General features: G+C 39.9%; 2 protein-coding genes across 3 annotated transcripts; both read right to left on the minus strand.

The window, feature by feature from the left end:
* Nucleotides 1-2133: 2133 nt before the first annotated feature.
* Nucleotides 2134-52005, minus strand: RNF175 (ring finger protein 175). 2 transcript variants are annotated; one of them, XM_037830860.1, is made up of 9 exons: nucleotides 51863-52005; nucleotides 41208-41245; nucleotides 38921-39062; nucleotides 25488-25642; nucleotides 21243-21350; nucleotides 12009-12129; nucleotides 7796-7929; nucleotides 4561-4662; nucleotides 2134-2412 (listed from the first exon to the last, which is right to left on the minus strand). In XM_037830860.1, exons 1-9 carry the CDS (start codon nucleotides 51926-51928, stop codon nucleotides 2292-2294), a joined length of 987 nt encoding a protein of 328 aa, XP_037686788.1. In that variant the 5' UTR covers nucleotides 51929-52005; the 3' UTR covers nucleotides 2134-2291. The 2 variants fall into 2 exon arrangements, with proteins under 2 accessions (XP_037686788.1, XP_037686789.1); XM_037830861.1 differs by lacking the exon at nucleotides 4561-4662.
* Nucleotides 52006-82898: 30893 nt separating this feature from the next.
* On the minus strand, nucleotides 82899-91351 carry SFRP2 (secreted frizzled related protein 2). The gene is made up of 3 exons (XM_037829089.1): nucleotides 90715-91351; nucleotides 88237-88317; nucleotides 82899-84046 (listed from the first exon to the last, which is right to left on the minus strand). The coding sequence occupies exons 1-3, from the start codon at nucleotides 91214-91216 to the stop codon at nucleotides 83742-83744; spliced, it is 888 nt and encodes a 295-aa protein (XP_037685017.1). The 5' UTR covers nucleotides 91217-91351; the 3' UTR covers nucleotides 82899-83741.
* Nucleotides 91352-144179: the final 52828 nt, after the last annotated feature.

Consider the following 144179-nt stretch of genomic DNA (forward strand, 5'->3'; position numbering starts at 1 on the left):
CCAAGAAGTGCCAAGTCTTCTTATATATTATGGTTTGCTAATGGAGGTTTTTCTGTTATGAGCGCTAGCAAGCATGTAAGGGACCCACTGTTTGCAGAAAGATAGCTCTCCCTCCGCCTCCCCCAGTAAGTTCACTGAGTGCATAACAGGTTTTGGTCCTTGGGAAACCGACACACAGTGCTGTTTCTTTCTCACACACACACCAGGACGGTGTTACGGAGGAAACATTATCAGCCAAAGGAAAAACAGATAAGCCCAGGAGAAGGAAACTTGAGGATATTTGGGGGGTGTATATGCCACAGAAACTGAAAACTTGAATGGACTTTCTGTTTCACTTCTCTGTTTCCTACATTAAGGGCAGTGTTAATTACCCTGAGAACCAGACAAATTTAACACAGACTTGATCTATGTATTTAATCTCAAGAATTTAAACAGCAATAGAAATAGCTTCATAGTTAATTGATAGAGCTAAAATATTATTTTAAAAATAACCTCTATTTTTCTTATTACAAATGTTAAACATGTTCTCTGTAGAAATTTTGGAAAAGAGATAAAAGCGTATAAAAGAAAGTAAGAGTCAGCTCTATCCCCCCACCTTGGGGTACCCATAGGTAACTTTGTAGTGTATAGCTCTCCAATCTTTTTTCAATGCATATATACATATTACTTTAAAAAATTGGGATTAGATTGTAAATACGTAGACTGTATAAAAGAGAAGGAATCTTTGTGTTTTTTGAGATTGCTTAGTGATTATCTAACATTTCTGATCTCCAAGGGTCATTTAGAATTGCAGACAGATACGCACTGGTTTACTTGCATAGATTTATAAAAGTTGTGCTCATACTGCTGTCCATAAAAGGTAGGTGGCAAATACACCAGTGTAAGGGTTCCTTCTTTTATGCAAGAAAAACAATTTGTATTTAGTACTTTATCTATCTGTGAGGTTTTTTTTAAATCTATCAAACAGACTATTAGTTTAAGAATCTTGTATTATCTCCTTAACCCTTGCACATGCCTCATATGTAATCAGTATTGAATTTTTGAAATGTCTCCTGATGAGAAATAATCCAGAGTTAAATCTAATAATCTGGATGGTGAACCAACATCAATACTGAAGCACTGGACAGTTTCAAAAAGAAAAATGACAGGTGGAAATCTTCGTGTGAGTTATCTTCATTACAACTATGAAGGAACTTTGAACAGCATTAAGGTACATTGCTAATATCTTGACAAGGAAGGTAATTACCAATGTATTTCCTTTTTACATCATACAAGTGTAGAGTCTTCAAGTATTGCATAGTGGATATTTGGTGTTGTGTATACAGTGTTGGCTATGTTGTGACCAGTAATTTAAAATGAATTAATTACAGGAGACCAACATATCTTTCTTGGGGTATTCTTGCTTAACTGGTCTCCATTCAGTTAATTTTGCATCCTTCTGCTGGATTAGTTGATTCTTTCAACAAATATTTATTGAGTGTCTACTAAGTACCAGGCACTGATCTAAGTGCAGCAACAAACCAGACAAAATTCCCTACTTTATGGGAAATCCAGTGGAGGAGACAAACACTAAAAAAATAAATCCATGCTATGATTTCAGATATTGATAAATACTATGAAGAAAATAAAAGCAGAATAAGGCAATGAGTGATTGTGTGTGTGTATGTGTGTGTATGTGTGAGAGAGAGAGAGAGAGCCCACAGCACAAAAGAAGGGAGGAATTCTTTCCTCTTTAGTGTATACCTTGGAGCCTTGGAGTGGACCGGGTGCATTTAGCAGCCTCAGGAAACCAGAGCAACTCTGGAGCCTTGAGGTCAGAAGCTTTGGGAATAAACCCCTCTGTAGACAGAATCTTTGTGGTGCCAAAGGTGCCATGCAGTACCCAGTAAATAGAGCAGAATAGACCATATCTTTAAACTGTAAGTAACTTAACAACTTCTACTTATTTCTTTGATGATCTTGAACTGATGAGAATGTATTAGCTGTAACTAAATGTTGGATATGAGAAGTGCTTTGTAAACTTCTGAACTTGTTACAAATGGGATTATTATCATCCAAACTGAAGGTGGGATTTGCGGTGTGATAAAATGTGTTGCAAGCATTGATTAGAAAACAACTGTAATGAGAAAGATGAAAAAACAGAATTTGTTTATTCCACTGTTCAGCTTCTCTTTAAATTCTTTCCACATAGTCACACTAGGATCATTGCTAAAATTAATATTAAATGTAGAATCAAGGATTTAAAAATATTTCAACATGCAATACTTGGCTTCTGGGGTAAGTCTGATGTCCTATTCCAGTCCTAGAGAATAATTAATGCCTTGGACTATTCCTATCACGACAGGTTGCCAGGCCACCAAATAACGAAGCCAATCCAGGATTTGTCCATACAAAAAATGTGTGCGCTCCCAGCTAAATCTCAGTTAAGGACGTTGGTCTCTATATAGCCAAGTAGCAGAAATTTTCACAAATGTACTTTGCAAATGATATGAAATATAATGAACTGGTATTTACTTTCTTGTTCATTCTTCTTAATCACGAGATTTTTATAACATCATGGTTATCGTTATTTACACCACACCTATTTCCAAAAATCAAATGAAACTGTTTACAATAAAATCTCCAACTATAAAACAAGAATTAAAGGCACAGGGTATATACTAAAAGAAGAAGGAAGAAGGGAATTACTATATTGGAAGCTACACTAAGTGGATCCCTGAAGTGAGCTGATCAGAAGAAACTTGGCATACATTAAAAAGAATCACACCAGTTCTTCAGATGACACACCTTTTCCTGGTTCTGATCTTTAAATCATTGTGCTAACGGAGCTTAATTCATGCCTAGCATCTTTGAGAGCAGTTTTGCAAACAAAGTATCAGATGTTTCACATATAGCTTTTTCTTACACTGAGTCTCAAAAAGAAGAATATATATAATATTATTCAAATGCTTATTCTTTCAAGAATATACAGAAGTCAATTTCCATTTATTATTTAATCTATCAACACATGCTCTTCCCATAAGAGAGGGACTTTATATGCTCTCTGAGTAATGGTCGCCTCAATTTAATAGTCCTAAAGAAGATGTATTCCTTGCTCCTTGGTCCCCTATGCCTTATCCACCCTAAAAGTTCAGATTAACAGTGACTGCTGGCAGTAACGCCCCATCCCTGAGCATTACAAATCGAAAGAAAGATTTTCAAGTAGAGCATCAGAGAAGGGGACATATTAGCACTCATTGTATAGTGAAGATCTAGGTACTGCAGTTTTATAGGTAAGTTGTTAACCAAAAGCTGTTCTTGATTTGGTCTTCTTATATTAGAAGGAAACGTCAGGGACATAGAGGAAGAGAAAGGAAGGAGCACCAGACACCTTTAGCCTTGAGATGTGCTTGAATTGCACTGACTCGCTGAGAGAGGCCAGGCTAGGAGATGAAGCTGGTGGCTACCAGAGAGTGTTCTCTGTCGCTATGACAGGGCCCCAAGACCCACCCATGCTGTCCCCTTCTCTGATGCTCTACTTGAAAATCTTTCTTTCAATTTGTAATGCTCAGGGATGGGGCGTTACTGCCAGCAGTCACTGTTAATCTGAACTTTTAGGGTGGATAAGGCATAGGGGACCAAGGAGCAAGGAATACATCTTCTTTAGGACTATTAAATTGAGGCGACCATTACTCAGAGAGCATATAAAGTCCCTCTCTTATGGGAAGAGCATGTATTGGAAGATTGGTGTCAGTCTCTCAATGTTCTTCTGCTTAATCCCATTTAACCTCCCAGTCCCTATAGTCTTGGGACAGTGGGGTTGAGGATTAAGCCTTTTTAGTCAACTATAGATGGGACTATTACCTTCCTGTGACCTTAATGGGATTTGGATTTATTCATTTGGGGATCTCTGGTGTCTACAAAAATTAAAGTTGCTGCCATAAGCTGTCCAAGTCTGTAGGTATTTGTTTCTTTTAAATATTATTACCAAAGGGTTAATCTAAGAAAAGATGAGACATGGCAAGGAATTTAAAAAGCCAAAACATAGGGAAAGAAAGCCTACTAATCTGTAGAAATAATGAAATTTTGTACATCTAAAAATAATATTCTATACTCTGGTTCACATTTGGGACTTTTACATTTTCAATTCTAATCCATCCATCCATCATCCATCTCTATATCTCTATATCTCTATATCTATCTATCTATCATCTATCTATCTATCTATCTATCTATCTATCTATCTATCTATCTATCTGTCATCCATCATCTATCATCTATCTAGTCTATCCTTCCATCTATTTATCTAGCTTTTGCCATATCCCACCACTATGTCCTTACAGTGGAAAACATGGAAGACGAAAAGTCAATGTATCTTTGGCTCTTAACATCCTAACCAGAATAATAATACAGGAACAGAGAAGAAACAAGACCAATATCTCATTTTGAACTAGGTGGTTAGGGAAAACAGAAAATTTTCTGCCGTAAATATACAAAGATAATGAAAGGCCAGCTTGAGGAATACATCACCAGAAACATTTAAGAAAATACTTTGTAACTTTTTTTTTTTAAAAAGGATATGGGTTGCTGATCATCCTCTTCAAATCAACCTTCTCTTTGCAGTAAGGGCAAGTCTGCTTTTTACCAACAATACACCAGCCTCGGATGCAGAATTCATGAAAACTTAAGCATCCTGTTAGGGAAACTTTTAGATATTAAAGGGCAAATAATTCATGATGACATAATGGAAATGATCCCATCCTTAGGGTCTACTTGTGGAGGGTAAGAAGGGTTGTCAGGCATGACTTGATTATGCACATCTCTTTTTAAGGGATATTCTGTAGAACGATGGAACTTCTGAGGACAGTGAGCTTGGAGTCAGAACTGCATTAGTTTTAGGACCCTGAATTTAGTTAGCTTCTTGGCCTTACTAGCACTTCTCATCTCATTTGATTTCTGAAAGAATCAAAATAGATAAAGAAGGTCAAAGTGTTTCTTTTTTTACAATAATGTTTTATGTCAATGTATCATTGTATTTCCCTATCTCGCTTATTGTGCATTTTTCTTGCATTTACCATGCTATTTCCCTATTCTACCTTTTGTGCAGTGCTCATTATCTGCTATGTAACAGACTTGTCTTAGACACTTAGACAAGTTTAAATTATTTGTGGTCATAAACTTACAAATATTTCTATTAACTTCCTAAGCTTTTATACTTAGCCTTTTTATTAGTAATAAGGAGCCAATAGTAATAGAACATAAGCCCTTTAAACTTAATTTCTCAAACTCTAGGTGTTTAGATCTTCATTTGTGTGCATCACCTCATCCAGAAAGCCTGACTCTTCTTCCCACAGTTGAGAGTGAGTCCCATGTTTTCCCACAGCACCAAGGACTTATTCTTATGAGAGCACATGTCACACGTAACATGACTTTCTGTGTGCTTCTCTCTCTCTCCTTCTAGAATATGCTTTACCTGTGGGCAAAGACTGTATCTCATTCTTCTCTGTGTCCTCACACTTTAAGCAGTGTGCTGCTTACCAGTACAGGTAAGTATGTTTTGCCAGATTCCCCAATATTGTAGATTTGGGCAAAACAATGATCTGTAATGAGATTCTTTCTTTCTTTCTTTTTTCCTTTCCTTTCCTTTTCTTCCTTCCTTCCTTCCCTACTTCCTTTCCTCCTTCCTTTCCTCCTTCCTTCCTTCCTCCCTTCCTTCCTTTCTCCCTTCCTCCCTCCCTCCCTGCCTTCCTTCCTTCTTTTCTTTCTTTTTATTTCTTTCTTTCATCATTGATTCAAATGTGGCTTTCTAGGCCAAGATCACACAATTTTCTGACTAGCCTGTTTTACATCTGTGTGAACAGCACTGATTTAGAAGGTTCCTCCTTAAGGATTGGAGGATCATGTAGCCAAGTCAAGGCCATGTATGTAATTCCTCCATATTAGATCTGTGTGCAACTCAGAGTTTCCACTATTTTATGCTCTTGGAATTGGGCTGCCTTTGCAAAATGCTTAGGTTAACATAAAACGGTATATTAAAACAAAGACTTTGAACCTAGAGCCATACAGCTCTTCATTCTAAAGGGCTGGAATACAGCCCCTTCTTGCAGATAGGTAGAGAGTTCAGGGATTATTGAGCCAGCATTGAAATGTCCATCTCCTCTTTAATACTTCCATTTATCTTCAAAATCTCAATGCTGAAAAAGCCTCCACACTGGCAAAACTGCCACAGAGCAACACTCAGATAACCCCTCGTTTTTAATATGATTAATGCTTGCCCCCTCCTTGCTAATATGACTCATGCTAAAATGGGCCATTATAATCCCTGAAAAGCAAATTTAAAGGTGACTATATTTTAGATTACATATGCACACATGTACAACAATCCCTAAGGGCTTTTAAAGGTGGAGAGAGAAAATATTTCCACTTGCAAATGGCAGAAGGGGCTCTGTTCCAAAAGTTGAGAAATAAATCATATTTACACTAGGGCCAGACTTGGAAAATTTCTACTGAGAGTGGTAGTTTTTTTGGGGAAATCATCACACTGAAAAACTACCATAGAATTCCATATGGGATATCTCTGTGTTTCTTTCCTTACAATTTTAAGGCTTAAATATTGGTATAAGGGCTCCCGTCACATTTCAGAGTCCAGTGTTTTACTCTCATGACTGACTCCGTGGAAACTGTCCAGTTTAAACAGAGTTGAATCACAGGCACTACACATCTAGGGTGTTACTGAGTTACAGAGTCTCCAAAGGCAAAAGACAAGATGGCAGATCTTTGAACTGACTAGGTATATAGAGTGATAACATGAAACAACTGATACTGTACTACAAAATAAAGATAAATAGTGCCACTCATTTTGCATTTAGGAAAGAATTATAATTCTTAATTGTTGACCAATCCAAAAACATCTTTGGAATGCATATATACATGCTCAGGCAGCACAACTGCTTTGTGCAGGGGTCTTGAACCCACATCTTTCAGCATACGTCTTCCTCAGTGGTTACTGCAGTTCCCAGAGAATGCTGGTTTCCAGGGCCAGGCTTGCCTGGAACCTCCCACCTAGAGGATCCCTTGGTCAATAGATGGCTATCTGGGGGAGGAACCCTAAATCAGAGCAGCCAAATGGTCCAAGAACTCTGTTTCAGGGTCCAGGTATATGGGGCTCCCCTCTTGTAACCCAAGGTATCCTGGTGCCTGTGGCACTATCCTCTTTACAAGACCAAAGGTATAAAGGAGGCTGGGTTTTCTCCCCGGCTGTCCCTGTTGCCACTGTTGACACAAATAGGTTTGTGGCTTATTTCTAGGCAAAGCACACTTTGTATTTCTCAGTCTAGTGAGATTCAGACGCAGTGCTCCACCTGGACAGTCTTGAGGTCCTCTCTGCTCCTGAAACTTCTCTCTTTTTCCCACATCCAAACCCCTAGTCTCCAGAACTTCTTGGCTGTCTGTTTACTTATAGCTGTGACCCACTTCTCCAGCCAGCTCCAGAGCAGATGCTGCTGCCGTCCTGTTTATGTACCCCTGAGAGTCCTCTTTAAAGAGGAAAGTACTGGAAGAGGAGGATCACCTTAATAACCAGTTCATTTGTTTCACTGGGGATGACCAAAACGTCTTGAAGAAAAGACTGGGATGGAGGATAAAGGCCTGGGCTTGGAGACTGGAGACAAGCAATGCAGAGGAGATGGGAGGGGAGGAGGAAGAGGAGTGGAAGGGAGGAAGACGGATGAGACTTGCCTTCCCTGACTTGCCATCTCCAATGCACAACACAGATCTGTCTTGATGAAGGGCAAACGACTTCCTGGGAAAAGGATACATATGATTACATGAAAGCTGGTAGGTATTTTCAATGAGCCCTTCTTCATCTAACTCCACAATGATCTTCTGCCCACAAACAGCACAGATGTTGTCTGACAAGCTCCTTGTGGGCATCCCACCGACGCTGTAGAACTGTTAGGGGAAAATGAGCACAGTACTGTTGGAAAGAAGAGCACATATCATTTTCTGAAAGCGGAGAAGCCACATGCCAGCCACTGGGACAGGCAGCCCTCTGCACAAGAGTCTTCCCTGCTTCCAAGTTGGTTTAAAACTTGAAACACCCTTTCCCAGAGGAACTCACAGTGGGGCTAAAGTTTCAGGCCAGACAAAAAATGCATTACAGCATTACAAATGCACCCAAAGCACGTTGTAGTCACTGATCTAAGCTCCACATTTAGCAGTCCTTGGAGAGGAACAGATTTGATCCAGGGATGTGCTGCAGAACCATACAGGAAGCTTTTGGGGCTTATAGCCTGGTCCTTTTCCCTATTCTCTTGGGGATTCTGATTCATAGATCTGGAATAAATCCAGGCAAATGTTTTGTTTTGTTTTAATTCTCATGTGATTCTAGAGGGCACGTAGACTAATCACCATTGGAAGAAAATGCATTTAGAATTCTAATGTGGAGGACATGCATCTTCCCAAAGCTGTGGATGAAGAGTGGCTCTCAGCACTGGCAGCGCACTAGAATCCACAGAGAGCATTATTTTTAAAAACAAAATTGTAAAATAAAACAGAATAGTTTTAGATTAAAGAAAATATTTGAAGAGAGTTTCCAAATGCCCCATATGCTGTTCTATTATTAACGTCTTACATTACTGGGGTACATTTGCCACAATTAATGAGCCAATATTGGATACATTAGTGTATTAATAAAGTCCACACTTTATTTACATTTCATTAATTTTTATCTAATATCCTTATTCTGTTCCAGGACACAATCCAGGACACCACCTTACATTTAGTTGTCATGCCCCTTAGGACCCTCTTGGCTGTGATTTTCTCAGACTTGGCTTGTTTTTGATGACCTTGACAGTTTTGGGTAGCATTTTGCCAATACCCCTCAATTAGGATTTGTCTAATGGTTTTCTCATCATTAGATTAGGGTTATCAGTTTGGGGGAGGAACACTATAGAGGTAAAGTGACATTTTCATCACACCATATCAAGGGTACCTACTACCAACATGACATCATCATTGATATTAACTCGATGCCAGTCTGAGGTAGAGCTTTCAGGTCTCTCCACTGTGAAGTGACTTTTGTTAACCCCTTTCCATGCTGTACTCTTTGGAAGGAAGTCTCAGTGTGCAGCTCAAACTTAAGGACTTGGTGGTTATGTTTTTACCTGGAATTTTTCTGCATGGGAGATTTGTCTATTCTCCCCCATTTATTTATTCAATCATTTACTTATATCAATATGGACTCATGGGCATTTATGTTATACTTTAGATTATAATCCAATATTACTTTCTATATTTTGTTGCTCAAATTGTTTCAAATTGTGTGAATATATAGAAAATGTATTGCTATTCGTGTGTTCAAAAAGGTGGGCTTTACCCCACTAACATCCATTTACTACATGACTTAAGGACATTGCTTAGCCCCAAGCCTTAGTTTTCTCCCTTTGTAAGTGGGAGGTGGTGATAATTGGGAGTTCTTTCTGTTGGCTTCTGTGCCCATTTGACATTCCCCCATCACTGTGTATGTGCGTTTGTTGTTGCTGTTTCTGAGCACTTCCTTGCTTTCTGGCACTGCAAGATACTCTAGGCCCAGATCACATAGTCCTTGCCCAACACTTAGAATCTATGCTCTTTCTCTAAGGTGTCGGTGTTCCTTTTATTGGAGAATGATTTTAGAAACCAAGATCTAAATTCTAGGTGTGCTCATTGCTACTGGAAGGTCATTGCAGTTAGGCCCTCTCAACTGACAGGGCAAGGAAAATATGTGTATATAATCACCAATGTCTATCCATATATCAACAAATATTTCTATATGTATCCATCCATATCCATATTAAGCTAAACATGAGCTCATACTGATGTCTCCAACTCTAATCCATCACCATATGGTCATTCTAGCCTCAGTGAGAAACCTGGCTCTGCCATCCATTTCCTTAATAGTTCAGTTCCAGTATACATGTATAGTTGTATCAGAATTTTTAACCCGTACCCCTGCGGGAAACTTTATCAATGAGAGTACAGTACTTACTGTGCAGTTTCTTTTGCCTTTAGTCTTATAATCTCCACTCATTTCCAAAGTTATTTAGGTCAGCAACTTTATCCCCCACCTTTTTCAGTGAGGTTGTTTCATACATTTGTAAAAGAGTTAGATTTTTTTCACAGTCTGCATTGTATCCTGGGATTCCCTAAACTTCTAAATGATATTTTAAAATTTGAATGCATTTAGGTTCATTCTTTGTGTTATAAAGAATGTTCTGACAAATGCATAACATCATGTATCCACCATTATAGTATCCCACAGAGGAATTTCACTACCTTAAAAAAAATCCCTGTGCTTCACTTCTTCAACCCTCCCCCTCTCCATACTTCTGGAGAACACTGATGTGTTTATCTTCTCTAAAGTTGTTCCTCTTCATGTAAATGGAATCATACAGTATGTAAACTGGCTTTTTTTTCCCACATAGCAATACACATTTAAGATTCATCCATACTTTTGAATGGCTTGATAGCTTTTCCTTGGGAGCCTTTTAAACAAAGCAGATGCTCTGGCTCCATTCCTGGATCTTCTGACTTAACTGGTCCAGTGTGGGGCTTAGGCACTGGTGTGGGAATGGGACTTACTCCTCCTTTGCTCCCTCCCTACCTCAGTTAGAAGCGCATGCACACACGTGCACACATGCACGCACACACACACACACACACCAGTCCAAATCACTGGTGGCTGTGCCAACGGCTTAAAGCAGTGATTTTATAGAACTGGGGGTTGCAGTGAGGATGACAAGAATTTGAGGACTTGTGGGGTGGAATTAGGTGAGAAGTCTCAGAAAATTTGTGCCTAAAAACCTGGTTGTCTTGCCAGATTAAATCTTTTCTTCCTGATCCACCAGAGAATAAAACACACACAACTCTGCTCTTCCTCTTCTGTCCATAAACAGCCTTGGGAGTTTCCTAAGGTGTATGACTTCTGTTTTTTGTTGAGAGAACAAGGATAAAAATGCTTCCTTTTGTGCTCACCTTAAATCTTATAAGAAAGGCACACATTCTATAGATGATACATGGCAGAGGAATGCCAAAAAGTATCTTATTCCAGCATTTCTCTACAGAAGTTTAGCCCTAGGAAAAAGAGTGAAGTAGAGCCTAGGGTGGAGGGGAAGGGAAGATGGGGCAGGGACGAAGTTAAGGCCATGTTCATTTAACCCCTCTGTACCATAAACAGAGAAAACACAGCCTAGAAGTTCACTCTACCCTGCCATTTACACTAGTCTTTCCACTTCACTTCTGGCCATGGACCAAGAGACAGGCAGAGGACAGATGCAGAATTCCTGAAACTGCAAGTCCACCCCTAGGATCCTTGGTTTATGAGGTTTTACAGGGATGTGCATGTGTCCCAGAGGAGAGCTACTATTATCTGGAATCTGGAATCCATCTAACCAGAAAGTTGTCTGTTCTGACTTTTAATTTTAAGAGAACTAAATAAAAACAACATTATTAGAGATTTTTTTAAATTTCAGGATACAGTCAGAATACATTTCACACACTTCTTATATCTTCTACTTCTTCAGATGCTATATAACAATAAATGATCTTTATGATGACTATCATCCTGAGGCACTGGTTAATTCTGAAATGTTTCATGTAGCATCATTCATTTGCATTAGACAGAGTTACGTCAAGAGCCTTTGTTGATCTTTACTAATCTTTTAAATGTAGGTAATTAGAGTCTGGTAGATATGTCAACTTTAATTAATTAGCATATTTCATTAAATAAGGTGCCTTATCCCCCAATCACTATATATAAATAAGAAATATATTTTCTAACTAACTAACAAAGGACATTTTTGGTACAAAGACAATCCAGGGAGCAAATGGCCTGGGAAAACTAGTTAATTCTTTAAATAGTGTCAAAGGAAAAGATAATCAGTATAGACAAAGATTCATCTTTCTGTTTCTGAAAATGGATGCAAACATGTAGAATGAGCTCGTTTCTTCTCGTGCCATGAATGGTTCCAAAGAATGAAAGTGGCACTTACTCCAATAGTAGAAGCCATGTAATCTGAGCAGATCTCGGCAAAGTCTCTCCCCATTACTCCATAGTAGAGGCCATAGAACAAGGATACAATGCCAAAATCCATGGAATCTCTAGCCTTGATCCTGTTGAAAACAACAATATAAGGAAATAAGAATGTGGCATTTTGGGTGGTGGGGGTTGAAGCCAGCCATTGTATCTGACAGAACCAGATGGGTATGATTTTTCCCATTTATTTGTTCAGTGTTTTTTTAATAAAAGATTTTAAATTCTCTAAATTTTCCTAAAATGTTACCACTCAAAGTTTAATGGGCAAAGGAATTCTTGACATAGTCCTCAAACACTTCTTGGGACCGCAGTGCTTAGATGACCAGTGGTTCTCCACTTCAGCTGCAGGTAGAAAGACCCAGAGCACTTGTAAAAATCTGAACCTCCAGGCTGCATCCCAGACCAATTACATTAGAAACTCTGGGAATGGTGACTGTGCAGTGCTATTTTTTGAAGTTCCCCAGACCTCAGGTGATTCTAATGGGCAGCTAAAGTTGGGAACCATTTTAATAGAGCAACGGTTCTCAGCCCTAATATAGATTATAATCACCTGGAGAGATTTAAAAATACACCAGTGATTGGGGAAGAAGATGGCGGCATAGAGAGGAGTGGAAGTCTTAGTTAGTCCCCCTGGAGCAACTAATAAACAACCAGAAACAAGTAAATGATCTGGAATAACTGCTGGGGGACAATCGTGACCGTCTACACATTGTGCACCAACCTGGATTGGGAGGAATGCCCGAGATCGCAGCATTGAAGCTGTGAGTAGAAACTGTGGACCCAAGCTGGGAGCCCCCTCACCCCATGGCAGCCGAACTGCAAAGCCTTGCTGTGATAGAGAGTAGCACTCTCTGAACAAGAGAATATCCCTCAATCCAGATCCAATTGGGGTTTTAATTGGCAAATGTGGACTGCACAATGCAAGCTACAAATCCCAAACAAGCAGACAGAGGCCTTTAGGGATGACTGACCTTGAAGAGCCAGGGGACTTCTCTGTCCCAGGATGGGGAGCCCAGAGGACCAGGTGCTATCTCTGGCCAATGGGTGAAACTGGGGGCCATGGACTGGCCCTGAAAGGGGCTTTCTGTCCCTTTTTTTCTCTCTCAACCTGAGCAGCTCAGTGGAGAAAACCTCAGCCATTTTCAGTTCACAGCACTCTGACCCCGACGAGGGTGGAGATAGCAGAGTCAGAGAGACAAAGAACCTATTTAAATGCAGATAACTCCCTAAGGTGTGTATCTTCCCTAAGAGGAAGGAGTTGGGCCCAGCTCTCTACCGGCCTTCCATTCAGAACCAGACCCCAGAGCCTGGGGGAAAACAGCCAAAACAGAAACTAAGGAGGCCACACCTCCTTACACCAGTCAGAAGCTACAGGCTGACAGGCACCACCTGCTGGGCAGGTAAGGAAAAGCACAGCAGATAGAGGCCTCACAGGGTGTGTCAATCTTCTAAGGCACACCCTCAGGGAAACCTGATACTGAATGTTGCCCCCTTCTGGGACCTGAGCCTGTTCTGGTCTGAGAAAACCTGATAGGGGTAACCAAGGAAACCAGACGCCTAGACAACAGAAAACTACAACCTACACTATGAAAACAAAATTATGGCCCAGTCAAAGGAACAAACTTACACTTCAACTGAGATACAGGAATTTAAACAACTAATGCTAAATCAATTCAAAAAGTTTAGCAAAGATATGGCAAAAGAGATGAAACATATAATGAAAACACTGGTGTACATAAGGTAGAAATCAAAAGTTTGAAAAAACAACTGGCAGAATCTATGGAAATGAAAGGCACAATACAAGTGATGAAAGACACAATGGAGACATACCACAGCAGATCTCAAGAGGCAGAAGAAAACACTCAGGAACTGGAGAACAAGACACCTGAAATCCTACACACAAAAGAAAAGATAAGGAAAAGAATGGAAAAATATGACCAACATCTCAGGGAATTGAATGACAACATGAAACACATGAATATATGTATCATGGGTTTCCCAGAAGGAGAATAGAAGGGAAAAGGGGCAGAAGCAATAACAGAGGAAATAATCAATGAAAATTTCCGTCTCTTATGAAAGACATAAAATTACAGATCCAAGAAGTGCAGTGTACCCCAACAGAATAGATCTGAATAGGCCTATGCCAAGACAACTTAATAATCAGATTATCAAACAGCAAAGACAAAGAGAGAATCCTGAAAGCAGCAAGAGAAAAGTGATCCATCTCATACAAAGGAAACTTGGTAAGACTATGTGCCTATTTCTCAGTAGAAACCATGGAGGCAAGAAGGAAATGGTGTGATATATTTAAGATACTGAAAGAGAAAAACCACCAGCCAAGAATCCTATATCTGGCAAAACTGTCCTTCAAATATGAGGGAGAGTTTAAAATATTCTCTGACAAACAGACAATGAGAGAGTTTGTGAACAAGATACCTGCTCTACAGGAAATACTAAAGGGAGCACTAAAGACAGATAGGAAAAGACAGGAGTGAGAGGTTTGGAACACAATTTTGCGTGATGGAGGCACAGCAATGAGGATACATTGAATGGAGATGACTGTGAGTATGGCTGAAAGGGGAAGGTTAGGAGCATGTGGGAAACCAGAAGGAAAGAAGAAAGATAAAGACTGGGACTGTATAACTCAGTGAAACCTAGAGTGCTCAACAATTGTAATAAAGTGTACAAATATGTTTTCACATGAGGGAGGCAAATGAATGTCAACCTTGCAAGGTGTTAAAAATAAGGAGGTATTGGGGGAAAAATACAAGTGATTCAAATTAGAGACTATAATTAACAGAAATATTGCATTATGCTTCCTTTAATGTAACAAAGACAATTTACCAAAGCTAAATGCCTATAAGAGGAGGACATAAGGGAAGGGTATGGGACTCTTGGCATTGGTAATGTTGTCTGACTCTTTATTCTACTTTAGTCTAATGTCGTCTTTCCTTTTGTTACTTCCTAGCTGTCATGTTTTTTTTCTCTTTCTTTTCTCTTTTTCTTTTGTCTCTCTGCCTTTTTTGACTCTTCCTCCTGCTTTGTGGAAGAAATGGAGATGTCCGTATATAGATAGTGGTGATGGTGGTGAATACATAAATACGTGACTATACAGGGAACCATCAATAATTTACTTAGGATGGAATGTATGGTGTGTGAACAAAACCACCTTTAAAAAAATGGGTTGATGAAGAAAGCTTGAGGGCACTATATTGAGTGAAGTAAGTCAGACACATAAGGACAAATATTGCAGGGTCTCACTGATATGAACTAAACATAATATGTAAACTCATAGACATGAAATATAAGTTACCAGGATATAGAACGAGGCTAAAGAATGGGGAGCGGTTGCTTAGTATGAGCAGAATGTTCAACTAGGTTGAACTTAAATGTTTGGAAATGGACAGAGCTGATGGCAGCATGTTGTGAGAATAACTAATAGTGCTGAACGGTGCATGAATGTGGTGGAAAGGGTAAGCTCAGAGTCACGGATGTCACTAGAAGGAAAGTTAGAGGTTTAAAGATGGAAATATATAAACAGTGAACCTTGTGGTGGGCAATGTCTGTGATTAACTATACAAGTATTAGAAATCTCTTTCGTGAATCAGAACAAATGTATGACATGATAACTAGAAGTTAACAATAGAGGGGCATATAGGGAAAAAATATATACCTACTGTAAACTACATACTACAATTAGAAGTATTTTAACATTCTTTCATCAACAGTAACAAATGTACTATACCAATACTATGAGTCAATAATGGAGGGGGGTGTGGTTAGGGGTATGGGAGAATTTGAGTTCCCTTTTTTTGTCTTTATTTCTTTTCTGGAGTAATGAAAATGTTCTAAAAATTGAAAAAAAAATTAATTGTGGTGAAGGATGCACAGCTGTATGATGGTACGAGGGGCAACTGATTGTACACTTTGGATCTTTGGACAATTGTATTGTATGTGAACAATCTCAATTAAAAAAATAAAAAAAATACACTAGTGCATGTGCACCAACCCAATGGACTCTATTTTAATTGCTCTGGGTGGGGTCTGCATAGCAATATTTTTAAAGGCCCCCTCAGGTGATTATGTAGTACAGCTAGGGTTGAGAATCAGTGTTTTCAAGCTTTAGATTTGACAGAATGCTTTCAAATATATTATCTTACCTAGGAAATGTGTGATAGATATTATCTCTACTTTGCATTTGAGAAAAATGGAGATTTACAAAGCTGATTTGCTTAACATGACAAGTGGTAAACAAAGCCAGGATCCAAGCTTGAATTTTGAGGCCTTTTGCTACTATGCCATGGTTGCCATGTATTAATCAATAATATTATTTTTGCAACTTGAATCATATTTCCAACACACTATGACACTGTGACAATCTTTTGTTTTTAAAGAGAAGTATCTCTTTAAAGGTGAATAATTACCTCCTAATTTGATTTTTGGATGTTAATCATTGCACACTTGGTTTGTTTGATCTGTAAACAGTTTCAAATACCACTGGGGGTCTGGGTGGAGGGGAGAGGAGTTGGGTACTTGAGGAGGAATGAGCAAGACAGAGAGCTTAATAGATTTAGAGGGTACTGATCTTTTGGTGATGAATTGGGAATCCCAACACAGCTGGTGGCTTCATCCTTTCCAGGATTTGCCTGGGAAATATTTGAGAATTTGGACAATAAGGATAATCTTCCCTCCATGTCCAGGAGAGCATGTATTTATAAACTTATTGATAAAAAGTGTAGTAACAGGGAGAAAAGATGGCGGCACAGAGAGAACTGGAAGACTGTTAGTCCCCCCAGGAACAATTCATAAATGACCAAAAAAACTAGTAAATAACCAGGAATAACTGTGGGGAGACAAATGTGACTGTCCACTTATCATCCACCAACCTGAACTGGGAGGAATGCCCGCAATCGCAGCATAAAATCTAAGTAAAACTGCGGACCCGCGCTGAGAGCCGAGAGCCGAGAGCCCCTCCCTCACAGAAGCCGCACGGTGCTAGAGAGCAGCACTCTCCAAACAAGCTAGTGTACCTCAGCCCAGCTCCATCTGGGATTTTAATGTTAACTGCTCAATACAGACAGCGAATCCTCAGCAAGCAGACAGAGGCTTTTGGGGACAACTGACCTTGGGAGAGTCGGGGGACATATCTGTCTCGGACGAGAAGCCCAGAGGCTGACGGGTGAACCTGGGAGCTTTTCTGTCCCTTTTACTCTCTGTGGAGAAAACTGCAGCCACTTTCAGCCTGCAGCGCTTTGCAGTAAAGACAGACTCAGCTATTTTAAAATCAAAACATGTTGATCAGCAGAGTCAGAGAAACAAAAAATTTCCTGATAGACAGTGACCTCTTTGGAGGGAGCAGAGCTTCCCAAAGGAAAGGGAGGGACCCAGCTTTACCGCCTGCCTTTCCGGAACCAGACCTCAAAGCCTGGGGAGGAGAGCCACAGGCCACACCCCCTCACACAGGCGGTGACAGATTGCACCTGCCAAACAGAAAAGCACAGGTGTATTAATCCTCTAAGAAAAACCATCAGGGGAACCAGATACTGAATATTTTCTCCTTCTGTGACCTGAACGTGTTCTTGTCTGGGAAAACTTGATTGGGGTGGCCTAGGAGGTCAGATGCCTAGACAACAGAAAACTACAACCTACACTAACAAAAACGAAGCTATGACCCAGTCAAAGGAACAAACATACACTTCAACTGAGATACAGGAATTTAAACAACTAATGCTAAATCAATTCAAAAACTTTAGAAAATATTTCACAAAAGAGACAGAGGCTGTAAAGAAAACACTGGGCATACATACGGCAGAAATTGAAAGGTCAAAAACACAACTAGTAGAATCTATGGAAATGAAAGGCAGGACACAAGAGATGAAAGACACAATGGAAACATACAACAGCAGACATCAAGAGGCAGAAGAAAACACTCAAGAACTGGAGAACAAAACAACTGAAAGCCTACACGCAAAGGAGCAGATGGAGAAAAGAATGAAAAAATATGAGCAATGTCTCCAGGAACTTAAAGATGAAACAAAGTACAAGAATCTATGTATCATTGGTATTCCAGAAGGATAAGAGAAGGGAAAAGGGGGTAGAGGCAATAATAGAGGAAATAATCAATGAAAATTTCCCATCTCTTATGAAAGACATAAAATTACAGATCCAAGAAGTGCAGCATACTCCAAACAGAATAGATCTGAATAGGCCTACGCCAAGACACTTAATAATCAGATTATCAAATGTCAAAGACAAAAAGAGAATCCTGAAAGCAGCAAGAGAAAAGCAATCCATCACATACAAAGCACATAAGCTTAATAAGACTATGTGCAGATCTCTCAGCAGAAACCATGGGCCAAGAAGGAAGAGGTGTGATATATTTGAGATACTGAAAGAGAAAAACCACCAACCAAGAATCCTATATCCAGCAAAGCTGTCCTTCAAATATGAGGGAGAGCTCAAAATATTTTCTGACAAACAATGAGAGACTTTGTGAACAAGACGCCTGCTCTACAGGAATTACTAAAGGGAGCACTGCAGACTGATAGGGGAAGATGGGAGTGTGTGGTTCAGAATACAATTTTGGGAGATGGTAGCACAGCAATGTAAGTACACTGCACAAAGATAGCTATGTATACGGTTGAGAGAGGAAGGTTGGGAGCATGTGAGACACCAGAAGAAAGGAGGAAAGATAAAGAATGGGACTGTGTAACCTGGTGAAATCTAGAGTGTCCAACAATTGTGATAAAATGTACAAATATGTTCTTTTACGTGGGCAAGAAGAAAATGTCAACCTTGCAAGGTGTTAAAAATGGGGAGGCATTGGGGGAGAGATGCAATCAATGTGAACTAGAGACTGTAACTAACAGAATCATTGTATTATGCTTCCTTTAATGTAACAAAGGTGATACATCAAGGTAAATGCAGATAAGAAGGGGGGATAGGGGAGGCATGATAGACACTTGACATTGGTGGTGGTGTCTGACTCTTTACCCCACTTTGATTTAAGATTACTTTTCCTTTTGCTACTTCGTAGCTGTCATTTTTTTCCTTTCTTTTCCCTCTCTACCTTCTTTGATGCTCCCTCCTGCCTTGTGGAAGAAATGTAGATGTCCTTATATAGATAGTGGTGAAGGTGGTGAACACATAAATATGTGACCATACAGAGAACCATCGATTGTTTACTTAGAATGGAGTGTATGGGGTGTGAACAAAACCATCTTAAAAAAAAATGGGTTGATGTCAAAACCCCAAGGGCAATATACTGAGTGAAATTAGCCAGACACATATGGACAAATATTGCAGAGTCTCACTGATAAGAACTAATTATAATATGTAAACTCATAGACCTGAAATATAAGGTACCAAGATATAGGATGAGGCTTAAGAATGGGGAGTGGTTACTTAGTATGAGCACAATGTTCAACTAGGATGAACTTAAATGTTTGGAAATAAACAGAGGTGTAGGTAGCAAGATGTGAGAATAACTAACAGTGCTGAATGGCATCTGAATGAGGTGGAAACAGGCTCAGAGTCATATATGTCACCAGAAGGAAAGCTGGAGGTCAAAAGATGGGAATGTATAAAACTGAATCCTATGGTGGGCAATGTCAATGATTAACTGTACAAATATTAGAAAACTCTTCCATGAACCAGAACAAATGTATGACAATACAACTAGAAGTTAACAATAGAGGGACATATAGGGAAGAACTATATTCCTATTGCAAACTATATACTACAGTTTGTAGTATTTCAACATTCTTTCATAAACAATAACAAATGTACTATACCAACACTACGAGTCAGTAATTGAGGGGGGTTGGTTAGGGATATGGGAGGATTCGAGTTTCCTTTTCTTTTCCTTTTTTTTTTTTTCCCCATCTTTCACTTTATTTCTTGCCTGGAGTAATGAAAAGTTTCTAAAAATTGAACAAAAATTAAGTTTGGTGATGGATGCACAGCTGTAAGAGGGTACCAGATGCAACTGATTGAACACTTTGGATCTTTGGATAATTGTATGGTATCTGAACAATCCTAATAAAAATTAAAAAAAAAAAGTGTAGTAACAAACTTGTGACCCCATAGAAAAGAATCATAATACAATGATGTGCAACAACAATTGGCAGTGAAAAAATAGTTCTCTCCCAAACTGAAGGCTTAAGTTCTTGATGCGCCTCATTGTAGGAGAATTCATGGTTAAGGATCTTAAAATCTAATGAAGTAATAGACTTGGGACAACTATAGTTCCAAATGATTTATAAAAGTCCTTTTTACATTCACTAAAATAAGGAAATATAGACGTTATGTTAAAAAAAAGAAATTATCAGTGTCTTTCTACATCTTAAATTAGCAATAATGGATCTGCACAATTACTTTCTATCCCTTTCCTGCTACAAAATTTTAGATGTTCCCTTTCTGAAAGTTTCATGACAAGTTTAAAAAATCAGATTGCTCTGTCACCATAGGAAGAGCTCTTTTCCCAGGGCTGACTCTGCATTCACTTGCCTTCTTCATTTTGTGAGCAAAGTTGCTGATCTCTGCCTTTCAATTTCTGTTGTGGTTCCAGCGATTTAGAGTAACCTCAATGTGAGAGAGATTCTGGGGTAATTAATTTCACCAAGATATCCAAATTACTATCACTCCAACATGTAATCAATATATTTTTTTCATATTAAGTCTTTGAAATCTGGTGTGTATTTTATACTTACAACACATCTCATTTTAGACGAGCCATGTTTTATGTGCTTGACAGTCACACAAGCTATTTGCTGCTGTATCGGACATCACAATTCTAGATGAAAGAGATATATAGAAGGAAATCTGGACACCTTAGAATTTTGTGGAAGGGATATTTGTGGTTCAGTAGGAATTATTCCATCACAAATGTAGGCCCACTTTCAATGGTGGTTTTTAAAATTTGTAGATCAAGTACAGATTCACTAAAAAGCTTCCATAAACTGGAGTTATTTAAAAAAATAAACTTTTTTAAAATTTTTTCTTCTGTAGATTTTCTTCTTCCTTGTCTAGTGGTTTTCCCCAATGACAAGACTGCATGTGGATATTTACAGTACGCAATGTGTGCATGAGAACTACAGGGCTGAATGCTGCTTCTGGATACAGAGAACTTGAGTAGGTGAATGTTCCAACCAATTGCTGGAGATTTTAAGTCTTAATTGGTGATACTTACTTGAAAAAGAAATTAAATCCACACATTGTAAACATGATAGCCAAATAACCCACAACACCAAATGCATAACTGAGTTTGTAGATGAGAAGAAACCATTTGTAGACCAATCTGTAGAGCGAAAAGTGGGGAGAAAGAACAAATTATAAAGTACTTTGTCATTTTCAAACATTGCTATAAATAAGTTTCTAGCTTCTAAAGTTGTATTTATTACATAATATACAGAGCATTAGCCTGTCAGTATCAGCTAAATTCATTAATCTAGAGTTTTAATACAATAGACAGAGACAATATATAAAGAGTACTCCATGCAAATGTGTTTATATGTTTATGCATATGTAAATTCATCTTAATTTATCTATGTTCCTCACGTAGAATGGCCTTTAGGAATGGCTACTCTACTGGGACCCTGACTATTCTCCCCATCTCCCCTTCTAATCTTGCCCTAAGGTTAGCATAGAGTGGTTTGGGCAGGAGTACCTTGGAGGCGAGCAAAAGATGGGAAGAGAAGTCAAGAGGAGAGATCCAAGTTCCCCAACAGTTTCTGCTTGCTGCCCCTCTGCCCTCCAGCCCCAGCGCAGATATCATCAGTAGTGGGCCAGCCCCCATCTCATCTCTTCTCACTCGAAGAGCTCCTCCCTTAGCCCATGGGATGAAATTGCAAGGGAGCTTCAGTCTTGCTTTCTTCTGCCATGTGGATGGATCCTTTGTATATCCCTGACCTCACTGAGACCATTCCTTCTTCCCATAGGGCCTAAATGAAAAGCCAGAGGCTGATCAGGGAGAGTGAGAGTGGAGATGTTCTAGAAGGAAGCCCTTAACCCTGCATGTTTCCACCTTCACTAGCAGTAAAAGCCCTTAGAAAATCTATAGAAAAGGCTGCATGGATGCTTCATGCCCCGGAAGATGTGGGAAGAGGCTGGGAACCCAGTTCCATTCCTGTGGCCATGCTGATTGGAAAACAACAGATGGAAGAAGGAGAAAGAGAAGCTGAGGGAGGGGGTGGGGACTTCCTTGGAATCCAAAGAAGAAAATAAGCAGGTGGCTGGAGTGTTTTTCTCAGGGTATAGGTATACAGGAGGCCCTGTGTGCCTCTCAGCCCTTTCTCTCCATGTCCTCTTGAAGTTCCTCTTCTGCTTTTCACTCTAAACCTCATGCCAATCTAGGCCCAGGTATTTGGCTCCACCCTCTCACCTCCAACCCCTGGAGTCCTATCCCCAACTCTTTCACCTTCCCAAGCCTCCTCCCCGTTGGAGCCAATGCTTAAGTACTATGATATTACTGGTGTAATATTTCAACACTATACAAGATGCTCTGGTTCACTGAATTCCAGTTAGAAGGGACCTTCTGAAACATTTTAGTTTAAATAAGGTTTGTGGGCTTGTCCGAGAAGTGAGCTGTCATTTACACTTTTTCTATGGCAAAATGCTTTCCACCCTTCAAATAACTGGCACACACGGGCCACTGGTATCAATATACCCTCCACACAGGAGGTGTGCTCCTGCCCAATGGGAGGGCTAGGCAATGGTGAGTTATGTGGAGGAGAAACCTGCATGGGAGGCACAAGTCTGCTTATGACCATTCCGCCTAATTCTGCGGGGTCTCATTATTTCCAAAGGGGCCAGAGAGAGCTTTGGGGGTCTTTCTGCCATAGTGCCTCCTTGGGTCTTCAGCACGTTCCATTTGCCAGTGCTAAGCTCAGTGTAGTCAGATCAAGGTGGAAGTTTATGTTGTGAAACAGGGGTGGTGATGGGAAAGCAGACAAGCTCCGAGGCGGCGCCAGCCCCAGCCCCAGCCGGCAGTAAGGTGTGGGGTTCCTGAACTCCATGCATGCTTGGCACTCTCCCTCCTTGCCTTGAGGGCCCTCTCCAAATTGTGCCAGCATTACAGGTCTTCCATGGCTCTCATCTTTTTAAACTAAGTGTCTTTGTGCAAAATGGTTTGTGTGATTTAATTAAGCCACAACATGCTCTTGAAAGCATGAGCTTTGCAGTCAAGTTTTCCTGGTTTGACTCTTTGCTCTGCTGCTTACTGTCTGTGGGACCTTGGTCAACTTGCCTGGCATTTCTTCCCATGATTCCTCATTTATAAAGTAGGGATAATAATACTAGCTCCTAGACTGGTTTTGAAGATTAGGTACCACTATTTCAGGACTTTGCACATTAAATGCTCAATCTATTATATAATTGTTATGAATGTACCAGATTTTCCAACTCTCACCCCCTCCCCCCCAATTCTTCCTGCTTCCCAGAGGTACATGTTTCCAGGAACAATAGAGCCCAGAAATGGCTACTTGGACTCACACTCTAGGGCACCTAAGCCACTTAAGAATTTGTGCTACTGCTTCCAGGCAGCCTCTAAAAGGAAATCTGGCCTTTGGGTTGGAATTGATATGATCAAGACCAACCCTTTGTGGCTTGTCTGTGGCCTATTTTTGAACTGGAATTTCATTGCTTGACAGACAACACCAGCTGGAGTAGACAGGAAACCACGTCCCCTTCCCCGTGACTCTGTTCCACAGTTAGGATTTGGTATACTGGAGGAAGAACAACCAGTTTTTAAACATTGTGAGTGCCAAAGGCCACTCCTCTTCTATTTGCTTTCTGCACCAATGCTGATTTGCATCCACTGGCTTTCCTAGACTGTAATGAAACCCTTTGCTTCCAAATGGAAAATAGTTAAGACATGACTTGTCTATAATATGATGATAAAACAAAGATCCATAAAGATCTTAGGGCCTCCTACCTCTCTGATAAGGAGCTCCTTTATCCTGACTTCTTTTCTAGAAGGAAAGAGGCCTTTATTAGCCTCTCCCATTGCTGTCTCTCCACATGGCATTGGGGTCCACTTTAGGAGGTCTTTGGAGCCGGCTGGCCCTCAGCCTGTATGCCAGGGCTCTGAGCTGTGCAGGCGGAGGGAACTGAAGTGGATGTGTTGTGGGCATGAGAAGCAGAGGGCAGGGAACCCTGGCCATCCAGATTTATGAGCCATGATGTGTAATGAGGAAGCGTTTGGGTATTTCTTGCAATGGAGGTCCTCTGCATTGAGTGAGATGATGAGCATGGAAATGCTGCATTGAGCCAGGGTAAGTAATGATATAGAGGAAAAGAGAACCATTCTCACTGAAATATAATACAGATTTACAGGCGATGAAAACAAGTACATCTTGCTTCTTCCAAACCTGAGAGCTCTTTCACAAATCTCAGATAACTTACAACATTTTATAAGAAGGGGAGAGGGTACCATATGTCCGTTTTAGAGATGGGTAAACCAGGCCCTACAAAGGTTGTCCAAGACCCCAACCTGGCCACTTAAGAAGGCCTCCGAGCACCACCGAGCTCTCCCGAAAATGGGAGTAGATTAAAATACTCATAAACCTGAATTTATTTATTTGTATTTCAATCTTTATCATTACATTTATTTATCTGACTTTTTATACTAAATATTTTTTCTTCTCCAAGCTAGAAGTAAAAGTTGATATTTGTCTCTTCTGTTTTTTTAAAGAATAAAAATAAATATTGAAATGATTAAATAATCATGAACGTATTTCACAGGCGCTTATGATGTATTCTCCAACAGAAATCAAAATTTGACCTTGTCTTATACCCATTTAACATATTACACTTTCTCTGTATCTCATTTCAGTTTCATCTGGTTGAGAATTCTTGATAAATTTTGTCTAAAGAGCAAGGAGAGTGAAGGCAAACTTGTGGGTATGTTAGGTGGTTATGAAGCACTTTGGAAAGACTTTTGAATGATATGATAGAACTATATGAACCTCAGAGAGTTGGCTGTTCCCACAATCTTTGGAATATTAAGGCCTCATTTCTTATGAGAGTAATAAGTTATCCATTACTTACGATTTATCAGACATCTTCAGGTTGAAATGCAAACGTCTAACTCCTGTTCTATTTTAAAATGTGTGTGACCCAACTTATAGAGGAATAAAACAAAATGCTGAGCTTAGAATAAACATGCAAATAGTGCTCTAGAGTTTTTAAGCAATAGTTTCACTTCTCTTTCTCCTTGCCTTCAGTAGCTAATATTTTAAGTAACGAATTTTACAGAGCATGTGTCTTAATCACCATTAAGTAATGGATGTGAACTAACAGCAATGCAGCTAATCTCCCAAATGTTTTGCTACTAAATGTAAAAGAAGTGTAACATCTCCTCCACCCCAGGAAAATGGAAATTAAATATACCTTTTAATGTTTTAAAATAAGGGGAAGGAATGAATGCTATACATACCGTGGTGTTCTCCCTGAGAGGGGTTTTCGGGTAGCTCTGAAGAGGATATAACTGGTAATAACTGAGAACATTCCCCACATAGACAGAAACCGCCACCAGTAAAGTTTTATAGTGAAATACAAAGGGACAACCCACAGCTGCAACAGGGTCACAAGCTGTCAGAGAAATGAACAAAAAGTATCTTTTCAATTATTGAGGTACCCCCGAGGAAACCACCTTCAACATCGTTTCTCAAACATGCAATGGATTCACCATCAAATCATCCAGTTTCTTATACATGCAAAGTTGAGGAGAGAACTGGCACAATTATCAGGAAATTCTGATGGAAATTTGAATTCCCATCTTCTGTCACCATCTGGATATTTCAGCTGAAAGCAATTTAGGCTTAGCAGGTATGTAATTTCGGACAAGTGAGCCTCACTTTAGCTGTAAACTTGGGGATAACAACACCTACCCTGTTTCCCAGTTCTGATTGAGGTGGGGATTCAGTGAGATCACGGATGGGAAAGCCCTCTGAAATCCGAATGCACAGCTACTGATAAGGGACTGTTGCTGTTCTCATCTGAACATGTAAAGTGCACAGGGGGTGTTGAAGGAGGAACTGGCGGTCAGTTTCAGAGCAGCTTCTAGCCTCTTCCACCTCCTGTTCCTGTGGGCTCGACAGGTTCAGCCCTCCAATCCCAACTAGGGGGCTATTTCATCTCGACTTTGCATTTGCAACCCACCACTTTGCTTCCTGTTTGCCCTCTTTACTTTGCTGGTATCTTTCCCAGGCCTCCCAACATGTGGATCAACTCTTCTGTTCCTCTCCAACCCCTCTGTGGCCTGTAGCACTGACCTGAGCCCAAGCAACCTTTCGTGGGTCCTTTGGGTTGGCTGTGCCCGGCACACAGGGGAGAGATCCAGAGAGACTGAGCTGATGGGCTGTGGGTCACTGACTTGGTACGGTTACCCTAGCAATGGTCCTACTCTTCAAAGCAGGCCTAATAATACCGCTATTCGCCTCTTAAGGAAAGCAGACTGGTTTAAACAATAACAATAACCTTTTTGTATTATCACAATCAGACCAATCACCTGCTATTTGCCCAGAACCATGAGAGAGGGACGGAAAAGCAGTTTCCTCTCCAGTGTGGACTGGACTTTAATTAATCAGTAGGTGCTCCCTGCAAAGTTTTGTTGAGGAGGAGCCTGAGCCTAGTGTAGTGGTAAAGAGAATCTTGATCAGTTAATTATATCTGGAAGAGATGTAGGAAGGATTGTTACTGTGCATATGTCATGTATATGTCATCCTGGGCATAAAAAAGACTGATGCTATTTGTTTTCTTTATGCTCTTAATCTTAGCGATAAAAAGGGAAGTCTTAGAAAAAGAAGTCTAAGGATATATTTTCAGCTCCTTTAGTAAGGTCTTGGTTATAATAGTCCAAGGTCAAAAACCAAAAACACTGGATGAGACTTTAAGATTTAAAACAAACAAACAAACAAACAAACAAACAAACAAAAAAAGGAAGGACCACAGCCACGCTTCTCTCCATGTCAAATAGGAAGACATTCTCCAGGCTTGACATTCTTCTTTTATTGCTCCATCCCCATGAACGATCTGCATCTGAAATCTTATTGGAGTTGCTCTTAATCTTTCAGAGAACACTAGAGTTGCTATTAGGTATGTGCATTTGAACAAAAGTATACATGAAGTAAATCTGAAGTACTTTTCTGGAAAGATTAGGGAAAAAATATCCTATAACTCCTTTTCCTTTTTTAAAATTTCAGGCAATACTTTCAGGGAAGAGTACATTTTTGTTACTTTTGCCTGAATTAGATAATTATTTTAAATTTCCATCACATGTCATGGGTGTGGTGAAAGTTAATGAAGTTGTTAAAACCTTTGTTTACAAAATTGGGTAAGTATATAGACTCAAATAAGAAAAAAAAGGCTTTACTAAGGAAGTAGAATAGTTTTCATGAGGGCCAGAAACCACATGCTAGGTAAATAAGACTCACAATATGTTTAGCTTAGCACTCAGCATTGGCAATTTTGACCCTCTGCTATTGCTAATAAAACTGTGCAGCCCCTGAAAAAAATTCATCACTATTTCAGTCATTTATTTCCTACAGCTGATTATGAAGATAGTTATCTATTATAAATAATACATTTGCTGAACTTTCTAAGTCAATTTCTTCTGCTATTAAGAAGGAAATGGCAATGAAGTTCATTTTTCAAAATCTGATCTGTCATGTGTATCTTCCATATTTCTCTTTTAAGAATTTGATTCATTTAAAAATTTCTCCCATAGAAATGCTGACATTTTTTGAATAAAAAGTTCAGAATCAGCTCATTTTCATTCAGAGTAAAACCATCATTCTCTTATATCTTATACTTTAGATCATGAGACAAAGTTTATATGACCGATATATTTCCTCAAATCCATGGAGTTACAATCTATAATAACTTGTAACTATAATCAGACTCTCTTTTTATAAAACTAGTTCTCTCTCTGGATCTATAAGTATGAACTATTTCTGGAAGAATCCAAATTTCTCTTAGTTGATGCCCAAATTTAATTAACAGTGACTACCAATGTTCAGTGTATAGACTTGCTACTTTTTAAAATGGGCTTAGGGAATCATAAATAAAATAAAAGCAAAACTCATTATAATTTATTATTATGCAAATCTTTAATTTATTAGCTATCTCTAAAGTATGAATCCAGCACCATATTCTCTCAACAGGCAAGGGGAAAGGTCAGAAATTTACATTATGAATTCAATAATTACATGAGAAGTCATTTTGAAATGAAGGCCATATTTCATAGCAATTTTAAAGATTCTTTATCAATTTCCAGAGCAGTTGAAACTTCTCTTTTTTAATAGTAACTGCCACATATGAAAGGCAGGAATGTTGTGCCTCATAAATAAACACATGAAATATGTGAAATCGAGGCACATGCATGCAAAGGAAGAAGCCTGCATCTGGAACACATTAACGATGCAGGAAGGGCATCTGACCATCTGGGCATGTGCATATAAAACACATCTGCATTACTGGAGAAGGGCAGCCCATGCATCTGGATCACGTCACCCACGTTCTCCCCCCACCGCATATCATAGCAGGAGGAATTTCCTGAGGAATCAGATGCTGCCCAGAAGTATCATGTTTTTTCCTGTTGCCATACACAAAATGATTTACAAATCAAGTTGAAACAAAGAAGCCTTTTCTTTTGTCTTATTGTACAAAATGATGAATGGACCATGAAATATTTTTTAAAAAAAGAAAGAAGTAATGTGATGCTCATTTCCCTTGCACTGCAAATCCAAAACTGTTTGCAGCCATATTTTTGTGTGTGTGTAGAGATGGGGAGTGGGAATGTGCATGGGTGGAGAACTGTGTTTGGGTGGGGGGAGTGCAGGGGAGTGCTCAGAGGCAAGCAGAAAAACATAATGTAAATACATGACTCCAGAAAACATTGCTGCTATCAGTACCAAGGCAATGAAGGAAAGTGTGCACATAAATTGAACAAGAAAAAAGTGTGGAATCTTGGCATATGAAGGGCCCTTAGAAATTTATTTGGTCCATATTTCTATCTCCAAATCAATCCAGATCATTGATTTTGTTATTTAAATTCTTAGAGAAGATCCTGCCATGTTGTGGACATATATAAGTAAGTTTGTATGTGAGTATCTGTGCCTTGCCTCATTTTAAAAAGATTTGAGCAGACACAACTCAACTCTAGTATGCTCTAGTGTTTCACAGTATTAATGGGCAGAAAGTTTTTTGATTTAAATAGAGAAATGTTTCAATCTGTGGCAAATTATTTGCCTGTGTATTCAGGCAAGTTAACAATGTGTCTGAAACTCAAACTCTGTGTAGTAGATATTAGACCTTCCAATCAATTTGAAGAGATTATTTTTTGATACCCACCTCCTCTGCTTCCTGCAGATATGAAAAGCAGGATACATAAAAGAAGGTGGAAAGAGTGGTGCCGAATTAAATTTTATTTTTAATTAAATACTTTTAAAAAGCATTTGGAAATAATTTACCTCTGAGGCTCTATGTCTATCCCATATCAGACTAGACCAACTAGAAAGAAAAAGAAGTTTCAAATATCCAGATGCTTGGTCTATGCTGTGCTAAAAACGTTACTGGAAACATCTGGGTATTTGGTAGTATCCCAAACAAAATAAGAATTTTCCACTTTTTTTATCCACAAGTTTTTGGCATCCCATAGGAGGAGTTAATATTATGTTTTTAAACATTTTCTAAATACCCTGTTTCCTTGGCTTTAGATATTTATAATAAACTGCTTTGATATACACAGGTCCTACAGATTACAGAACAGCTGCTGTGTAGACAAATGATCACACAGCAGATGGACATATTTGTTAATGTATCTGAAAAAGTTCTAAGATTTTGGGATTAGTCACCTCTCAAGTACATGGTCCAAATTTTGCATGAGATAAAACATAAATAATGAAACTTTATGTATAATAAATAATACCTTTAGAGTGTAAAGAATATACATATATATAAATTATCTTTGGTGTGCAAAACTGTTCACACACATTATTGTGTGTGCATATCCTACTTTTTTTTCTAGCTTCCTCCCCTTCTTTATCGATAAACTCCACTACAATAGTGAGTAACCTGGTTTCTTCCATCTATATTCCATTTACTTAACTGTTTCATTCTAGTACACATATATAGCAGTATCAAAGTTGCTAACCCATATCCCCATGGGAAACAACTTTATCAACTAGAGTGCAGTGCTTATGTGTCGTTTCGTTTGCCTTTTGTCTCACAGACTCCACTCATTTCCAAAGAAACTTAGGTCAACACCTTTTCCCTCTACTCTTTTCAGTGAGGTTGTTCACACATTTGTAATATGTTTGGATTCTCTTGTCACAGTATGCATTCCCTCTTGGGATCCCACAACCTCCTAATAATTTTTTAAAAATTTCAAACATTGAGGTTTATTCTTTATGCTGTATAGTTCTATGGATTTTGACAAATGCAAAATGTCTTGTATCTACCATTACAATATCATACAGAATAATTTTGCTGTCCTAAAATCCCCTTTGCTTCAAATTTATCCCTCCTGAATCCTCTCTCCCCCTGGAAAACACTGATCATTTGCTATCTTTATAGTTTTGCATTTTCTAGGTCATATAATTGAAATCAAACAATATATAGCCTTTTCAAACAGCCTTTCCATTTAGCAATATGCATTTAAGGTTGCTCTGTATCTTTACATGGTTTGAGAGCTCATTTCTCTTTATTGCTGAATAATATTCCATTATATGAATATCTTGGTTGCTTCCAGCTTTGGGTGATTATGAATAATCTATTATAAACATTCACTTGCAGGTTTCTCTGTGAAAATAGGTTTTCAAATCAACTGGGTAAATCCAGTATGATTATTGGTTCATATGGTAAGACTATTTCTAGCTTTGTAAGAAACTGCCAAAGTGTCTTCCAAAGTGGTGGTACCATTTTGTATTCCCACCAACAATGAATGAGAGTTCCTGTTGTTCTGCATCTTTGTCAGCATTTGGTATTGTCAGTTTGGGGGATGTGAACCATTCTAATAGGTGTATAGTGGTATCTCACTGTTGTTTTAATTTGCAATTCCAGAATGACAAATGATGGTGATCTCCTTTTTATATGTTTATTTTCCATCTGTATATCTGCTTGGATAAGGTATCTGTTTAGATCTTTTGCCCATTTTTAAATTGGGCTGTTTTCTTATTGTAGAGCTTTAAGGGTTCTTTGTATATTTTGAATACAAGTCCCTTATCAAATATCTATTTTGCAAATATTTTCTCCCAGTCTCTGGATTATTTTTTCATTCTCTTCATGGTGCCTTTCACAGAGTAAAAGTTTTCTTATTTTAATAAAGTACAACTTATCAGTTTTTCCTTTCATGTATTATGCTTTTGGTGTTGTATATAAAAACTCATCACCAAACCCAAGGTTACCTAGATTTTCTCCTATGTTATCTTCTAGAAGTAATTATACCATACATTGTTATTATTATTATTTTGTACAGTTATATATTAGATCAATTAAGAATAAGAAAAATAAAAGATTTTCTTTTACCTTCATTTATTACTTCTCTGATTCTCCTCTGTGCCAGTTTGGATATATTATGTCTTCCAAAATGCCATGTTCTTTAATACAATCTTGTGGGGGCAGGCATATTAGTGTTGATTAGGTTGGAATCTTTGGATTAGGTTGTTTCCATGGAGATGTGACCCACTCAACTGTGGATAATACCTGTTGATAAGATTATTTCCATGGAAGTGTGGCCCTGCCCTTTCAGCTTGGGTGTTGATTAGTTTACTTGAGCCCTATAAGAGCTCAGACAGAAGGAGTTTAGTGCTGCAGTTGAAAGACACATTTTGGAGACAGCCATCGAAAGCAGACTTTTGTTGATGCTTTGGAGAAGCTAAGAGGGGACAAAATACACTGTGATGGTTAGGTTCATGTGTCAGCTTGGCTGGGTGATGGTATCCAGGTGTCTGGTCAAGCAAGCACTGGCCTGGCTGTTACTGCAAGGACATTTGTGGTTGGTGAATAAACCAGAAGACTGGTTTATTAAATCATCAGTCAATTGGCTGCAGCTATGACTGATGACATCAATGAAGGGCACGTTTTCCACAATGAGAGAATGCAATCAGCTGTATTTAATCCAATCAGTTGAAGACTTTTAAGTGAGACAGATAAAGAACCTTTACTTCTTTGGCTGACCAGTGAAGTGTTTCCTGAGGAGTTCATCGAAGTTGCCAGTTCGTTGCCTGAGGAGTTCATTGAACACGTTCATCGGAGTTGCCAGTTTGCTGCCAGAGGAGTTCATCAAACATCTTCATTGGAGTTGCTAGTCTGCTACCTGCCCTACAGAATTTGGGCTCATGCATACCCATAGTTGCATGAGACACTTTTATAAATCTTATATTTATAGATATCTCTTGTTGAATCTGTTTCCCTAGAGAACCCTGGCTAATATACACTCCAAGAGCAACATTTTGAAGAATGCACATCTGCTGAGAGAGGAGCTAGAACATAGCCTTGGATCAGCAGACACCAGCCACATGCCTTTCCAGCTAACAGAGGTTTTCTGGATGCCACTGGCCTTCCTTCAGTGAAGATATTCTTGTGTTGATGCCTTAATCTGGATATTTTCATGGCCTTCAGACTGTAAATTTGTAACCAAACAAACCCCCTGTGCCAGTTCGATGTATTATGTCCCCCCAAACACCATTATCTTTGATGCAATCTTGTGTGGGCAGACATATTAGTGTTGATTAGATTTTGGAATCCTTTGGGTGTTTCCATGGAGAAGTGATTCAATCAACTGTGGACAAGACCTTTGGTTGGATGATTTCCATGGAGGGGTTGCCCCACCCATTCAGGGAGGGTCTGAATTAAATTACTGGAGCACTATATAAGCTCGGACAGAGGGAGCAAGCTTGCTACAGCCAACAGGGACAGTTTGAAGAATGCACAGGAGAGGAGAGAGTATCTGCAGATGAGAGATAGTTTGAAGATGGCCATTGAAAGCAGACTCTTGCTCCGGAGAAGCTAAGAGAGGACAAATAGCCCAAGAGCAACTAAGAGTGACATTTTTGAGGAACTGCAGCATAGAGAGGAATGTCCTGGGAGAACGCCATTTTGAACCCAGAACTTTGGAGCAGACATCAGCCATGTGCCTTCCCAGCTAACAGAGGTTTTATGGACACCACTGGCCATCCTCCAGTGAAGGTACCCATTTGTTGATCTTGGACACTTTATGGCCTTAAGACTGTAACTGTGTAAACAAATAAACCCCCTTTTATAAAAGCCAATCCATTTCTGGTGTTTTTCATTCTGGCAGCATTAGCAAACTAGAACACCCCTGTATAAAAGCTGATCCATTTCCAGTATTTTGCATAACAGCAGCATTATCAAACCGGAACATCTTCGTTTTTTTTATGTAGATTTGAGTTTGTAACCTCCTTCTTCCTGAAGAATTTCCTTTAAGGTTTCCTTCAAGGCAGTTCTACAGGTGATGAATTCCCTCAGTTTTCATTTGCCCGAGAAAATCATTATTTCTTTTTTACTTTTGAAGGGTAATTTTGTTAGATGTAGAAGTCTAGGTTGGTGGAATTTTTCTTACATGTTAAATATTTCACTCCTCTCTCTTATTGTTTACATGGTTTCTGATGAGAAGTCCAATGTAATTCTTAGCCTAATTTCTCTATGGGTAAGGTGTTTTTTTTCCTATGCCTGCTTTCAAGATTTTCTCTTTGTATTTGGTTTTCTCCAGTTGGAATATGATATACCTAGGTGTAGGTTTTGTTGGTATTTATCCTGCTTGGTGTTCTCCAAGCTTCCTGGATCTGTGACTTGGCATCTATCACTAGTTTTGCAACATTTTAGACCATTATTACTTCAAATATTTTTTTCTTTTCCATTATCTCTTTCTTCTCCTTATGGCATCCCATTACATGTATGTTATACCTTTTGTAATTGTCCTACAGTTCTTGGATATTCTGTTTTGTTTTTGTTTCCATTCTTCTTTATATTTGCATTTCAGTTTGAGCAGTTTCTATCGACATATCCTCAAATTCACTGATTCTTTCTTGGTCATGCCCAGTCTGCTAATGAGCCCTTCAGGGGGATTCTTCATTTCTATTACAGCTTTTTTTTTTTTTTTAATCTCTAACATTTATTTTTGATTCCTTCTTAGAATTTCCATCTCTATGCTTACATTACCCATTTTTTTTTTTCTTATCATTTATCATGCCTTGTAATGTTTTTGGTTGAAAGTCATACATGATATATAAGGTTATAAGAACTGAGGTAAATAGGCCTTAGAGTGAGGTTTTATAAAAATTTGGATAGGAGTTGAGCTGTGTGTTTAATGTTCCTTCTAGCTGTAAGCATCAGAGGATTCAACTTCCTCTTGTGGCCTTGTTTTTGTTTTTGTTTTTAATCTTTCCCATTGTATTTGTTTTTCCCTAAAGTCTCCTTCTTAAATAGAATCTGAGCCTTGCTGCTCTTTCAGCTGTAATCCACTGCTGGTGTACTGGAACCCTGCTCATGTGGTGGTAAGTGTGGGAGGGAAGTTATTCTATAATCATGTGATAAAGTCTCAGTCTTTCTGTGAGCTATGAACCTGGGCTGTGATCTTCACATGTATTTCTCAGCTGTTTTTCCCCCTCAGTTGAGACAGAAGCTGAAGGGGACTGGAGCTGGGTAAATTCCCTTCTTCTACATCCAGTAAGGTTCTGGTAAAGCATTTTCCCTTGCCAGGTAGGCCTTTGTTATGGAGAACACTCTGGGTGTGATTCAAAATGGTTAATTTTCCTCTTCCCCTGCCAGAAACATGAAGGTATTTCTGGACTCTACAAGGTGAGCATCTACTTAAATTCCTGGAAGCAAAACCATGAAAGTGTGGGAGGTTCCTAAGACCATGACCCCTGGAAGTTTCTCACTCTCAGGCTGGTCTAACTCTGCCTCCAGCAATTCAACAAATTTGCCATTTAAGTGTTTCTACAAGTTCATGGCTTTGGTGGCTTCTGTTCTGGTGAGCGGTCATCCTCTGTATTTGCCTGGCTCATCAGATTCCAGTGTGGTGGTTTGCCTGGTGACTTCAGTTCTTTGGAAGGTCCAAGAAAAGTCATTGATATTCAGTTTGTTCAGCTTTTTTCTTGTAAGATGAGAGTGGCAACTTCCAAGCTGTTTATATGCGAGAACTGAAGGTGGAAGACCTTCCTACTTTAAAAAATTTCCATCATTTTAAATATCAGGAAACTGAGGCTCATTAAATGAGGTTAAATGAGTAACCAGAGTCTTCAAACTCCTAAGCAGGACTCTTCCACGCATCATCCTGCTTCTGGTTCCTATTAGTACATTTTTAAATATCAGCCTGGGGAACTGTTCTCAGAAAAAGGAAAAGGCAGAAGAGAAGGGCAGTGGAAAAGCAGGATAAATAAGTATACTGCTTTGAGTAAAACAATACACCAATATCTCCTAACAGAGAACATAAATTAGTGGCTGAGTATTCACTTCAGTTTCATAAAAGCATTCAAAAAAGGATCCTTTTATCAGCAAACTGCTTTTACAGAGTGAGTAAATTTACACAAATGTTATATACAAACAATATCTCTTGAATGCATTCAGAATCAACTAATGCTACTAAACATTTACTAGGCACCAGCCACTGTTGAAATTCTCACAGGTAAAGGTTTCTGAATTGCCAACAACTCTGTGAGATAGTTCCTGTCTTAGGTAGCTTCATTTTGCAAACCATGGTTCAGAGATATTTAAGGAACTTGTCCTTGATATGGCAGCAAATGACTAGTGAGGTTGGATTCTAGTCTTCCCTCTCAATGAATTAATTATATGACCTAGACCAAATTATCTTGTATCACTTGTAAAATGGGAATAAAAATAATTAGCTCCTATGGTAACAGAGAAAATATACAAAAATCACTTAACACAGCTATAAAAATAATAACAATAATAATTATCAGCTAAAATAATAAAAGTAACATTAATTATTGAAAGTACTTAATATACTGATGGAGGGTACGACATCAAATCAAAGAAGTAAACTTTACTCTATGGCCCCTATGAAAAAGCCAGGAACTACATGGATCTTATAAACATGTTCAAAGCTCTCAGTAGCTTATAATCTTAGATGCCAAGAGAAACATTTTAACAGGTAGGCCCTCTCTGTTGGATTAGGTTACTTAGGTCAGCATTAGTGAAACATGTTCATCAAATTCCATCACCAGAGTCATTAAATTGGTGCATTTGGTGCAAGTTTTTTCAATACAATTCCTGCAGGATATAATAAGCAAGCTGGTGTTAGAATAAGCTACTGGTGCTCTGGAAACCATTTCCAGCTCAAATAGTTGCAGTCATCACCAATAGTTCCAGAAATGACTAGGTTCTGAGGACTGCCTCTGGAAGTGAACCCCCCAAAAGGAAAGAAAGACCACAAAGCAAGACTGCAAAGCACGAGGCAAAGTCAGGGCTGCAACATGGGAAGGATCAGCCTTATGCACTGGCTCTCACATCGAGCCAGAGATTGTCAGCAGAGACACACAGGGGAAAGGGCTACTCAACCTGCTGCTTTGGGAAAATGCCAATAACAGATGGGCTGATGGGCAAAGAAATAGAAAACATTCCAAAGGCTACCCCAATGGAGTCCCAGTGGGGCCATCAAGAGACCTGACTCTGTTCTTGAGCCCTGAGACGTAACTTCATCTAGGCTCCTGGCTTCGTCAAAGTGCTAGACGGATCACCCCCAAAGCAGCCATCGTCACAGTCACCTGGTCACCTCCAAGGTGAGCCTTAGAACCACAGAGTCCATCTGGGTAGCCATAAAATACAGGAGATGTGTCATAGAAGGATCAAGAAAGAGCACCCTCAGGGAACAGAGGAGGAATGAGTAAGGAGGCAGAGTGGCAAGAGGGGCAGTTTGAATGCAATGATCTGGAGAAGATTCCAGGCAGCACAGCCTGTGCAGTAAGCCAACAATGAGCTCTGGTGGACAGCTCCAGCTAACTAAGAGTTATCAGGCCCAGGGATGTCTCCATGGGCCCAGTGTCACCAGGGTGATCAAAGATCAGAAGTGCCAATGGCAACAAGTCCTAAAAGGGATGTTGACTCATGGGCATGTCTGTCTGCGGCTAGCTTGAGCCATTGTGCAAGTGTCACAGTTGGTGCAGTGACACACATCCTCACAGAGAATAACACAGAAGCAACATCTTCAAATACAAAACAATGAAAGACTCTTTTTGGCATAAGCCCCCTCAAAAATCATCAAATAAAAATGAAGGAGGAGCAGCAGGACACAGTGCCAGCCAGTGGGCTTGCATGGCAGCGTTTCCTTTGAAGGGCAGAGGGCTTTCTGTGCAAAACCCACACCTGTGTTATCAGGGAAATGGAACACTTTTTCTAAGTATAACCCAGAGATAGTTACCAGTGATAAAGAAAGGGCTTAAGAATGCAGTTTTCTTCTTTTTTAAGGACTCCAGAAATTCTGTTTTAGATATTTCCATTTTGCAGATAAGGAAACGATCCTTCAGATATATTTAAGGAGCTTGAGTTTTTTGTATTGTTTTGTTACTTTAAAAATAAATTTTATTTATACATACTCCAAGAGCTTGTTTTTGATATGAGACAAATGTCTAGTAAGGTTTGATTCTAGTCTCCTTCATTTAAAAGAATTATCCAAGTGCAATAGAGATGGTATTCATTTTAATTGACCAGACAATAGTGAAATGACAGAAAATAAATGCATTTGATTTAAAAAACAAAATAAAATGAGGTTCCCCTTTGTATATAAAATATTCAAAATTGCCTAAGCTTAAATATGATACAAAACTCAAAGGAGTTTCTTGCTACATGGGAAATAATTTTTATCATGGGCAAAAGTAAAACAGTGATACTAAGCCAGCAACACAGCACAGGTTACAGGCTAGTCCTCTTAGACACTGAACAGCCTGAGACCCAGAATCATGTAAAGCTGTGGAGTGTTAGTTGAGAACCTTCTCCCTTTGCAGACTTTTGACATTTAAGGCCATGTCCAGTCTACACCAGTAGTTCTCAAAGTGTGGTCCTGGGACCAATAGCATCAGCACCGCCTGGGAACTTTTTGATCTGAAAATTTTGGGGCCCCATCTCAGACCTATGGAATCAGAAACTCTATGGGTGGATCCCAGGAACCTGGTTTAACAAGCCCTCCAGGTGATTCTGATGCTTGCTAGGAGTTAAGGAGCACTGCTCTAAGCATTGTGTGACCAGGTCTCAGCTCTAATGACGCCCAGTGTCCGGTGACTCTAAGGACCTGAGCTGACAAAGTTCCAGTGGACATGCTTGCATGGGACTGTTCTGTGAAAATGGAATCTGCTCTGTGTTTCTGAGATTGGTGCAGGGTTTACACTAATACATTTCCATGCATATACAACCCATGAACACCAAGACTTTTATTACTAAGGAAATGAAGTTAGACAGCCCAAGACTTTCGTTTCTGCTATTTTTAATCCTTCTTTTCCTGGGCCATTTGCAGGAGCTGCTCATGCACAAAAGGAAAATCAGTTTCTTTAAACTAGGATTTCTCAACCTTGGTACTATTTACACTTGGATCAGATAATTCTTTTTTTGTGGGGGTCTGTATTGTACATAGCAGGATGTTTAGCAGCATCTCTAGCTTCTATCCACAAGATGCTAATAGCATCTCCCCACCCTCGGTTGTGACAATGAAAAATGTCTCCAGACATTGGCGAATGTCCCCTGGGTTGTCAAAACGGGTGCTGTTGAGAACCACAGACTTAAACCAAAGTGTTTCCTCCCAAGCAATAACAAAGGAGGACTTGGGCAGTGAGAAGAGTGTCTAGGTGACAAGCTGGAACAGACTTCCAGGGGGTGGCCCCGGGGGCAACTCACGTTGTAGGACCGGCCATGCCTCTGTCTCCACTGCACCAGCACTATCTGGGCGATGACCAGAGCGCAAAGGAAGATCAAGATCATCTCCACGTGCATGGACTCGTGGCCCCGGTGCATCTTGTACATCCTCTCCTGCTGCAGGCTGGAACCGGCAAATGAGGTCATTTGAAAAAGCTCTCAAACTTTGCAAATGTAGCAAAAAATACTAGGCTGGGCTCCCAGAAGGCAATTGGGGATTTCAAAGGTAGGAACTGAACTGTTAAGCTTTGATTACAAAGGTTTCATACGTTTTTCTTGGTTCTCCCCTTCCCCAAGGTTTGTGAAGAAGCAGATGAGAAGAGGAGTCTGGTGCTATCTGCAAAACCAATTCCTTTCCACACTTTGCTTTCCTGTGTGGTTTTGGCTTTGGCTTTTGTCTTTTCAGCCTAGGTGGTGGGGCCAATGGGACTAATGGATCTTGCAAGACCTGGGTTCCATTCCCAGATCTGCTACTCAATCACCGAATAACTTTGGGAAAGTCACTTATCTTCTCTGAGCCTTAATTTCTTCATTTGCAAATTTAAGATAACTATCCCTCCAGACCTCATGGAGTTGTTGTAAAACTGTAAAGCACATATGTTATTTTAATTTACATATATGAGAAATAATTATTATTATGCTGAGTCATGTGAAATTGCAATTTTTGAAAGTCAAAAATAGAATATCGGTTATTTCAAGTGATTTCTAATATTTTCAAGTAAAAGGATATTGCAGATGGAACCTATGCTATATTTTCCATGGGGGTATGGAAAGCTTCTGAGTTTGAATTGAGTATAGATTGTTTTCATTCAAGGGAGAACGAATAGGCCAAAGCAGTATCTTAGTATTCAGATGATGGCTGAATGTTTCAGTTTATAGTTGGACCCTTGGTTCTGCACAATGGTTAGAGAAAATCACTAAAATAGTGTGTCATCTGATTTAACTTCCTATAGCAGAAGTGGCCTTGAAGAAAGCCTAGAGTAGTTGTTCTCCATTTTGGCTGTAAGTTAGAAATTATTGGGAGCTTTTAAAAATTCCAATGCCCACACTGTAACTCAGAAAAATTAAGTGACAATCTTTGGGGATGGGACTCAGGCATCAGTAATTTTTAAAGCTCCTCTTGTGATTCTAAGGTATAGCCAAGATTGAGAACCACAGGCCTACAGGAAAAGAGAGATGCACAGGGTCAAGATTAGGGAAAAGGGGGAAAATTCATGAAAGCTGCCAGGTAATTACTTTCTAAATAGGAACATTGTCTTCATCCCCAGTGGGAAAACATTAGTCACAAAGTCTCTTAAAGCTAAATTTCCACTTACGATTGGTTACAGTATGCAGTTAACCAATGTAGCAATGCAGGGTAATATCCTATGCCATGAGATTATGACTTTTTAAAAGCCCTTGTTGGGTATGCGGTCGGGTCCTCCGTATTTACCAGCATTTCTAGTTATGCTAACCAGCAGAAATATGTCCAGTTGCTCAGAAAAGGGCCCCATCCAAGTCCCCTAGTGCCCCCTGCTGGAGAAGTTGTAGAAATGAGCTCAGAAAGCCTAGTGAATGTTCCTGCTCAAGTTCAGCTTCTTTGAGATGGAATCTTAGAATATTAGTCCCAGAAGTACCCCTTCATTTTTAAATCAAAGAAGCTGAAGTCCAGTCCAGAGTGAATTTATCGTCAGCCTAAAGCAGGACTTGTGCATGTTTAAAACAAGCTATGCTTTATAACACTAATTTATTTCTGTATATATAACAAAAACACATCTCAAATGGGTTAATCTATGTGGAAGTGCTTTGAAAAGTATAAAGCGGAATACAAATGTAATAAGAACTTCCTATTTTGAGTAGGAATACATTCATAATTGTTTTATGTAATGCAAAAAATGAGGAACTTTTTATTTGTATTTCATTTCATGTGGTGCCTACAGGGCCCAATGGCCCTGTGGTAGGTAATATAACACAGGGGAAACAGCAGATAAGGAGAACCAGATGTACCATGCGCCTAAAATAAATATGGACTTGACAGTGTCGTATTTTGAAGGATATATAAATCTAGCTTTGTGGGCTTGCATGGAGCACATTGTAGAAAACAGATGAAAATCCACACAGTTTAGGTCAGTTCTATAGCATCTTTGTGCACACAAACCCACGTGGCTGACCTAACCCACTTCTCTATACTGAGCAATTTACAAATAAAGTAACGATTCATTCAATTTCTCAAAGATTAAGATAGAAAATCTAATTTTTAGTATAAACATAAAAAATAGTAATCACTTACTTCCACTCATCATCTGCAGAAAGCCTTGTGTGGGATATCTGAAAAACACAAAAAAAGGACCATTATCAAAATATCCTGGTTTTCCTAGCTTGTATTTTAAAGCATTTACAGCAAATTCAAACCATGAAAAGTAATGATGTTCTCTAGTGCTGGAATAATTTAGGGTGTAAGTGCTAATAAAATATTTTCTTACAAAAAATATATATAACAACTACTAATCCGGTCACTATTAATAAGTATTTGGCTCTGGTTCCTAGATGATGCTAAATTCCTGCGGTTTTGTTTTGGCAATTTAGTCTTTCATGGAGAATGGCTTCCTAATAGGAAAGGGGTGTCATGACCCCTGGCTTCTCGGATATGATGTATGGACCCTAGCACCCCTAAAAAGGCGTCTGTTTTGCTGGTGTCTTAAATGATGCCAATGAGCAAATATCATCCCCAAGTTCAAGGTTTTAGAGACAGAGCTAACCTAATCATAGGCTCTACTTGCTGGGGGAGTTCTTCTGCCCTCCTATTAAGGAAGCTCATTACTGAGGGCTTAACTTAAAGCTTAGCTCCAGGGAAGGGAGCAATCTGGCTGTATGCCCTTGAAGTTGAGCTCTCTGGAGAGCACAGAGCAGATCCACAGCATAGTGCTTCTTGGATGACCTACAGAGTCTGTCCATGTGCCACCTTCAGCTGACTACAGCTAATCCACTAACTACATTTGGTCATTTGAAACCTTTAAGGCCAATCATTGGAAAGATAGGATCTTGTAACTTTCACAGAGAGCATAAATAACTTAATGCCTGGTCCAGTGGTGTTAAAAGATACTGTTTGAAAGCTAAATCACCAATGATAGCAAGGGAGAGTTGTCAAATACCACATTTGTTATATAAATCTGATATTAACCAGATTTCCCCCCCTACATTTTCTTCAAATGGTATAAGCAGTTCTGACAGCTGGAAAGAAACAAATGCCAGCCTATAGTTCAGCCTGGGTGTTCTTTGACTCAAGATAAACAGGTTCCATAATAAAATCTATGCTTCTGTTAGAGGCTTAAGGGATTCCCTTACAAGGCTCCAGAAGACAAACTAAGTAAAGGCTCGGGCAGTATTTGCACAATGCCCGGGATTGCCGGACAATGCCAGGAAGAAGGAAGTGGATGGAACCGCAGGTGCAAGTGGCTATATCTCCAGAGCTCCTTGCCCCAGGTGGTCCCACCGTGTGGTCCCTGATAGTCAAATGGAGGTCACAGCAGCTGGACTCAAGTGCTGAATTCCAGGAGCAAAGCCTAAGTGGCTGCCCTCAGGTTCTTAGCAGCACCTGAGTCCCCTCTTTTATTTGATACTTCATTCTCTGTTGCACTTTGGGAGAGAAAACATTGGAAGGGTTTGGAACCCTGAGCCACGCCATGTCCAGCACTGCCCAACACCACCCAACAGCAGACAATGAGCAGTGCTTTGGGTGACCTTGGGCACATCTGCTCTCCTTATTAGAAGGTGGGACTTGATATAATAGCTGCTCTTTTCCATTACACTGGAATACTGTGAGTATAAGTAACATGCTATATGAGAGTTTTGTAGAAATGTGCTTAATCCAAGTTATAATTTATGGGACATTCTGGATCCTTTTCTATTTGCTGTTTGAGATCTTCAGGCTCATTGTGCTTCATGTTAAAATCAGCTTAAAATAGGGAAATGGGGATTTAGTTATGTTGAGATAAAATTTTCCATCTGTCTTTTTTCTGGTAACATAGCCCTTGACATAACTGTCTTCAACTAGCCACCAGATTCTAAGCCATTTTAATGAAATATTCTATATTTTTCTACCGAAGATCAGGAAAGTGTAGAAAGTGGAAATTGTAGCTGAAAAATTCCTGTTAAACACAAGTAAGAACTTCCTTACATCAAGTGACACTGAAATGATACCTCTTGTGTCCCAGGGAAAAAGTAAACTACAACAACAATGGTGATGATGATGAGACTCTTAGAGACATCTCTTTTCTAGAAATAGTTGCCTATTGTTTAACAGTGTTTTTCCAGGGTGAAGTCTGACATTTGACAATCTTTTCTGATGCATTATTTTGCAAGTTTATTCAAGACTCAAGTCAAGTGGACTTATGTTTGAAATTAAAATGCATTAAAGTTCATCTGGAAAGATAAACATATAAGGATAGTCAGGAAAATCCAGAAGAGTATGACTGGAGTCTTGGCTTACCAGACACTGAAAGCTATGATAAAGCTACAGAAATTCAGAGGAAGCACTACTGGCCCAGGAACAGAAAGACTGAAGAGTGAACAGAACACAGAGTCCAGGAACAGATCCACACACATATAAAGGAGTCATTTTAAATCATTGAAGAAAAATGGATTGTTCAATAAATGGTGCAGGGACCACTGTCTAGGCATTTGGAAAAAAAAGTAAAGCTGGATCCAAACCTAATTCTTTGCTTCAAAATAAATTCCAGATGGAGCAAATATTTAAATGTAAAAAACAAGACCTTTAAAGTGCTAGAAGAAAACATGGGTAAACATTTTCATAATCTTGCAGTGGAAAAGGCAGTTCTAAGTATAACATGGAGCCTGGAAATCATAAAATAAAGAAACCATAGATTTTAAGGATATAAAAATAAAATTTATTGTAATCATTTACATTTGGGCAAATAAGAAATGGAAAAAATACAATATATGTAAGAGGCAAAAATGAATAACCTTAACGTAAGAAGAGGTTTTACAGTTTAATTAAAAAGAGACCAACACAGTTTATTCAAACACCATAATTACACGGAACATTGAATAGGTAGTGAGATGTGGTTGGTTTGTACAGGTTAGCGTGAAACCCTGATACATCCCAGAATAATCTGGACAGAGAATAAAAAGTATTTGCAAAGTCCCCTTGAGGGATTGGGGAAAAATGTGGAAATAGTAAACTTACCCAGGTGGGGAATTCCTGATATTCTTGCAAGCATTAGGGACTACCAGTCTAGTAGGCTGAGCCCTCGATCTTGGGGCTTGCTTTTATGAGGTTTGTTACTGCAAAGGAAAGGCTAAGCCTACTTAAAATTGTGCCTAAGAGTCACCCTCAGAGAACCTCTTTTGTTGCTCAGATGTCTCTCTCTAAGCCCACATGGCAGATGGACTTGCTGCCCTTCTCCCTACATGGGACATGACTCCCAGGGGTGTAAGTCTCCCTGGCAACGTGGGACATGACTCCAGGGGATGAGCCTGGACATGGCATCATGGGATTGAGAAAGCCTTCTTGGACCAAAAGGGGGAAGAGATATGAAACAAAGTTTCAGTGGCTGAGAGATTTCAAATGGCATCAAAAGGTGATTCTGAGGTTATTTTTATGCATTATATAGATATCCCTTTTTAGTTTTTAGTGTATCAGAATAGCTAGAAGGAAATACCTAAAACTCTTGAACTGCAACCCAGTAGCCTTGGTTCTTGAAGATGATCATATAACTACGTAGGTTATATGGTAGGACTATGTGATTGTGAAAACCTTGTGGCTCACACTCTCTTTACCCAGTGTATGGACAGATGAGTAGAAGAATGGGGACAAAAAGTAAATGAATAATGGGGGTAAGGGGGGAGGAGGGGTATGTGATGTTTTGGGTGTTCTTTTTCACTTCTCTTTTTCTTTTTCTTTTTTGGAGTAATGAAAATGTTCAAAAATTGATTGTGGTGATGAATGCACAACTCTATGGTGATACTGTGAACAATTATACCATCTTGGATGACTGTATGGTATGTGCATAGACAAAAAAGACCAACATTCCAAAAGGGCAAAATACAGGATCAAGAAATTCACAAAAGAAGAAAGTAAGCGACCAATTAACTTAGGAAAAGGGGTTCAAACATACTAATAACAGCTGTGTTAAAAATAAAAAAGAGACAAGCAAAAACAAGGTCTTCCAGTTAAAAATGGTGAATCGAGTACACGAATTTACTGCCTCTCTTTCCCCAAACTCCAATAAAACGACAGAATAAAAGGACAGAAACACACACACACACACACACATTAATCTCCATGCATAAGGAGAACGGGAGAGGAGTCAAAAGCAATCAGTTTTGGAAGCTGAAAAGCAGACGGACCGATGGAAAGGGTTCGGCAGAGCAGCGGAGGCTGAAGCGTCCCCCGCAGGCGGGCGGTGGGAAAGCAGGCAGATTGTGCCATGGACCCTTTGGAGAGGTGAGGGACGGAGAAGGCCTAGGATTTCTGGAAATGGGGGTGCCACAGGCGTTGAAAGCAGAAACCTCATCTGCAAGTCTAAGACTTCCCGCCCCACTGGCAGAACACGGGAAGCTAACCCTGAAAGGCGGCGCCCGGGGCTCCGAGCTCCGCCCCAGGGGGCCCCGCCTTGCTCTGTAAGGCTCTGCGGATCTCAAACCCTGAAAAGCAGAAGCTGTTTTTGGTCTTTTCTGTCTCTTCAGAAAATATTTTAAAAAGTTAGTATTCGATAAAGTGAACAGAAATTGACTGGAGGGGGATGAAGTAAGGCTAACACCTCCCAAGCAGGTTGGGAGGTGGGGTGGGAAGGAAAAAAAGAATAGGTCTTGCTTTGGAAAATCAGAGAGAATTTTCAACAATTTAGCTGCCCCAAATCTAGGCAGACCAGGATCCCCGTATTCCCTCTCTCCCTTTGGCTGCGGTGGGGTAGTTTGGGAAGGGATTAACACCTCTGGAAATCTGAGTCTGAAAAGTGAGGTGAGGGGCAGGGAACCAGGCTGGCAGGGTGCCAGGAGGGTGCCAGTCCCCACCCCTGGTTTAGGCAGGGTGGAGCACTGGATAGCACCCCTAAAGAGATATGCCAAGTACTAAACCCTAGTACTTACGAATGTGACCTTTATTTGGAAATAGGTCTTGTAATTAAGGTAAGGATCCTAGGAAGAGATCATTCTGGATTTAGGGTGGCCCCTACGTCCAATGACTGGTGTCCTTCTGAGAGAAAGGAGAAGGAGACTGGGCACACAGAGACGCACAGGCAGGAGGAGACACGGCGGGAGGGCCGTGCGAAGGTGGAGTTATGCTGCCAGAAGACAAAGAATGTCAGGATCCATTTGAAGCGGGAAGAGGCAAGAGAGAATTCTCCCTCAGACTCTACAAAGAGAGCAGGGCCCTGCCAGCTCACTGGTATTGTACTTCTGTTCTCCAAAACTGTGAAAGGATACATTTCTGTTGTTTTAAGCCACCCAGTCTGTGGTAATTTGTTATGGTGGCCCTAGGAAACTAAGATGGACATGCCCAAGCTGCCACCTTCCCTGTCCCTGTAGTGGTAGCCAGGTGTGCCAGTTTGGATATCTTATGTCCCCCCCAAGGCATGTTCTTTAATGCAATAATGTGGCGCAGATGCATTAGTGCTGATTAGGTTGGAATCTTTTGATTGAGTGTTTCCAAGGAGATGTGACTCAATCAACTATGGGTGAAACATTTGATTAAATTATTTCCATGGAGACATGGACACTGCCCATTTGGGGTGGGTCTTGATTTAATCACTGGAGTCCTATGAAAGAGCTCATAAACAGAAGGAGCTCAGAGCAGCTGAGAGGGACATTTTGGAGAGAAGCTAAGAGCTGACACTGATGCTGACACTTGGAGATGCTTGGAGATGTTTGGAGATGCTAGCCCCGAGTTTGCTCTGGAGAACCTAAGAGAGAACCCCGATGCTTAGATGCACAGGAGCTGAAGCTAAGAGAGACCCAGAGATGTTTTGGAGAAAACCATTTTGAAACGCAACCAGGAAGCAAAGGAACAGCAGGCACCAGCCACATGCCTTCCCAGCTAATAGAGATTTTCTGGACGCCACCGGCCATTCTTCAGTAAAGATATCACCTTGTTGATGCCTTAGTTTGGACACAGTTTTGGCCTCAGAACTGTAAATTTGTAACTTAATAAATCCCCTTTATAAAAGCCAGTCTTTTTCTGGTATTTTGCATAATGGCAGCATTAGCAAACCAGAACACCAGGGCTACCACTCAGACTTGCAAGCAGCAGGGCAGGTGGGGGAGCTGCCTACAGCCTCTGGTCAAACAGGCTCGAGGATCAAGCAGACTCAACGGTCATGGTGGAGCTGCAGGCAGGGCCTGGGCCCTTTAGAAGCGGCCTGCCCACTTGGCTTAGAATGCTGGCAGTAGGACACTTTCCTTGCACACAGAAGACCAGAGGATTCCTCTCTGAGGAAACTATCCAAGCCAGGAGAAAAGAAGAGTCCTGTATGGACAATCATTGGTCTGCCTATGCAAAGGCTCAGACAGGTCACCCTACAGAGCAACCTGTCAGTCAACAAGCTCTCTCTACTCAGCAGCGCTTCCCATCAGTGGTTAAGTGTCTCCCCTTAAACATAAGCAAAGAGAGAGGCGAGGTTCTGCACCCATGTGACAAGGACATGCTTTAATTTTAAAAATTATAGAGAAACAAACAAACAAAAAAGCTCTTAGAATTGAAAATATGAGAACAGAAATAAAAAATTAAATGGAAGGACTAATGCTCAATTAAGCAACTCTCTTAGAAAGAGTAAGTAACTCAAAGAGATGGAAAATAGAAGAGGAAATATAAGAAAATTAGAGAATTGGGTCAGGAAATCTCACATCCAAAAAATAAGAGTTCCAGAGCTAGTGAACAGAGATAGAAGATGGCTAGAAATTTTAAATAAATTATTTATACAAGAAAATTTCCAAGGACTAAAAGACACCTGTTTCAAATGGAAAGGACTCATGATGTACCAGGCACAATGGATGAAAAAAGATCCACCTCTTTGTACATCTGTACAAAGAAAATCTACATGGATCATTAAAAAGATAATGCAGTTTCATACTTTCTGATATATTTTTAAGAGAAAAAGCATGCTCCTGAACAGTTGTATATAACAAGAGCCTATTTATGTAAATGTATGTTTATATAGAACAAAGAGACACCTGAAGAAAAAGATATCCCAAAGAATGGCTACCAAGACGTTAACAGGAATAGCCACGGGTGGTGATGTATTTGGGAAATTTTATCTTTTTAAAATACTTTTTGATTTGAATATATTCTACATGAACACATGTAGGTCATTTTTTCTCTGCCCCCTCCTTGTTCTTTTCCCTTGTCTGATTAGTGAGCAATTCGTTTTTTCCCATCCCTGTGTCCTCATTCATAGCTACCTCCCCTTCCCTCTTTTAGCTAGCTGAATCTCACCTCTGAGCTTCAGATTCTACCAAGTGCCTTCTACTTATCTCACCTGCATGTCCCTCATGCACATGAACTCATCTTGCCCCAAACTGAGCACATAAATTTTCCCCAAAACTGCTTCCTTTTCAGCGTCCCTCCCCACCCCTGCATTTAACAGCACTATGCTGCGTCTATTAAATTGCTCAAAGCTGAAACCTGGGCACCATTCTTGACTCGACTCCCTCCTCACTATCACCCTTCTGTGGTCTCTACCTCCAAACACCTCACAAACTTGTCCACTTCCTTCTACCCCTTATGGCTTCTAGGCCATCCATTCTTTTTATTCATTCAACAAATATTTATGCCTGCCTCCTGTGTGCCAGGGACTGGGTCAGGAGCTGGGAGCGATGGACAATAAGCAAGTCAACAGAATAACTACAGAATGTGGTAAATTCAGTGAAGGAAATGAACAGAATGTGTGATGGAGAATAGCAGGCAGGAGGGTGGTCAGGAAAAGCCTCTGTGAGGCCTGAGGGTGATGGAGGCAGCTTGCAGGGTGCTCCCCTTCACCCTGGGGCCCTGACCTTCTTCTCTCCTCCAAATAGTAAGAGTGAGCCTATTAAAGACAAGCTGGCCATATTATTGTTCCTCTGCTTGAAATCCAAGTGGCTGCCTTTGCCCTCTGCATGGCTCATCAGGCCCTCATGCCTTTTCAGCATCATCTCTCTCTCCACTCCCAGCCTCTGTTTATAAATTGCATCCTTCCCTCTCAGGTTGTCTCATTTCTGCTCATCCTTGGACCCCACTTTCTCCAGGAAGCCTTTTGGGTTAGGCCTCTTCCATTGTACCCATTGCCAACAAAGCATTATCAGACTGTGCCATCGATGGTTTACTTACTTGTGTGAATCCATGGGAGACAGAGCTGGGCCTTTGTCCATCACTGAGTCCCCCGTGCCTGGCACATCACACACTCCATCAAGATATCTGAAGAATGCCCACCTTGAAGCATCTGTTCTCATCATTTCTCACCTAAACTCCTGCAATTGCCTCCAAACTGGTTTGTCCACCTCCAGTTCTCCCCTTGCAGAAATCTGTCTGTTGGATAGATCTTGCTAAACCAAGTGGCAAAATCAGAACACTGAACTCAGTAACTACTAATGCTCCTGGGACACGGGTGAGCAGGAGGTAAGGATGCTAGGCTTAGAGTGCTGTATTCAGTGATACGGACTTCATGTCACAGGGCAAAGTTGCACTCTTATGGGTGGAGGGGAGGGGCTGTGTATGGCCTATCCCAAGGGAGAAAGCAGTTTGGGGGAAGAGGTGGGTCCTCTTAAGGGAAATCAGAGCCTTGAAGGCAGGCCTCAGATGAAGCTAAGAGTGAACTCCTGAACCTATGCTCTCTGTCTCTTGCACTCCAACCTAGAGTCTCAAAAGCACGTAAGTACAAAAGTACATAAGTCTACCTCAGGGAGTGGGAGGATGGTGAAGAGATGAAGAGGGAGATGATGTTTGCATTAGGGCAGTAGGCTGAGAACTGGGCAGAATGGGGCTCAGCTCATGAAGTTGTATGTTCCTGCTCATTCATTCACTCATCCACTCTTTTATTCATTTGATAAATATGTTTTGAGTCCCTGCTGTTTGCCAGATTGCTTAAGGTACTGGAAATACAGCAGCTGGCAAAGCTGACCACATGCCTGCTCTCCTAGAGCTTCCATGGTCTTGGAGATTCTTGGATAAACAAATACACAAATTAACGTGCTTAAGGGTGATGAAGGAAAATACAGTATAGTGAGGTTTAGAGTGATGTGGTGCTGTTATATAAAGGGTGGTCAGTAAGTGTTTATAGGATGGTCAGTAACTCTACCTATTTTTCTTTTATTATCTCCAAATCTTGTAAAGTCTAATTTAAAGCAGCACTTCTCAAACTTTCAGGTACATACCAATCACCTCACTGCAGGTCTTGTTAAAATGCAGACTTTGATTCCATAGGTCTGGGGTGGGTACTGAGTCTGTATTTCTAACAGGCACGCTGAAGATTCCTTGGCTGCAGGACCCTGGACCACCTGGCTTTGCTTCAGGGGATTAAGGCACAGGCTGTGAGCCCTTCCTGGGGCAGAGTGAGCAGAGCGGCCAAGCCTCCTGAGGGTGGTGGGCAGAGGCCATGGTGCCAGCCTTCAGGGAGAGCAAACGGCAGCTGCAAAACCCACATACTAGATCCTCTGCCCTTCCTGGCATGCAGATTCTCAATCCATGACCCCCTTTGGATAATCTGGGTTTGAAATAAGCAAGGAAGCTCTGGATCTTCCTTACAAGTTCCTCATTTTAGAGAATAAAACTCTACGTGCATATTTGGCACACAAGGCCCTCCACATCCCAGCTCCCCCATTATCTTTCACCCCAAATCTTCATGGATCCAGGTTTCTGCCAGGTTCACAGTGGATATCCCCACCGTCTCTGCCTTTCCCCATGATCGCCCCAAACCCCCAATAATTTTTTCACCTGCCAGTGTTCCCTCCATCTGGAATTCTCATTCCCCCTCATCACACGTGACTGGACTCTACCCAGCCTCCAACCCCTCTCAAATGCCTTGCCCTCCATACAGCTTCTCCCATTGATCCAGGCAGGAGCAATCCCTTGCTTCTTAGAAATCCTACAAATATTTACTTGAACCTATTTTCTAGTTATTTTCGTCCTTGTTTCCCTTTCCTTGGAGGATGTGAGCTCCCCAAGGAAAGGCCTGCCGCCGTGGTAGCCCCCACAACCGGTAGCAGAGCTCCTGACCTGGTCATGGCCTAAGAATTGTCCTATGAATAAAAAATAAAGTAACTTGTTTTGATGTGTTAATAATAAGAGTGGTATATGGGAATCCTGTGTTTTATGCCTGATTGTTCTGTAAACCCACAACTTCTCTAATAAAAAAAAAAAGAAAAAAAAGTAACGGTCTGGTGTGAAATCACCACCAGCGGGAGGAGGTAGGCCCTAGTCCAGTAGTTCTCAAAGCTTGAGCATCAGCATCTCCTGGGAACTTGCTAGGCAGATAATCAGGCCCCATCCTAGAATTACTGAATCAGAAACCCGGCGGCAGAGCCCAGCAATCTGTTTTAAGACGACCTCCGGGGGATTCTGACCCGTCACGCTCAAGGCTCCTGTGCAACCCTCTTCCCTCAGCTGACCTCCTCCAATGCCCACGGCCCCGGAGGGAGGAGGGCGAGAGGCAGCCAGGGTGGAGAGCAGGGAATGGATAGCGATGAGCGGCTAATGCTCATCCTAGAAAAGGAGAGAGGAAGGAGAGGAGATGGGGGAAAAGGATGGAGAAGGGGTCGCCAAAGAGCCGAGTCAGGCTCTCCCCGCTTGGGGAGGAGCGAATCAGCAAGCGTCTTTCAGAAGGGCATCCGCCCCCTCGGTCCTGGGCGGTCTCTGGGGAAGGCCTTGGAGACCCATCTACGCGGCCCGCCCAGTCCTAGCGGGAGACTCGGGACCCGGCCTGGTGTCCGCGGGGCCCGCGCCTCCGCCCCCGGTACCTGCTCATGCTGGGGAGGCGCTTCCAGCACCGGCGCCGCCTTGCGAGCCGCCGCAGCCGCGGCCATACCCGGCCGCCCACTACCGCTTCTTCCGCCGCGGCGCCCACCCTCGCCCGAGCCTTCACCCGCGGGCAGTGTCGGGTGGGGTGGGTCTCGGGGTGTTGCAGGAGGCGCCCACGCTTGGGTGCGCGGGCCGCTAGCTGGAGACGAGTCTGCGGGGGAGGAGCGGGCGGCCCCGCCCGGGGCTGTGCGGTGCCGGGAGCTGGGGCGCTCCCAGGGCGCCGGCCCCGTCTCTCCCTCTTGCCTTCTGGATCCTTCAGAGCCGAGGAGTTCAGACCATCAGCATCGTCACTATTAGCCCTTTTGGGTCTCAGGGACTTCTATAGTAAAGCCATTTCAGTCAGCGGTGATCTCTAAGAAAATATATACTGCGCTCTGCCCTGTGCGCTTGGCTAGAGCCATCGAGTTGTAACCAGGTGACAGGACTTGAGCAGGTAGCAATAGGGAGAGGTAGAGGGAATGGGAAATGGAGATGAGGGAGGGAAAAAAAGGGAAATCCGCTTGCCCTCTCCCTCAGAAGACAAGCGTTCTATTTATTAGGACTTCTACTTATCAGAAAACGAAAGTTCAGGTGATTGTCCAGATGCTGAGAGTTTAAATTCTGTTGCATTCCCAGCCAATGTTCTTTTCCTTGGCTCCAATTACCCCTTCTTCCTTCTGTTTTCTGCCGTTTTTCATATTGTAGGCCAGGTCTTTGGCTCCCTGGTAAAGTCAAACTTGACTCTTCCAAAAGTGACAAAGGAGAGAAACTCTGAGAAGAGAATGCAGACCTTCTTGTCCCCTATTACAGCTCAAGAACAGGTAACTTCCCTTTGGAAATCATTCACTGCTTGCCTTTGCCAGCCCTGTACCTTCAGGGGAACCCCCTGCCCCCACCCCTGTTCTCCTTAGGCGGGTGCCTGGACTAGACTGGAAACAAGCTGGAACATTTAGACAAGCCTTTGGAAATACTTGGGTATTAATTTAGGGAAATAAACAAATAGGGAACACACAATTAGATCATCTGGCCAACAAAATATGGCTCAATTGATTTCCCATTTGTAATGGTGCGTATTTTCCAACACCTACAAGAGGCTCTAACAAGGTGGAAACACACCCTCCCATTGTGAAACTTATAGCCTAGAGGGGATAAAGGCAAATAAACATCCAAGTCCAATTTATCTGGTTTGTGCCTTGGTTTTCCAGTTTTAGTGTGCAATCAGAATCTTACAGGGCTTGTTAAAACTCAGATTACTGGGCCTTACCCCCAGAGGGTCTGATGCCTTATATGGCAGGTGGACCTAAGAACTCACCTTTTTTTTTTTTTTTTTAGGCTTATTGTGCTTGAGAAAAGGATTACTTTTTTAAAATTAATTTTTATTTTTTTTTTACAAACACTCTATAACCACCAAGCAAAAGGTCCGCTTTCCACACCCTCCCCTCATACCATGGTAACCTCTAATCTACTCTGTCTCTGCAAATTTGCTATTTCTAGATATGCCATATAAGTGACATCATATAATATTTGTCCTTATGTGATCTGCTTATTTCACCGAGCATGATGTTTGAATGTTCGTCCATGCTGCAGCATGTCTCAGAACTTCATTCCTTCTCGAGGCCACATAATATTCCATTGTGTATATGCACTGCATCTTGTTTTTCCATTCATTTGTTAATAGACACTTGAGGCTGTTTTCACCTTTTGGCTCTTGTGATAATGCTGCTATGAATATTGACATATATTGAGGTACATGTATCTGTTTGAGTCCCTATTTTCATTTTCTTTGGATATGCACCTAGAAATGGAATTGCAGGATCATATGGTAATTCTGTATTTAACTTTCTGAGACACTGCTATATTGCTTACATCAGAGGCTGCACTACCAACAATGCACCAATGCACCAACATTCCCACCAACAATGCACCAGAGTTCCAATTTCTGTGCATCCTCTCCAACACTTGTTTGCTTGTTTTTAAGTAACAGCCAACCTGGTTGGCATGAAGTTGTATCTCCTTTTGGTTTTGGTTCGCATTCCCCTAATGGCCAATGTTATTGAAAATCTTTTCATATGCTTATTGGTCATTTGTATATCCTCTTTGGAAAAATGTCCTGAACAGACATTTTCCAAATATTATTTCCAATAATATTTTATTCTTAGTTATTTTATTCTTTTAGATGCCATCATAAATGGAATTGTTTTCTTAATTTCCTCTTCAGATTGTCCTTTGGTGTTGTATAGAAATACAGTTGATTTTTGTGTGTTGTTCCTGTACTCTGTCACTTTGCTGAATTTATTAGCTCTACTAATTTTCTTGTGGATCCTTTGGATTTTCTGTATTTAAGGTCATGCTGCCTGAACAGACATTTTTCCACTTTATATTGTGTTTGTCTTTTGTTGTTGCATTCTAAAAGTCTTTTTTGTATATATATACATATTCTGGGCATTAACCCCTTAATCAGCTATATGGTTTGCAACAATTTTCTCCCATTCTGCAGGTTGTCTTTTCACTTTCTTCATAGTGTCTTTTGATGTACAAAAGTTTTTAAATTTTGATGAAGCCCAATTTATCTCATTTCTTTTGTTGCTGATGCTTTTAGAGTCATTGCCAAATCCCATGTCATGAAGATATGCCCCTCGGTTATTTTCTAAGAGTTTTATGATTTTTGCTCTCTTATTTAGATCATTGATCCATTTTGAGTTAATTTTTGTAGATGGTGTAAGGCAGGGGTCCAAATTCATTCTTTTCTTGTGGCTATCCACTTTTCCCAACATATTTGTTAAAGAGACTGTTCTTTCCTTACTGCATGTGCTTGGCAAGCTTGTTGAAAGTCAATTGGCCATAGAGTGTGGGAGTATTTCTAGACTTTCAATGCTATTCTGTTTGTGTACTTGTCTATCCTTATGCTAGTAGCAAAATGTTTTGATAATTGTAGTTTTGCAGTACATTTTGAAAGTGAGAAGTGTAAGTCCTGCAACTTTGTTATACTTTTTCAAAATTGTTTTGGCTCTTTGGGGCCCCTTGCAGTTCCGTATAAATATAAGGATCAGCTTTTCTACTTCTGCAAAAAAGGACTGCTGGAATTTTGATAGGGATTGTGCTGAATCTGTAGATCATTTTGGGAAGTATTGACATCTTAACAATATAAAGTCTTCTAATCCATGAACATGGGATGTCTTGCCATTTATTTATGTCTTTTTAATTTCTTTCAGCAGGGTTTTTTTTTTTTTTTTTTTTTTTTTTTTGTAGTTTTCAGTGTCCAAGTCTTTCACCTCCTTGGCTAAATTTATTCTTAGTTGTTTTATTCTTTTAGATGCCATCATAAATGGAATTGTTTTCTTAATTTCCTCTTCAGATTGTCCTTTGGTGGTGTATAGAAATACGATTGATTTTTGTGTGTTGATCTTGTACCCTGTCACTTTGCTGAATTTATTAGCTCTACTAATTTTCTTGTGGATCCTTTGGATTTTCTGTATTTAAGATCATGCTGCCTGCAGACAGAGATTATTTTACTGCTTTCTTTCCAGTTTGTATTCTTTCTTCCTCTTTCTTTTCTTTTCTTTTCTTTTCTTTTCTTTTCTTTCTTTCTTTCTTTCTTTCTTTCTTTCTTTTTCTTTCTTTCTCTTTCTCTCTTTCTCACTTTCTCTCTTTCTTCCTTTCTTTCTTTCCTTTATCATGTTGATAAAGTTCTTTTCTATTCCTGGTTTTCTGAGTGTTTTTATCAAGAAAGGGGGCTGGATTTTGTAAAATGTCTTTTCTACATCCATTGAGATAATCATTTGTTTTTTCCCCCTTCATTCTATTATGTGGTGTATTATATTAATTTGTTGCCATAGGTTGAAACACTTGGTCATGCTGTATAATCTTTTTAATATGCTGTTTGATTTGTTTTGCTAGCATTTTGCTAAGGATTTCTGCGTTTATAGTCATAAGGGAGATTGGTTTGTAATTTTCTTTTCCCATGATGTCTTTATCAGACTTTGGTATTAGGGTAATGCTGGCCTCACAAAGTGAATTAGGAAGTGTTCCCTCCTCTTTAACTCTTTGGAAAGGTTTGAGAAGGATTGGTGTTAATTCTACTTTGAGTTTTTGGTAGAACTCACCAGTGAAGCCTTCTGATCCTGGACTGTTCTTTGGTGAAAAGTTTTTACTTATTGCTTCAATCTCTGTACTTGTAGGTCTGTTGAGGTTTTCTATTTCTTCTTGAGTCAGTTTAAGTAATTTGTGTGTTTCTAAGAATTTTTCTATTTCATCTGGATTACCTAATTTGTTGGTATATAATTGTTAATAGTATTCCTTATAATCCTTTTTTAGTTCTGTTTGGTAGTGTTTTCACCATTTTCATTTAAAATTTATTTGTGTTTTTTTTATTTTATTCTTTGTCAGTCTAGCTAAATGTTTGTCAATTTTATTGATTTTTTTTTCAGAGTCAACTTTTAGTTTTGTTGATTTTCTTAATCATTTTTCTGTTCTCTATTTCATTTATCTCTACTCTAATCTTAATTTTTTCCTCCTGTCTAATAACTTTGAGTTTATTTTACTCTTCTTTGTCTAGTTCCTTAAGATGTGAAGTTACGTTGTTGATTTGAGATCATTCTTCTTTTTTAACATAGGTGTTCATAGCCATTGATTTCCCTCTGAGCCTCCCATAGGTTTTGGTATGTTGTGTTTTCATTTTCACTTCTCTGTAAGTATTTTCTAGTTTCTCTTGTAATTTCTTCTTTAACCCATTGGTTGTTTAAGACTCTGTTGTTTAATTTCCATGTATTTGTAAATTTTCCAGTTTTCCTTCTGTAATTACTTCTAGCTTCAGTCCATTGATGTCAGAGAAGTTACTTTGTATGATTTCAGTATCTTAAAATTTATTGAGATTGTCTTGTACACCAGTATAAGGTATACCCTGGAGAATGATCTGTGTGATCTTGAGAAGAATGTGTATTCTGTTTGTTTTGGGTGAAGTATTCTGTATATATCTGTTAGATCTAGTTGATTTATGTTTTCTTTCAAGTCCTCTATTTCCTTGTTGATTTTCTGTCTAGATGTTCTATCCAGTATTGAAAGTGGTGTATCGAAATATCCAACTACTATGGTAGAGCTGTCTGTTTCTCCCTTCAATTCTGTCAGTGTTTGATTGTTATATCTTGGGGCCGTGTTGTTAGATATATATATATATATATATGTTTATAGTTGTATCTTTTTTTGTTAAATTGACCCCTTTTTCTTCTATAACAGTTTTTGACTTAAAGTCTATTTTGTCTGATATTAGTATAGCCACCTCAGTCTCTTTTGGATACTATTTGCATAAAATATTTTTTTCCATCCTTTCATTTTCAACCTATTTGTGTCGTTGGGTCTAAGATGAATATCTTGTAAACAGGATATGGTTGGATCATCATTCTTTATCCATTCTGCCAATCTCTTCCTTTTTATTGGGTAGTTTAATCCATTTACATTTAAAGTAATTACTGATAAAGCAAGACTTACTTCTTCCATTTTACAGGTTGTTTTTTTTTTTTTGTATGTCCAAATGAACACACTATCTTTGTCACCAGAAATCTGCTTTTCTTTCAATATCCTCACAACAACCCCATGAGGTAGGTGTTACTATCTTCATTTTATAGATGACAACACTGAAGTACAGAGGGATTCAGAAGTTAATATAATTACAGAGCTAGTAGAGTGTATAGTGGGACTTTTTGCTTCCTTTTTAACAAGTTTCCTCGTGCTGCTGCTGCTGCTGTTCACATCTGATGACTGTCTTGTAGTGTGATTAGGTTGTTAGAAAGAGGGTTCCAGATAGATAGGACAGGATATGAAAAGGGCTGGAGGCTGGAGAAAGGCTTGTGAATTGGAGAAACTGAAATAAAAGTAGTAGTGGACACTTACATCATGCTTACTCTGTGTCAGACCCGAGTACTTCACTCATTCAGTCCATACAACAGCCCTATGAGGTATGTGATTATTTTTTCCATTTGTCCAGTAAGAACACTAAATCACAGAGAGATGCAAAAGTTCATCTAAGTATGAAGCTAGAAGGTGGTGCAGAGGGAATTGGAAACCAGAGAAAACTGACTCCATGGTCTGGACTGTTAAACCACTCAAGAAAGTGGCTGCAAAGATCAGCAGGGGCTAGGTCATGAAGGTCTATGTAAATCATAAGGACAGTCTGGACTCTTTCCTCAGGAGAATGGAAAGAATTACAGAATTTGAAGCAAGCAAATGACATTACCAGACTTACATTTTGGCTTCAAGTGTGGTGAGGGCTGCCATGACTATGACACAAGACAGAAGGACCAGTCAGAAGTTACAGTGGCTGTGGTGGTGTGTGTGAATGTGTGTGGGGATGGGATGGAAGGAGATGTGGATGGGCCCAAGAGATTTAGATGGTAGAAACTATAGCATGTAACCGATCTTTACAGATGGTGTCCAGGTATGTGGCTTGAGTAGCTTGGCACTTGGACAGAAGTGCCACTGTCCCTGAGAATGGAAATGTTGGATGGGCAGCAGATTTCTGGGGACACAGATAGTGAGGTCATTGGGACATGTTGCCTCCCTACCTAGCTTCTGGTCTGCAGAGGCCACTTCAGCCCAGGGGTGTCCTCAAATTCATCTGGATTCTTCCAAGTTGTAGAAAAAAACAGAGAAGCCCAGAAGGAAATAGAACTTGCCTTTCCTATAATTCTGGCCCATCATATAAATTCTGGCTTTCTGACTTGAGGCTCTCTTCCCCAGTTGATTGCTACCAGAAATGTCCACATATTTCACGGGAGGCACAAGTAAACACACAAGTAGTCACCTTCTGTATGGCTTCAGCTCAGCAACCATATCAGAATAAAACTCAAAAGGTCTATTGACCACCCACCAGTAGAGATGAATTTGTCCTAATCCATCTGCCTCTCACACCTGGTTCCTTTTGTGACCAAAATTCCAGATGCTCAGAACCAATATCTCATTCACCAGTAACTTAGCCGCTACTTTCTGGAGTGGTTCACCCAAAGCAATTTGAATTGGAAATGTTGTTTCTCAGATCAAATGGTTGGAACCTTTCCTGGAATAGAGGAACTGTATTCCTGCTGCTGAGCACTTATCTCAGTAGATTAGCCACAGTCTGTGAATCTTCTTTCTGACTTCTGTCTGGGGCTCTGTGATTGTAATGATGTAATGGAGGAAATGAACTGAGGGAGGCAAAGGTGCCTGAAAATCAAAGTGGGGTCAAGAAGGGTTAGATAATTAAGTGTGGTAATGGTGCAGGAATAGACAAATAGACCCATGGAACAGAATAGAAAGACCCTAAATGTCCATGCATCCGTGGGACACTTGTTTGATGAGAGGATTCGCAAATCAGTGGGGGAAGGGATGGACTATTTAATAATTGGCTTATCCATGTGAAAACAAATTATGCCATATCAAGAAGAAACTGGTGGTTTAGAAAGCAAACCTTCAAGAAGACAATTTCAAAGAATACCTTTAAAAGAACAAACCATAAAGAAAAAAGTAATAAAATAAATATATTAATAAAATATATTAAAATTTTTCTGCAACAGAAAGTAGCCATTAAAAAAAGAGGCAAGTCATGGACAAGAAGAATATATTTGCATATATCTAGGGGACAAAGGACTAGTACTCAGAATAAATAAAACAGTAATTAATCAAAAAAAGCATAAATCAATAGAATATGGGCAAGGAGTGTATAAAATTAGGAGAAATAAAATTATGAGACTTTTTTGTAACTTTAGGGGAATTAATTATTGCATTTACGTGTATGTGAGTTAATCGGGAGTGCATAGTTCACAGGAATGCCTTGTGTGTGTTAAATTACTTATACCACAGTTGCTCCCTTCAGCCTTCTTACCTGCCCCCTGACCTCCCATTCACTTTCCCCTCTTTCTTCTCTGCCCTTCTGAGGGCAACCGATGGTGCCACCTAATGGTTAGATCTTGCAGAACTCCGCTGCTTTACAAATTCTTTTTCAAGTGACTTTCTTTTTTAATAGCCTCTGTGCCAGGTTTGAATGTATTGTGTCCTCCAAACGCCATTATCTTTGATGTAATCTTGTGTGGGCAGACGTTATCAGTTTTGATTAGATTTCTTTGAGTGTTTCTTTGGAGATGCACCCCACCCAACTGTGGGTGATAACTCTGATGAGGTAATTTACATGGAGGCATGGCCCCACCCATTTAGGGTGGGCCTTGATCAGTGGAACCATATAAATGAGCTGATGGGCAGAGGCAACTCAGGGCAGCTGTGAGTGACATTTTGAAGAGGAGCTACAGCCAAGAGGGACACTTTGAAGAATGCACAGGAACTGAGAGAGGAGCTGCAGATGATGGGACAGTTTGAAGATGGCCATTGAAAGCAGATTCTTTCTCTGGAGAAGCTGAGAGAGGACAAATATCCCAAGTGCAACTAAGAGTGACATTTTTGAGGAACTGGAGCCTAGAGAGGAACATCCTGGGAGAAAGCCATTTTGAAACCAGAACTTTGGAGCAGATGCCAGCCACGTGCCTTCCCAGCTAACAGAGGTCTTCCGGACACCATTGGCCATCCTCCAGTGAAGGTACCCGATTGCTGATGTGTTACCTTGGACACTTTATGGCCTTAAGACTGTAACTGTGTAACCAAATAAATCCTCTTTTATAAAAGCCAATCCATTTCTGGTGTTTTGCATTCTGGCAGCATTAGCAAACTAGAACAACCTCCTTTTCTCTTGTCTCTTGTATTTTTCATCTTTACAGATAAAATGCAGTTTTGATCTTTAGCATTACAGTTAAAATGGGCAGCTCAGAATTTCTCCAACAAGGCGGGGTGCTGGTCGGGAGGCCGTGTCACAAGTGGAGTGGGGAGGTGGGGGACAGGGTCTAGACAACTGTCCGGGGCCTCTCCTATGTGAAGGGGTTGGTAGCAGCAGATTCAGTTTAAGTGAGGGTTGGTGTCACACTGAACCCCAGTCCAGACAGTGTGATTAGCCAAGGGCTTGTCTGCTCTCAGAACTCATTATGAAAGAGGCACAAAAGTTCTGATGTCAGTGATTCTAGGGGTGGGGGTGGATGGGTCATTAATGGGAATAATTCCTATTAAGGGAGGTATACCGAAGCCAGGCCTCGCCTTGGGTAATGAAATCACAACGTGGAGATGATCCCAACCCTCCACTCCACCCTCTCCCCAAGCCCCTTTCCGGGTGCTAGATTGGCCTCCAGGTGCAGGCAGCACCCCTTTAGGATTGGCAGAAATCATGTGAGTTCATCTGATTGCCGACTGCCAGGGTTCCTGACTACAATCCCAGCTGCTTCTGGCTCCTCAGCAAACTGGGTAGACCTTTTCATCCTCCTTTAATCAAATCTGTGTTTGCTTAAGCATTAGTTCTCAAGGCAAATGAAAGATAATCAACTTTATTGTTGATCTTATTCTTTAATTATTAGTACTGTAACATTGATTTCTACTCTTTTTTGGCTAAAATTGTACAGTGTTTAGCTATATTATGGTTACATGGAATTTCGTGAGCTGGCTTGTGGTCCTAATCACCATTTCTAACATCGTTTCTATGGGAAAGCGCATTTTGCCTTTCAGACCGCAGCCTTCCAAATGCACGTTTGGAACACAATCCATTTGTAAGCTGGGAACCATCTGTATTAATGCCTCTTGGCCCAGGGCAGCCCCACAACCAAAGGACATGTGGTTTCAGGTTCACCTAACAATCGGTTCATTTAAATAATGTTAGCTAGCGCTCAGCTTTCAGGTTCTCGGATTTCTGGCTGATTTAGAATAGAGGAGGCAGCAGAGTCGCAGCAGTCAGCCAACAGAATATTTGGTGCTCCCCACTCCCTATTGAAAGATGGCACATTCCTGCTTTTAATAGTTTACCCTCCAGGTTTTAGGATTGAGCCTCTTCTGAAACAAGCTTTTCAGTCCTGTTGAACAATTGAGCTTGAAAAAAAACTTTCTTTTAAATCCAACTATACTTTCAAGCCTGGAAGTTCAGCTAAGGTCATTCTAGTTTATTGAGTGCAGGGGCCCTCTCAGCAGGAGGGGAAACCACATTTAAATTGTTGAACGGGCTCCTTTCCTTCCCCTCTCCTTGTTTTCCTTTCCCCAGTGTCTCCTCTAAGAAGTCTCAGTCTTAACTAAGGAAGCCAGACAGCCTGTCCCCGTTGACTCCACTGGGCTAGCCATAAAAAGAGTTAACATTTTTCAAACACTTACAGTGTACCAGGTACGCTGGGCTAAGCACATTATGCGTCCAGTATCATTTAATCCTCAAAATTACCCCCTAGATAGTTATCACTATCTGTCTACCCTGGACAGATGAAGAAATTTAAGTTCAAAGAGGTTAATTGCTTTATCTAAAAAAGTATAGCTGGAAGATGGAGAATGTGGGATTTGAACCCAGCAAACACTGTTCTACCCTAACCCCTACCGCCCACTGGATGGGGTGAGGAGGCCCGTTGCTCCACAGGGGGTGCCAACAGGAAAGCCCCTTCCTGATGACAAAGTTTTATTTACTTCTAGTTAGCTCCAAGGTCTTGTCATCATAATTCCTGCCCCTTGGGGTAATTGCCAAGATCACATTACACCTCTGTTCTGCAAAAGTCACATTCTTATGAAAGAAAAATACTAATATTCTTATTTTATCCTGGTTTTAGATATTTGTTCTCCCTGGGGGCTTGAAACAAAATCAGTATGAGAAACACCAACAAGAGGACACCATTGTTTTTGCCTGGAGTACAAAGCCTTCCTGTCTGGACTTCCGGCCTCATCTCTTACTATGTCCCTACCCATGATAATAGCTAAAAGCTTTTTTAGTGCTTACTAGTTGTTATACATATTTAATCCTCCAAATAACCCTATGAGATAGGTGCACTCTTATTGTCTTCATTTTACAAATCAGGACAGGTAAGGAATTCTGGACCCTCCCATATGCTTATAAAGCCCTTTCCTTTCCTCATTTTCATCTGCTAAAGTCCCATCCCTCAGCCAAGGGTCTGTCCCCTCACCAGGCTTTGCCAGATGCCCAGTGAAAATACATCTCTCTGAATCCTTTGTTCCCAAAGTTTTTTGCATTTACCTCTATTCTAGACTGCTTTGTATTAGAGGCCTTGGCACATAGTTCACTGTCAGCCACCAATTGCCAACCCCTGAAGAGCAGGGAGCCCCTTATTCCTATCATTTTTCATTCCACTGCAGTAGCTAGCACAACACTTGGCATGGAGCCAAATGACATTGGCAGTGCCATCACATTCCAGGTCACTGTGCTTCTGCTTCAGGCTCCTTCCTGGCTTATGGTGAGGGTGAGGACAGGTGCTTTCCCTTAGCCCGAACAAACCCTCCTCTTCACCTGCAGAAGTTCCTCCAGGAAGGAGAAAGGCTGCTGTCACCATGGCCACAGCTTTTTGTTATCTACCTATAGCAAAACCATTGAGAACTCTGCACATCAATATGGACTTAAAATAAGAAAAGAGGCCAAAAATAAGAAAAGAAGCCCAAAATGTGCTTTTAACAAAATTCCATGCAATTCGGAATGTACATATACTACTACTTTTTTTTATATTGTGGCATTAACAATCTTGTTAATTGGGACAGGGCCATGCATTTCATCTGCATTTAGAAATGCTGAGATGTGGCTGGGAGAAGACAAGCAGTGCAAAGGTTAAAGCCTGGGTCTATTGCTTTTTATCCATGATCTTATCTTTTTGTGGAATGAACATTTATTTTGTTGTTTAGCCACATAACTGCTAAAAAAAAAAAAAAGTGACACAACTGAGAGTTGGAGATACATTTTCTTTTCTACTTTATTCTATAAATGCAATAATCCTAGCACATCATATAATAAATGGAATAGTGCATGCATGGAAATAAAATATGTACATTAATTTCATTAATTTAGAATGTCAGAAAAATGGAATATAAATGCTTTTGATTGTTTGTTGTTGGGTTCGACTTTTCTTTGACAAGGATTTCAATTATTCCAAGTCACTAAACGGTTAGAAATACAAAATTTGTGCTGGGTGTGTTGATTAATTATAACTGTTCTTTAAATTTAATATCTATATATAAATTACTTATGTAGGTTTAATTTTTACAGCAAACATGTCATGCTGGGTCTCGAAAGGAGGAAAATTTTAGAAATGATCCTGAATAAGATGGTTAGTGGTAATTTCATGAATAGTCAGGTTTTACTAGTTTAAGATTTTCCTGAAGATCTATAGGTATCCTTCAAAGTGGCCATAGTTTGGGGGATGACTTTAAGTGAACAGTTGTTACAGTTGTGTGAAAAGAACACTGTGTGGTCTCAGTACACTTCAAGGCTTGAGCCAGAGCCCTGCCTCTGCTATTGGCTCTCTGGAGGTTCTTAGAGAGAAGGTATCTATTTTTTCCTCTTGGTCTATATTGTGCACATAACTGTAAATATATATATATATATATATATATATATTTATATATGAAGTATTTATTATATTATAATATTTATTATATTTATTTATATATAAAGTATTGCTAATTGTGGAATGAGAATGAAAAATCTCTTGATTCAATGTCATCTGAGTCAAGAATCTGAGTCAAGAATCTCCAAAGAATCTGAGTCAAGAATCTCCAAAGAAAATGGTCAGAGCTGGCAATCCAAGTATGAGAAATCTTGATCATTTACTGGACTTAGGTTAGGTTAATCATCTTTGCTTTGTAAAAGTGACCTGAGAATTGTTAAGTGGCCAACACCAAATAACTTCTAATAGGAGCTAGTCACAGAAGAAAGATGAGGTTTTGGAAGGCGAAGATAAATTTAGTTTAATGTTGATATTGAGGCCACCCAGAAAGAGTTGTTCATGGTTGGAAGACAAACAGAAGCTTGGGAGAAAAGTTAGAGAAGATACATAGGTTTGGTGATTAAGAGTGGTGAACTCTACAGAATGGAGAGTGGATGACATTGTCCTGAAAGCTTGAAAACAGAAGGAGGCCCAGGAAGTATAGTTGGTGGTTAAGACAGTGAGATTTAGAGGCAAACGAGCTTGGCTTCATGTCTCAGTTATTAACACATTCAATGTGTGACCTTTAGCCTTGGGACATTTGAGTTTAAAAAAAAATGTTTTAGTGAATTGTATTTCACATACTATATAACCCATCAGTGGTTTTTAGTATATTCACAGGGTTGTACAATCATCACCATGATCTAATTTTAGAACATTTTCATCATCCTCCAAAGAAACTCTATACCCATTAGCAGTCACTCCCCATTCCTACCTCCCCCCATACCTTGGCAACTACTAATGACTTTCTGTCCCTATGGATTTGCCTATTACAAACATTTCATATAAACGGAATCATAATATGTGAACTTTTGTGTCTGGTTTCTTTCACTTTGTGTAATGTTTTCAAGACTCTATAGCATGAATCAGTATTTCATTACTTTTTATGGCCAAATAATATTTAATTATATGAATATACCACATTTTATTTATCCATTCATCAGTTGATGGACATTTGGGTTGTTTTCACTTTGGGCTAAAAGAATAATGCTGCTGTGAACACTCATCTATAAGTTTTTATGTGGATATATGTTTTTAATTCTCTTGGGAATATATCTAGGAGTGGAATTTCTAGGTTGAATGATAACTCTTTAACATTTGAGGAAATGCCAAACTGTTTTCCAGAATGTCTGCACAATTTTATAGTCTTACAACAATGTATACGAGTTCCAATTTCTCTATCTCCTCACTGGCACTTGCTCTTGTTTTTGATTATAGCTATCCTAGTGGGTGGAAAATGGTATTTCACTCTGGTTTTGATATGATTTCCCTAATGACTAATGATGTTGAACATCTTTTCATGTGCTTATTGGGCTTGTATATATCTTCTTTGGAAAAATGTCTATTCAGATCCTTTGCCCATTTTTAAATTGGATTATTAGTCTTTTTGATGTTGAGTTTTAAGAATTTTTTATATAATCTGGATATCAGTCCCTTATCAGATAAATGATTTGCAAATATTTTCTCCTGTTTTGTGGGTTGTCTTTTCATTTCCTTGATGGTGTCCTTTGAAGCACATAAGTTTTAAATCTTGGTATAGTCCAAGTCATCTATTTTTTATTTTGTTGATTGTGCTTTTAGTATCATATCTAAGAAACCATTGCTTAATCCAAAATCACGAAGATTTACTTCTATGTTTCTTCTAATTGTTTTCTAATTTTAGTTATTACATTTAGATCTTTGATCCAGTTTGATTAATTTTTCTATGTAGTATGAAGTAGGGTCCAACTTCATTCTTTTGCATGTGTTTGTCCAGTTGTTCCAGCAACATTTGTTGAGAAGATTATTCTCTCTCCATTGAACAGCCTAGGCAATCTTGTGGAAAATCAATTGACCATAAATATAAGTGTTTATTTCTGGAGTGTTAATGCTTGTCTACTGATCTATACATCTTCTTTATACCGGTATCACACTGTATTGATGACTATAGATTTGTGGTAACTTTGAAATCAGGAAGTGCAAGTCTTCCAACTTTGTCTTCTTTTCTAAGATTGCTTTAGCTGTTTTCGGGCCCTTGCATTTCCATAACAATTTTATAATAAGTTTGTCAATTTATGCAAAAAGGCAACTGGGATTTTGTTGACTCTGTAGATCAATTTGAGAAATACTGGCATTTTAACAATATCAAGTCTTTAATCCATGGACATGCAATGCTTTTCTACTTATTTAGTTTTTAAAAAAATTCTATCAATGATTTTCACTGTACAAGTCTTGCAATTTATTTGTTAAATTTATTGAAACTATTGTAAATGGAATTTTCTTAATTTCATTTTTGATTGTTTGTTGCTATATTATTCTATATAAAAGATTATGCCATATGTGAACAGAGAGCGTTTCACTTCTTCCTTTCCTTCCTTCTTTTTGTTCCTTCTTTCCTTCCTTCCTTCTTCTTCTGTTTTATTCTTATTGTGCTGGCCATAACTTCCAGTACTATGTTGAGTAAGAGTGGTGAGCGTGGGCATCCTTGTCTTTCTCCTGATCTTAGAGGGAAAGCACTCAGTCTTTCACCATTAAGTATGATTCTAGCTGTGGATTTTTGTAGACGCCCTTATCGAGTTAAGGGAGTTCCCTTCTTTTCCAGTTTATTGAGTGTTTTCATCCTGAAAGAGTGTTGGATTTTTCAAGTGCTTTTTCTGTGTCCCCTGAGATGATCATATGGCTTTGCCTTTTATTCTATTAATACAGTGGATTCCATTGACTGATTTTCATATGTTAAAACAATCTAGCATTCCTGGGATAAATCCCACTTGGTCACGGTGTATAATCCTTTTGTATGGATTTGGGTTGCTAGTAGTTTCTTGAGAATTTTTGCATCAATATTCATAAGGGACATTGAGTTGTAGCCTTCTTTTCTGATATCCTTGTCTGGTTTTGGTGTCAAGGTAATACCAGTCTCATAGAATGAGTTGGGAAGTGTTTCCTCACCTTCTATTATTTTGGACAAGTTTGTGAATGATTGGCGTGAATTATTCTTTAAACCTTTGAATTCACTGGTGAAGCTACCTGGGCTTATGCTTTTTTCTGTGTGGGAAGTTTTTTGATTATTGATTCAATGTCTTTACTTATTATAGGCATATAAAGATTTTCTATTTGTTCTTATGTCAGTTTCAGTAGTGTGTCTTTTAAAAATTTTGTTACATTTAGGTTTGTTGACACAGAGTTGTTCATCGTATTATCTTATAATCCTTTCTATTTCTAAAAGGTTGGTAGTAATATCCCTTTTTCAGTCCTGATTTTAATAATTTGGTTCTTACTCTCCTTTGTTTGTCAATTTTGTTGATTTTTTCAAAGAGCCAATTTTTGTTTTTGTTGATTTTCTTTATTGTTTGTTTATTCTCTATTTCATTTATTTCTACTCTAATCTTTATTATTTCCTGTCTTTTGCTGCTTTGGGCTTAGTTTGCTCTTTTTTTTTTTTTTTTTTTTTCTTTTTAATATTGGTGTGTTTACTGCTATAAATTTTCCTCTGGTCATTGCTTAGATACATCTCATAAGATTTGTATGTTGTATTTCTGTTTTCATTAATCTCAAAATGATTTCTAATTTCCCTTGTGATTTCTTCTTTAACCCATTGATTATTTAATAATGTTTTGTTTAATTTCTACGTATATATATAGATGTTTCAAATTTACTTCTTTTATTGATTTCATTTTCATTCCATTGTTGTCAGAGAACATATTATTTATGATTTCAGTTCTTTTAAATTTATTGACTCCTGTTAAATGGTATAATGTATGTCCTATCCTAGAGAATGTTCCTTGTTAACTTGAGAAAAATATGTATTCTGCTGTTGTTGGGTGAAATGTTCTATAAAACATTAATTTCAGTTGGCTTATAGTACGGTTCAAGTCTTTTCTTTCCTCAGTGATTTTCTTATCTGTTCAATCTGTTATTGAAAGTGGTATATTAAAGTCTTTAACTTTTATTGTTGAATAGTCTATTTTCCCCTTCAATTCTTTCAGTTTTTGTTTAATATACTTTAAGGCTTTGTTATTAGGTACACATGTTTATAATTGTTGTCTTTCTGATGGATCGACCATTTTTGTCATTCTAAAATGTCCTTGTCTGTGGAAACAATTTTTGTCTTAAAGTCTAAGTCTGTTTTGTCTGATCCTAGTTAGCCACTCCAGCTCCCATGTTTCCGTGGTATAACTTCCCCCATTCTTTAATATTCAGCCCCCTTGTGTCTTTGAATATGAAGTGTGTCTCTCATGCACAGCATATAGTTGAGTTATTTTTTAATTTATTCTGCCAATTTGTACCTTTTGATTAGAGTATTTAGTCTGTTTACTTTTAATGTAAGTAATGATAATATAGAATTTATGTTTTCAGTTTTGCTTTGTTTTCTATGTCTTATCTCTTTTCTGTTCCACTACTCCTGCATAAGTGCCTTCCTTTTTGTTAAGTAGATATTTTGTGGTATATAATTTTAAAACTTGTTGTTTTGGTTACCATATTTTTTTGAGTTATTTTCTCAGTGGTTGCTTTGTGGGTTATATTTAACATCTTAACTTCATACATCTCTTTTGGATTTATTATCAACTCCATTTCAATTCAAAATTTTGCTCCAGTATATCTCTGTTTAATGTCCCCCTCATTTGTGTTATTATTGTCATACACATTACATCTTTATACATTATATAAAGCTTATCAATAGTTTTATCATTATTGCTTTATGTGCTTTTAATTCAGATGGGAGAAAAAAGCTAAATACAGTAATACATTTATACTATCATTCATATTTACCTCCACATATCTTTATTGGTACTTTTTTTTGCTTTGTGTGGATTTGAGTTACTGTCTAGTGTTCTTTCATTTCAGTCAGAAGAACTCCCTTTAGTATTTCTTGTAAGTAGGGCAGGCCTGCGAACAATGACTTCTCTCAGTGTTTGTTTATTTGGGAATGTCTTAATTTCTCCTTCATTTTTGAAAGATGGCTATAGAATTCTTGGTTGCTGGTCTTTTTCTTTCAGAACTCTGAATATGTTATCCCACTACATTTTGACCTCCATAGTTTCTGATGAGAACTCTGCTGTTAATTTTAGTTAGATCTCTAGTAAGAGGTGAGTCACTTCTCTCAGGCTAATTTTAAGACTCTCTGTCTTTTGCTTTTGACAGTTTGACTATGATGTGACTAGCTGTGAATTTCTTTGAGTTTATCCTTGTTGGAGTTTGTTGAGCTTCTTAGATGTGCACATTAATATGGTTTTTAGAAATCAAATTTGGGAACTTTGGGGCCACTATTTCTTCAAATATTCTTTCTACCCCTTACTCTCTTCTCTCTCCTTCTGGAAATCCCTTTATGCATATTTTGACATGCTTAGTGGTGTCCTACAGGTCTTTGAGGCTCTTTTCATTTCTCTTCACTCTTTATTCTTTCATTTCTCAAACTGGATCTCAATTGATCTATTTTCAGATTCACTGATTGTTTCTTCTGTGAATCCAAATCTGCTCTTGCACCCCTCTAGTGAATTTTTCATTTCAGTTTTTGTACTTTTCGAGTCCAGAATTTCTATATGATGTTTTTTTAATTTATTTCACAATTTCTCTCCCTTTATTGATTTGGTGAGACATTGTTGTCATACTTTCCTTTAATTCTTTAGATATTATTTCCTTCAGTTCTTTGATCGTATTTATAATAGCTGATTTAAAGTCCTTGTCTGGTAAGTCCCAACATCTTGGCTTCCTCAGGCATGGTTTCAATTGACTTGTTTTGTTGATATGCTATACTCTAGTCTCCTGGTTTTTGTGTCTCATAATTTTTTTTCAGACTTGTACATGTGAAATAATATAATGTGGGAATTCTCCAGGTTTTTTTTTTTTTTTGTTATTTTTGCTTGTTTTTTAATTTAGTGACTTTCTTGGACTAGATCTGTAAAGTTTGTATCCTTCATTATGTGTGTGCAGCCACTGGGGTCTCTGATCATTGGACAGGGATTTCCTTATATGCTTTGAACCATAAAACCCCCAGTCTTTGCCTGGGGACTCGGTGTGCATGTTGGATTATGCCTTTAATGCTCTGGCAGGCAGAGTCTTTACTTAACCCTCACTTGCTGATTATTCAGAGCCTCACAATCAGTCAGAGGTGATGAAACAGACCTTCTCTGGTCTTTCTTGGGCATGTATACAACTCTACACGTGCACATGACCTTTGAGATGGCCAGGAATACATCAGAGCTATTCAAAGTCCTCTAAGGATATCTCATTCCTCAGTTTTTACTTTTATGTTTTGAGCCAGTTTCCAGTTAGCTCCAACTGGCATTGCCACCTAGGGAGCTGCAGTGCTGCACAATTGATCTTGATTTTTTTTTTTTTTTTAATTAGAGAAGTTGTGGGTTTACAGAAAAGTCATGTAGAAAATACAGTATACCTTCCCCCATTATTAACATTTTGCATTAGTGTAATGCCTTTGTTACAGTTGAGGAAAGAATATTATAATTGTACTGTTATCAATAGTCTATAGTTTACCTGTTTAAAAATAAACAGAAAAGATACAAATGCTGGGGAAGATGTAGAGAGAGAGAGAGATACACCTATTCACTCTTAGTAGGGAAGTAGAATGGTGGAGCTCCTCTGGAGGGTAGTGTGGTGGTTCCACAGGAGGATAAGTGTAGGGTTGCCATATGATCCTACAATCCCGTTATTTGATGTATACTTGGAAGAACTGAAAGCAAGGACACAAATAGGCATTTGCACATTGGTATTTATGGTGGTGGCAGTATTCATGATTTGCAAAGGGTGGAGGTGGCCTAAGCATCAATCTTCAGGTGAATGGAAGGGAAAACTGTGTGTATACATACAATGGAATATTGAGCAGTTGTAAAAAGGATTGAAGTCGTGAGGCGTGCAACTAGATGAATGAACCTTGAGGACATTATGTTGAGTGAAATAAGTCAGAAATGAAAGGACAAATATTGTAAGGCCTCACTAATATAAACTATAATGAGCAAATGCTGAGCATTGTATTAGAGAGCAAAGTTATCAGGGGATAGAACGTGGGCAGAGATTGGGCAATTGTCAATGCAAGAGTACAGAATGTTCAATAAGGCTTATTGTAAAGGATCCTAGATTGTAAGCTCTTACAGCAGTCACAGTATTCCTGAGTTTTAACTGTAATTTAAGAGATGTTTTGCAAAATTTATATTCTCTGTAGCATACTATCTTATTTAACCTGTCTGGTCAGTTTATTTAAATAACATAATTACATGGAAATTAGAATTGGGAATGAGATCTTGTTATTCTATACATGTTAATGTAATACCCCAATACTTGCCAGCATATTGTGGGCAAAAAATTAAAAAGTATTTGCAAAGCCTCCTGGAGGGACTGGGGGAAAATGTGGAAATATTAAACTTTCCCACCTGGGGAATTCCTGATATTCTTGCAGGCATTAGGGACTCCCAATTTAATAATTCAAGCCCTCGATCTTGGGGCTTGCCCTTATGAAACTGTTACTGCAAAGAGAAGCTAAACTTACTCATAATTATGCCTAAGAGTCACCCTCAGTGTACCTCTATTGTACTCAGATGTGGCCTTTCTCTCTCAGCCAACCTGCAAATAAACTCACCAGCCTCCTCCTTATGTGGAACATAACTGCCAGGGGTGTAAAGTCTCCTTGGCAACATGGGACGTGACTCACAGGGATGAGCTTGGCCCTGGCACCAGGGGATTGACTATGCCTTCTTGATCAAAAGGGAGAAAAGAAATGAAACAAAATAAAGTTTTAGTGGCTAAGAGATTTCAAATAAAGTCAAGAGGTCATTCTGGAGATTATTCTTATGCATTATATAGATATTCCTTTTTAGTTTCTAGTGTATTAGAATAGCTAGAAGAAATACCTGAATCTATTGAACTGTAATCCAGTAGACTTGATTCTTTATAATGATTATGTAACTATATAGCTTTTATCATGTAACTATGTGATTGTGAAAACTTTGTGACTGACACTCCTTTATCCAGTGTATGGGTAGATGAGTAATAAAATAAAGACTAGGGGTATAAAGAGTATGGGATGTTTTAGGTGTCCTTTTTATTTTTATTTTTATTTTAGATTAATAAAAATGTTCTAAAATTGACTTTGGCAATGAATGCAAAACTGTATGATGATACTGTGAGCCGTTGATTGTATACTTTGGATGGATTATATAGTGTGTGAATATATCTCAATAAAATTGCTTTAAAAACTACTCTATAGTTTACATTAGGGTGTATTTTTCCCCATACCACACCCTAGTATTAACACTTTCCATTAGTGTGGTCCATTTATTATATTTTATGAAATAAAATTTTAATAATTGTACTATAAACTATAGCTCATTGTTTACAATAGAGTTCACTGTGTTGTACAGTTCTAGGCTTTTTGTTTTAATTTTTATTTTAGTAACATATATACAGCCTAAAAATTTCCCCTTTTAACCACATTCACATACATAATTCAGTGCTGTTAATTACATTCATAATGTTGTGCTACCATCACCACCATTCATTATCAAAACTTTACAATCAACCCAAATGAAATTTTGTATAATTTAAACATTAATTCTGCATTTCCTATGCCCACCCAGCCCTGGTAACCTATGTTCTAGATTCTAGCTCTATGACTTTGCTTATCCGAGTTATTTCATTTCAGTGAGATAATAATACAGTATTTGTCCTATTGTGTCTGGCTTATTTCACTACACATGATGTCTTCAAGGTTTATCCATGTTGTCACATGAATCAGACTTCATTCCTTTTTAATCCTGAACTATGTTCCATTGTATGCATATACCACATTTGCTTATCCATTCATCAGTTGATGGGCACTTGAGTTGCTTCCATCTTTTGGCAATTGTAATTAATGCTGCTGGGAGCGTCGGTGTGCAACTAGCTATTCGAGTCCCTGCTTTCAATTCTTTTGGGTTTATACCTGGTAGGGGGATTGCCAGTCATATGGTAGTTCTATACTTAGCTCTCTGAGGAACTGCCAAACTGTCTACTACAGTGACTGCACCATTTTACATTCCCACCAGCAGTGAATGAGTGTTCCTGTTTTTCCACACCTTCTCCAACACTTGTAATTTTTTTCTTTTTTCTTTTTTTGATAGTAGCCATTTTAGTGGTTGTGAAATGGTATCTCATTGTGGTTTTCATTTGCATTTCCTTAATAGCTAATGATGTTGAGCATCTTTTCATGTGCTTTCAGCCATTTGTATATCCTCTTCGGAGAAATGTCTGTTCATCTTTTGCCCATTTTAAAAACATTGTTTATGTTTGTCTTTTAATTACTGAGTTGTAGGATTTCTTTATATATTCTGGATATTAAATCTTTATTGCATATGTGGTTTCCCAATATTTTCTACCATTGAGTAGGTTGTCTTTTCACTTTCAGGATAAAGTTCTTTGATGCACAATGGTTTTTAATTTCAATGTGGTCTCATTTATCTATTTTTTTTGTTGTTGTTACTTGTGCTTTGGATGTAAAGTTGAAGAAATCATTGCACAAAACAAGATCCTGAATATGCTTCTCCACATTTTCTTCTAGGAGTTTTATAGTCCTGATTCTTATATTTAGGTTTTCAATCAATTTTAAGTTTTTTTTTTTTTTTTTTTTTTTGTATCTGGTGTGAGATAAGGGTCCTTCTACATTCTGTTGCAAATGGACATCCATTCTGTCAGCATCATTTGTTGAAGAGACTAGGCTTTCCCAATTGACAGGACTTGGCAGCCTTGTGAAATATCAATTGGTCATAGATGTGAGAGTCTGTTTCTGGACTCTAAATTCAATTCCATTTATCTATATGTCTATCCTTGTGACAATGCCATGCTGTTTTGACCACTGAAGCTGGTCAAAGCTACAGCTGTAATAAGCTTTAAAGTGGAGAAGCCTGAGTCCTCCAACTTTGCTCTTCTTCTTCAAAATGGTTTTGGCTCTTCAGAGCCTCTTATCCTTCCAAATAAATTTGATAATTAGCTTTTCCATTTCTGCAAAGAAGAATGTTGGATATTTGATTTGGATTGCATTGACTCTGTAAATCAGTTTGGGTAGAATTGCCACCTTAACAATATTTAGTCTTCCAGTCCATTTATTTACATCATCTTTGATTTCTTTTAGCAAAGTTTTCTAGTTTTTGATGTATAAATCCTATACATTCACAGTTAATTTTTTTCCTAGATTTCTGATTCTTTCACTTTCCATTGTGAAAGGATTTTTTTTCCTGATTTTCTCCTCAGATTGTTTGTTGCTAGTATATAGAATTGCTACTGATTTTTCTGTGTTGATCATGTACCCCACCACTCTGCTGCATTCATTTATAAACTCTAATAAATTTGTTGTAGATTTTTTGGGATTAACTATTTATATAGGACCATGGCATCTGCAAATAGAGAAAGTTTTACTTCTTCCTTTTCAATTTGGATGCCTTTTATTTCTTTTTTTTTTGCCTTAGTGCTTTGGCTAGAACTTCCAGCACAATGTTGAATAATATTGGTGACACTGAGCATCCTTGTCTTGTTCCAGATCTTAGAGGGAAAGACTTCATGCTTTCACCATGGAGTGTGATGTTAGCTGTGGGTGTTTTATATATGACCTCTATCATTTTGGGAAAGTTTTCTTCTATTTCTAGTGTTCTAAGTATTATTATCAAAGAATGCTGGATTTTTAAAAAATACCATTTCTGCATCACGGAGATGATCTTATGTTTTTTCCTCTTCATTTTGTAATGTGGTATATTACATTTATTGATTTTATGTTCAAACACCCCTGCATAGCTTGATAAAGCCTACTTTATCATGGTTTATCTTTTAATGTGCTGTTGGATTTGATTTGCTAGTGTTTTGGTGAGGATTTTTGCCTCTATATTCGTAAGAGCAATTGGTCTGTAATTTCTTCTTTTTAATATCTTTATCTGGCTTTAGTATTAGTGTGATGTTGACCTCTTAGAATGAGTTAGGTAGTGTTCCTTTCTGTTCAATTTTTTTGGAAGAATTTGAGCAGGATTGGTATTAATTCTTCTTGGAATGATTGGTAGAATTCATCTGTGAGGCCATCTGGTCTGGGCTTTTCTTTGTGTGGAGGTTTTTGACTGACTCCATCTCTACTTATAATTGGTCTGTGAGGTCTTCTAATTCTTTTGGAGTCAGTGTAGGCTGTTCATATGTTTCTAAGAATTTGTCCATTTCATTTAGGTTTTCTAATTTGTTGGCATACAGTTTTTCATAGTATCCTCTTATTATCCTTTTAATTTCCATGTGGTCAGTAGAGTAATTCCCCCCCTCTCATTTCTGATTTTATTTATTTACATATTCTCTCTTTTATTCTTTGTCAGTCTAGCTAAGGGTTTGTCAATTTTATGGATCTTCTCAAAGAACCAACTTTTGGTTTTGTTAATGCCTTCTATTGTTTTTACCTTCTCTGTTTCATTTATTTCTGCTCTAATCTTTGTTATTTTTTTCCTTCTGCTTGCTTTGGGTTTAGTTTGTTATTCTTTTCCTAGTTCCTCCAGGTATGCAGTTAGGTCTTTGATTTTAGCTGTTTCTTCTTTTTAAATTTAAGCATTCAGGGCTATAAATTCCCTTCTCAGAACTGTCTTCACTGCATCCCATAATTTTGATATGTTGTGTTATTGTTTTTATTTGTCTTGAGATATTTACTGATTTCTCTTGCAATACCACCTTCTTTGACTCACTGATTGCTTAAGGGTGTGTTATTTAACTTCCATATATTTGCAGACTTTCCAGATCTCTTCCTGTTATTCATTTCCAGGTTCTTTCCATTATAGTCAGAGAATATGCTTTGTGTAATTTCAATCTTTTAAAATTTATTGAGACTCGTTTTGTGACTCAACATGTGGTCCATCCATACGCACTTGAGAAGAGTTTATATTCTGCTATTTTGGAAGGCAATGTTTTGCACGTGTCTGTTAGGTCTAGCTCATTTATCATATTATTCAAGTTTTCTGTTTCCTTATTAATCTTCTGTCTAGATGTTCTGTCTATTGATGAGATTGTATATTGAAGTGTCCAACTATTATTGTAGAGGTGTCTATTTATCCCTTCAGTTTTGGCAATATTTGTCTCATCTATTCTGGGCCACTGTGGTTAGGTGCATACTTATTTATGATTGTTATTTCTTCTTGGTGAATTGACCCTTTTATTAATATATAGTATCCTTGTTTGTCTCTTATAACAGCTTTGGGGTAAAATCTATTTTGTCTGATACTAATTTAGCTACCCCATCTCATTCATGGTTACTATTTGAATGGAATATCTATTTCCTTCCTTTCACTTTCAACTTATTTGTGTCTTTAGGTCTAAGGTGAATCTCTTGTAAACAACTTACAATTGGTTCGTGCTTTTTTATCCTTTCTGCCACCCGTGTCTTTTGATTGGGGAGTTTAATTCATTGGCATTCAGTGTTATTACTGTAAAGGCATTACTTGCTTCAACCATTTTGTCCTTTGGTTTTTATATGTCATATATGTATATATATTGGTCTCTCTTTTCCTATATCACTATCTCCTTTTCTGTATAGTTGATCTTTGTGATGCTTCTGATTGATTCCTTTCTCATTTCTGTTTCTGTATATTTTAAAAAACTTTCTTTGTTGATACCCTGGGGTTTGTATTATACAACCTATGTCTATAACCCACTAATTTGAAAAGATACTTAATTTCAATAGAATGTATGTTCTCTGCTCCCATATCCCTTTATTTCCTTTCTTTATGTTGTTTTTTGTCCCATAATACCTCTTTATATTTTGCATGTCTATTATCAAGAAATATGACTTTTTCTTGTTCAGTTGTATTCTGACTCATATAGAAATTAAAGAGTAGAGCTGTATATAGAGGATACAGTACTATTAGGTTTTGCTTTTCTCTGTTTAGTTACCTTTACTGAACATCTTCATTTCTTCACACTATTTCAAGCTACTCTCCCATGTCTTTTCTTTCAATCTGCTGAACTCCCTTTAGTAATTTTTGTAGGGCAGGTCTTCTGTTGATGAACTCTTTCAGTTTCTGTTTATCTGTGAATATTTTAAACTCCCCCTCATTTCTGAAGGACAGTTTTGCTAGATAAAGGATTCGGGGCTTGCAATTTTTCTCTTTCTGTACCTTAAATATATCATGCTATTGCCTTCTTGTCTCGATGGTTTCTGATGAGAAATTGATACTGTCTTATTGAGGATCCCTGGTATATGATGAATTGCTTTTCTCTTGCTGCTTTCAGAATTCTTTCTTCATCTTTGGCATTTGGCATTCTGATTAGTGTATGTCTCAGAATAGGTCTATTAGGATTTATTCTGTTTAGAGTACATCGCATTTCTTGGTCATGTATATTATGTCTTTCACAAGAATTGGAAAATTTTTGGCCATTTTTTCCTCAAATTTTCTTTCTGCCCCTTTACCCTTCTCTTCTTCTGGAACACCCATGACATATATGTTTGTGTACTTTGTGCTGTCACTCAAATCCCTGAGACACTGCTCAATTTTTTCTATTCTTTTCTCTATCTGTTCTTCTTACTGTATGATTTCGATTGTCCTGTCTTCTGGTTTGCTGATTCTTTCTTCTGCTTGTTCAAATCTGCTGGTGTATGCCTCTAGTGTATTTTAAATCTCCTTTATTATGCCTTTAATTTCTATAATTTGTTTTTTTATTATTATTGTACTTTCCTAAGGCAACAAACAACTACCAAATCTCATTAGTTTACAACAGCAAACATTTATTTCTCACTCAGGGCTGAAGGTTGGCTCTGGTTCTATATCAGGCTGCAGATGGATTGTATGTCTTCTCATCCTGGGATCTAGGTTGAAGGAGTAGCTCCTAAATGAGACATGCTGTTTCTGTGGTAGAAGAAAGAAGTGAAGAGAGGCTCAGGTAAACAGGCAGTCACATTCAAAACTTCTGCTGACATATGGCATAAGCTATGTCCTCCCATTTCATTGGCCAGGGGAAATTGCATGGCCAGGCTTAACACCAGTGTGGCAGAGAAGTATATCTCTTGCAATAAGGGAGGGAACAGGTGTGTTTCTGAACAGTTTTACAGTATTCTATGCTCTGCCCCCTTGATCACAAATAGTCTCTTCCTTTCCTTGTGCCTGCAAACTGCACAAGCATCATCTCTAAGAAAGATATCTCCAAAGTCTTATCCAATCATGGCATAAAAGATAAATTGGACTTCATCAAAATTGAAAACTTTTGTGCATCAAAGGACATTATCAAGAAAATGAAAAGACAACCTACAGAATGGGAGAAAATTGTTGCAAACCATATAGCTGATTAAGGGCTTGATATCCAGAATGCACCTAGAAGCTCAATTGCTGGGTCATAAGGTAATTCTATATTTAACTTTTTGAAGAACCACCATATTACTTTCCACAATGTCTCCACCATTTTACATTCTTGCCAACAATGCACCAGAGTTCTGATTACTCTGCATCCTTTCCCATACTTGTTATTTTCTGTTTTTTTAAATGATAGCTAACCTGTGGGTATGAAGTAGAATAACATTGTGGTTTTGACTTGCATTTCCCCGATGGCTATAATGTTGAGCATCTTTTCATATGCTTATTGACCATTTGTATATCCTTTTTGGAAAAATATCAGTTTAAGTCCTTTGCCCATTTTCTTTTTTATTAGAGAAGTTGTAGGTTTACAGAAAAGTCATGCAGAAAGTACAGAGTTCCCACATATCCCCCTTTGCACATATAGTTTTCCCTATTATTAACACTTTGCATTAGTGTGGTACCTTTGTTACAATTGATAAAACAATATTAATAGTAGTACTATGCTGTATAATTCTATGGTTTTAAAAAATTTTTATTCTGGTAATGTACCTATGTTCTGGTTTGCTAAAGCTGCCATTATGCAAAATACCAGAAATGGATTGACTCTTATAAAGGGGGCTCATTAGGTTACAAATATATAGTTCTAAGGCCTTTAAAATGTCCAAAGAAGGCATTAACATGAAGATACCTTCACTGAAGAAAGGCCGATGGCGTCCAGAACACCTCTGTCAGCTGAGAAGGCAAATGGCTGTTTTCTGCTATTCCTTTGCTCCTGGGTTGTGTTTCAAAATGGCTTTCTCCAAAATGTCTCTGGCTTCTGTCTTGCTTAGTTTCTCTCAGCTCTCTGCTTGGTTCTTCTGGAGCATTTCTCTCTAAGCATCTGGGAGACCTCTCTTAGCTTTTCCAGGGCAAACCCTGGATTTCATCTCCTAGCTTAGCATCTTCAAGTGTCTCCAAGCATCAGCATCTCTGTCGGCTCTTGGGCTCTCTTAAGTACTCCAGTGAACTAACCAAGACTCACCATGAATGGGTGGGGTCCACACCTCCATGGAAATAATTTAATCAAAGGTCTCACTCACAGTTGGGTGAGTCACATCTCCACGGAAACAATCAAAAGTTTGCACCCAACAAGATTGGCTTAAAAGATCATGGCTCTTCTGGGGTCCATAACAGTTTCAAACTGGCACAACCTAGAACCTAAAATTTCCCATTTTAACCACATTCCACTTAAACAACTCAGTGGTGTTAATTATATTCACAATCTTTTGATACCATCACCACCGTCCATTAACAAAACTTTGCTATCACCCCAAACAGAAACTCTGTACCAATTAAGCATTAATTCCCCATTCTACCCCACCCAGGCTCCTGGTAAACTGTATACTAGTTTCTGACTCTATGAATTTCCTTTGCCCATTTTTAAATTTGCCTTTTTACCTTTTTGTTGTTCTGTTGTAAAAGTTTGCAGTGTATTCTGGATATCAAGTCCTTAAAAGTTTGTAGTGTATTCTGGATATCAAGCCCTTAATTGGCTGTATGGTTTGCAACAATTTCCCCCCATTCTGTAGGTTGTCTTTCCATTTTCTTGATAATGTCCTTTGATGCACAAAAGTTTTCAGTTTTGATGAAGTCCAATTTATCTATTGTTCTGTTGTTGCTCATGAATTTAGTGCCCTATCTAAGAATCTTTTTTCAAGTCCAAGGTCATAGAGATTTTCCCCATGTTATCTTCTAAGAGTTAAGGGCTTTAGCTCTTATGTTTAGGTTGTTGATCCATTTTGAATTATTTTTTGTATAAGATGTGAGGTAGAGTTTCAACTTCATTCTTATGCATGTGGATACCAGTTTTCCCAACACCATTTTTTGAAGAGGCTGTTCTTTCCCCATGGAATGTAATTGAGGATCAGTTGACTGTAGGTATGTAGGTCTATTTCTGACTTTCATTTCTATACCATTTGTCTATTTGTCTATCCTTATGCCAAGTACCACACTGTTTTGATTACTACAGCTTTGTAGTACATTTTGAAATTGGGAAGTATGAGTCCTGAAACTTTGTTCTTCCTTTTAAAAGTTGTTTTTGCCATTTGCAGCCCATTGCAGTTCCATATGAATTAGAAGAAAACTGATCCTTTGAGACCTGTGAATTTCAGTATACTAACTGGTACATGAAGACTTAACCTTTATACTTCATGAACCTAGGAAATGATGCCCCCAAAACACTCTTATAAATTTGTTTTCATAAAAAATTTATCAAGTTGTTTAGTAAAGGGAAGTGGAATTAACAGTAGCAGTGTCATTTTCATGTCTTTATACTTTTCCATTTAGGCTAATCATCTCTATTTTGGTATTTTAACAGCTTATTAAAAGGCCAGGAATGAACTCAGTAAACTCAGAAATCCATTGTCCTCTGATTAAAAAAAAACAAAAACCAAAAAAAAACACCTTACTTTCTTTATTCAATAATGGATTCATCTTTTCATCTGCCTACAAAAGAAATCTGATAGTTAATATAATCATGATTATTTCAAGAATGCACGAGCATAGGTTTGATCTGTTATGCAAAGCAAAATGATAAAATAAAATGAACAAAGAAAAGCATACCTGCTCTGAGCCGAGCATGTCTCATGCTCTCATCAAAGATGGAACTAGAGATGCGTGGGGGTTGGAAACTCCATGGAGAGTCTGGCATTATATGGCAAGAGGCAGATAGACATTGGAATCATGCCAGAGCTGCTAACTCCTGAAAACATGACTGAAGGAGGCCTGGCAGTCACTCACTCTCCAGAACTGAAGTTTTCCCTCCCACTATATAGGCACGTGGCTTTTGACTTGATTGGAAAGGGAGCATTCAGACAAGTCGGTTTCTTCCAAATTGTTTCCATTTGTTTTTGACTCATTCTAATTCCTACATTCTTGGTTTACTGTTTCTCTTCTCTTGACTTTATCTTCTCTTTCTCATTTTCTGCCTTTTCCAGGGTCCCTAGTCTCCTGTTCCAATGTTTAAAATGAGTGTTGGCCTTAATCCATGAAATCCCCCAGCTAGTCTGTACATAGGCCCCTCGTGGGAGCAGGGTTGTGTCCAGCATTTGGAATCAAATTAGAAGCAGAGTCACTTTGGCAACCCAGAAGATGAAAGGTAGTGCCTAAACCATGAGACCCAGGCAGTGGACATGTTGACTTTTGGTGCCAGAGGGATCTTGAGTACTAGAGAGAAATGATCATAGATGTACGTTCAAGAGGCTTGTAAACTAAGTCAATAAAACACCATCAGACAGAGGCTTCCCAAGAATGCTGTTAGAGATTTCAGGTTAGATGGGAGGTGCTCTGCTGCTCTCACTTATTGCCTGTACTTTTACTTCATATTACTTACAATTATAAATATGTAATTATAATTGTATTTATTTATTGTCTACCACTCTCTGCTATAAGCTCCATAAAAGCATGGAATAAGGTATGTATCCTCAGCACTTAGAACGGGTCCTGGAACATAGCAGTTGCTCAAAAAATATGTGTTGATAAATGGATTCCACTGTATTTCTATAATCCCTCACAGGTTGAATAGAATATAGAGTTCATTAACTGACAGGCCTGGAGTTTCAGTCCTGGCTCTGCCTAACCTCTCTGACCTGTTTTCTTATGTGTCTATCAGAATTTCTGTAGTCATTCAATGATAAAATAAAGTGAACAGACATTTTGTGGATGGATGTCTGTCTGTCCTCTTCTCAAACGAAATGGTGGTTTTTCACCATTCCCTACTCCTGGCCTTCCAATGGCTACTTTCCAAATCATGGTTCTTAGTGGGTTTAAGTGGAGAAGAAATTAACATTTTTGTAATGATTATTCTTTTTCTTTATAAAAACCTCAGGAAATGAAAAGCACAACTGTAAAGCTCATGAACCTTAAGTTTAGAATAGTGTTGCCACATAGTTACAGCAGAGCGGCTGAGAAGGGTCAAGAGACAGAAAGCCCTTTCCAGAGTGCTGCCAATCCCTCCCTGCATACCTGCAGGGTCTGTAGTGGTGAAATCTGAGATGTGGGGCACAAGGTGGGGGGAGTGGGGCGGTGTTGGGGAGACACTTGCCGAGTCCCTTAAGAAAGTGATACTTCAAACTGTGGATGAGCTGGGCCTTGGGAGAAGGGAAGTGACCACCCTTGCACAGCCCCCTCCCTTCCTTCTATGAAGATAAAACAGAAGACAACGAACACATAAAACAGGATGTAAAGTTTATATACAAGAATATAATGCTTATCTGAAATATTTACAGTGTTGGTTAAAGCAATATTTTTACAACTTTTTAAGGTAAACTACTATGTATATTACAGGTAAGCTACAATGGTTTAATTAGAAAATTAGGTAAAAAATGTCTTAAACAAAGCTTAAAGTACTCAGGTCAAATAGAACATTTATCTGTTTTTGCCCTTTATTTGAAGAAATCATGTTATGTTTAAAGGTTAATGTGCTTTTTACCAATGAAGTATTGTACCTGGTAATGTAATACATGCAACAGTTATAAGTCCCCAACAAGGGTGTAAAATGACAGGTGAATTTCTATAAAACTTAGACACCAAGTCTCAGGCTCGAGCTCAAAGAGATGTTGAGATAACAGCCAGCTTTACCTCAACAGGATGTGTGAGTCATGATAGTTTGAGCTACATAGAAAAACGAAGCAATTTGCACAAAGGCAACCTCAGTGGAAAGTGAAAACAAGTGACTCAAACAGACCCAAGTCACAGTTGCACCTATTGGTATCTAGCTTTGCAGTGAGCTATTTTAATACTTTATAAAAATAGTCATGATTTTATTAGTTTGAGTATGTCTACAAGATTTGGGTGGGTTTTCCTTTAGGTGAAAACAGCTATCCATTCCTGAGGCCTCCTGGGGTCTTATATAACTCAGGAATCGCTGGGGGTGCAAATGTGCAAAAGGCAGGAGGGAAGCTCCAGGCCGGGGTGGAGCTGCATGGACTGTGACTGGGAAAGGGGAGCTGAAGTCCTGGAGCAGAAATGGCGAGCCCAGCTCTGACGCTGGCCCGTCGGGAGCAACCTGGACGCCAGAACTAGCACTGCAGCTTGCGGATGCTGCGGGAGATGCGCTTGAATTCTCTCTGCCCCTTCTGCCACCGCTTCACCGAGGTGATCACCAGCTCCCCGCCCTGTTTCTGTCCCATGACTAGATAGGGTGCGTTGATGTCGTTCATTTCCTCACACGTGCACTGCAAGCTGTCTTTGAGCCACAGCACCGATTTCTTCAGGTCCCTCTCGGACACACCATTCAGCTTGTAAATGGTCTTGCTCTTAGTCTCCAGGATGATTTTGGTGTCTCTGTTGATGTAGGTTATCTCCTTCACTTTTATTTTCAGCGCTGTGAAGAAAAGAGGGGGCAGAGAGAACCACATGGGTCATGATGAGGGAATGCAGTATAGGTTAGGAGCTCTCCTTACCCCCTTCTAATCCTTATTTGTATGCCTTGACCTGGGGGAGGGAAGGGCAGCTTCCCAGACCTAATGAAACTGTCAGAGGCCGCAGGTAGGGGGCTGGGGGCACAGGGCGGCAGGTGGCTCCATTTCTAAAGCCTCAAAGGGTTTGTCAGGCACTTTGCTTCAAATCAGCCATTCTTTCAGAACTTTTGCTCTTTGCGGCCATTCAATTAACTTTTCTTGTTTCCTCACCCTTGTGTTTGTAGGTAGGTTTCATGTGGTTCCTACTCTCCTCAGCAAATGACTTCCCCTATTGGAAACTTTAGCATGAAAAGAAATGCCTAACTCTTTAGTTGAAACATGATCCTTCTGTGGCCATAAACTTTAAATTCAATTTATTGCATTGGAGAGGTTTTTGGACAAACCTGTAAGGAAATTGTATTACACAATCATTGTTTTCTAAAGAACAGATTACAGGGAAGGATAATTGATCTTACAGCTGCATTTGATTTGGTAAAGTAACTGAGAGAAAAAAATATGCAAGACTCTTTTTTAAGAGCACAACATGTTTAGTCATAAAAGTGTTTTTCTGAATACCTCATCCTCATATGCTATCATTTGTCTGTCCAAGGCGAAGGCATCTGCAGATCATATATGTACTGTTTCCAAAATGTATATGTAAACTCATTAGAATGCTAAGACAAAAAGTAAGTGGTTTACTATAAAAGACACATTTTACAGTGTGTCTGGGAACAGTATTTGTTGGGAAAGGAACCCTACAAACATACATGCTGGAATTAAATTTCAAGACTCCACAAAGGCAGAGAAAGGATGGAATTCTAAGGTTGGGAGGGATCATCCAGTTAAAATCTCTTAAACTCATGAAGAATCTGAAATACAGAGAAGTTTAGTGACTTGCACAGGGTCACCCAATTAGTTTGTGTCCTAGCTGAGTCTGTAACTCAGAATGTGACTTCCAAATTTCTTCCCATAACACCACTGTTGACTCCTAAGGCAAAGTCAAAATATCTTATTCTGGTTGAAGCATTAACTTGCCCAAATCTAATGTGTCCTAAGACCTTTGACAAGATAGAAAGATACAATTTTAATGAAATTTATATAAGTTTGAAATAAAATATCATTTTCTTCTAGTAGCTCTGTCCTTTTTATTAGATTTAATATAAATCTCTCTCCTGACTTCCATGAAAAAAGTTGATTGTTATATAACGGGGCTCCAAAGAAGTGTAATTTAGGGCACACACACACTGTGCCACTAATAACTGATCTGTTTAGATCAGGTGCAAGTTTGACTTCCTGGTGTTTAATGTGTTATTTAAGTTACTATTAGAAAAAGAGTTTTGCTTGTGTGTATACAGCTTTGGGATTTTCTTTTTCTTTTTTTATTTCAGAAAGGGAGCGTGGCCCTTCTGGTCAACCAGAAGATGACAGAGGCCCAACCAGGTAAGACAAGGTTTTTGTGGCTTGGCCAACAGAGGTTTCGTCTGATGTACAGTGAAGAATCTGAATGAATTCTTCATTTATAATCAGACATATATTTCCTCCCTGGATTTTCAGATGGGACCAAATGTAGGGATCAAGGTCCAAAGATATCTTCTCTTGCTCTGGAAGATGTGAATGGGGGTAAGGTGTGGAAGGAGGAAGAGGTAATGATACTGTCTGGTCCAACAATATATACAGTAAGGCATTTTTTTTCCACCAGTACTTTCACCATTAAAGTGAGAAGCCAATTTACATTTTCTCTGTACTTCAGGAGTGCACTGGGAAAGAGTGTAATGTTTTCATGAATGATAAAAATAAAGTCAGATTTCTACACTTGTTCCTTCTACCCCTCTATCACTGGCTTCCATGAAAAAGCTGATTGTTTTATCATGGGGCGCCAAAGCAGTTGAAGTTAGGGAAAACACATTCATGTATTGCTTGCTTTGTGGCTCACCTTACAGAAGTTCTCTTTTCTAAGGCCACTCCATCAGGACACCAAAAATTGGGTTGGTGTGAGGGTTCCCTTGTGTTTTCTCTCCTTACATGGAGAGAGCCTCTCAGAACAGCAGGAAGTCATCACATTTAAGATAGTACATGTGCATACCTCACAAGCCATAGGCAATACGGAGTACTGCTTATAAAACAGGAGTATATGATGCAGTTTCTGAAATTCAGCTGTGTTATCCCTTAACGGCTCAAAACGAGTATGGGGAAACAAAAAAAAAAGCTTGTGAGGTATTCACATGTACTATCTTAAATGTGATGACTTCCTGCTGTTCTGAGAGGCTCTCTCCATGTAAGGAGAGAAAACACGAGGGAACCCTCACACCAACCCAATTTTTGGTGTCCTGATGGAGTGGCCTTAGAAAAGAGAACTTCTGTAAGGTGAGCCACAAAGCAAGCAATACATGAATGTGTTTTCCCTAACTTCAACTGCTTTGGCGCCCCATGATAAAACAATCAGCTTTTTCATGGAAGCCAGGAGAAAGAGCTGTAGTAAATCTACTGCAAAGGACATAAGAAGAAAATGTTACATCAATTTTTATATACATTTTATTAAAATTCTATTTTTAAAAAAATTTGCCCTTAACTCTTACAGCACTGAAGTTGAGAACTGTGTTTTGGTAAGGCTGCTGCTAACAAGCCTAGCTGTCAACTAATTTGGAAGTTGAATGTATTTGAATACACACATATGAAACCCTGCCATTCCCATTTGTGGCTCTTCCTCAGGGGAAAGATTGATCAGGTCTTACAGGTGCCTCCTCTTTTCTTTCCCTTCCTCAGAAGTATGAAGCCTTTTCCTGAAGCTGTGGCTATGGCTGTTTCGAGACCAGCCTACAAGGTTGCACCCAGGATGCTTTCTGGAAGAAACCTGGGGCTATAAAGCAGCAGCAGCAGTGATTGGATTGTTTCCAGACTTCCAGGAACCCAACCATGCCTGAGGTTCTCGGGAAGGTAAGGAGAAAATGGGAGGGCATTCTTGAACAGTGGGAGCTGGAGTGATTTCTCTCCATCTTTAGGGCTTTGTTGAGTATGTAGAAATGTCAGTGTGGGTTTGTGGAATCCCATAATCACTTGATAGAGTAGGGGCTATATCTGCTTATCAGTATGTCCTGCTGGACCAATATGTCCAGCCTTGCCTAGGTACTTTTAAAGGGGTACCAACCAGGTGACAGCAAGAAGAATGCCTCAGGAGTCTGGGTGAAGTTTCTGGCCACTCCACAATTCTGTATTCAGCCTTGATCCTGTGTCTAATGCTGGGCTCCTCCCCTTACCTGGGAAGGCCTGAGAACAGCAGATAAGGTGCTGATGCTGGTGTACTCCCAAGCAGTCTCCAACTCTCTTTCTGCTTATAACTACACTCAAGTGTGATGATTTACACTTAATGGATCTGGGGTAACATATCACACACATTTTTTTATTGTCCCCTGGTGTCATGCACATCTTCCTTGTATCTTGCTAAAGCCATCAAACATAGGCTTTAAAACTTTATAAAGAACCCCATAAAACTTTATAAAGAACTTCTTTTAAAAACAATTTTAAGATGGTTTTACAAGGTACAAAAGCCACATTAATTAGCTGTCATCTCAGTAAACCATTGTTTTTAAATTTAAGGAACCCCTTCTAAATTATGTGTCAACACTTTGGGTGTATTCATAGCTGATGGAACACAGAGAAGCAGACTGATTATGGGTTATGAATAATGTAAAAATATTTCTATTTGGCCACTGGAGTAAGTGTTTATTTGTGGCCACCTTAATGCCTTGCATCTGATCTACTAGAGCTAGTATCTATATGTTTTTATCCCTTTGGCTCACGTTAAGAGTCTGAAGAGATATGGCCCAGAAATATGCTTGTTGTCAAGAAAAAGGCAGAGTGAGATTTAAAAGATGCCATTGAAAACTCCTAATTTGAATAATTCCCATTATTTGTCAATTGCTTAATAAAACAATGAATCTCACCTAAAAAGATACACCTGAATGCAAGATAGTTACATAGAGAGGAAACTAGGATAGAGCAGGTTAGATGATTTTAGGAAAATTTCCCAACTATCAATGATTTGTAGCTTTAAGTTTTACTGATAAATAAGACTTTTGAATGTGAAAGCTTTCATTGTTGGTGGTGAACCACTTACCGAAATCATTTTTACAAAGAGTTTCCATTATGTCGTTGTCATCATCGCTTTTAGTTTTGCAGGCTTCACACACCTTGGGAGCTAGAAATGTGAAAAATAGTTTTTAGTTAAGTTTGCTTAAAAGGGAACAGCAGGGGGCATCTGCAAACAACTGAAAGGGGCTTATCCAGGCAAGAGTAGCAATTCTCCTGTATGACTCCAGCTTCTGCCTCTTAAAAAGTAGGATCACTCATTCCTAAGAAAGTCCCCCATGCCTCTCATTTTTGGTTGGGCAGAATGAAAATGCCCATAATGTTGTGTTTAATAAATGGTAAATCCACAATAAAAAAGGAGTTGGGGGCGGTGTGTGTGGGTGTGTATAGTGAGAGTTAACTGGAACAGGTTGTGGCTCTTCCTACTCACCCCTGGGACAAACTAAGTTTTTCAAAAAGTTATTATCATGGCCCCTCTAAGGTGAAAGGGCCCAAAGAGCCAGACACTCTTGAGGGACTTCAGAAAACTGGTAACCACCAACTATGGCCAAAAGATTGTCTTTCTCAGCAATTAGGACCCCAGGGAGGACCAGTCCGCTGGGCTTTTTAGCGGCTGTGTCTCAGGGGAGACACTGCAAGAAATTTTCAAGTCTGGTTTGGGAGAGATGGCTAGTGTTGTAAGGATCACATATGGGCTATTTCCATCTTGGAAACACACCTCACTAATTACAACAGCCTGTTCTAACTGGTTCTGTATCTATCACCTTGTGCTCTCTGCCAAGTTTGTGCTTGGGTTAAGCTGCATTTGTTTCATTGTGATCTGTGAGCTCCATGGCACAGGTTCTCCTTGCCTCTCTCTGGCAGTTTCACAATCTATTTAAAAAAAAACAAAAACAAAAACAAAAAACAAAGCTTTTCCTGAAGCTAATCAAAGATGAAGCAAAACTGTCCATGGGATATGACCAAACATAGGAATTGGGCACAAGCACAATTATCAGAGCCTACCAAATGTTCTACTGAGTCTGATTTCTTGGGAAAAGGAAAAAAGAAAAGATATTCCCTTTCTCCCATTCATAAATGTGTTAATGAGGTTTTTAAAAATTTAAGTGAACTTAAAGATTTCCATTAATATGAAATTGAATTTTCACAGAAAACTTTGTGACTCATGACAGAATTATTTGTTGAGTTAGAAAAAAAGCGAAGAGCAAACTCTCAAGAACGTAACTTTTATTTTGAAGGGTAAAATGACTTTTTAGAGAAATGTACAGTATATAATGTTGGTGCGGATAGTGGAAAGAAATGAAAACAAAAGCAACACACACATACACACACACAACTGCCCTTAACTCCCCTTACTCAAACAAAAGGAAAGAAAAAAGTCTTGCAACATTTCCATTAGGAGCTCTTGGAATGTATATAAAATGTTACTAACCTGCGTTGGTTGGTCTATGGTATATGTTGGACAAATGTTTGAAAAATGCCAAACATTTGCAATAAATTAGAAATCTAACCAATAAGATGATTGCAAACGCAGGGCGCCTGCCAGGAAAGATTGCTAAGCAACTTTGCATTTTCTTTAACGATGGCTGTAGGAAAACAATTAGAGATTGAAAGGGGGATGCTGTTGAACCCCTGAAAGGGATTAGGAAGCCCCCTTTCCATTCCAGGGGGACCCAAAGCAGCTCAAACAGATTGCATACGTTTTCATTTCAGGAAGTATGTCAGGAGCGCATGAGGTTTTCATTGCTTTGATGGCTTTTGCACAGGAACTCCCTCTACCCACCCTCTTTTTTCTAAAAACTTGAGAAACTCTTATTTTGCACGATGGTCTCCAGTTTATGAATACCACTCCTAAAATAGAAGCTGATAGTTTCAGAAAGAGGATTCCTGGAGAATCCCTTTGTGCTCTCTTCACATATTTCTTCCTCAAACAGCTGAGCAGTTACCATCAATACTTAATTATTTAATATTCTCCTTTCTAGATTCCTCCTGGAGTCAGTCTTTGTTTTATTTCCAAAAACCTAAATTGGCAAAGGATTAAAAGTACCTTAAAAGATTAATCTGTTTGTGCATCTGTAATCCTGCCTGTGACAAGAACGTGCTGAAGGAGGCTGAAGAGGAGCCTCTGGCCAGGGTGCTCACCAACTCCTTCACACACAGGACGCTCTCAAATGGGCGGTCCCACTGTTAGCATCTTTAAAAACAATTGTTTGTCTATGAAGAAAAGACGCCTTTCAGTTTTCCGTTTTCTATTTTTTCTTAACTGACCCTAAGAAAGAGCAACTAGATTAACTGGGGAGAGAATGAGAGACTTGGCGGTTGAGGGTTGTCTCAAATTTGGTACAGGCTTGTCGCGATGACAGACCTGGGCAAGGAGAACGCCTGGATGGCGGGGACGCACCTAGATGGCGGTGGGGAAGGGGTGAGGAGGAAGGCGGCGGCGTGCAGGATCCCCCTGGAGCGCCTCGGCTGGGCTGGTTGGGGGGAAGAAACGGGGAAGGCTTACCTTCCTCGGTGGCCGGCAGGAGGTGGTCGCTGCTGGCGAGTGGGATGCAGAGGTCATTGTCCTGGGGGAAGCGGTCGCACTCGAGCATGTCCGGCCAGGGGAAGCCGAAGGCCGACATGACCGGGGCGCAGCGGTCCTTCACCTGCACACAGAGCGAGTGGCATGGCTGGATGGTCTCGTCCAGGTCGTCGAGGCAGACGGGGGCGAAGAGGGAGCACAGGAACTTCTTGGTGTCCGGGTGGCACTGCTTCATGACTAGCGGGATCCAGGCGCCCGCCTGCTCCAGTACCTCTTTCATGGTTTCGTGGCCCAGCAGGTTGGGCAGTCGCATGTTCTGGTACTCGATGCCGTGGCACAGCTGCAGATTGGCCGGGATGGGCTTGCAGTTGCTGCGCTTGTAGGAGAAGTCGGGCTGGCCGAAGAGGAAGAGCCCGCGCGCAGAGCCCAGGCAGCAGTGAGAGGCGAGGACCAGCAACAGCAGCGAGCCGGGCCCTTGCGGCATTGTGGGTGCACGACCCCCGGGGGCGGAGGAACAGAGCCGGGGACGCGCGACGCGGTTGGAACCCGAGCTGGTTCCCGGCCCGCTCGTTCCGCTGTGTGCGGTTCGCGGTCCTGGAAAGCGGCGGTGGGGCGGCCGGAGCGCTGGGGAGCCGAGCGCGAAGAGGACGGTACCGGAGAGGCACTCTCCTTTCCGCTTCGCGCTGCGACCCCGCGCAGTTCCCGGGGGCTCTGACCCGGGGGAACAGAGTGAGCCGCTGCAGTGGCACAGCCAGAGTTTTCTTGGCCTTTTTTATGCAAATCTGGAGTGCTGGGGGGAGGAAGGGAGGGGCCAGTGAAGAGTAATCCGAGGAGGTTTGGTCACTACTTTTTTGGTCTGGTTTCCCGTTGAGAATACCCCTCACGCGCTCCCTGGAAAGAAATAGTGGTCGTCCCCCACCCCCACCCCCGATGCAGCCGCGCGCTCGCTCGATGATTGCTTTAAACAGCAAAGAAGCCTGAAGACTACTCCCTAAAAGAGCGTGTGGGGCGCCGGCTGCGGGAGAGAGACGCAGGTTACGCCTCGTAGCCAGCTGCCGGCGGGAACCCGTTCTGCTCCCTGCGGGGCCCGAGCGGGCATTTGTTTGGCTCCAGCCCCAAGTTTCAGCTCGCGCCACTGCCGCGAGGTAGAACCGCGTCCCGGGAACGCCGAGCCGGGAGGATCCCGGCTCTTTGTGCCCTCGACTCGCGCCCGGAGCTGCCTGCCCAGGGCTGCCTCGTCGAGCTTTGTTTCCTCCTAGAATCTCCAACCCCAGTTCAGCAGTCTGACTCCAAGGCAGATGCGGTTTGCCACCTCCCTTTAAAAATCAGAATTATAAATAGAGTTGAAGTACAAAACAATTACCCGGAAAAACGAAATCACAATAAAACGTTCGGGTGCTTATTTGGTTAGGATGAATGTCTTAATAGATTTTGCCACGGTGGAAACGCCTCTACAGAGGCTCGTCAGAATAACACACGACTGCTCACCATTCCTCCGTTTTGGAGAGGAGACTTTTCCTCCTTAAATTGATGAGATGACTCAATCCTCGAGGGCACCACTGAACTAACACACACTGGCCCTTGCAGCAGAGTGCTCAGAGAGCGCAGCCTGAAAGCCTGGTACCCAAGCACAAGGGACTGGCAGAGAATGCGCCAGGTGGGCAGGTTGGGAAGGGGCGTTCTCGAAGGATGCTCGTTGAGGGCAGAGAAAGGAGTCCTGGCCCTGACAGAATTGGTTCATTCACCTTACACATGTCGGCCTGCACTGCGCTGGGCACGGGTATGCAGAGGTGAGCTAACAGGCCCGGCCTCTGCTCTCGTGGAGCTGAGGATCCAGTCCTCTGGACTACTGCAAACGGTAAGTTCGTAGCTGCAAAATGGAATTAGGGTACCAGAAGAGGGAAGGTGTGGGAGGGGGCGTCCTTTTCCCTAATCATCCCGTCTTCCCTCCGGGCCGGCTTTCTTGGTCCCCCGCCCCCCTCACACACCCCTCCCTCGGCCCTCGGGCTCCCGCGCTGGGTAGCGGTGCAGATCCAAAGAGATAATTCCCGGGGAGCAAGCCTACCAATGTTCTTTCAAGTAAGGTTGGGTGCATTGCTATTACTCCCCTGTCACTTAAGCACATCAACAGGCTTAGCCCCCGGCTTCCAGTTTTCCTTCCTTCCGGAAGATGCATTGGCCTTGGCGGGCCAGGTCGCCCGGGTGGGCACACTTTGTGGTCCTGCTGCTTTGAAAGGTGGGTGTTAACGCGTGGGTGGCGAAATCCCACTCATTGTTATCTCCTATCCCTGCCTAGCCTTAAACACTCCAAAGAAAACCGCCTTCCGGAGGGAGCGCCAAGCATCAGGGATCCTTAAGGCCCAGTTTCCATCCTCCCTCCTTAGACTCGGGTGCCCTGCCTCGGAAAGCCCGGGGTCAGCTGCAAAAGGCCGCTATTCCGCCGAATTGGTCTTGGGCCTTTTTATTTCTAACTAAAGCACCGAGAGGCCTACAAATTTCCTTCCCAACACGAACTATTTTGAAAATAAGCCCCAAATGAAACGGAAGCACCCAAACCAAATTGCTCAATAGCCTAAGCTTTCAGAAAAGATGCGAGGACCCAAGGGCCCAGTATGGGATGAGAGACTTCTTCCGCCTTTATCGCCCCCAGCCCCACGCATACCCCTGGGGTCGCTTCCGGCCCTTAGGTACCTTTGTTTCGAGCTCAGGGAGCCCGAGGCTGGTTGGGCAGGTTCGAGGCCGAGCGCGGCGGCACAACCCGCAGCAGCCAGGGCCCAGGCGCCCGGTTGGCGCGAGCTGCCGCAGGCATTGTTTCGGGAGTTGGTGCTACTCCGCTCGCCGCCAGGGGGTGCGGGTTGTCGCCCTGGAGTCCTCTCAGCCGCGCGCTATGTGCAACTCGTCTGCCTAGTTACGGACCCCCGGCACCCACCGCGGCCAGCCAATTGCGCCTTCCCGCACACGCGCTATCCAGCCTTGACCGCACTGGGCACCGGCTACGTCTTCCATCTCCACCTCGGCTCGCGTCTCTCTCCCTTTCCTTCCCGCCTCTCGCCCGTGACCCAGCAAGCGCGTGCACGGGTGACAGGCGCGCACGCAGGACTAGCTGATTGCCGGGGAACCAGGAAACAACCTCCCGCAGAGGCCGGGGCGAGCGCGGACGGGGATGCTCAGTGACTGTTCCCGCGCACCTCCCTAGGCTGGGTCGTGGTGCAGTCGCATTCATTTACTCGGTGCTCAGAGAGAGATGCGCACAACCGGTGCGGTGCTGCGGCGTGCCTTCATTAACTCCGACCCTCATCCGAATCTGGTGGCCCTCCGGCCACTGGTTTCCTCCGATTCTTGCAATTTATCAAAAGCCGCCCAAAGCTTTTGCTTTTATAAATGAGGAGTCAGTGCTTACCCCCCACCTCCTGCCCATTTAGTAACTGCCCGCTTTAGGAACGGAAACTATACCCAAATCCAGGGTAAATGATGATGGCGGCCGAGCAGGGCAACCTGACTAAAGGCTCATGGGTCCCTGGTGACCGGACTGGTACCCTCCCGTCAACCTCCTCATCCCTCACTCCCTTCCCTCCATGCACCCTCCTTCCTCCCTTACAGTGAACACCCAAATGCTGCAGGCCTGAAGAAGCGCTATGTTCTGGATTTGGTCCCGATTCTCTGCTTGAGCCTTTCCTGCAGCCAGAGCACTGAAAATCTTGAGGGACAAAAAAAGCTCCCATCAATCTTTCCAGAATCATTTGGTTAACGTGTGCTAGTTACAAGAGTTTCTGGGCAGGCATGACCCTCACTCTCAAACTCAGAGATTCTGTTCTGTTTGATGGGCCTCTAATGTGGCTCCCGGCCGAATCAGAACATGGGAAGCAGGGCCTGCGCATCCTGTTCCGGAGCCTCCCTACCTCTGAGTCTGTCCTGCATCCTCAGCTGAGAAAATCGAGCCTACACTCCCACCCGAGAGTAGCAAAAATAAGGGGTACAGACCCCCATTTCTGAGAGGGCATGAATACAAGAACAATGCATATAATATGCTGGTCCCTTAATTCAGAATCCAGCACCAGCTGCAAAGAATGCAGAGGAACAGCCTCGACTTGCAAACAGAAGCTTCTTAGTCCACACTACTAGCTTATTCCTTCCTTTAGATTGGAAAGCTTGGAGTTCCAGTGTTCTTTGATAAACTGTATATCCTCCTGGGAAGCTTTTAATGGCTTTGCAATTCCTGAGACAGGATTAATGTTAATTACGTAGGGCAGGTCTAGAATGGCATGTAGAAGCAATCCAGACCAACTCGATAAGGCTATCCTAACAGGTACTCTTGCCCTGAGCATGCTATTTCATACATATTCTCACTGCCGCCTGACAGGTGAGTGTTTTTATTCTCACTTTACAAATAAGTAATCACAAGGAAACTGAAGCACGGAGGGTAACTTGAACAAGGCCACACAGTAAGTGGTACGGTTGTTGGTGCTACGATCAAGTTTTAGGGCCCTGGCTGGCATTGGGAACCCATTCTGACCTGTTGGGTGTATCCAACAGCGTTGTTGCTTGAGTCTCATCCACGCACGGGCCAGCCAGTCCTCTCAAAATGGGGGCCCCGTCACCTCATCCTCAGACTGTGGACCCCGGAGTCCTCTGCTCCCGGTGCGGCCTTCGGTGCGATTCGCGGCAGCCACCTGGGGTCGCCATTTCCCAAAACAGAGATAGTCCCTCCAGGGTTGCGAGTCGGTTTTCTTACTCTGTTAAGGCTCTGAGAGCCTTCATAATTGGAAGGCTATTTTTTAGGGGTGGGGGTTTACCTTATAATTTCGCCTTTGGGTCTCCTTCCACCCCCCCCCACAGCGAGGACGCGGACTGCAGCTACATGTGAAACCGCGGCGGAAATCGGTTCCAGCCGCCCCGGGGCCGCGGGTTCTCCCGGACCCTTTGGCCCCTCGGACCTCCCGAGTTCAGACGCAGATTTCCAGATAACGAGATCCGGACTTGCGAAGGGAGAACCTTTGCTTGTCATTTTAGGAAAAGAAGAGTCAAGTCTGAGGGCGAGCAGTTTGCCGACTCCTAACCCGAGCTTTCGCACCCATCTCCTTATTTAAATAAAATTTCCGAGGGCCGGAGGCCCCAGATCGGACCTGGAAAACAAACCCAGGGGCCAGGGAGCTTCTGACTCGGCGGGTGCGGGGCCCGCGAGGGTGTTAGACGCGGGGCTCCGCGCTCCCTTTTCTCCCGAAGGGCGGGTGGAGTCGGTGACCCCGGAGCCGGCAGAGATGGAGACTGTGGCCGGCGCCCGGCTTCCAGCCTTGGAACAGGGCGCGGGGCGACGGGTCCCTGGGGCGAAGCAGGAGCCATCCTGGGCCCCTACCTGTGGGGCACCTCGCCGCTAGAGTCCATGCACCGGAGAGCTGTCACTGCCCTGGTCTGTGTGAGCTCTGATTAGGCGCGCGGCCGTGTAACCAGGGCGCTCGGGTCCAAAGCCTATGTGAACCCCCGGTTTTCCGAGGCCTGTTTGCCCGAGTGTCGCAAACTTGTTCATAGGGTAAGACTGAAGGCAGTGGTTGGATACCTTTGGAGCTCAGCAGAAAATGACTAAAAAATAGTTGCTTCAAAATGATAAAATCAGCCACACCTACGATATTCTACTGCTGCAACAGAACTTTTACTTACTTTTCCCAAACCTCACGAGTGTTTTAGTTAACAGCCGATGGGATGGGCTGGGAAAGCTGTTTTATAGTATGTGTCTCCTGGGAACAGACAGAAATACATCATGGAGGCTCTCTGTCTGTTCGGGGCCTTGGGAGAAACTAATACCCCTTTCTTCTATAGTTCCTTCAAAGAGAGAACGGCCCTAGAAATTTTGGGTGTAGGAGTGGGGCTAGGGCATGGCTGTCCTACTTGCAACATTGGGCTGGCTGCTTCTGCTTATGAAAAAAAAAAACCTGGGGGCAGTTCAGCGACATAGACCTCTGGCAAGGAAATTCCATTTTTGTTTAGTGCACATATCCTCCCCAGAAGCCTTTTATTTACAGCATAAGGACTCAGATTTGCTGGATCAGTAGTAATTCGTTGGTCTTTGGGTTCAAAACTTTGAAATTTGTGTTAGATGTGTACACCTATTCCTTTTTGTGCTCTTGAATAAAGAAATATTGGTTGCAAACTTCTTACATGCAAGGGTCTCTGCTGAATACTTCCTTTCCTCTCTTCTGCGCCTTTCTTCCAACTTTCACTGTCTCAGCAGTTTATTGCTCACTGATGTGTTGCAACTGCTGATCAAGACTCTTGAAATGAAGCATCACCTAATTGCTCACATTAGGAAACTCTGAATGGAAATAGCAAAAACCCTACACTATTCTTAGGGGGCAGTCTAAAGAAGCAAAGAATGTCTCCTAGAAGAAAGACTCGCTCCATTGTCTGGTTTGGACAGCAGGGGTCACTGGCTAAGCTGGTGTTTCACTCTGGTGGGAATTTATTGCCATCAGATAAGAGCACAAAGTCAATACAATAAAGCCTGTTGGCTCTAAAGCAACAGATGGAATCTGAGTTTCTGCACACATGTACAGTCTTTCCAGAGACAAATCACAGAATAAAAAGCCCTTTGTCATTCTTACTGAATTGACTTTTAGGGACACTTTTCCATACTTTGTGTGTATCTGTCTGTTATGGTGTTTCTCTGTAATGGTAGGTTTTTATGCGGCTCAAATTATGTCTTTTGCCAGATTCATAAAAGTGGACATACTTTCAGTAGGTTGCAGGTTTTTGTGGTGACAATGAAGTCAGTAAATTAGAAAAGCATTTGTTTTGGTCGATTTAGGGTTGATAGTGTATTACGTAATTTCAAACTGTAGTATCCAGCGTATGCCAGACTGAGTACCCTGACTGAATTCATTGGTACTGTTTACCAAGTTTCATTTTTCTAACCTAATGTTTCTTAATAGTTTGTAAATCTCCGGAAGTATACTGGGGAGTGAAATATTACATAGAAATAACTTTTCCAAATGTTATATTGGGTTTCTGGTTTAGATGGTCAGTCTGGGAAGTGTCTAGTGATCCTCTTGGCCATAAATTGTCCCGAACTTTGCTGGTTTTCCTTAGTTCCTTTGAAATCTTAATTAAAAGAAATTCATAAGAAACCCATCCCTGGAAGAAAATAAGGAATAAAGAGTGTTTTTATGAGTACAGTTAATTTATTATTATTTGTAGTAGTTCAGGAACCCTTCTCCATGTCCTGCTTTTCCAAATTAGGGCTCCAAGATAAGCAAGATTATCTGAGGTTTTTTTTTGTTTGTTTGTTTGTTTTGTTTTTTTAATGATCAATTCTTCCCTGGAATAAATATTGAAAATATTTCTTTAACTCCTTTCTGTTGGGTGTAATTAAGTTGAAACTTTTTACTTGCCTCACTTGTCATAATCTGCACACTTTCACTTCCCAGTGATTTTAGAATGATGTCCTTCCCTCCATTTACACACTGCTTATAGACATACATAGCCCTGCTCGTAATTTGGGTAATTTTTGATAGTGAAGGAAAAGGTAACATACAGGGAAGCAAGCTCTAAACTGTTACTCGGCTGCAATAGTCTCCAAGAGAAGTCTAAAAGAGTTTCCTCTCCACAATTCTATATTTCTCCAATTTATTACCTTACCACAATGCAGCCATGTTCGTTGAACTTTTTCCTCTTGGCAGCTTCTCTCCTTCATCAGATCCCAATCTCCATAGGCCAGGCCCAAATTTCCCTAGCTTGAAAGTTGTGTCACATTAAGACTGAAGTTGCCTTCAAGGCCATTGTCCTTCTTTGGACTCTTCAGGGTCACCCGTCATTCAGTAGCATGTTTTCTTTGCACTGCACCAAGCATCAGTCAGTGAGATAGGTGGCAGCCCTTTGTGATGAACAGCCCTCTGGGCTAGGAGGGTACCTGAGGTTTATTAGGTTGTCTAGAATGTTCATCTGCAAAATGGAGACAGAAGTCGGCGTTCTTGCTGGATTTCTGCTTATCATTTTCTGGGCATGTATACAGTAGGACTCTGGTAGAAGCTTTCCCAAGAGAGGGCAGTTGACACTCTAGAGACTCTTATGATTGTTACAAAGATAAGCAGGAGTCTGCAGATGTACTTGGTTTGTGTGGATGTGGAGAGAAGAATGGTTGTTTTCCAATGCAGTTTTAAATGTTTTTAGGAACACCCCGACAGGAGTTTTGTGAAGGGGATGTTCTTAGCTCCTTTTCTGCTTTCCCTTCTTCAGGCCATGCCTCTTGAGATCACAGGGCAACCAGAGAAATACAGTGTGGCGGATTGGATATATTATGTCTTCCCAAAAGCCATGTTCTTTAATGCAATCTTGGGGCAGACTGATTAGCCTGTTGACTAGGGAGGAAATGTTTGATTAACTTATTTCCATGGAGATATGGACCCTGCCCATTCAGGGTGGGTCTTAATTAAATCACTGGAGTCCTATAAGAGAGCTCACAGACAGAAGAAGCAGAGAGCAGCTGAGAGATACATTTTGGAGGAAGTCATTTTGAAGCACACCTTGGGAGCAAAGAACCAGCAGACGCCAGCCACGTGCCTTCCCAGCTGACAGAGGTGTTCCAGATGCCATCAACCATTCTTCAGTGAAGTTATCCTCTTGTTGATGCCTTGGTTTGGACACTTTTATGGCCTTACAACTGTAGATTTGTAACTTAATAAAATCCCCTTTTAAAGGCCAATCCATTTCTGGTATTTTGCATAATGGCAGCGTTAGCAAACCGGAACATAGGGCATGGGTTTTCTGAATGACCCAGCCCTTGTCTATCCAGTCAACCCATTCCCCAGAGCAAATGTCCAAGTTAGACTAAGTGAAATCCTGTAGAAGATTCATGTTTATATGCCCATAGAAAAGTTATTGTTCCATTCAGAGAAGTTGGGTGTGGTGGTGGTGGAGAAGGTAGAGAGTCAGTCTTGCTTGTACTGAACCTCAAAATCAGATTTCTTTCACTTTGAATTTCACCTTTGAATACACCTATGAAAAGGTGTGTTATTCCCTAGGATAGTCCCATGGTACCTGAGAGATTTGGACAGGTACTTGATGGAATGATTTCCATGGAATGTCACCATGTCACCACAGGCAGGACAAATATTCTGTCCTGCTCTTCTCTTTAACCATAGATGATGTAATTAGCAGCCTCATGCCTTAGAGAAGGAATTCCTCAGGTTCCTTAGGGGTTAATTCCATCCATACAATCAAAGATTAATGGGCTTCTACCATGTACTATGGATAATCAAAAATTTTCCTGTCTTTAGGGGGTTTATGGCTTAGTATTTGCAAGTAAAAGATTTTCCAGTTCTCTGCATTTAGCCTAAAGGTGAAGGAAGCACATATTTCTCAGGATAAAGAATTTTTCTGAATACTTTTGGATAAAGGCAGAGGGCTATGAAGTTCCTCATGGAGCAAAATATGTGTTGCTGGGTAAAAGAATAACAAAGCAAAGGCTAAAGATCCATTTGCCAGTTATGTCTGGTAACCTTAGTTGCTTTTTGAGTTGTGATAAAATAATAGAATACAGTCATTTATAATCATAAGCTTTATTGGAAAGGAGACAATCAGAGAAACCTTCCATAAAAGATCTTGTCCTCACGTAAGACCAGCTTAAACTAACAAAGGGACATTACACTCTGTGCAATTTATAAACTTGCTTTCAGAGAAGATGATTCAGTGTCTTTAAAAACCTCCATCTGTAATAGATACCAGGGGAATCTCATGAACCACCAGATAAATGATGTCTCCTGAACAGCTGCTTTTCCCAAATCGTCAGCAGAAAACTGGACAGAGGACTGAAGGGAATGAATTGAAAATTAAATCAAATCAATAGGCAACTTTAATTTTCAATTGTGTATTGCTTTTTTTCACCAAATAATTCTTTTTTGTCTATAAAAGTAATACATGCTCAATGTAAAAAAATTCTCATAGCAAGGAAGGGGAAAGTGGAAATCTCTTTAATTCCACTGGCCATATCTATAAAAAATTTGAAAAGTAGTTATATTCTTCTAACTTTTTAAACAATTCTTTTACGCAATGCTTTATAAAATGCAGTCAAACCCTATGTACTGTTTGTAATGACTTTCAATACATAGAGAGCTAAATCATAATAAGTTACCTTTGAGTATAGAGTTCAAACCATATTCAGTTTCAGGAATGGATTCCCTTGTGTTCATGGCTCCTCTCCAGTTTCTTACCAGTTCACAAGTGGCTGAATTATGAGTATTCTGATTAAAATGGCTGTGTAAAGGACCTCATTGTCCAGATTTCTCCCAATGTAGTTTAATTATAATATCTCCTGGCATTTGGACAGTTTGACCATAACTCAGAAGCTTTTTCTTGTATTACTCAATGTGATATTTCCTGTGTTGACTTGGTTGAAAAGATGAATTTTAGATTTGCAATGAAAAAAAAAAAAAGCCAGTCAAGCTTTTCTCTTAAACTCAAAAATGGCATGGTTAGAATTTGAGAAGGGTTAGCTCTTATTATCCTGAACCATTTTTCCCATTCAAGTCTTTTAAGTGTCCCTTTGTGCAAAGAAGAATGTACTTTGGGAAGCAGAACTTTCTGGATCCTGGAGAACATACTTGGAAGGTCTAATACACTGCCTACCATGAGGGTGACTGACAGAGAAGAAGGGGTGAGGTTGAGTTGTGGCTGGGGATTGTCTCTCCATGGACATCTGTTGTCTGGGAGAGGAGTCTGTTCACTCTCAAGTGGGTGTAGTTTTGGAAGGGAACAGTGTCAGGATAGGCCTGGTAGACTCACATGAGTGGTGCTCCTTGTGCTCACATGGTGTGTACCCACAGGTCTTCTACTTGAGGACTTTGTGCTTGCATGAAATGGCTGGTAACTGATTTACATGTTGTGTCTGTCTATATTCTATTTTCTGAATTAATTTAGCTAAAATATTTTTTTTCTTTATTAGAGAAGTTGTGGGTTTACAGAACAATCATGCCTAAAATACAGGATCCCCATATGCCACCTTACTACCAACACTTTGCACTGGTGTGGAACATTTGTTACAATTGATATTAGCACATTTTTATAATTGTACTATTAAAGTCCATGGTTTAACTTAGGGTTCACTATGTAGGGTAGTTCCACAGAGTTTAAAAAATTTTTTTATTGTTACCATATATACAATCTAACATTTCCCCCTTTAATCACATTTAGATACATATTTCAGTACTGTTAATTATGTTCACAATGTTGGGCTACCATCACTAACTTCCATAACCAAAACATCTCCATCATTCCAAATAGGAACCCTGTATATTATAAGCCTTAACTTCCATTCCAATCCCCACCCCATCTCCTGGTAACCTATATTCTAGATTCTAATTGTTTGAGTTTGCTTATTCTAATTGTTTCAAATCATTGAGATCATACAGTATTTGTCCTTCTGTGTCTGGCTTATTTCACTCAACATGATGTCTTCCAGGTTCATCCACGTTATTGTATGAATCAGGACTTCATGTCTTTTTACAGCGGAATAATATTCCATTGTATGGAAATACCATATTTACTTATCCATTCATCAGTTGATGAATACTTGGGTTGCTTCCATCTTTTGGCAACTGTGCATAATGCTGCTGTGAACATTAGTGTGAAAATACCTGTTCAAGTCTTTATTTTCAGTTCTTTTGGGTATATACCGAGGAGTGGGATTGCCGGGTTATATGGGTGATTCTATACCTAGCTTTCTGAGGAACTGCCAAACAGATATCCACAGCGGCTGCACCATTTTACTTTTCTACCAGCAATAAATGAGTGTTCCTATTTCTCTGCATCATCTCCAACAATTTTTATTTTCCCTTTTTAAAATAGCAGTCATTCTAATAGGCATGAAATAGTATCTCATTGTGGTTTTAATTTGCATTTTCCTAATGGCTAATGATGATGGGCATCTTTTCATGGTGCTTTCTGGCCATTTGTTTATCTTCTTTGGAGAGATGTCTGTTCAAGTCTTTTGCCCATTTTTTAATTGGGTTGTTTGTCTTTTTGTGGTTAAGTTGAAGAATTTATTTATATATTCTTGATATTAATCCTTTATTGGATATGTGGTTTCCAAATATTTTCTCCCATTGTGTAGGTTGTCATTTTACTTTTATGATAAAAATCCACTGAGAAACAAAGGTTTTTAATTTAATGGAGTCCTATTTATCTATTTTTTCTTTTTTTGCTTGTTTTGCCTAACACTTCTTCTAGGAGTTTGACAGTTCTCTTATAGAAGGGCTTTGATCCGTTTTGAGTTGATTTTTGTATATGGTGTGAGGTAGGCCTCCTCCTGCTGTATTTTTTTTTTTGCAAAGGAAGATATGGTTTTCCCAGCACCATTTTATGAACAGGCTATTCTTTCCTGATTGAGTGGTATTTGCCACCCTGTCAAAAATCAGTTGGCCATATATTTCTGAACTCTCAATTTGATTCCATTGGTTTATATGTCTGTCCTTATGCCAGTACCATGCTGTTTTGATTACTGTGGCTTTTTAGTAAATTTTAAGACTGGGAAGAGTCAGTCTTCCAACTCCCTTCTTCTTTTCAAAATGGCTTCAGCTCTTTGAGGCCCCTTCCCCTTCTATATAAATTTGATGATTGTCTTTTCCATTTCTGCAAAGAAGGTTGTTGGAATTTTGATTGGGATTGCATTGACTCTATAAATTGCTTTGGGTAGTATTGACATCTTAATGATATTTAATCTTCAGTCCATGAATACAGACCATCCTTCCATGTTTTTTAGCTCTTCTTTAATTTCTTTTAGCAACATTTTGTAGTTTTCTTTGTACAAGTCTTTTACATCCTTTGTTAGATTTATTGTTAGATATTTGATTTTTTTTTGTTGCTATTGTGAATGGAATTTTTTTCTTGATTTTTGTTCTGATTTTTCATTGCTTATGAACAGAAACACTACTGATTTTTTGATGTTGATCTTGTACCCCAGTACTTTGCAAAATTCATTTTTTGGCTCTAGGAGATTTGTTGTGGATTTTTCAGTATTTTCTGCAAATAGGGAAAGCTTTACTTCTTCCTTTCCAATTTGTATGCCTTTTATTTCTTTTTCTTGCCTAATTGCTCTGACGAGAACTTCTGGGACAATGTTAAATAACAGTGGTGACAGTGGATATTGTTTTCTTGTTTGTGATCTCAGAGGGAACACTTTCTGTCTTTCACCATTATGTAGGATGTTATCTCTGGACTTTTCATTTATGCCCTTTATCATTTTGAGGAAGTTTCCTTCTATTCCTAGTGTTCTAAGTGTTTTTATCAAGAAAGATGCTGGATTTTGTCCATTGCCTTTTCTGCATCAATTGAGATGATCATGTGGTTTTTCTCTTCATTCTGTTTATATGTATATTCGATTAATTGATTTTCTTGTGTTGAACCACCCTTGCACACCACAGATAAATCTCACTTGATCTTGTTGTGCAGTTCTTTTAATATGATGATTTGATTTGGTTTGATAGTATTTTATTGAGGACTTTTTGCATGTATATTCATAAGAGATACTAGTGTCTATAGTTTTCTTGTGGTATCTTTATCTGGCTTTGGTATGAGGGTGATGTTGGCCTTGTAGAATGAGTTAGGGAGTGTTCTCTTCTCTTCAGTTTTTTGGGAGAGTTTGAGCAGAATTGCAGTCAAGTGTTCTTGGAAAGTTTGGTAGAATTCCCCTGTGAAGCCATTTGGTCCTGGATTTTCTTTGTTGGGAGGTTTTTGATGACTTTACTAGCAATTGGTTTGTTGAGAACTTCTTTCTCTTTTTGAGTCAATGAGGGTAGTTTGTGTGTTTCTAAGAATTTGTTTTGTCTGGGTTATCTAATTTATTGGCATACAGTCCATCATAGTATCCTCTTACAGTCCTTTGTATTTAAGTGGGCTTAGTAGTAATGTCCCCTTTTCATTTGTAATTTTCATTATTTGTATCCTTTCCTTTTTCCTTTGTCAGTCTAGCTAAAGGTTTGTCAATTTTATTCAAGAAACAGCTTTTGGTTTTGTTGATTCTCTCTACTGTTTGTGTCTCTGTGTGTGTGTGTTTTCTATTTCATTTATTTCTTCTCTGATATTTGTATGTCCTTCCTTCTGCTCACTTTAGGGTTAGTTTGATCTTCTTTTTCTAGTTCTTCCAGTTTTGAGGTTAGGTGTCTGATTTGAAGTCTTTCTTCATTTTTAATGAAACCATTTTGAGCTATAAATTTCCCTCTCAGAACTGCCTTCACTGCATCCTGTAAGTTTTGGTATGTTTTGTTTTCATTTTCATTTGCCTCAGGATATTTTCTAATTTTTCTTCTGATTTCCTCTTTACCCCATCGTTGTTTAATTTCCACCTATTTGTGAATTTTCCATTTTTCCATCTGTTACTAATTTCTAGCTTCATTCCATTTTGGTTGGAGAATATACATTGTAATACTTCAGCATTTTTGAATTTATTGGAACTTTTTTTGTGACCCAGCATATGGTCTATCCTGAAAAATGATCCATGTGCATTCGAGAAGAATGTGTATTCTATTTTTGTTGGATGCAGTGTTCTATATTTGTTTGTTAGGTCTAGTTGGTTTAGTGTATCATTCAAGTCCTGTACTTCTTATTGATCTTCTGACTAGATGTTCTAGCCATTATTGAGAGTGGTGTGTTAAAATCTTTTACTATTAATGTAGAGCCATCAGTTTCTCCCTTCAAATCTGTCACTGTTTACTTCATATATTTTGAAGGCTCTGCTGTTAGGTACATATATTTATAATTGTTACAGCTCTCTGTTGAATTGTTCCCTTTATCAGTATATAATAAACATCTTTGTCCCTTGCAACTGTTTCTGACTTAAAGTCTATTTTATCTGATATTGATATAGCTATCCCAGCTCTCATTTGATTACTAATTGCATGGTATACTTTTTTCATCCTTTCACCCTCAGCCTACTTGTATCTTTAATCATAATGTGAGTCTCTTGCAGACAGGAAATAGTTGGGTCATGATTTTAATTCATTCTGCCAATTTCTTTCTTTTGACTGGAAAGTTTAATTCAGTTACATTTAAAGTTGCTACTGAAAATGCAGGAATTTCTTTTGCCATTTTGCTATTAAGCCTTTTAAATCTTATCCCATTTTTGTCCCTCACATCTGTTAATGTCCACTTTTGTATTTATTTTTCTTATTTTTGTTTTGTACAATATTAAGTGCCTTCTCATTTCTATCTGTGTATATTTTTCATCTGTTTTCCTTGTGATCACCATGGGGCTAAAATCTAACATCCTGAATACATAACAATCATATTTGGTTTCATATCAACTTAACTTCAGTAGCATGCACAGATACTTTTCTCATATTCCTCTTTCTCTCCACCTTTTTTTTTTATTGTACTTGCTACCACTTATATATTTGTACATTGTATGTCTAAAAACATAGATTTATCATTGTTTTATGCATTTGCATTCTAGCACCTGTAGGAACTAAGAAGTGGAGTTACATACCAAACAAAACATTAATACTGGCATTTATACTTACCCAAATGGTTACCTTTACCACAGGTCTTTATTTCCTTGTGTTGCTTTGAACCACTGTCCAGCGTCCTTTCTGTTCGGTCTAAAGGACTCCCTTTAGCATTGCTTGTAGGGCAGGTCTAGTGATGAACTCCCTCAGCCTTTGTTTATTTGAGAATGTCTTAATGTCTCTCTCATTTTTGAAAGAGTCTCACTGGATATAAAATTCTTGACTGAAAGTTGTTTTCTTTCAGTATTTCGACCCAGTGTCTTCTTGCCTCCATAGATTCTAAAAAATCAGCACCCAATATAACTGGGACTCCCTTGTATGTTACATGTTGCTTTTCTCTTGCAACTTTCAGAACTCTTTCCTTGTCCTTTGCATTTGATAGTGTAAGCAATATATGACAGGGTGTATTTTTCCTCATGTTTATCCTGTTTGGTTTTCTCTGAGCTTCTTGGATGTGCATATTCATGTCTTTTGCTAAGTTTGGGAAGTTCTCTGTTACTATTTCTTTGACTATTCCTTCTGCCCGTTTCTCTCTTTCTTCTCCTTCTGGGACTTCCATAATGTGTATATTAGTGTGCTTGAGGGTGACCCATAGCTGTCTCAGGCTATTTTCACTTTTAATATTTCTTTTTTCTTTCTGTTCTTCAGCCTGACTCATTTTAAGTATCTTGTCTTCAAGTTCACTGATTCTTTCTTCTGCTAACTCCAATCTGCTCTTGAAACCCTCCTAGGCATTTTTCATTTCAGTTATTGTGGTCTTCAACTCCAGTAGTTCTGTCTGGTTCTTTTTTAAAATTTCTATCCCTTTACTTAGACTCTCATATTACTTATTCATTGTTTTCCTGATACCCTTTAGTTCTTTCTCTGTACTTTCCTTCATCTCCTTGAGCATTTTTAGGATTATATTTCAAAATACTTTGTTCTCTACGTTCACATTCTCCTCTTCTTCATTGGTGTTTTCTGTATTTTCATCCTGCTCCTTTGGATGGGCCATCATTTCCTGTTTCTTGTCTTGTACTCTTTTTTTGCACACAGTGTATTTTAATATTTTAAAATGTTAATTCTGGTATTATTTCCCTCGGATAACTGTTTCTTGGTTTTGTAACCAGCTGGTGTTAAGACAGATTTTGTTGAGCTCAAGCCTTCCTATTAGGAAGGTCTGCCCGGGTGGATGCAGTGTGCAGGGTTTTGACCATCTTTCTGGGCCTCTGTCTTGTCCTGGGCTTTTGCTTATTAGTTTTTTTGGAGTTCCCTTGTTTACAGGAATTTGGTGTCCCCTGTCTTTACCAAAAGACAGACCTCCCTCTCCCAGGTGTTTGAAGCTGGCTGGCCTTTGTCCTAAACTGTATCTCTATAATTTTGTATACTCCTTTCATTGTTGCAACCTACTTTTACCTGGAGGGCAAATTTTGGGAGGAGTGTCACCCCAGAGAGGATGTTCCCAAGTAAGTCTTTCCCAGTCAAAACAGGGTCAGAGACCCATGGAGAGGTTGCAGACCAGCTCCAAAGTGCCCTGGGGATGGGAGTCAGAAATGGCACCAAAATCTTCTCTGATGGCTCCCCAAAGCTGAGCTTTCCTGGCTTGCCCTGCAAATGCAGCCCTTCTGCTAATTGTCCCTCACAGCCCTGAGGAAGCTCTGTGTCTTTAAATCTCTACTGCCTCTGCCCTTGTCCAGGGACTATTGAAACAATGACTGCCATCTATCCTTGTCCAGGGCAGGTTGAATCAATAGTTACCCTCAGTTCAGGGATCCCAGTGATCTGAATTTGCTAATCAAAAGGTATTATCAGTGATTGTCAGTGCCCACCCCTGTTCTTGGGGAAGAGTTTTTTTTTTTTTTATAATCCTTTCTGTCACCAATGAGGTAGCCAGTGGCCTGCCATGAGAGTGGGTGATGGGTACCAGTACCTGCTGCGCAGAGAGAGGAATTTACTTTCTTTTATTGTAGTTTATCAGCTTCTTCCCCCAGCTCTTCCCTGGATGCTGTACAGTGATCTTCTGGCCTCTGGAGTTTCAAATTAGTTGTGTCGGACAGTTCCTGCCTGTTTCATAGTTGTTTTGGTGGAATGACTGAGATCTGACACTCTGTACTCTGCTATCTTTCTCCGAAGTCTCACTGCTAAAATAAATTTTTGATCTACAAGATACAAGGGGATTTCTCTTATGTGCAAGGATGGTTCTGTTGAACTCTGCTTATTAGGATGTGTGCCATCGTTTGCTTTCATAGTAGTAAAGATAATGTACCCTGAGTTATGCAAATTCTCATTACCAATTCTCCTTGTAGCCACACATTGATACTCATTTTCAAGATGGTAGATTTAAAATGAAATCTGGCCATTGAGAGGGGAAGTTGACTAGTTCACTCAAGAATTGCTTACAGTGTGATGCAAATCATGGGTCACATATAATACTTTATTAATCAGGTTATATTGCTGTAACAACCACAATCAAATTTCAGTGACTCAACACAGCAGAAGTATGTCTCTCACTAATGCAAAGTTCTGCTGTGTGTCAGGCTGGCTTTCCAGGACAGCTGCTGTCATGTTTTGATTCAGTATTCCAAGCTGCATTAATTTATGGCACTTCCATATCAAGATGTGCTTCCATTATCACTGAAGAGGTAAAAAGAGGGCTGGAGAATCCATCACTGGCAGTTAAATACTTCAATTCTGAAGTGAGACAAGTCACTTTCACTCACAGTCCATTGGTCAAAATCAGCAAGAAGGCCATGCCTAACTTCACAGGAGTGGGAATGTGCAGTCCTACCCCATGGTTAGAAATACAGGAGAACTGGCTTTTAGGGGATAGTAGTAATGCCTACTATATATCTATATCTATATCTATTTCTGTATCTATATCCATATATAATTCTATGAATAGTGCTTAAGATGCTGTTGTTGGTGATAGTTGTCAAGAAATGAGTAATTACTGGTAAGGTATTTAGATTGATACACTATAAGGATGGGGTTAGTAAATGAATTTACAGCTGAAGATATTGCATGAACTTTTTTGGTATGGTTATGCTTTGGATTGTGTCAGAGCAGAATTTATGTTATAGCAAGCTAGGTTATGATCTGATTCCACTTCATGGGTAGTTGGCAATGTCAGCTAACTTAAAAAAGTGAGAGTAGTCGACTGTTGGGAGAGCTGAAGAAATAAAGCTAAAACTGCTCTCTAGAACTGAGAGGCCTAAGCTGATGGGTCCTCTAAAAGTCCTTCTGCATTTCTAATTGGCAATTTCAATTAACTGTTATAGGAGTTTCTCATAGGAACTCCAAAAGGAAATGAGAACATTACTGAGAGTATATAGCTGAGTACATTACTGAGAGTACTATAGTCTAAAAATCTGTTTGCATTATGTAGCTGAGAAAGAAAGTGCTTACCAAATGTAACCTGAGAGAGTAAAGCACTTTTTAAGAAAGAAAACTACTTTCTGAATTAATTTCTTTTAATAAAATAAAATCCTTGAGCAAACTGAAATGTGCTGGACTGTAGCTGGAAATACATATTTATTATGTATTTTGTATAACATGCATTCCTGGTCTTCAAGGATTAGGTTTTTTTTTTTTTTTTTTTTTTTTTGGCATTTTAAGGTGATCCAGCTATGAAAATATGTTCAATGACATGTAAATTGTCAGGAAATTAGATAAAGACTGTGGACTGAGGGATGGAAGATAAAGGAAACCTCCAAGCTATTTTGATGCTCTTGTTTTCCGTGGAATACAAAATGGCAAAGAGAGGAAGAACATGCTTCAGAACTCCCCTGGGGAGGGTTGCTTTGTCAGAAAGGAGGAAATGAGGATTGCAGATGTTTTTTTAGCTTGTCTTTTTCTGCCTGGTTGTAAGCAAGAGAAGCAAATCTTGTGGTTTAATTTGAGATAATTATTGTTTGTACCAGGAGATATCAGTGTCTGAGACTGTGTCAGAGATAAGAACTCAGACCAGGTTCAAATCTGACTTTGCTACTTTCCAGCGGTGAGATTCTGGTCAAATTACCTAAACTCTCTGTGCCTCAGTTTCCTCATCAGTAAAAAGGGATAATACTAGCATCTAGTGAGGGCTGAAGGAGTAAAACATTTACAAGTACATAAAGTACAATAAGTACTTTATGAAGTGCTATTTATTGTGTTTATTCCACCAGGTAAATAGTACATCATGTTGCCCAACTTCACCCACAGAGGCTGTCCTAGTTTGCTAATGCTGCAGAATGCAAAACACCAGAGATGGATAGGCTTTTATAAAACGGGGGTTTATTTCACTACACAGTTACAGTCTTAAGGCCACAAAGCATCCAAGGTAACACCTCAGCAATCGGGTACTTTCACCGGAGGATGGCCAATGGCGTCCGGAAAACCTCTGCTAGCTAGAAAGACAGCTGGCATCTGCTCCAAAGCTCCGGCCTCAAAACGGCTTTCTCCTAGGACGTTCCTTTCTAGCAAGCTTGCTTCTCTTCAAAACATCACTCCCAGCTGCACTCTCTTCCCTCTCTTTGAGTCAGCTCATTTATATAGCTCCACCGATCAAGGCCCACCCTGAATGGGCGGGGCCACACCTCCATGGGAACATCTCATCAGAATCATTGCCCACAGCTGGGTGGGGCACATTCCAAGCAAATCTAGCCAGCACCAAAAATGTCTGCCCCACACAAGACCACAAAGATAATGGCATTTGGGGGACACAATACATTCAAACTGGCACAGAGGCTTTCTTTGGGAACTTATCATGTGTATGTAATGAGGTGTTAGGAGACTTTCTTAGATCACAAATAAAGCCCCAAATTACTAGCAGAGTTGAAGTGCTACTCAGCTCTGTCAAGGCCTGGGCTGGGGATGACCTCCACATCATCATCCTGAGAAGGAGAAGACAAAACAGGCTTATACTTTCCTGCACATTCAATAGAATGTCTGCCTCTAACCAAATTAGAAGTAGACCTAATTCTCTTAAAAATGTTGTCACTGTTGTTGCAGTTTGAATTTTAAGTCAAAATTACATTACAAAAGAGATGACAAGTACTTGAAATAGTAACTGAGGGAACCAGTTTTGGCCCGCCAAGAAAAACCCTTGTAATTAATCTTCACTGGGAATCTCCTCAGGGTAACCATTACTAATCAGAAACATGTTTTGTCAACCGATCCAGATTCTAAGCCTGGTGATGGCAGTGTATTTTTTTGTACCACCATAGCCCCAAGACTGAGTGGGGTGCTTGGCATACAGCAAGTGTATAATCAAGGTCATTGGTTATTACCCTGCATTGAGGGCTGGACATAAAAATTATACTTTAAAGGAAAACACAGAACAGGAGGCCTTTTCTGGAATGGGGCCCTTCTCTTTTGCAATCCCATGCTGTTGTGTGAGAGACAATCCAAGTGGAAAGAGTGAACTTGGTTCTGACAGAGTCCGCCACAGCATCTGGAGTCTGGCCTGCTCCCGGCCCTTGAACTTCTCCTTCAGAAACAGTCGACAAATAGTGCTCACAGAAAAATGATGTGAACAGAAGTGTGCAACCCTTAGAATTCACTGGGGAAATGTGGCTAGTGTTTTGAAGATAAGTTTGTGCTGTGTGCATGCTTCTCAGCATAAAGACATTTGAATCTCTTTGGATACAGATTGTGTAACTCAACCTCTCCAAAGGGTTCACTCCCCTCTACCAACATATGCCAACCAACATGGTTCTGCTGATTTGTTACCTATGTTTTTAGGATCCTTGTATACTTATAGCTGTGGTTTTATTATGTGTTAAAACTTTGGGCTAATTTAAAAAGAAATCAAAGTGCTATTCACATTTTGGAGAGTATACTGCTCATTAGCACTTTTATCAAAGGATGGCCTGGGACAGAAGAGCAGAGACATCCTTATCCTTTACTTGACTCTCTCACTAGCAGCTTTTGTCACATGGTTTGGTGGAGTAAGAAATGTAATTTATTGACCAAAATGAAAACATTGTATTAGCGATAGTCTTTATCTTGCTCGTCTTTTCTCTCAGCAGTATTAGACTCGCTAATAACTAAATGCAGTTCACTAGGCTGAGTTGACTCTTGACAACCAACAAGGTTAAGGAAGCCCCTCTGCTGACTGTTGATGCTCCCAGTGCCCTGCTGGTTTCCAGTCCGTGGGCACCGGGATGTAAATCTATGTCCCTAAGCGCAGTGTTCAGTTTAGTAGACATTTTTTCTTTTGTAGCAAGACTTTCTAGATAAAGGGAGTAGTGCATTGACACACAGTGTGATGCAACCTCCAGATCCATATTAAGCAGGTCCTGATGGCCTTTGAGTAGCTTTGCTTTACTTGTTTCTAGGGACATGGGGGCAGGGAGCATAGAGACGACTATGTGGCAGTGGAAGCCTCTGGTGGAAGAAGTCGCCTCCTTGGGAAGGAAAGTCTGAGGCTCAGCAGCTGGTACCAACCAGCCTGCTCTGTGGTAACTCAGACTTGCTGACTCAGCTTCTTCCAAAGCTACCAAAAGTTGAAAGAAAATGAACATCAGGGGGCATCCAGTTTTGCCCTTCCTCATACATTAACCTTAGTCTTTTGATCTATTTCTTTAGCATGTACCTAAAGTCTGGTCAATTCTGTATGCACTGACAAAATTTTATTTCTGGAATTGCTATCTAGGAGACCATGCTCTGGTTTGTGGTGATACAGGAATTTACTGCCACCCAGTAATATAATGTAAGTGTAAAATGGGGTTTATTGGGTGGAGAAGACTGAAAAAGAGAAGTCAAGTAGCAGAGTGTACAGGAACCTGCCAGCTTAGTACCCACCCTCTTTGACATCTTTCCCAGAACGAAATACTTGACACGGTATTTTCCCCTTTGCCCATTTTCTACTGGGTCTGATTCATTTGATGCTTCTTTTGTCATACTCTGGTCATGTGCGTTGGTCCTTTCTCTTTTGTCTTTTCTAATTATTATTTTCAGTGCCCTTAATTTAATATTCAGTTTGTGTGTGCAAGTAACAAGCAGTGTACTCAATTCTCTTCCTTTCTATTTTCTCTCAAGAATTGCTAGGTGCTGCTGTCAACATTTTCTCTCTCTGTCCTGTTTTTGACCATGACCTTTGATGTTACGGCTGCATTTGATGATTCCTCCCTCCCTGTCGGATTTTTATGTGATCTCTTGCTCTTGTTCAGGGAGGAAGCTGCCTTTGATGTACATTTCCCCCCGATTTTCCTGGCCTGCACGCTTCGCTCACCTGGGAGTCCAGCTTTCTGGCATCATAGGCCAGGCTCCTATTTTTTTGGACATCATTTATGTAGCCAGCTGTAAATTTTCCATACCCTGTTTCTTCCCAAATTATTGCCCCCACTAGAACAAAAACGATGAGAATTCAAGGTATGTCTCCATGTCCCAATTCATGAATGCTTTCAAAGCCACTTGAGGGATAAACCATATTTCTTTGAGGAAAGTGAAGGACTGAAATTTGAAGAGAAATGGACTCTCAACAACTGAACATACAGATGAAGACAGCTGTGTGATATCAGGGAGTCTTGTTTTCTTTCTCTATGCAACTAAAGTCATGTGTAATGGAACACAAAGCACAGGAAATAAATCAATATGTGATTATGTTGGGGCATTTTTAAAGCTGGTTTGATTTATTCTGTTGTATTTACATTTCACTGTAGAGAATTTTAATTTAAAATTAGCAATAGCTTCTAATAATAATAACAAATTCTTATATAATGGTCAAAAATAAGGACATGTTCTAAGCCCTTTACATATATTTATGCCATATATTTGCTGCATGTATTTACTTAATATTACCCTATGAAGTATGTATTCTTATGTCTATTTTATGGATGAAGACTTGGTGGCACAGAGATGTTAAATAATTTGCTGAGGTCACACAGCAAACAGGTGCTATCTGGCTCTGGAGTTTGTGCTCTTAGAACTGTGAGTACTATACTCACAGATTTGGTGTTCACGTGGCATGTGCAAAATAAAACTTGCTGGGATTTTCAGAGTCAGATATTACTCATGGATAGAGTTCATTAGGATACAAGTATCGAATAAGTGACGCTTAAACTACCTTGTTAAACTAAGCAGGATTTATTTAAGAAAAAGTCAAGAATATTTTATGATCACTGGCAGAGTTACAGTTTTCAGGTTGTGGCTCAGTTTATGTTACCCAAGAAGATCAAGTGTTGAATCCTGAAAATCTGAATTCAAGTGCATAAGAACAACAGAGAAACTTCTAAGGCATACGGACAGCTACCTGACTTAGATTTGGAAAAAAAAAAAGAAAAGGAAAAATCACAGAATCACATGGTTTTAAAGATAGATGAGGCTGTTGGTATTATTTATACCAACGCTTGATTTATAGGAAAGGAAGCTGAGGCCCAGAAAAGTTGACGAACTTGATCAAGGTCACACAGAGTTAGTAGGAGAACTGGAGAGCAGATCATCTGAATCCATGCACCTCGTCCACATCTAAAGATCCACAACAGGCTTGGTGAGCTGCATTTTATAGTCTCGTCTGGGGTCATAAGACAGCGGAAGTCCTCTTGGATCATCTGCACTGAGCACGGTGACTGAATGCTTAGTGAAACTCTACTGCACTTGGAGCTGTGCAAGCAAAAGGGTTGGAGTAAAGCCTCTGTGGCCACATGATGCGAGTCAGAAAGAAGGAATCAGAGTTTAAAGGGAGAAGTGTGAAGGAAATAATGGAAGATTGAAGCTGTAGTAACCCCAAATTCCCATGGTTCTGGCCTTCTCTGCCCCCCCAGTCTGATGCAGCGGGGTGGGGGTTGAGGGAGGGGAGGCAAGAATGAACTATGGTCTCTTTCCTCATACCTCAGTCTGATCGCTCCTGTTTTTCAGTGATGCATTGCCCCTAAAGAGCCTTGGACCTACAGCCCTAGGCATCATCTAATTTAAAGCAGAACTCTTTTGTTTTCTTTCTTTCTGTGTTTTCTCAATGAATTTCTGTGGGTGAAAAGTGGCACCACCCAAAGCTTTTAAACTATTTGGCTCAGAGTCTTGGCTGCCAGACTCTAGTGCAGTGCCTAGCAGAGTAAGCACTCGACAATCAAATGAACCACAGTGAAATGACTGAAATGCACCTCTTTATCAATTGGGATCCTCTGTTAGAAGCCAAAGCAGGGCTGGATCAAAAAGGTTGGAGAAGAGGGGGATAAGAGTTATGAGGTGCTTCGGGTTATGATAATTTTCTAAAATTGAGAGTAATGATGATTGTACAGCTAAGTGAGGATAATGTGAGACACTGATTATTTTGGACAGAACATATGTGAAATTAGGGACCTCGTACTTATTAAGTCAAGCCCTCGATCATGAGGCTTTCTCCTATAGGACTTATTTCTCTAATGGGGAAGATAAGCCTACCTATAATTATGCCTAAGAGTCACTTCAGAGAACCTAGTTCATTGCTCAGATGTGGCCTCTCTTTAAGCCCAACTCCGCAAATAAATTCGTTATCCTCCCTCCTATGTGGGACATGAATACCCAGGTCTCTATCTGAGACTCTATAAAAGTTTCACTCACTGAGTTTATTTTTCAGAAACTTAAAACCTCTAAATCATTTCTATGCCAGCTAAGTCCCCAAACCCAGAGGCACCAGTCTCTTCAAGAACATCAACCAACTGCACCCCCTTTCCCATAATGTTGACGCGCCTTTTCAATATGAACAAGTTAGAGTGGTCACTACCTAGATATCCCTGAAGACTGAGACAGTGATCAAATGAGAGGGAGGAGTAGCAACAGACAAGATAGGATTTAACAAAGGATTATGACTAATGAATCATATAGACTTTTTTTTAAGTCTTTAGTGTATTAGAACAGCCAGATGGAAATAACTGAAATTGTGGAACTGTAACCCATATCATAGGTTGAAATTTGCTCTATAACTACTTGTTAAACTGTACTTTGAAAGTTATCAATTTTCTGTATATATGTTATATTTCACAATAAGAAATGTCTTTTAAGAAAAGGTTGGAGAAACATGAGAGAGCAGCCTCATGATGGCAACTGAGCACTTCAGTAATTCTGCTGCTTGAAATTGAGATTAGCCATAGATTTTCCATGTGGTAGAACACAGCAGATGGGTCTTGAGTGTATGACAGTCTTTTGGGATTCCATCTTTATCAGTAATGCAATTAGTTCTCCTTGAAACTGAAGGGAATTCTTATTGGAAACAGGTGCCAACTGTACTGTGAGATATCTCATTTCCAACCAGCTAGGGGTAGATAATTGCAGATACATGTTACATCCAACAGGTTCACTTTACATGGCTCAAAGAGCTGCTCTTTCTATTCTGTGTAGATAAATGTTACTCTTGTTTATTTATGAAGTATGGGCAGGTAATTATATTCTAGATTATTTATATTCAATGAGGCATACTCTTCTATTATTGTTATTTCTTTGCCCTTCTCATTTAATGATATCTACAGACTCATAGTTATAATAAATTTTTTTTTTTTAGCAGCAAAATAATCATCCTGCTTTAACTAATGCTGCATCGCTCAGTTTCACCCATCACTAATTACTCAGGTGGTGGAGCCTGCATCTGGCTTCCCTGTTTCTTTTTTATGTACACTTCTTTCTGATGTCACAGATGCCCCTATGTGGTGGGCACTTTCATTTATTTGCTTCTATTCTGTTCTGATGTTCCTTCCTACTTTTTCATGTAGCTGTTAATTTTGAAGAAGGCGAATTGTTAAAAAATACTTCTACCTCCATAAAATAAATGTTTCAGGTATATAATATAAATTATTTTCATTCTTGATACCATTTTTTCCCCCATTTGGACCTAGTTAGGTGAATATGGAGGATACAGGTTGTCCTTATTGGGAAAAATATATAAGTGATTACTTCTCTTTGGCCTGGGAATATCACACACCTAAGGTTAAGGAAGTACTCCTCCAACATGAAGAACAGAAGAAGGCATAACTAAATCTTTAAGTCATAGGAAGTTATGTTAGTGATCAAAAGAAAGGCTGGTAGTCACAGGGAAAGCCTCACCTGTTATCTATGCAATGGTTATAGGAAAGTTTCAGTATCATGTCCCATGTGGCTTTTGGTTCAAGGACCAGATGCCTAATCCTGGAGCCATAAGGAAGATCCATGGATCTATTGCCCAGTTCCTCAGCTAAAGGCCCACAGGCAAATAGACCTTTTGTTGATGGGTAGATCCTTTCACAAATCAGCAGGTGAAATGTATTCTAATGTAGAGAAATGCCTGATATTGAAAGCATCCAAAAATGGCATCCATTTCCAAAAAACACTTTATGAGTAAAAATGTTGAGGCAAACCTCACATTGGGTGTGTTAAAATAGAATAAAACAATTATGAGACATAAAAATAGTGACATACTGGTAAATCTACAACAATGATATCCTTTTGTCAAAGGAATAGGAAAGCCTCAATAGAAACATTAGAAAAAAATGGAAGCAGTCTTACTTTAGGGAATAAATAATTTATGGGGATCAATGTTTTATTCAACAGAACTAAACAAGATGAACATAATAATTTTAAATTGCTTCTGCATATGGAACTTACTTGACTGTCAGACTTCCTGAAAATACTCTGAGCAATACCTGGTTAATGTTGCACAGATTTGTACATTTCTGACTTTTTACACTTTCCCTACTCTGTTCAAAATATGTGTGTATATCTTTTAGTGAAATTTAATAACATGGCAGTTTCATATCAGAGGGATGGTTATTACAATCTTGCAAGTTTGGGACACTGTTGTGTTCAGCTGTGCAAACCCCAGTTAGCAGTAGGGTATATGGTTGGGGGGGAAGGGTGTCATCAAGAGAAAGAACAAATACTTTCTTTCCTATAATCTCCTTGTTAAATCTTTCTCTTTGGTTATATAACTCAATATTGACATTCAGCCCTCATGGTCTTGAGATCCTGGGTGTTGATTAACAGGCTCCTGTAAGTTTTCTGGGTGGCCCAGTACTTTGCTGTGATAGTTAAATGACAGCAGCAATGTTGGCTTCTGAGACACCTGTAACCAACACTGCCACCAGAAGAGGCCTGGAAGTCAGCTGTGGCACCCTCCAGTTGACTGCTGAGTATGTTTCCTCACTCTATCCTGTAAAGTGATGATTTGAAAACATTTTCAAAGGGGCTTGGCCTCCAAGATCATGCCTCCCAGTGCATTACCTCATTCCTGAGAAATTTCAGCAAATTATTAGCAATTTTAATTTTTTTACAAGGAAAGTTTCAATTTTTCATTCCTGGACTGTTTTGCATGGTACTTGATGACACTGGTTTTTGCTTAGGCTCATGAGTGCCACCACTACCCTTATGACAGGCTGAAATGATCAACATCCAGTAATGATAATGCATAAAGAGATCCAGCTTAATTTGGTGTCCAGATTTACAAAATGTATTACTGATTCTGGTAGTTTGAAGCTGTATGTACTTTAGAAAAGCATGTTCTTAAATTTAACCCATTCCTGTGGGTGTGAACCCATTGTACGTAGGACCTTGTGCTGGTTTGAATCTATTATGTACCCCACGAAAGCCATGTTCTTTTAAGCCAGTCTTTTGGAGATAGACCTATTGTGGGTGGGACCTTTTGATTAGATTATTTCCATGGAGCTGGGACCCTTCCAATTCAAGGTGGGTCTTAATTGGTTTACTGGAGTCCTTAAGAGAGACAGAAATGCTCTGGGAGAAATAAGCCTGGAGCTGACAGAGATCCAGATGTTTGGAGATGTTAAACTAAGAGTTGAAGCCCAGAGTTTGCCCTGGAAAAGCTAAGTGAGAATCCGCAGATGCTTAAGGAGAAAGCCACTGGAATTGAAACTGAAAGCAATGCCCTGGAGCAAAGGACCAGCAGATGCCAGCCATGTGCTTTCCAAGCTGGCAGAGGTGTTCTGGAGCCATTGGCCTTTTCCTCAGAGAAGATATCTACCTCTTGAAGCCTTAATTTGGATGTTTTCATGTCCTTAGAACTGTAAATTTGTGAACTAATAGCCCCCACTGTAAAAGCAATCCATTTCTGGTATATTGCATTTCCAGCAGCTTTAGCAAACCAGAACAGAACTTGTGATGAGGTTAACTCAGTTAAGAAGGTGTGACCCACTTCAGTCAGGATGGGTCTTAATCCTATTACTGGAGTCTCCTGTAAGCAGAATGAAACTCAGAGAGAAAGCCAGAGAGGGAGCAGCCAGAAGCTGAAACCAGTGGAAACTGGAAGAGAATAGAGAGGCCAGAAGAGGCTGCTGTATGCCTTGCCATGTGACAGAGGAGTCAAGGATTGCTGGCAGCAAACCCCAGAATTCCGGTCTTTGAGAAGAAAGCATTGCCTTGATGACACCTTTATTTGGATTTTCTTTTAGTCTCAAAACCATATGCTAATAAATCCCATTGTTTAAGCCAACCTGTTGTACGGTGTTTACTTGAGCAGCCTAAGAAACTAAAACGCTGACATAGGTTCCAAGTTAAGCAAGTGATGGAGGTTACATCATGCCTTCCACAAAAGGCATGGTCAGATCCCAACCCCTGGTCCTGTGGGTGTGAACCCATTTGTAAATAGGACTTTGAAGATGTTACTAGTTAAGGTGTAGCCAAACTGAGTGAGGGTGGGCCTTAATCCAATATGGCTGACATCTTTATAAACAAAGGAAATTGGACACAGAAAGAGAAGCCATGGGGAACAGCCAGAAGCTGGAAGTCAGTGGAACCCAGAAGAGCAAGAAGACACCATCATACGCATTGTCGTGTAACAGAAATGCCAGGGAACCCCAAAGATTGCCAGGCAGTCATAAGATACCCACCTCAGGAGGAAGCAAGCCTCCTATCATCTGAAACCGTGAGCCAATAAATTCTTATTGTTAAGTGAAATTGTATGCTGTTTGTTTTAGCAGCTAAGAAACTGGGAACAAAACAGCAAGTATTCCCATTACTTTTGTATCTGAAATGATTATTGTATCATCTTCTACTGTCCTTTTGATTGGGGTTGAAGATTGGGAAGGTGACCCAGGTGGTCATATTTGCATAGAACATTTATGTTCTTCTTTCACGACCAACTCAGCTCTGGGCTCCTGGGAGCAGTTTCCAGTGGCTTGGAGAGCAGAGGGAATCATAATCATGTCTCAGCCCCTGCTTCATCACCCAGTAGGGACCTGTATTTCTACATGTGCCCTTATAAATTTTTTTGGCTAAATCAGGGTCTCAAATGTAAAATCAGTTCCCTAGGGAACTTTTCAATATAAACCAAAGTCTGGTGTAGGCTGATTTTTAAAAACTTTGTAAAGTGTATTTACTCATGACAGTTGCAGCTTACCTAAGTAAAAAGTCTTATTTATTTCACATAGCATTAAAAATAAAACAAAAAGCAGAAACATCTATTGTATAACTTATGACATGTAGATCAAATTCCCTGTAAATGTTTATCAATGAAAATATAGTTTTGAAGCTGGTAAAATATTCAGAGGAAGCACAATATTTCTGGGCAATGCTATAACCATCATTATTTTGTTTGATTTTGCTTTCCAACCAAGTAATGTTTTTACCTTCGTATACTATATTCCCATGAAGGGATAAAGTAATGAAAACATGACAAGTGTGTCCATGCTGGTTGTTCTCATGCCCTGTGACAACCATTGAAACTTATAATCAATTAACCAAAAATAATTGCTGCCGGGGTTCATTGCAGGTTAAATCCTGAATAAGTAGAATTCTGGAGAACATCTCATAAGTAGCTCTCCCTGGTGGCCTTGCCATCCTCCAAGGAAAAGAGTCTGTCTGTTCAGCACTCTAGGAGCCAAGTGTTCTTTAAAAATCTGGATTGGCTGCCGTTAGATGTCAAAATCCAGACAGAGTGATAAATTATTCATAATTAAAATGAGAGGAAACTATTGCGGCAATGGCCATTGGCTACAATCTTAGTAATTCAATTTCTGTAGCTGTTCTTTTAGTTACAGATCCTTTTTATATTAAACATTTGATTCCCAATTGGACCACTGATTTTGAATGGCAGAATAAGTTACTGGAAATTTAGCAAAAATTACATTGTCTGCAAATGAACATTGGGATTTCTGGAATCCTACAAAACAATAATAGAAAACCCAGGGAATACCAAATACCATGTGAACCGCAGAGAAAAAAATCCTTTCCTGGAGGAAAGGTGACTCTCTGTATTTATTTATAATTTCAATTATGATTCTGCTTATCAGCTGTAAACCTTCAAAGTCTTAAGGCTAATATATGTCCAAAGACATATATCTTAAATTAGGGGAAAAGTTCATACATGTGAAGAATTCAAGATTTATTGGGAAGAGTATCTGTCCACATTAGCTTTTGGCATATACTCTTTTGGCTTCTGTATTCTTTATATCTGCACCCAGTGCTACTTGTTCCTTAAAACCAGCAGAAGCTATTTAAGTCTTAAGGGATGGACTCCCTCTATGCCTGACATCAGATATATTATTTATATAAGATGTGCTCCATTCACCTAATTAAGAAAGGACCTCAGCAAGCAAATCTGTGGTATATTTTTATACTTTTATATTTTGTCATACTACTTAGATTGCAATAATTTTTTTTGTCTAATGCAATGTTATTTGTTGATTCACTTTGAATTTCTAGCTTTTAATTTAATTTTGGTCAACAATTTATTTTTGTTTTCAATATGTGCTAGGAACCCTGTGCAAAATGCTGTGGAAAACACTGTAAATGAGTAAGACAGAAGAAATACAAATAAAGAATTGGCATATGAAAAAATTCCAACCTCAGGAGTAATCAAATAAAATCAGATTTTTTTTTCTATCAGATTATCCAAGATTAAAAAAAAAAAAGGATGTTGGTGAAACTGTGATGTTAAGAGCACTTTTTAGTACTGCTGTAGGTGTGAGTGTCATAAGGGAGATGCAACTCAAAAGCCCTAGGGGAAGTGTCGAAGTTGGAAATACCAGGGTAATTTATTGGAGGGATTAAACTAGAGCAAGGACTTGAAAGAGGAATGGAATTTAAACAGATGGAGGGTAAAAATGGGAGGCAGGGCACAGAGCTGGACTAAGAGTAGTACTTTTTTACCCCAATATGTTTTGAGATTTATCCACATTGGCACATGAAGCTTTATTCCTTTTAATGTTTTTAATAACATTTCATTGGATGAATATACAATAATTTATTTACCCACTCTCCTACTGATGGACAATTAGATTGTTTCTATTTTTTTGTTATTGCAGTTACTGTACACATCTTTGTATGTCTTCTTGTGCATATTTAAGAGACTTCTTCCAGGATAAACACTGAGGAGTAGAATCTGTGATCCATGAGGTATGGTGGTTTGGAGCTGTATGTACCCTAGAGAGGCATGTTCTTAAATTTAAGCCATTCCTGGGGGTGTGAACTCATTGTAAGTAGGACCTTTTAACCAGGCTACTTCAGTTAAGGTGCATCCCACACCTTAACTGCAGTATCGGGTGTGTCTTAGTGAAGTGAAGGGAGATCGAACAGGGGACAGGAAGGGAGAAGATGACACATGTTCCTTGTTTATCTGGAATATAATTTATAATATGGGGAATAATACAAGACTGCAGGTTGTGAGGCAGTTTATAATAGGTCTTAATCCTATTATTGAAGTCCTTTATAAACAGAATGAATACATATATATAGAGAGAAAGCCAGGGAAGCAAAAAGCTGAAATCAATGAAACCCAGAAGAGAAGGGAGAGACCAGCAGATGCCACCATGTACCTTGCCATGGAGCCCATGAGACAAGGATCGCTGGCAGCCAGTCTTTGGGAGGAAGGTATCGCCTTGATGATGCCTTGTTTTGGACATTTTCTTGACCTCAAAACTGTGAGCTAATAAATTCACATTGTTCAAGCTGATCCATTTCATGGTATTTGCTTAGAGCAGCCTAGGAAATTAAATAATCCAAATTGGCTCTAAAGTATCTATGCCAGTCAAACTCTCCCCCACAGTGTTCTTGTTTTCTCATATCCTTACACTTAATATTCACAGATATATATTTTTGCCAATTTGATGAGTGTAAATTGGTATCACATAAATGTGATTTTTTTTTCAGTTCCCTGATTTCAAGTGAGGTTCAAAATACTTTTTGTATTTATGGCCATGTCTTCTTGAACAAATTGCCTGTTTCCCCCTGTTTTCTATTTTTGTCGTATTCTTCGTGATTTATAGATGTTCTTTATGTACTCTGGGTGTCATATTTTAAAAATCAGTTCTATGAAAATATCTCCTTTCCTTTTGGGTCTTATTTTAAAATTTTTATTATGGTCTCATTTCATTTAGAAGTAATTTCAATCCATTCAAAGTAATCTCTCTTTTGCTTTATGGTTCATGCTTTCTATGGCTTGTTTAAGAAATCCTTATTAATGAATTTCATAAAGAGAGTATTCTAAAATTCTTTCTAAAAGTTTTGCTTCTTATATTTAAGTGTTTAATTTACCTGAAATTGATTTTTGTATACGGTGTGAGGTAGGGTTGTAATATTTTTTCTGTATGGATAGCCAAAACTATGGAAATCTTTTTAGTGGCAAGTGTATGTGCCTCTAGTCACAGATATTCTAAAAGCAGCTAAAGGTGATGAATACAGATCTGATGAATTTAAATTCCAACTTTCTCATTTACAAACAAAGCAGGATAAGAAGAATTTTAACAAAATGAATTGATTTGGAAAAGCTGCTATTGAAATGAATATAATTGGACGTTAGGATAGAAGATTAGGATAGAAATGTGAGCTTTCTATGTCAATTTAAAGGATTGGAAGAGCTGGGATATAAGACTGTCAACTGGACTCTGGATATATTAGAATGAAATGAAGAGGGCTTGTAAGAACACCAATCACAAAGCCTGGACTAAATAATTATTATAAAAAACAAAAGTGAAGTGCTAGCTGTATGAAAAGCATCTATTCTGGGAAAAGAGCTGTCTGCATATAGCATCAGGACTTGGCTCAGTCAAACTCATCCCCAACCAACTTTTCTCATATATTCCCCTTTTATAGAGGCTGAAAAGCTAAACCCTCTTAGACCTTTTCTGACTGGGCTGACCACGTGGCTCAGCTCTGGTCAGTGATATAAGTGGACGGCATTCCTTCCCACGCAAAAAGACAAAACCATATGGGGATAAGGCCTTTAGCCTTTCACCTTCTTCCTTCCCAGAAATTGGATGTGGGGTCTGGAAGTGCAGCTGCCATCTTGCGATCTTGGTGACAGAAGCGACACACGAACGACAGAGGAATGGGTCACTGGTGGTGTTCAAAGTCAGTCTGTAGCCCCAGTGTCTCTACCCTGAGAGCTATTGTTGCCAGAGACAAAATAAACCTCATCTGGTTAAGTCCTTGTAGTGAAGGTTTTTATTTTCAAAATTCATTCATAGCCAAACACACACCTACTTGACATAGCTTTGATACCTCCTTCCTTCCTTCATTCAATATTGTTTACCACTAAAAACATTTGCAGTATCTGGTGTGTCTTAGTGAAGTGAGGGGAGATCAAACAGGGGACAGGAAGGGAGAAGATGACACATGTTCCTCGTTTATCTGGAATATAATTTATAATATGAGAAATAATACATGACTGCAGGTTGTGAGGCAGTTTATAATAAGGGCCCACGTGCCAACATTTGGTCCCAAGTTTTCGTCAGATGCCCTTGTACAAAATCTGGGATTCATTTGGGCACTTGGTCATCATATGGGAGTCTTTTTATATCAAACATTTGGTCCTAAGATCACATACTATGTGTTCTTAAACACACACTGTGGCTATTTTATTGTATTTATTATATGGTATATTTTCTACTGCAATGCAATCCATAGAAAATTCTTTTCAGAGTTAAGAGACACTCCATTCCAGAGACACATGACCAGTATAATTCACCTGTTACAGACCCAGGATGGACCCTGGTCCTTTGGTACAACTTTAAAACCAACATGCAGCCTCGTGCATGTGAACTTTATCTCTGCCATTCTGTGCCATTGTCCCATGCAGGCAGTGCAAAAGAGATATGAAAGCAGGAGAAAAGCACACTTAAAGTAGCCAAGAGTCAGATTTAGAATGTGAACTCCTGGAGGACTAGCTTCTTATTGCTTTTTCATGTTACTGTCCCTCATCCTGACTAATTTCTTGCTTATGCATTTTGGGAGTTCAGTAAGTATTTGCACTTTTTGATTATATGTAGTTTTATTTCCTGGTCATAATTTAACCTAGAATATAGGTAAGATGTAATCTGACTTCTTGCATCACTGGCCAGTCCTAGATTTAAATTTATCAGTGAACACCTTATCCTATTTCCGGCTACCTGACTCAGATGAATAAATGCCACAGCAAGGATATGTATCATGCCACCTAAATTCTCACAGAGTGTTCTTAGATACTGGTCAAGGGCTGAAGATGGGCAGAGGGAGGTTGCAGAGGGAGCAAGATAAAGGGTGGCTATGGAGGGGCTCAGTGTAAGCTGTCCTTGGCCTCAAGAAACTTCAGGAGGATGGGTTGGGAGGCACTTACAAGTGTCAGATTTCAGATTTCAGTGGTGTTCCTGTGAGGCTGTTAGCGAGGGTTTTGTACCACTCCTAGTTGTGGCCTTGAATGTGTGATATGCGACACAGGCTGTCCCACTGTCTATCCCTGGCACTTTCAGTCTGGCAGAATTGGGCTGAGGCTGTAAAAGAATCAATTGAAAACATCAGGATGTGGGACTAACGTTAGGGTATGTTTGCCAACTCATTGCTATGCTAATGAAATGTCTTTCCTTGGAAAACCCTCCAACTTAACTCCCATAACATACTTCTCCAAACTTCTTAGATCAAGATAGTTCCACTACAGGATGCCTTGGGTCCTTAGGCTTTGCTCCCTAGCTCAGTGAAACACATTAGGGGATGATGGAGCTTTAGCCTGTTTATCTTTTCCCACCCCACCTATTTTGAATGTCACCTTTCTTTGTTAAGAAGTGCCATACTTACAAGATCAAAAATTTGTGATAAAGATTTTCATTTTGTAAAAAAGTCATTTAAAATGTTTTCATTTGTTTCAGAGATTGCTTAGGTATCCCAACTCAGCTTCTTCTTGATATAAACAGAAGAGATTTTTAAAATTAGTGAGTTACAGTGTTGTTTAACACTAGTATTGGTTCATATTGAAGCTCATGTTAACCTCAGAGTGGAAGTTTATCTTTTGAGGTTGTTTTGACATTGGGAAGAATAGATATGGGAACCTTCCATTGAGAATACTGTTTGGTTGGCTTGTTTTTCCTCTCCACAACATTTGAAGGAACGTCTCCTGACCAGAAGGCTCAGTTCTCAGCCAAAGCAGAAGTCCATCTGCAGTATCACTGGCAGTATAGAAAAAATACTCTCAAGGGATTGAGTGATCCATTACCAAGCTTTTGGCCAGGAAGAGGGTGGTTCAGCTGTTTTACAAGCAATATGACTGAGGTCCCAAGAGGTCCAAGCAACTTAACCAAATCATTAGGAAATGATGCCAATGATGGAGTGGAAATGGGATGGGTGTTGAGTGAGGGAAGGAGACCAAGACATAGGATTCCTGATTCCCAATTCAAGTCCATGAATCTACATTGCTAAGCTGGGCTATATCAGCTTTTCAAATGCCTCATCACTGATCCATAGGATTCTGAGACTACGGATCAGGTCTAGAGAAGATGGTGAAGAAGACAAACATGGACTTGACAGTCTCCCCCTTGTTTGTGAATTGTTTACTGCAGCTTTCTTTCAAAATATCTTTATTAAAATGTCAAAGAAAAATGTCTCTAGTTTTCCCTTCAAGACTTGAGGCAATTCTCTATCATGGCTTCTTCATTGACCTTGTTCTTTAAGTGATCTCTTCTCTCTCCTGTATTTCCAGTATCTTTTTCCCTGCCTCTGGCCCTTTCCTACAGTTTACAAACATATTCAAGTCCCTCCTTTATTAAGAAAAGTAAATTCTCTTCTGCATCCTGCACTATCCTTTTGATCTCCAGTCCTTCATGGCCTAGCTTCTTGAAGGAGTTAGCGATACTTATTGTTTCCACTTCCTCACCACTAATTCTCCTTGAGCTCACTGCGATCTTTGCCTCAATCATTATACTAATAGTTTGGACAAAGGTCACCCTGATATCCTAATTAGCAAGTTGAGCTGACTCAGTTTTGGTCCTTCTTACTTGACTTTATAGTACTTAACAGTTTATCACTCAACTTGGAACTCTCCTTCCTTGACTTTCATGACACCCTTTTCTTCTGGTTTTCTTTCTATCTCTTTCATTATTCCCTCATGTTTCCCTTTCCTGATTTCTTCTTGTGCCAACCTTGTAAATGTTGCTGTTTCCCAGGGCTCTCTGTTGGTCTATTTTATATTTTCAGTATTCTTCCTGGATGGTCTAATCCACATCCATGGCTCCAATCAATGGCTCACTGATGAGCCCCAATCCTGTATTTCCATTGCAGACCTTTCCCCTGAACTCCAGGCCCATGTATACTCTTCATTTCTTGGATGTCTCCTGTAACTGAGACATAAGCAACTCCCCCACAGAGGAGGATATTCAATACTGGATACAGTATCTGATATGGAAGTAAAAGTGTTTCCATTTTTCTGTCATACTTATATGAGTGGTATGCTTTTCTACTATAGTCCTTCTAATACAAGGTCTCTCAACCTCATCATTGTTGATATTTTAGTCCAGATAATTGTAGTAGGGCTGTCCTGTGCCTTGTAGGATGTTTATTGGTATCCCTAGCTTCTACCTCCTCGATGCCATAGTACCTTCTCCCTTCCACCCCCCAGTTGTGAGAACCAAAAGTACCTCCAGATGTTGCAAAATGTCCTCTGGACGTGGTGGCGGTGGGGATTGGCCCCAGTTGAGAACCACTGTTCTGATGTAAGGTGCCCTCCACTTCTCTGTGCCTTTGCTCACACTCTTGCTCTTTCTGGATTGCTCTTCCCTAGGGTGAACACCTGAGAAGCTTCTACTTACACTTTAAGACTTGGCTTATGCATCATGTCGTCTATGAAGTATTTGTCTCATGTCCTTCTCCCTTCCTTTCCCCATAGAATTACCTCTTCCTTTGTGCCTTACTTTCTCCCGTGACATTACTGTGCTTGCTTATTTACGTGTGTGACTCTCTTCTCTGGATTGTGAGCTAACTGAAGGCTGGCATCATGCTTTAGTCTTTGAATTCCCTCACCCTCACAGAGTGTGGCAATTAATATGCCCAGTTAATATTGCTGAATAAATTAAGTTAAATGGCCCCCTCTGGTCAAATTCCTCTATGATAAATTCTTAGAGTACCGTGTATAGTTCCTTCAAAGCACTCAGTAGAGTTACAAATTTTCCATTTTTTTGTGTGATTATGAAATTAACATCTTTCCCCATCACTAGGTGGACCATAACAGGGTCCATGAAGGTAGAAGCTACAGCTGTTTTTGGTCATCACTGAATCACAAAGTGACTGACACTTGCTAGGTGCTCAGAACGAATTTGTAGACTGAATAAATGATTCTGGGAAAGAGTGGCCTTGAGAGGTTCAACCTGGGCTTAATAGTAAACATAATAACTAATGTTAGCAGTTTAAAAAGTATTTTCATAGGTATTATTCTCATTTAATAATCACAAAACCCTGAAAAACAGTATGCTGAGTCCTAGCTTATAAATGAGAAAACTAAGGAAGCTTGGAGAAATTACATATCCTACATTAATGTATCCTATGATCATTGTATTACAAAATTCAGGCCCTGGGTTATTTCCTGTCCATAGAGACAGCTTTAGGGAGATCAGTAGATGCTTTAGTGGCATATGAAGCCAATAAGAGTAAGTGATTACTTTGTAGTTTTTATGTCTTGGTTCAGAGCATAAACATTTTTACATCTGTATGAGAAATGCTGACTGGAGTTGATAACAACTGCTCATAGCCCCTTATTAGCCCTGTAGTAACACAAACAATGTCTTTCCTGTGTATTTCAGGGGCTAGCCCAACTGAGGCAAGGACTTATAGGTGCAGATGATGCAAAAACCCAATAGGAGAAGAAATTTGGTGTTTTGAAGAACAAAGTATTTTCTCTGTATTAATTTATGATATAAGTTATTGATAACTTGAGGAGGATAAGGAAGGCCTAGGTCAGTGGTTCTTTTGGGTCAAAGACTACCATAATCTCTTTAATCCCACGTTTTGTTACCACTAGAAACCGTGGGGATGACAGCCTTCACCTCCACTGATCCAGAAGTAGTGGAAAGAATGGATTTACATGTATGTGAGCTAATGGAGGGTACATTATTAGTATTTTTTAGAAATTAAGTAGAGACATTAGTACATTATAAACTTGAATGCTATTGAAGATGAGCTGAAAGTCTTTTGCTGAACATTGGAACTCCCAGGCCACAGCTGAATGTTACTGACAAATCACCCCAGCACTTTTACCCAAGGATGATGATGGGTTGAGTCCTGAAAATATATGTACATAGAAAAGGTGAAAGGGGATGACAAATGTGTTAATCCTCTTCAGAAGCTGTGTTCGGGCCTAGACCGAGTTCATGCAAAGCATGGGCTGGTGCTGCCTCAAGACCAAAAACCACACCAGGCACAGAAGTAGACATAGATTTAATAAGACTTATGAACAAGAGAGAGTATCCGGTGGCAGTGGTCCAGGGGGATGGTGGTCCGGAGGGATGGCACTCTGCAAAGGGGCAGGGAGGACAAGGGGTTACATGTATACAATTTCAGAACAAAGACATTCCATATAGTATGAGGACATCAGGCCTCTAGTATAATTATTAAAGGGACTTAAGACTGAAGCTTTACTAACATTAATGTTTAAGACTAAGATACAGTCAGTGCCATTTTTACATCCGTGATTACATTTTTTTCCCACCAGGGAGATTGTGTAGTTTCTTGACCTTTCTCCTGGTTAAAGCAGTCTTGTTATGTGTTCAGGGTTTCATTCCCATTTAGGAGCGGACCCATGCCCTGGGCTGCCACAAGCTGCATTAGAAATGAGAATCCATCCTACCCAGTAATACTCTGAATCACCATACCAGTTCAGTGAAAGCATTCAACAGTTATTTGTTGAATAAAATGGGAACTCCATTCTATCACATCGATGTCCAACTAGAGAAAAATCTTTCCAGGCCAAGAAACTAGATTTCAAGTAATATTTGCTCAGGAATATGGAAAGTTATCTTGTGATGATACCAAAGGATAATCCATACCCTATTCACTGTCATTTTACATCTGACATAAAGAGGATTGAGTCAAGGCCATGTGAGGAGACGTGGAATTCCAATAGAACATTCTTGATTGGGCTGATAGAGACAACACCTTTATGATGCTTGTCCCATCTTTGACACAAATGGAAAGACTGAAGATAAATATGAGTGAAGGGAAGATTCTACAATAATAATGTGAATACATGAGTTACCAGTCATTGATTGATTTCTTGGTGATATCTTTATCAAGGGATGACCTTGTTGCCAAAATTATAGTATTGAAAAAATACATAGCTACTGATGAGAGCATGTTAAAGTTTACTTTGTGTGAATGTGTATGTATGCTACACGGAGACACTGTCACCATTCATCTTGGGTCAAGGATACAATGGAAACTCAAGTGCATTTCTCTTTAGCCAGAAGAGCATTTTCTTTTGTCCTTTCTAACCCTTATATTCATACTTTTGACCACCCGCAGGTGAATCCATGAGAACAAAAATAACTTCCATTGACTGGAAAGCCAGAATGAATTTCTGTACAATTTGTTTTAAAAGATTCTTTTTATGGGAATTAGTGCTATGATGTTGGAAGGCGTTATTTCTTTCACATAACATTTGCAAGATCTATTATGTGTGAGGTTAACCACATGTAAATATTTTGTAGAAGTAAAGCAAATTTGCTGCCTGCAAAATGGACCCAGTGGTGGGAATCAACTTGATGAGAAGAGGCTGTGTTTCACTTTCCTGAGTAAGCATCACCAACAGAGCTGCTTATTCTTTGAGTCTGGAAGAGATCCAGTGGGATTTAGTTTTATGAGGTTTAATGTAAAGGTGTTGTGTTTCATGAGATGAAATCATAACACAGTGGGTTGCAAGAATTTTGAGAGATTATTTTTTCAGAGTGTTGGCAAGCACTGTCCTCTAGAGAATTTTGTGTCTAAAAGAGAAATTCAGATCTTTTTTCATTGGATTGAAATGATAACTAATCCTTAATCCTTTCTAGATGGCCAGGATTTGGAATGCATGTAGCAGGTTTGAGCTCTCCAGTTGACCTTTTTGTATCTGTGATTTCCAATGTAGCCTAAAACCTCAGGATACCTAGGCAAGCATTTGGGGGTGGGGGAGCCTCTGTTCCTAAGCCATGACTGAAGAGCCTTTATTTATTTATAGATCATACTTAACCTTTAGGTTTTACCCCCAGTTTGATTCTCCATGGATTTTGACAATCAACATGAACATTTGGCCAAGACAAGAGAATGCTATCAGGCTGCTTCTCAGGTTTCTGTCCTCTCCAGCTCTTGTTATGTTTTCAGCTGGGAAAATGTCTCTGTCTCAATTTCAGAGAAAGCTGAGCCATTCCTTTGACTTAGGTTTGACCTTTTTTTCCTTTGTTCTGGAACACATGTAACTGTTCTTAGGCTAAACATCTCTCCACTTTTGTGACCATTTCACCTCCAATTTCCCAGCAATACAACATCTTGGACCAGGTTTCTCATGAATGGCAGGAGAGAAAGAAGACTCTGGGGCAAATCTGGCGCCTCTTCCGATTTCTACGTGTACCTCGAACGAAAGAGACTTTGCATGCTTGGTAGTTCAGAACCTTCTTGAAACTTTGCTCAGGAAAGAAGGTTTTGGAAGTGCAATTAGTTCAGCATGTGAGTCTATCAACGCCAATTAATGTATGCTGCATTGTATGTATCTCTTCTCCCAAGGAGAATTTTTTTCCTCCCTTGTTTCAGAAATAAAGGATGAAATCTTAAGACTTAAGTTCTGAGGTGGCAGACATATTCACTCTAATGATAAAAAGATGTGTACACCAGCCCAGATGTGTTTGTGTCAAAACGTGCATGTGATATATCTCATGTGGAGCCTCTGGTGACTTCTCATGGTAACACCGATGAAATTAGTATTGTGGAAGAAGGGAGGGGGAGTTATGAGTTATTACCATCAAGTAACAAATGGTGCATTCCTTATCTTTCTCAAACGCTTTCCTGCAAATGCATGTCAGAGCAGACTGTCCTCTAGAGAGTGTCCAGGCTTCAGGATGCTTCGAGGAGTCAAGCTGAGGGAGGTTAAACAGCTGGAGTATTATCAACCAGAGGTATAAGCTCATCTGCAGCTGCAGACTATCACCTCTCACCTTGTTTCTCCAACTTGCCTGCTCACCTGGGGAAGGTGTTAACAGTGGAGATTCCTGTCAACTTATCAAATCAGAGTCTTAGAGGGGAAGAGGGGGTTTCCTGGGAATTGGAATTTGTAACAAACAGACCAGATGATTGCTGTGATCAGGCAAGTCATTCCCCTTGTATAATCAGGATGGGCATTTAAAAAGGAGTGGTGTGTGTGTGTGTGTGTGTGTGTGTATGGTAAATAACCTAGTCTTCAGGGCAATTCTGCCTTAGTGTTTACTGAGAAGTTGCTGGAAGAACATTGCCCCCATGCATCTCACTACCCCTTCTGTAACATCTGACCCAGTATATTCCTCTCAAAATTGGTTCAAGAAAGATCTTTATCTTTCCTAAGAAACTGGTCCATTTTCTTCTATGAGTTGAGACTTTTGCCTGGTCTCCCTCTTTGCCTCAGTCACGAGGAAACTTGATGCCAGGCTTTCAGCATGATCACTGTCACCACATCCACTCTTATGGTTGGGCTGTTGGATTTTCTTTTCTTGTCTTTTTTTTCTTTGCCTTGTTTTGATGAATGGCATAAGATTTGTTTCATAAGTGACTTCCAATCTTTTTTTTCCTGAAAAAATGGTAGAGTATATTGAGTACATTATTGAACTTTTAATTAATAGTTGTTAATGGGGGGAAAATAAGACATGTTTAGATGATGATTTAGTGACTAATTGAACCAACTTTCATTTGGATGCTGAATGCAGTTGTAACTCTATCTCTCATATATGCTTTTTATCCTTGCTCCTGCCAATGTCCTAACATGGATTAAGAAGAGAACCAAAGAGGTTATGGATGTTTGGGAAAGTGCATATGGAGTTAGTTGATGTAAATTCCTCCTACAAACAACAGTTCTGTAAAGGGAGGTGGTTTTTTTTCTCTTAGTCATAATTCATAGATTTGATTAGACATATGGTAAGTGGTACCTTTACTTCTTTTATTTTCAAATACATCAAGGTAATACATTAACCTGTTAGTTAATTAATTCTTTTATCATATGCTAGAGATTTATATAAAAACACACAGACTTGGTTTTGATTCACAAAGGAATTGATAGGTCGTCCGTGTTCTGTCCTTTGCATTTTTTTGAGAATGGAGGAATGAGCTATGAACTCACTTTAAGGAACTATGCGTTTCTTTTCTCTTTCAAGAGGTTGTGGACAAAGATTACCTAGAAAGTTTAACTATTTTGCTTGAAGCTAGAGTAGTGAATGGGGAGTATGGTTCATTGGGAGAAGTGTTGGGAGACAATGATTGGTGGGGCAAGTAGAGTAGCTGGGAGAGAAAGAAAAAGTAAATCTTGCTAGACATTAGAAAGTTAAATGACTGGAGATGTGCAGTGGGGCCAGATCTTGAGATCAGGAAGATAGCGAAACAGAATGACAAGAAGAGTTTAATGCAGAGAGAAGCTGGCAGATGTCCACCACAATCAGAGCTTTACTTCTTCAGCTTTAGTCAAACAGGAGACTTAATGATTGTTAAAAAGCAGCAGACCAGCAGGAAAAGCGAAACCTTGTCAGTCTTTTACACTTTGGGCTTAATGTGTTAGTGACTTGTCCTGATTCTTTCCTGAGAATGCACTTTGATAAGAAAAAGGGAACAAACTCAAAGCCCCTGGGGTCTGGTGACCAGGAGATGACACTAACAGGGAAAAGGCAGAGAACTAAGAGGTGGAAGATTCAAAGACACATTTTTCCTATTTGGTTAGGATGTGATGAGTTCAGGACAATGACTTGGGGGCCACTAGGAAAGGGGAGAATATAAAAGACAGGTAAGATGTGGAGACTGTTACCTAAGGAAATATTGGTGAACACACCAAGGCCCTGAGAGAGCTAATGTTTCTGGGGGAGGTGGGATGCATATAGGTATATGAAAACCATGGCAGGCAGAACAGGCTGCTTGAATTGTATCTTTGAACAATAGTATTTCAGCAACATCTGTGGGTATCCTCCATTTTAGAAGCTAAAACTGCAGGTATACATCTACGTGGGATTCTCTGGACACCTCTGCTCCTAATTCTTTGTGTTGAAACTTGACAACTTTGCGACATGATCCAAAGCAAGAGATACAATTGATTTGCTGTGTCTATGTTTAGAGTAGAAGTTTATATAATGTGTTGGTCAGTGATACAGAGAGCCAAAAATATGATAGCAAGGATTCAATGTCAAGCCAGATGTATCTTGTGAAATAGCACACTATCTTGGGTTTGGAAGCATATTAATATATCTGGAATTTTTTACTTTTGGGATAAACTCTGGTATTTGAGTTTCATTAAAAAATGAAAATTCAATTCAGCAACAATGCAGAGTGATCTTTTTTTTAACTTTAATATGGGAAAGCAAAGAGTAATTTTTTTAAACTAATTTCCTAATTTTCAATTTCTGGAGATCTGTTAGAGCAATTGGACTATTACTGTCTAGAATTGGCATGGCAAACAAAAGTGTTGCACTAGATTTCAAATAAGGGAAATAATTAATATTAAATACTGCCATGTTAGATTTTTTTCTTTTTTTTTTTAAAGTTCTGGTAAATCTTTTTAATTCCTTTTTTGTGTACTAATCTGTGGGTACACCCTGGAAAGTATCTCATCATGAAGCAGAAATAGTGCTGGATAATATATGTATTAAAACTTTTTAGGAACCATAGCTTTTAAACCACTATTACTCTTAACAGTAATTTGTGTTCCATAACCTAAATACATATCCTATTGTTCCAATTTCAGCTGATGGCCTAAAGCTGAGAACAAAGCAATAAGCTATCTCCCACATTCCAAAGAGGGAGGCTAGAGATATTCCTGATGAACTTATTAACAAGATAGCAGAACCATCAACTCATGACCCCTCTTCAGGCTATTCAAGAGAAGGTCAGACCTTTGAAAGATGGGTTGAAGAGAGCCATCAGGGTAAAGAACTGTGTCAGCCTAGGAGGTAGTGGCTGTCTGTGTCTGTGTATGTATGTGTGCACAATTGTTCAAAACGGAGAGAGCAGGTGGGAAGGAGGAATCCAAGAAAACTGCTTGTAGAGATTGGCCATGCCCTTAAAAGAAAGGAGTCTAGCAGCTCACTACCCACCTGTTTGCTTGCTTAGCGAGGTTCATAGGCCCACTTCGGTGCCCTGGAGTGGACCTTGGGGAGAGATCTCTCAGAAGGTGCCAGGCTGAGGGAAAGTGGCAGCAGCAGGGCCTGTACTCTCACAGGTAGTAATGGTAAAAACGTGGATTTCCCATGGGCCAACTGGGCCAATTCCTCAGTAGAATGGATGTAGGCTTGGGTTACTGGTATGGGGAACTTTCCAAAACAAAGAGTTAAAATTTTTTCCACAACTGATGTTCAGACCTATCCTGATGTGTTTGACTGACTGAACTAACTATCTGACTAACTATTCTGTAACAGTCTTCCCATCCCGACTCTGTAGTTTGGTTCAGGGAAGTTTGGGGGTCAGGGTCTCAAGGATAAAATCATCACCATGAGTCAATAAGAAGTTTGAAAGTGTGTATTAGACCAAGCCCCGGGACCCGAGTGTCCGGAGGGCAAAGGGATCCAGGAGCAGTGTACCCCTTCTCCCCACACCTATGTGTTCAGTGAAAGAGAGCTGCATGTGAGGAAGAAGAAAAGTAATCATGACACAGGAGCCCCCAACCCTGCAGCTGTGAATGCCCTTCCTCCTTCTGGATGAGGGGGACATTAAAAAAGGAGATGCTTCTCCCATCAGCTGGAGAGAGGTAGTAGTGGCAATCAAAAAATGGCAACCATGAGGAATGCCTGAGGCTGGCAGTACAGAGGGCTGAAGCCTTTGGGTAGTCATGGCCACAAGCAGGTCAGTACAGGACGTGGTGGTCTCAGCAGCTATGGCTTTGGAGCCCTGGATGCCCAGAGTTGGAGCACAGGTTCAGGGTGGTCAAAGACAAGGGTTCAGCTCTGAATATGCATCCTATCACCCACCCTATCTGCCCTTTCAGAACCGTTCAGAAACCTAGAAACAGGGAGCATGGAGGTGATTACTGTCTAGTAAATTCAGACAACTCAGAAATACATTATTAAGTGCTCTTCTAGGTCCCTAACACTGAATGGGGCCTTGGGAACACCTGGGTGACACTACAAATTCAAGTCTGACTCACACTCAAGGAGTATGTTTCTTAAGCATATCTCTGTGATACTCATTAGATATATCACTTTAGTGCATTGATAAGGATAGAAAAGTTTACTGACTTTCAGTATTTAGTAAACTTTTATTTAAGACTATTATTATTATATTATTATGCCCAGATTATTATTTAAGACTAAGAGCTCTAAAATTCTTGAAGAAATCACCAGAAGTTATTATGAAGGCAGTCTCTGATTGAGTAGATCAAGGAAGGGAGGTCTGCTCTGAGATGTTTTTTTTACCTTCTTCTCTCTGGGAGGAAAGGGCTTCACAGTGAAATTTCATTGTAAAACCCTTGAAATGGCACAGCAGTTGGTGTTATTGGAAAGAAGTGTCACCAGTGCATAGGGGAGACCCCCCCTTTCCAGGAGATAGATTTCCTGCATGGATCCTGGGTCAGTGTGCAGTCTTCAGGATAGGCACTTGCACATTGTAACCCAAAGAGAAACCTGAAATAATTTCTTTGTCAAGGAGAATTTCTGTGGCAGAATACTCCATGACCCTTTAACCTCCCAATCCCTTTCCTCTGTGTACCCTCTTTCCTCTTGCCTTGTTTTGTTGAGGGATTTTCTTTTGTCTTCTGATTCTGCTTCATTTGTCCAGCTCTCTGCTGGTCTTTGGCACCTGGGAAGGGCTGAATGTGGCCTTTGTGGTTGCTGCACTGCACTGTGCCCAGCCAGGCAGAGATGATCACGAAGATTTTCTATAGCTTCATAACTGCCAATTGCTCAGCCATTTGTCGTTTAATCCTCACAAGCCCTTTGTGCACAGCGTTGTCATTGCTCTTCATTTTCCAGTTGAGAAAGCGGACAGTATCTGACTCGTTCAAGGACATAGGTTAAATGTGAGAACCTGTCTGCTTGAGCCACGGGAGACTTGCAAATGAAGCTGAATACTAGGAATACTGGGTTACACTGGGGCAGGCAGAGATTTGCAGCCTTTTGAAGAAATCCACATTTATTGACTTAAGACCTTTAGGGGGAAGATCATGCCCCCAACAGAAGCTTGTGAGCTCAGATTATTTCTGAGGGGTTGCACATATGTAGAGAGAATTTTGAGGCTGGTGCCTTCAGAGTTCCTTGATTATTTCAGGAGTCAATATGAGTCAATAATGAGTCAATAAAAGACTCACCATTCAGCAGCACATGCTAGACTCCAGCCCTGCCCTACCTGTTACAAATGTTTCCTACCTTGCTCTGCACCATGTTCTTTCTCCCATCTTTTGAAGGTGCCCTTGTTTTCTGCTTCACTAAGAAAATTTAGATCATCAGTTTTCTAGGCTTCCTCATTTTTCTCTTGTCTATCTCTACCGAGCTTTCCTTTTATTAATCTTCTCTTCCTTTCCTTCTGTTTCCAACAAAACGATCTGTTCTCCTTTCTGGGGGCAACCTCACCATTTCCCCCTTTGACTACATTAAAATAAAAAAAAAGCTTTTTATTTTGAAATAATTTCAGATTACAGAACAGTTGCAAAAAATAATGCAAAACCAACACAGAGAACTCCAACATACCCTCTGCTCAGAAACCCAGATTTAACATTTTGCCACCTTTATTTCTTTCCCTCCCCCCTCTCTTCCTCCTTCCCTTCCCCTTCCTTCCTTCCTTCCTTTTATCTATCTATCCATCCATCAATCTATGAATTTCTAAGGTCTATCTACCTACCTATCTATTATCTATTTCTAAACATTTGAGAGTAGGTTGCATATATCATGCTCCTTGAACACTTAATACTTCCATGTATATTTCCTAAGAACAAGGTTTTCCACTATGTAACCACATTAAGTACTTAATGAACTTTATCAAGTTCAAGAAATTGAACATTGATATAAAGCATACAGTCTATACTCTAAATATTCTTCAATTGTCCCAGTAATGTCCTTATGGACATTTTCTTCTCCATTTTTAGATCCAGTCCAGAATCATGTATTGCATTTAATTGTCATTGTCTCTTAATTTCTCTTATTTTTAAAATTTGTGGTAACATTTATACAACATAAAATTTCCCATCTCAACTCCTCCCAGGCATATAATATAGTGGGATTAATTACATTCACAATGTTCTGCTACTGTCACCACCATCCATTTCCAGAACTTTTCCATCATCCTAACCTTGACTGCATTTTGACCCACCTTCTTGGTGACCTCCCTCACTCTCTCTATTACCCCCTTTCTCTCTGGCATTTAGCGTCCCTCCATTGACTCTAACCCCTACACATGTCCAGATTCAGAGTGTTCCTTTATCTTTATTTCAGTTTATCCTAATACTCTTTCCTGCTGTTTGGATATTTCCCTTTTTCCTTTACTTGCAGACTTTGTGACCCATGAACTGGAATACCATTTCCTCTTTCTTACCACCCATCCCCCTCAACTCCCTGCAGCCTCGCTCTTACACCACATGACATGGGGGCTGCACTCTCTTATTTTTGGTCACCACTTGTCTCTAATATCCAGGTTTTTTCTTTCCTGCCTTCAGTCTTGATTTGTTCTGCAGCATTTGCCATTATAGACTATCCCATATGCTTGGATTCTCTTTTTCTCATTGAGCAGCCCGTCCTTGCCTTCTTTCTGTGTTTTCCCCCGTCTCCTTTGCAAGTCTTATATACACCCAAAGATACTTTCTTATTTTCATCTCTCTCAAGAACTCACTTACTGCCTTCTCTAATGACCCACCATTATGACAATATGACACCCAAATCTCTACTTCCTTCTTGAAATTCTCAATTGTGCTCCAGTTCCTAATTTCATATGTGTCACTGGACATTTAAAAATTGATGTCATGATGGCAGCTGAAGCACAACACGTGTAAAATGAAATTCATCATCTGTCCTCTGAAACCTGCTCTTGCTCCTCACTTCCCACTTTTGTTAATTACGCTGCCAAGCACTGACTTTTGGGGCCATCTTTGATCCCTTTCTCTGCTTGTCTCCCACCATCTAGTTAAGTCCTGTCACTTTCTGCATCACGGTGGCCTGGGATCTGTCCTTTGCCAATGCCCCCCACCCCGCATTCCTCTGGTTCAGTGCTTCTGACCTTTTGCCTCCTTCATCTCCATCACCTCTTACTGGCCTAACTGGCCTCCCTCTCTCCCTAGGCTCTCCTCTCTAATCCTTGCAGCACTTTCTCCAAATTAATTTTCCTAAATTTCCAGTTACAGAGTAATGGTTACTTTGATCACATCACTCCCTTGCTTAGAAATTATCAGTAGTTTCTTACTGCTTCTAAAATCAGCTTCAAATGTCTTTCCGGACTTTGGACGCATTGTCCCTGGGACCAGGCCTGCATTTCTAGCCTGCTCATCTTCTAGTTTCCCACAAGACTCTTCTTTCAAACTGAAGACCCCTGAAATGTGCCTTGCTGTTTGTCCATCTTCCCCTGGCAGACTTCATTTCCTCCTCCTCTCCCTGTCCTGTATCTTCAATATTTCAAAATACCCCCTGGACCAATGAATATGTTACCTCTACTTCAAGGCATCAATTCAGCTGAAAGGAAGGAGGGAAGGGAATCCCTACAATGTACCAACAGCTGAGGAATCACACACTAAGTCACTCGTGTCCCCATATGTTCCAGTCACCGTGCTCCTCAGTAGTGGTGATTCTCAAGCTCAGCTGCACGTAAGACTCACCTGGGGAGCTTTAAAAAAAAAACAAAACCAATGCCCGGGCTGCAACCCAGAGCAATTAAATAAAAATCTCTTGGAATGTGACCTAGTTATTAGTATTTTTAAAAGCTCCTCGAGTGATTCCAGTGTGCGGTGAAGGATTTATTTCTACCAATATGTGACTTTTTGCAGATTAATTTAGTGGTATTGCACTTTTTTCTTTGGTCCTTGAGATATTATTTATTTTTGCAGCCTCCATGATGTTTCTTATACTTGGTGGACCTTCAAAGAAAAAAGTTTCAAATGAATTTAAGAATTGAAAACAAATAAAAAGAGTCATTTGTTGAGGAGGAATGCAAATTGACTCAGTCGGAACCCACATTGGAAATGGTGAATTAAGAGTAAAATAACCTGTTTCAAGTATTTGGTGCAATCTATTTGTACCTGAGCAGTTAGTATGCCAATTAAATATTTATGAACTTTTGTCTAGCAAGGCCATACCTTGCCCATATTTTATTAGCAATTATACTGCTTCATATACTTCAAATACTTTAGCAGAGTACCTATTCTACCTCATGTGTTATTGTCTGGATTAAATGAGTGAAAATTCTGGAAAGCAATACTTTAAAAGCCTAGTTAAAATATTATTTTTAATAAAGCTGCAGATTTGAAGAAATAAATCCTGAAGAACTCATGTTTGATGCATTCTTCTTTTCATGAGCACCACTGAATATATTAACTTAGATGGAAAACCAGCATTACCTTGGGCACATCTCCTTCTTTCTGTAACAGTTTACAGATGCTGCTGTGTTTACTTTAGTCTATGGGCATGGGAGTGAATTTAGATACATTTACACCTGGGTTATTGGGATACTCAGGGTGAGAGGGTCCCCTACAGGAAAAATAGGAAGCAAAGAAGGAAGACTGCAGAGCAAATTCTCTTTTCTGATTTTTAAAAGCATAGGACATATCATGGAGCATGATTTAATGGCCTGGACTCTGGACCCAGAAATAGCTGGGTTGACCTTGGACAAAGTGCTTGGCCTCTCTGAGCTTCTGTGTCCTCAGCTGTGAAACAGAATAACTCTCAGGGTCATGGGGAGGATTGAGGCACATAATACGTATAAGGTGGCCGACACTTAATAGGACATAACATAAGTTTCTTTTTCTTCAAAAAAAAAAAAGAAATGTAAAGGTATAACACAGTCATCCTCTGTTCTGGTTTGCTATAGCTGCCAGAAATGCAATATACCAGAAATGGATTGGCTTTTACAATGGGAGTTTATTAAGTTGCAAATTTACAGTTCCAAGGCCATAAAAGTGTCCAAACTAAGGCATCAACAAGAGGATACCTTCACTGAAGAAAGGCCGATGGCATCTGGGGTTCCTCTGTAACATGGGAAGGCACATGGCGATGTCTGCTGGCTGTTCTCTCCTGGGCTCCAGGTTCAAAATGGCTTTCTCCAGAAGTCTCTGAGTTTCTTTCTTAGCTTCTCTGGGTCCTTCTGTTTGTTTCTCACAGGGTGTTTCTGTCTAAGCATCTGGGGGTCCTCTCTTAGCTTCTCTGGGACAAACTCTGGATTTCATCTCTTAGCTTCTCTCCTGGTTCTGGCTTCAATGGCTGTCTCCAGAATGTCTTTCTGTCTGCATCTCTAAGCATCTGGGTCTGTGTCAGCTCTGGGTATTCTCTCTCTCTCCCTGAATTTTCTTAAGGATTCCAATAAACTAATTAAGACCCACCTTGATTGGGTGGGGTCACATTTCCATGGAAATAGTCTAATTGAAATGTCCTACCCACAGTTGGGTGGGTCACATCTCCATGGAAACAACCTAATCAAAAGATCCCACCCACAATAAGTCTGCATCCACAAGATTGGATTAAAAGAACATGGCTTTTGTGGGGTACATAATAGATTCAAACGAGCACACTCTCATACAGATAGTGTAGGACAGTATAACTTTGCTTCCAAGGAATTCATATCGGCATTTGAAAAACTTTCTTAACTGATTTCCATTTGCAGAAGTGTCTGGAAGCTCAGACCAGAGTCTGCTCACCTTTTGTGAGAGAGAAGAATTTGTGGGCTTCTATTTAATTATTACCTTGTACAAAGATTGAACTAGTCACAGTCATCTTTTATAAATCACAAACAAGAGTCCACCCTCACTCCAGTTACAAGTCCTGCACAATAACTCAGACCTTATTGGAGGCCATTTTAGAAATCTTGAAAAAAGTCTGACAGTGTGTTAGAACAACTGATTTTTCCAGCCACCCCCTACATGTTTCCCTTCCCTGGCCAAAAACAGTATAATTTGTGTAGTGCTATTTTTAGTCTTCCTTATTTTACCTTAGATATGGACCTTCTAATCATATTGAAACTCATATTTTAAGCATGAAACCAGGCACTTGGTTGCCCCACACAGAAGGACTTGACAAGTCTAGCTGAAATACAGCTGAAGTGCACATACAGTTGATGTCAAAGCCTATTTGCCTGGAAGTAAAATCAAATTTATGGATTGGAGAGGATAGCCTAATTTATATGTGTCTTCTTCCTAAAAACTCAACTAAAGTCTAGAAAGAGGGAAAACTATCTGAGCCAGTTTGAGTAGACCCAACTCATTTCATTTTCTAAGACTGGTTTAGTTCATTACTTATGGGGTGAGTTTATGAAGCACCAAGAATGATACAATGCCCATCTAAGACTAGGTGGTGATTGTATTCGCATTTATTAGTACCTTTTCCGGATAGCCTGTGACTTTCAGTTATCTATTTTTTAAGAAATGGAGAAAAGAAATTTTCTACCCACCCAATTATATACTCTCTGAATTTCTATTCACTGCTCAGCATTTTCAATTCCTGGCTAACTCATTAAGTTTTTATTATTGTTTCTTTTCTAACTTCCTTATTACAGAACTGTGCTTCCCCAATGGACCACCGCATCTTTGGGTTTCCATACTCGGAATTTTGCTTCTCAGTTCCAGAGGTAAGAGCCAATTTGCATTCCATCCATGTTCCAAAGTCCTTCTCCCATTTCAAACTCCCCAAATTGTCTAAATGTATCAAAGGGGGAAAATGATGTATTCTTTTGGCCTGAAAAATTCCTTGCTGAGTCTCCACTCCCCTTAAAAAACATAATATTTGAAAGAAATTGGCTAATCCCAATTCCTGGGCCTGAACAGACCAGATGATTTCAGAGAGAACCTTTTTGTGATTGGGGTATAACAAAGGTAGTCCACCCTATCTCCCAGCTTTGACCCCGAGGGCTGAGGAAGAGTGTGTAGCTTCCACTTGAGACAGGGAGGCAGGGGGAGCCGTGTCCTCAGGGACTAGCCAGGCTCTCTAAGGTGAGGAGGTTGAGGGGCCATTCAGAAGGTTGAGAATGGAGGGCAGTCAAGGTCCAAGACCAGGGGATTGAGAGTGTGCAGGGAAATTGGGTTAATGAAGAAGCAGCAACATAACCATGGGGAGGGGAAGGGGGTGGGTGCACTTCCAGATTGATTTCACCTCTGTGACGGCTTTTCTGTGTGACAATTAGTGTCAATTCCATGAAGTCAGAGAGCTGTGCTTCGGCAGGGGATTGGCAATGTTTATTTCCATCTTTGTAGTTGACAGCAAAAAATATATTTATACATATATATTTAAAGATAAGAAGTATTTGGCCTAGAATAGTGGATTGTTAAAGTTTCATTCTGATTTTCTTTTTCTTTCCTTTTAATTATTCTATGCCTTTTTGACTTACTCACGATCAATGGAGTTTTAGCCAAAACCTGCTAGAAGAGAGAAATTGCTGTTATCTATTTCTGTGACCTGATCTAGAGATGTTCGTGATGATTTTGTTTTGAGTCAATTAGCTCTTCATGAATTTTCAAATTTCATAAAAAGGAATTTCGTAAGTTTTAGCAGCTTATCCCGTATG

This window comes from Choloepus didactylus, chromosome 3, assembly GCF_015220235.1.
Source record: "Choloepus didactylus isolate mChoDid1 chromosome 3, mChoDid1.pri, whole genome shotgun sequence".
NCBI lineage: Eukaryota > Metazoa > Chordata > Mammalia > Pilosa > Megalonychidae > Choloepus > Choloepus didactylus.

Bases quoted from the DNA above. Each gene is read 5' to 3' on its own strand.
- RNF175 (XM_037830860.1), bottom strand. From the start codon at position 51,928: ATGGCCGCGGCTGCGGCGGCTCGCAAGGCGGCGCCGGTGCTGGAAGCG. The intron at 25,643-38,920 runs GTGAGTTGCCCC...TTTCTCTGACAG, and splicing joins GGCATGGCCGGTCCTACAAC to CTTGTGACCCTGTTGCAGCT. The intron at 12,130-21,242 runs GTAAGTATCACC...TGTTTTCAACAG, and splicing joins GGATTTAATTTCTTTTTCAA to GATCAAGGCTAGAGATTCCA.
- SFRP2 (XM_037829089.1), bottom strand. From the start codon at position 91,216: ATGCCGCAAGGGCCCGGCTCGCTGCTGTTGCTGGTCCTCGCCTCTCAC. The intron at 88,318-90,714 runs GTAAGCCTTCCC...TCACATTTCTAG, and splicing joins CCTGCCGGCCACCGAGGAAG to CTCCCAAGGTGTGTGAAGCC. The intron at 84,047-88,236 runs GTAAGTGGTTCA...TTTTCTTCACAG, and splicing joins TCTTTGTAAAAATGATTTCG to CGCTGAAAATAAAAGTGAAG.